A 144,179-nucleotide genomic window follows, 5' to 3' on the forward strand; every position below is an offset into this window, starting at 1 on the left:
AGAGTTGGTCCAAATCTCAGAGGGAGATGGACATTTCTCCGCTAGATGTGTGGAGAGTATTTGTCGCGGGGCACCAGTACTCGCAGAAAGCCCGTATGACAGATGCAACACGGTCATAGCTAAATAGTGAGGTGAATATCGCTCGATAGAGACCAGCCTCCCGAGTAAGCTTGCCAGTCTTGCTTAAGATATCTTCTACCCATTCCAAGTAGAATTCTGTGTAAGAGAAGACCCCGTTTGCACGAAATGCATTGCTCCACTTCACTGAACCGTTGCGTACACGATCGCTGAGAAGCTTGAATGGGGTCTGAGGAGTGTTCTGATCATGATGCGAAAACTTCAGCAACAGTACATGCGAGTTTTGTTAGTCTCTTCCAGATCTCGGTTGTCGAAACATAGCTAGCTGGCGAGGTACCACATGAGTCCACTAGAGGATGTGAGCTGAAGGGTCATAAGGAGGGACATCGATTGCTTGAGGCCCAGTCAACGATGGGTGCACTTGCAAAGTAGTTCCATCACTTTGAGCGTCCTCCGGATCCTCGAGGATGGTGACTGTCCATTTCTTGAAGCACTTGAAGAAAGCCATGGCCACAAAAGGACGGGAAGCGCGATCGCGAGTGCCTGACGATGTACGCGGAGCCTAACCACTTTCAGTGGACCCTACCACGCACAAATGTGGAGGAATCCAAGCGTTTAGGACGTCCGCGTCTAACCTCTTTTGGTGGACCCTACCACGCACAAATGTGGAGGAATCCAAGTGTTTAGGACGTCCACATTCTTCTCTCCGTGAGCCGCCAAATACGCGAAGCCTAACCGCTTTTGGTGGACCCTACCATGAGCTAAGGTGGAGGAATCCAAGCGTTTAGGACGTTCACGTTCTTCTCTTTGACGTCGATAAACACGCAAAGTCTAACTGCTTTGAGAGGATTTTCTCACAATCAAAAAGTGGAAAAGTCCAAGTATTTAGGTCAAGAATTGTTGCCAAAATTCTGCAAAAAAAAAGAAGCAATATATATATTGACATATATATGAAATTGTGTGTCATTAAAAAAAAAAAAGGGGGAGGTGACATCATAAAAAAATACATATTTAGACCAATTTCCAGAAATGCATGTACGGTATAGAAAAAAAAGGCGACATCATGATTGGAAAAAGCTAGTCACGGCGTATGTAAAGAAAAAAACAATAAATGCAATAAAAAGAAGGGGACAATAAATCAATGAGAGATATAAAAAAAACTTGCCTCTGCCACTATCCACAGTTCATGTCAACCCAAGGTCCCAAGAGTGCAGCACACCATTCGGAGTGGATTCCTGTCTATTCCTCAATTATCGCCAAAGCCCTGAAAGAAGGGAGAAGAAAAATATATGTTTTCAGAAAATGCTCTGTCTTGCCATCACGTCAGGATCACCCAAAAAAAAAAAATCAATCGTGTGCATGTGCATTGCTAGAAGAAGCTGGACAATTGGGGAATAATTGAACAAAATAAAGGACAGAAAGCCAGACCTCAGCTTGATGACTTGCGGAGCCCAAGGCAAGAAATTAGCAACAACAAGCAGCAAATAAAGAAGCAAGCTGGCATTCTTCAATTGTCACCACAATTCTGAACAAAGAAAAAAATATTTAAAGCAATTGTTAGAGTACACATATACTGTGCGATGTGAAAAAAAAATTCATTCTGTGAACATGAATGAGCAATTAATCATGCCTCTGCAAGTTTACATGTACGATGTGAAGAGAAATTCCAGGGGCTGCAGTGCTGCACATGCATATATATGAGTGTGTGATTAAGTGCAGAAATGAATCATGCTTTCACTTTGAATCTGTACGTGCATGCTTTCACTTTGCAATGGGCTGCACGTGCACAATCATGATCACATATGTCTCTACCGTTACCATGTCAGAAGGTGGAATCATGGGTCATTCATGATAGCATAAAGCCGTGACACATATAAAAGAAATGATATGAAAATAAAGGCTAATCAACAGAGGCATTAAATCAATGACGGACACTGCAAAACTTACCTTGCCGTTACCAACAGCTCGCGTCGTTTCAAAGTATCTTGACTGATAAAGAAGAATTGAGTAAAAGACAAATAACCTGTGGTTGATGATCTTCTGCAACCCCAAAGACAGAAGGCAATGAAATGAACTAGTGGCCAAGTCAATTGTGCTTCAAAATACAAAGGAGGCCATCCTTTTATGTTAAAAGGTTAGGGTTTCTCACTTCATTAATTTCCTAATTGAGACCAGAAAATATGGCAGAAATCCTAATTTATTTTTGCTGTATATGGCAATAATATTTTGAGTGCAGAAATTTTGTGAATAAATATTTTATTCAGGAAAAATCAATGATTTATTCTATAAATATCTAACAAGAAAACTCTTATATTATGGGCTTTGTCACCTGCTCATTTAGAGTCCTTGCCATATTTGCAAAATTAAATCTTGATTGCAAGAGAATCTCTAAATTAAATCAAGATTTCTGGAGACTCTCTAAATCAAGATGCCAAAGGAATCTCTACAACTTCGAAGTTTTAGAAGTTGGCTACAGCGAAGCAAAGTGCCGCGACAAGTTATGAAAAAAAAAAAAGTCAAAATTCAAATTTCAAGTCACACCTCTAACACGTGACAACATGTTTACGGCGCACCTTGAAGTGGGGCTGTGGGGGCATTTGTAGACACTAAAAATTTAATGAAAATAAATTCATTAAGTAATTTGGTCAACACTCAAAATTATGACCGAACAAATTTAGTCGGCATGTGGGTCCCACAAAATGTTCACGTGGCTTGTGAGTCAGCAAAATCACGCAGACTCAGAGAATGACACTTGGCGACACATGAAGGGCCCGACGGCAATAAATGAATTTGCTCCGGCTAAATCAATTGATATTAAAGCGGATGAATCAAATTAAATCAATTGATTCCGAGTCAAATCAAGTATTAAATCTCGTTTGCTGATTAAATACCAATTTATTTAAATTGATAATCAAGACGACAATCAGTCATCCAATTAATTGGCTAAATTTCTTAATAGTCATAATTAAATCGGTTAATCAAAACTGATTGATTTAATTGTGATATTAACGAAATACAATTAAAATCAGCCATCAAATTAATTGGTTAATTCCTTAATAGTCGTGATTAAATCAGTTAATTAAGACTGATTGATTTGATTACGTAATTAAGGAAAATACAATTAATTACGTGTCATCAAGGCATTCCAAATTGAGAGAGACGCCGACACTATAAATACCCCCTCTCAAATCAAGAGAAGGACTTCAGCCAAAAAAAGAGAAGAAAATACTCTCAAAACTTCTGAAGCCTCCTAAGCTCGTGTGAAGAACCCTCAAGCTGCCAAATAGCCGGTTCCTCACCAACCTCAAGTCAAAACATTCGTCACGTGTCGACTCTCGTGACCATCGTACCACTCAAAATCAAGCGTCAAGTCCTTGAGTGAAAATTCATCGTTGGAGATAGAATCCACTACTAAAAACAATTGCAATTGCTTCAAAAATTTGCCACGGCATCTCTTTCCGTCGCGAAAACTATGTTTTTGCAACGGCGCGTGCGACGGCTATATTTCAGTGGCATTTTTGTAATATTTTTACGACGGATCTAGTGCTGCCGTCGAATGAATTTAAATAGAATGTGATGAGTTTCATTTTTCCGTCGCTTATATTCTCACAAAACGAGGAATTCTGGACTCCAGAGAAAAAAAACAAAATCAGAGAGAGTTCTCGAATATACACATAGGCACAGACAGAGAAGAGAGCCAAATTCAAGCAACGAAACCAAGAAATGGATTGGGTATGGAGGAGGACGAACTGCTGCTGGCATTAACCCCAGATCTGATGGCGAGCGATGCTATACGAGAAAGGTCAAAGGTGGTGATGATGCGGTGCAAGACAGAGGAGGTGAAGCTTGGAAAGTTCATCAGAAAGTGCGAGAAGATCGAGAAGCTTCTCAGGTATTGCGCTGGCCGGTATCTTTATCTCTCTCCTTCTTCATTTTCCATAAATTCCATAGAAATCAGAGTTGTCACTGCTTTGGTGCTTTAGGGTTTCAATGAATTGTTGAAATTGCTCAGCGAAGAATTTGGGATTTTGTAAAATTGGGTTTTAATTAGACGACCTTACTACTTTGGTTGCCCATTTTATCACTTTGTGACAATTGATAGTTTAATTCCCCTATCACTGACGACACCTCTCTCTCTCACTCACCGTGCTCGAGATGCTCCCCCTCTCCTCCTTCTCCGATCTGCCTCCCAATCTGGTAAAACCTAAACTCACATTCCCCTCATTCTCTTTTCTCTTTGCATTTGTATGTCAAAAGTATTCAATTTGCTTCGCGTATTGCCAAGAATCTTTATTTAGTTTTTAAAAGAAGGCAACCCACTGCCAAGAATCTATTAAAATTTAATCTTAAAGACCCTGCCATGAATAAATGTACGAGATCTCTATTGTTGTTTTGATCAAGATCTTGAGCTTGCTACTGCATTTAATGAAATGTCCTACAACTGCAGATCAATTTTGTGTTTTAAAGATATATCCTTCATGACACATGCTGCTTTACCTCAATAATCACTATTGTATTGTGATTAAGAAAGGTCAGATTGAAGTATTCTATCTATTAAGTGTCACTCCTAATTTAGAATAGAAAGGCGCTTCAGAAAGTGCATATAATCTTTACATAGCATGGTAGGGGTAGGTAAAGAGAAGGGGACATACAAAGTAGCTGTCTATGAAATAGATGAAAAACTCAAAAAAAAAAGAACTCGAATGGCGGTAGTGTTTGCAAGATCCTAAGCAACTATGGCCTCTCTGGCAATTCTTTGAAGCTTATATGTCACTTTTGCATATGATGAACTCTTATTAGGAGTAACTTCTACCTCGAGCCTTATGTGAGGATCTGAAGTCCCAATTTATATTTATGTAGTCAGTGAGTTTGATAACCAGCATTTCTGTATTGTTGTTACCATTGTCACTTTGTTCTATCCTTCAAGCTTGGGGTAAAATCAATTCTCTAGAATGCCACATTTTATTCAATACTCGTTTATTTATGCAAGTTCTGATATGTACCGTAATTGCTTTGTATTGCTTGTCTTGATAAATTATTGCACCCTGTTGTTTTCCTTAATAAGTTCTGCCAACTTATTTGTTTTTGCTTCTGGTTTGTCAGACCAGTGGTCCCATGTCTTCTCTTCTGTAAGACGGGATCTCAATTTCATTGATCACATCAGTGCCCTTGGATGGAAAGAATAGGCAAACTATATCACCAAGGGTAGCTTTATTTTCTCACACGTATTTCTATTTTCTCACAATTATTTCTATTTGAACCTGAAGCTGTATATATAATTCTTATGTCCAGACTTTTTTTGGATTGTTGAAATATCATAAGTAGAAGGTTGTATAGGATCCAGCCAATTATAGTTGATCCAGGGATCTACCTAGCCAAGAGAAGCCAAATTTTTCATGCTACAGAGAAGCGGAAAACACCTGATGCTTTTAAGATATTCACAGGCATAGTCTAGCACACTTTATAGTTTTATGACACAAATATAAATATGAATTAAAATCCAACACCAAATTATTTTCATTGATTAAATACTCTATATCAAGCTTTAATCTTATCTCTCTAACCAATTTTTCTCTAATAATTGATAGTGATGAGTATTGAAATCTCGCAGTTGCCTCTATTTACATACATCAAACTATATAATAATCAATTGCAATTAATTTGAATCAAAAGACTTGCATGCATTTTCCAAACATGTGAAAATCATTACTAACTTGGAAAATTCAGGTAAAATGCATGGAGCCACTGGAGATGTAGCATGTGATGAGTATCATAAATACAAGGTGCGCACACATTGCAATCTAGATTTAATTGGGTTTTCCACTGATCTTTAATTTAATATTCATATGTATTGATTAACTACTTGTTATTGTTGCTTCCCAAGTCTTATTATTGTTGCTTGGTCAAATTCTTTATACAAATAGTGTATTGTTTGTTATATGTCATCTCTGAGTCTCACATCGATAATCTGATGGGAATACTCATGTATAGTTCTTATACAATAGTAAGGTTTAAGAATCCAAAAATAACTTTAACTAGCAAATTTAAACGAGGCCTTCGAGTTACCGTCCAGAAAGGAACTAGTTTGCGCATATATAATTGATGGCTTGTTGGTGGAAGTAAGCATAGTATAGCTACGTTTTGTTGCAATAGATGTTGTTTGAAATGGTTGAATAAATTTATTATTGTTGGGATGAATTCATGTATCATATATGCACATATATAATGATTTTAATTGTAGGAAGATGTGCAACTAATGGTGGATACTGGTTTAGAGGCGTATATTTTTTCCATCTCATGGTCAAGACTCATACCCAGTACGTATATAGTAGCACGTTACACTTATGATTAATCCATCCATACATTCTATATAAAGAGTATATATGAACCGAAATTTTGGTGTGGAACGTAAACAAGATAGTTCTTTTTTATAAGAATCAAATTAGGAGGCAGTTCATTACCAATTGATGAATCAAACTGTAAAATTAATTCTACCAATGTATATGAGAAGTATTCTTGTCTGCATGCATTATCATATGGCGTGCGTCCTGTAACTTAGCTATTTTAGGTAATGTAGAGAACATGCATGGGAGTCATACTGATGAGGCCGATTGAAAAACAGAAAATTGAAGGACATGCTCTTGACATCATTTATAAATCAAACTGAGGTTATCTTCTTTTTATTTTTGTTAGCATTCCTTGATGCAAGTAGATTTCGTGCTCTTGACTTGTGACTATATTGTTGACTAGAGTTAATTGTCAATTTCAGGAGGAGATGGGGCAGATGCAGACAACGATTCAACATAGTATAAATAGTTTGTATGCTAAAGAACAGCTTGAGTAATTCATAGTTTGTTCGATTCAACATAGTATAAATAGGTTATGTGATTTGGTGTAGTTTATGTATACCAGACTAGAATGTTTATGAGTGGCATTTTGTATGTTTATGACATTTTGTATTTGCACCATTTCATTAGTTTTATTGTAAGTTTACAATGTTAATATATCTTAATAACTTTTGCATGTTCTTAATTCACACTATTTTTTTTTTTTATAAATCAAAATTTTCTTTTGCGACGGCAAAGTATCCGACGCCAATTCACCCCACTTTTTTTTTAAATAAAATATCTTTTTGCGACGGCAAAGTATCCGTCGCAAATAGTTTAACCATTGCGACGGCATTTTACCGTCGCAAATGGATTTTGTGACACCACCTATTGCAACGCCAATATTTCCGTCGCAAAAGGCTCATTTTTCCGTCGCAAAAGCCCAAATTGCCATCGTAAAATAGGCGTCGCAAAAGCAATTGTTTTTAGTAGTGATCAGAGGATTACCAAAGATTGTAACCCGCACTTAAATTAATAAAATTATTAATTTTGTACACGTGTCTGCATTTTGTTTGCTTTCAGATTTTCGTGTTTACACTCGTACACCAAAAAATCCAAAAAATAAAATAAAATAAAATAATCAGAAGAAAAAAAATTCCCAACTGATCGAAAAAAAAAATTGAAAAACTTTCAGTTTTCTGATCATTTTGAGCAAATATTTGAGAGCTGGTGTATGAGAATCATTAAGAGGGAGTTAGGAAAAATCAAATCAAAATAAAAAGATGGGGTTGATCTCAAGGCAAGTTTTCCATGTTAGTGAAAGCATATGCTTCTTTTGTCCTGCATTGCGCGCCAGATCACGCCATCCTGTCAAGCCTCTGCTTCTTAACTTGACTGTTATGACCATGACTATGATTGGATATGAAGATTTTGCATTTTCTACTGCACATGGAAGAGCATTCGCAGCATTATGGATTCTTTTCTGTACTGCCTTTTATTCGGTTGCAATGTCGATTCTGGTAGCAGCTTTTCTAGATTTCACGTCAATCTCTTGGGAATCTAAGAATGACGGGTTTGGGGCCTCCATAGTGACTCAAGCTAAAATGCGTGGGTGTGGCCTATATAACACATCAAATAATGTAACAGCAAATTGAAATAAACACCTTTAAGTAAACTATTTTAAGAAACAGTAATCAGAAGAATCAGCAACTGAAAATCCTAAATGTAAACAAAAGAGGGTAAAAAAAAAGGCCGATATTTATATATTTTAGGGTTTAGGCTACTCGCATAAGCAAATTTGGGTGATGACAGATCTCTTTAGAATATTACATGAATTTAAACTAATTAAAAAGATGACTAAAAGCTTAATCTCAAAGTTTTCGTACAGTACTATTAAGGTGGAACTTGGAAGATATGATCATCATGCGTTATAGAGTCAGAAAACTACATTGTTTAAGGCATGTGGTCATATATTGGTGTTTTCCAGTGTTTTTGTTTGCCTAAGAGCCTGTATGATGTGCATACACACATAGAGACAACTCAAACACACTCTTGAGCTTTTTCTTAATAGGTAACACTACTTTCAAGCAAACATTAGATAAGGTGGATATGTAATGACATTTAAGAATTGATATAAACTTACAGAGATAATAAAAGATCTCATATATATATATAACTTGCAAGCATGCATGAAGATGGAAACATACAAAATAAACATCTTTGTGTATCATGCAGCTTAGCTTTTTTTGTCAGACTCATTTTGTCTACCATGACCATTAGAGTAATCTTCCTGTGTCTCATTGTAGAGTGTATAATGAATATGAGACACATCAAAATTACTTGCATTCTGTGGGTTTTTCATCTATTTTTTCCAGTAGTCTTTTGTGCAATACTTTTCTGTCTAGATGATGAGTGATTTATGGGAAGAGGTAACACAACTACTTTCTGAAGTCGTTTCAAGCTTATTTTATGCATAGCTATACAAGCTTTGATCTGTTTATGTTTGCAGGCCATTGTTTGACAAGTAGTCTACTTAGCATATCTCAAATTCTGCTTGATCAAACACGACATGATGAAATACGTATTTAAGGATGCCAAACTCTTTTCGACTTTGTGAATAATCAGGTGGGAGTTGGTGTGTTCTTTATCTTTCAGATTGTAGTTTGTCTTTCATCTTTTTTTTTTTTGTTTTGGCCCTTTGGTAGTACTCAATTGAAGAAAATTAATTTTTACGATCATGTGACCTTTTTGATTGTGCAGAAGGATGGTACATATATGTTTAACTTAGACAGCATGATTCCAAAACTTTGTCAAATAGCTCAAGAAATGAGGGAGGATGGGACAGCAATGAATTTGCGGGCAGCTGGGCTTCAAGCTCTTTCATCAATGGTAATCTATCAACATTCTCTTTTTGTAATTACTTCATGCTGTGACCCTTGTTTTGCATATGTTATCAAAATTTTGATAATTCTGACTTTGTTACCAACCTATGAAAGTTTTGTTGGAAATGTCATACATAAGTGACAACTGTTAGAACCCGACCAAAAAAATGAGAATTGTAAGGCTTAAAATTTGGTAATAAAAATTAAAGCAGAGTGTTTTTTCTTCCACCCATATTTTTCTGGATGTATGTAACTGTTTAGTCCTTGCCCCTTGTCCACTCCCACGTTCATACGCACAAAACAAAAAGAGAAGACTCTAATGGGGTACTGCAATGTCATAGTTTGGTTCCCCTGCTGAATGTATCATACATATATTCCTCCCTTTAACTTTTATGTGAGTTAAAAGTAGAACTTGGCATCTATAATATGTTCTACAACAATGATTCTGCTGCCTGTTCTGGGTTTACAGAATGGTCCTGGAATAACAAAGTCATACTTTCAGGAAGTGAAGTAAATGTTGACGTGACATATAAAAATGGTCCTTAAATGGCATACAAATATTGGACTTTGCATTAATCAAATCAACACAAATTGGTTTAACTTTACCTGCACTGAGAATGTTTTGAGAAATGTGACTTTTGGGTTTGTACAATGGTCCTGGAATAGCAAAGACATATTTTCAGAAGTGAAGGATTAAGTGTTAGACTTGGCACGTTGAAATGAGTCCCTTATCTGGCATACAAATCCAGAAATAATCTCATGCTGCTTTCTGGCTGTTAAAATTGGCATTAGGCATTTCCTTTTCTAATTGTTATCCCAAATCCCAATAATCTCATGTTGAAGAAGTTTCTCCTTCAGTAGAACCCATGAGAAGGATTCCATCCTGGAGGCTGATAGTGAGTGAAAAAAGAGGTGTCAATGTCTTGGGGTATTTATTTTCTTTTCTTTTTTTCTTTTACAGTGTTCAGTAATTGCAGCCATGTATCCCTTTCATACCTAACATTTACCTTTCTTCTTGTTGTTGTTGTTACAGGGAGGATATGCACAACCCTGGATTTTGGTCAAGGGTTTGCCTTCATAACATTGCCAAGTTAGCCAAGGAAGCTACAACTGTTCGGCGGGTTTTGGAATCTTTGTTCAGATATTTTGATAATGGCAATCTCTGGTCTCCTAAACATGAGCTTGCTCTGTCTGTCTTGATGAATAATGCAGTTAATAATTGAAAATTCTGGTATTTGAATATCTTAGATTTCTTATATTTTTTTGCCCCTTGGGGAGCATTTCTAGTCCTGCAATCTTTAATTGATATTTTGATGACTTTGTAATTTCTTGCAGGACAGAACAGGCATTTCATTTTGTTCATCTTAATTAAGCATCTTGATCACAAGAATGTTCTTAAAATGTAAATGATTGCTAAGAACCACTAACCACTATGGTAACTGAAATTTTTTCATGGTGCCCTCTTTTCTTGAGGGGGGATTTCTGTCCACATTTTCTGGGTTGCAGCCGTCAAGACATACCTTGGCAACATCGATGATTATCTTCTCAGCTAATGCGTACAACATTGTTGCCCTTGCTCCTTCTGCTAAAGCAGCACTTACAAATGAAACAGTAGGTGTGACAGAACCGTTTGATCTTTATTTTGCTTATTTATGCTCCAACTCTTAATTGTTTTGGGAACAACCCCCATCCACAGAGAGAGAGAGATACAGAGTTTCTTAGTCTTGGAAACACGTCCATTTGGTTTCCAAATTTAACATCACTTGATACTGATCTGCATGCTATATGTCTTCTTATCAGGTTGATCCATTTCTACGGTTAGTTGATGACTCCATGTTACAGGCTGTCGAATCTAGCCCTGACCAACCAAGGAAAGTTTGTGGATGAAAAGAAGATGATCAGGATGCTTGAAGGTCACTTTCGGCTTTAGAAAAAGCTGATACTCAAACTAAGGAATCATTCGCTACCATGATAGTGAAGACAGTGGCGAAGTCTGTTTGCTTTAGCATAAGAAATAGAGACGTAGAGAGAATTGAAGAAGCACCGAACTGGTATCAAGTATTTTGCAACTTTCTGTAACAGTTGTTGCAGCTATTTATACCTGTAGCTAGAGATGCAGTACAGCTGTAAGAAAAAGTCTCCTAACTAACAAATAAAACTATACTAAATTTTTACTATTTTACTAACAATTATCCTTAACACCCTCCCTCAAACTGACGGGAGAGAAGGTACCATCAGATTGCATCAACAAAGAGCCAGAGACGTCAGCAATACAGTAACCCACGATATTGGTTTCAACCAGGATTAATGAGTGGCAGTGATTGGCATAGCTTCATAGGATAAGCTGCCTGCCTACAATGTAGTGTAGTTTGATCCAAAGGAGTAGATAAGAGCCGCCAAGTGCCTTGTATCAGAAAAGCTTCAATTTCCTTGAGCAGTTCTTGTTGCCATTTGGAGAGATCAGAGGGAGCTGGAGTTGCATTGTTAATATGCAAGGGAAGACTTTGACTAGCATCTGAGACATAATTTGGTGGCTGAAAAGTATAGTTATGCATGTACAAGCATTCAGCGGCACTGTGACCTGACTTCATGCAAATCTGACACTGCATATAAGATCCGGAGGCAATAATTTGCCGAGGAGCAGATCTTTGAGGACAAGTTCCAGCAATGCGTCCAAATCATTTACATATTTGACAAATTTTGCCAGAACACACACTTTGAGAGTCACTGGATCTTGCTTGAGAAACTTTATTATTGTGCACAAATGGATCAATCCTCCCACCATCAGAACTGGACTTATTTCTCTGTCCTTAGACACCATTATTCTTATCTTGACCACAAGAATCATTGCTTTTCCGAGAATTATCAGGAGCTTGCTGCATAAAGCCATCATTGGTCTGAAAGTCACCATTTTGACATGAAAAAAGTACCATGTCGTTCAATAAATCCTCCATTATGTTGAATACTACCATTGGGTTGAGTGAATCCTGTGTTGACTTGTGACTGAATCAAACCATTATTATAAGGAGAATAACCAACATCTTGAGGTTGGACATTGAACATGTATGGTGAAGGAGAAGGATAAATGATGCAGCCATTTAATGCAGCAGGAGCAGCACTCATCATATACTCATAATTAGGCATGTATTGCATAGTGCATCCAGTAGGAGAAGCAACACTACTCGTAAACATCATAGTATTAGAGGCATGTACAGTACTAGTAGCATGAGTTGATGCAGAAACATACCCAGGTGTGGTAGATATAACAGTCGGTTGAGGCACACAACCAAATTGAGTAACAGGTTTTGAAGAATTGCTTGTAAGAGTAGCAGCAGGTGTAGTAGATGAGCTAACCATTTCGAATTAGTAAATTATTATTCAAAGAATGAGAAGGTAAAGCACCTTTGGAATTATCATCAAATGCAGCCATAGCAGCCTCCAAAGACAAAGAAATGGACTTCACAGATTGATTAATCTCATCTTCAGCAATTAACAAGAGAGATCTTAATTCTTCCATTGAAACAGGGGATTTTTGTGTTTTGATCCTTATTATAGTTTTCATGGTAGCAAACTCAGAAGGCAATCCATTCAAAATCAAAATAACTATATCTTCATCAGGAATAGAAACTCCAGCTACTGAAAGTTGATCCCTCACAGTTTTAAAACGTTGCATATACTTGTCAATACTATCATTACCTTTCTGGATTTTCTGCATCGAGGTCTTGAGCTCAAAAGCTTTATATTTCGAAAGTTTACCATATCTCTGCTCAAGTGAAAACCACACTTCTTTTGATGTTTTACTCCCAACAATGAATGAAAGTGCATCAGATGACAAAGTAGCAGCTAGTAAAGTGATCAAAGCAGAGTCATTCTTCCTCCAATCCTTAAAGTCTTGTGTAAGCTCTGAGCTAATACAACCTTCTTTTGTTGTTTTGTATTGTGGAGGACAGGGAATAGACCCATCAATGTATCCCATTAGAGCACACCCTACCAACATTGACTCAAGCATAAATCTCCAAGTTACGTAATTAGTGTCATCCAAGCAAACTGTGATTACATTGCTGAAGTTGGAGAGTAAAGAAAGCTGTAGCTCACTGTTCTGATGCATGATTCAAGATGGCAAAGTCTGACAATATGAATATTGATGATTCCTTTAATGTAGAAAAGCAGAGAAAACAGGAATTCCTATCTTGAATAACCAGCAGACAACCTACTCCAAAACCTGGAGTAACAATAATATGAAAGCTACTTAAATTTTCTTACAAAACAGATAACGAAGACCAATTGTTAACAAGTAGTACTGAAGCCCTTCTTATCTTTGTATGAAATCATTGAATGCAAAACCCAACTTATTTCAAATGGTTCATATCTTGATTTTGAAGTCAGAAGAACCCGGAGCAATATAAGAACCCAATCTTATCAAGACACCAATACAGCCACGAATTGAGGGCAGAGAGAACACCTCAACAAACTTCAATAATTGGCAGAAAACTTGTAATAACTGAGTAGCATTCTTCAATAGGAGCCCAAAATGAGCATATACTCCTCTCACACAGAAATACCCATATGCAGAACCAAAGAAAATTATCCCAAAAATTCAAGGAAGTTCTGGTCTTCAATCAAAGTTCCTTAAATATAATAGATTCGAGCAATAAACTTGTAAGGAATTCAAGTAGTGAACACGAACTAGTATCAGATTGTTCAACAAGTAGTAGAATCAAAGTATGAGTTTCTTCAACAAATCTAGGGTTTTCACTTTTCTTCAATCTTTTAACAAATCTCCGGGAATAACCTTTTTCAATCAGTAATAGAGGGCATAGAACACAATTTCAAGGCTCCGATGTAAGAAATCAACAGCAAATGTCAAAAATCTTTATGAAATTTCATATCTCGATCTACGAAAATGAACGATGAACTTATCTGAATAGCTTGAATCTTACAATTGATGCTTGAAGAATCATAAGCAGATCGACAGAAATAGAGAGGATGAATTTCTTGAAGGAAATCTAGGTCGCTGGCGAAAAATTTCGATCCCGATCGAACGTGGCTCTTGATGCCATGTTAGCTTTAGCATAAGAAATAGAGACGTAGAGAGAATTGAAGAGGCACCGAACTGCTATCAAGTATTTTTGCAACTTGTTACAGAAATAGGAGTTGTGGCAGCTATTTATACCTGTAGCTATGTAGTACAGCTGTAAAAAAAAAGTCTCCTAAGAGCAAGTGCACCCGTAGTTAAGAAAAGGTAAAGTCGAGAAGTCAAGAATTCGACCAGTCAAGTTACTATTCACTGCCACTGGACATAGGTTTGCACCCGTTTTTTCCTTGCCCGTCAACACTGTTCACATTTTCACTGTTCATCGTCATTTTCACTGTTTATTATTACTGTTCATCGATTTTTTTTTTTCACTATTCATTTTTTAAAACTTTTACCTATATAATCATACATATTAATTATATACCATCAGATCTTCACATCAATTGCAACCAACGGCCAAGATTAATTGACCGTCGGTTTAAAAATTCCAAAAGCCCAATAGATGACTGCCACGTTCCTCCCAGCAGCTCAGCGCCACGCGTCGTCAAGCTGTCGTCCACTTCCCTCCCTTGGCGCGTCGTCGTTTGCTGAGCTCCTCATCACGTCAGCCACGATCAGGCCTGGGCCTAGCTGGGATCTGGGCTTGGTCGGGCAAGAAAATAGTCATGGAATTGACTATTTCTTTGGCTGTAGTCATGAAGGGGTAATGTTTGCCCGGGCAAGAAACAACCGCTGCAAGTGTGTTTCTTCCATGACCGGTCACCACATCAGCTTTTTCTTGACTATGACCAATCAAGGTGAAACCGGTGCACTTGCTCTAACTAACAAATAAAACTACACTAAATTTTTACTATTTTACTAACAATTATCCTTCAGACCAAAAAAAAAAAAAACAATTATCCTTAACAAAGTCCTCAGATGTAAATATCCATATTTGAACATATGAGCCGGATCTTCTTTGTTATTAGAATTGTGATGCTGACTGTTTATTTGTACTGCAGGAATTTTCAACTATGAGACAGCAGTTACGTACTTACCGATTTTCCTCCTGATCGATGATACATGTCCATTGGGAGCTCCGTTGAGCACGGCCACGGAGACACCCATACAAATCGACCGATCTCACTAATTACCAGATAATGCAGCTCCTGATCGATAATGTAAGTTACTTGAATCATTTTCAATTTTATTTTCTTTGTCTATATCTGCAGACAAAATAAATGCACACAAATGGGTTTTAGTTTTACTGTGCAGGTCAGGTTGAGTGTCCAATGTTCATAATTGATGATGACGCTTTACCCAATGCATCTGAAAGTCAAACAGATCCCAACACAGACTAAAGTTTGAGCCTCTTTAAGTGTCAATGAGCTTTTAGATTCGGTGAGTACGCTATCATGCTCGCTGATATAGTGTCATTGGATTGTGTCAATCTGCCTTTGATGATTACATTAGTTAATGAAAATAAATGAGTTACTGATTATCTAAATGCTAACCGTATTGAGAACTGATTCTTCTTTGGGATTTCACTAGTTCTGGCTACAATAGACTTTGGTTATATCATTTCACTATGATTATTGCAGGACCTGTATGGGCATTATTCTACACTGGTAATGCTAGTAAATGGACAAATGGTAGTGATCGATCACACCAAGTAATAGATTTGTACCAAAGAACAATAAACATTTTCTTCATCACCACTCATCAAAGAATAATATATTAGTGTTCAACTCATCAGAGTGAAACCAAAAAGAAGGATCGCAAGAGAGCTCTGTTAGAATTTCTAGATTCTTCCATACCTTACTGATTCCTTCTTCTAATATGAACAGAGAATCTAGGATAGGCAATGACATGGATATGACAAAAAAGTAACGTGTCTGGGGATAAGTCATTCTGCAATATGAACAATCCTCTTCTTAGGAAAGTGTGGACAAAAGTGATGAGTAGATAAAGGGCAATCCACTATAAAAGTTTTCTTCCATATGTGCTTTGGATACTCAGCATCTCTGTAAGAGGTTTGGCTGTGAAAGTCCCTCCCATTCGGCTCCAAGATCGCTACCTTGCTCGACGGCCACTCTCTCATGGTCACCACTCTTCAGGCTGACTGCCTCGTCTCGCTCCATAACATCACTGTCACGGCAGCCCCAATTTTCGACGACGGTTCATTGATCATCTTCAGCACCAGCAGTGGGGGCGGATCCAGGATTACAACCTTGGTGGAGCTTGAACTTCTTAACAAAGGAAAAAAAAAATTATACTGGACAATCTAAACACCCAGTTTAATCAAATGTAACAGAACCAGTTTAACAACCTGTGCAGAACCAATTTACCAATTTAATCAAATAAACAACTACAGTTTATAATTTGGTCATTTGGATGCCTAGACCTAATATGATGTAAAACCAAAGGTGTAATTTGGTGTCACTGGGACAGACGCTGGAGGATGCATTGGTAAATGCAAAGAAGAACACTTCACACTAGAAGATGCAGTTCACCAAGGTGTTTTTGATCAGAGAGAGAGAGAGAGAGTTGTTCATAGGTTTTTTTTTTTTTTTTTTTAATGTAGTCAGTAGTGAAAAACTATTCTGCCCTTCATTAAATATCACATGTCTGACACATGCTTGCCACGTTAGCAAATAGACGGAGCCGTCACAGATTTTGGACGGAGGAATTACGTCGATATCAATATAAGTCTTTGGTCTTTGGATATTATATGTTAGAAATCATGGTAGAAACGAAGAGGCAAAGAAAATGGCTATGGAGTACTCTGTAACAAACCGTAGAAATCTGGGTACATGGATGAATGAAGAAGACGATGTACAGTTACAAAGAAAATGACCAACACTCAGTTAAAGATAAAAACTCCATATTTATGCTAATGTGGTTATTATCTCTGTCGACTGTTGACTTTGACCATCAGCATATGGCTTGTACTCTTAACATCCCCCCTCAGACTAGTGCGGGGATCCCCAAGCACTAGGGTGCTACAGAGAATGTGTTTTCAACCAGGAGGAATGAGAGTAAGTGATCGCCACGAATTCGAAGACTCACAAGCTTGCCTACAATTCATTAAATTTCTGTCCAGAGTGGAAGGTAGTAGCCAAGTTCTTGGTGTTCGCAAAACTACAAGTTTCGTGAGGAGAGCTTGCTGCAATTGAGGTCGAGTAGGAACTGATAATGAAAATGGCAGAGACTTGACAACTTGTGATTGAGAAGCATTGTTAGTTGGCTGAGTAGCAATGGAGTGTGGCTTTGGTTGAATGCAAATGGAAGCAGACAAAGCTTGAGGTGCTGCAGGGGATGGTGGTTGACAATCATACTGATGCCTTGTAGCAAATATCTGAGGTTGAGGATTTCTAAGATGACATTTGGAGGCAGGGTGACCAATTTTGTCACAAATTTGGCATACTACCGAAGAACTTGATGAACCATGTTGTTGTTGACAATTCCTGTAATAACACATGTATGCACTGTGCCCTGGTTTTTCACAGATCTGACACACAATGACATTGATGAAGTTCCCATTGGTTCTTGGCTTCCCATTGTTTTTATTGGACCTATTGTTGTAGTTGTTTGTACCCTTGTTACTTGGAAAATTTGGATATGAAGTACTGTCATCTGAGTAGCCACCATCTGCAAAGGAATTGATAAAGCCATTCTGCTGATAATCATTGTTTGAAGAATCATTCTGAACAGTTTGATGAGAGAAATTCTGCTGAGATAAAATTGCATTCTGGTGTGGAGTGTTGTTGTAGTTGCAGTTATTCATAGTAGATGCATGTTGCTGTTGATGACTGAATGGCAGAGACATATTGGAACCATTTTGAGCAATAAAACCAGCTGTTTGATGAGAGACATCAAACAGAAATGGCATTGGATTGTAACTACCTTCATTTACCATATTGTTGTTCATCATGAATCCATCGTTTCCCATAGATGGAATAGACTGATAGTTACCACTGGATGGAATGAAGTTGTGTTGGAATGAAGCTGGTGAGGTAGTTGATGTGGGTGGTATAGCAAAACAAGTGCTTGCAGTCATAGTGTGCTGTGGAGTGAAAACACCATATTGCGTGGTTGCAGGGGAAGCATTATATTGATGCACATTTGTCATGCCAGAAGTCACATAAGGGCACATACGATTCTGAGTGACTCCATGATTACCAATGGAAGACAGAAGATTTGATTGCATCCCAGAAGGTTGACCAAAGCAAGTGGATGACAACATCCCAGAGTACATACCATATTGAGCTAACATTGCATCAAAAAGAATTAAAGGTGCAGACTTATTCTCCTATTCAATTTCATATTCAGCAGACAACAACAATGATCTCACTTCTTCCAAATCAACATTACTTTTGCTTCTGATAATTTGCCTAGTGTGACTATACTCGCTAGGGAGTCCAGCAAGAATCAGAAATTTAACATCTTGATCATTCATCTCAATTCCTGCCACAGCTAATCGATCTCTCATATATTTAAAACGCAACAAGTACTTGTCTATTGAGTCAAATCCTTTTTGAATGTTCTGTAATGCAGCCTTTAATTTCATAATATGCGGTTCAGAAACAATAGCATATCTTTGCTTGAGAGTAAGCCATACCTCCATAGATGTTTGACAACCGATTACCAGAGTTAAAGCTTCTGCAGAAAGCGTGGTTGTAAGCATGGAGATAAGTAAACTATCTTGTTCCATCCATCTTTCTCGAGCAACAGAATTGTTGTGAGAGAGCCATCATCACCAACAAGAAATTGGGGTGGACAAAGATGAGAACCATCAACAAACTTCAAGAGACCATGACCTCTGAGGTGATGTTTCATCTGATAGACCCAGGTTGGGTAATTTGTTTCGTCCAAACGAACAGAGATGGTGTTGTAGGTTTGAGTGGAGAACACCATTTTTCTTCAAATCTTGTACTGAAAAAATGGATCTTGATGAATTTGAGTAGTACAAACGGCTTCAGCATGAGCAACACAAATAGCTATAGAATAACCCCAAATCTTGATTCACGAACAGATTTTCACAAATCAAGAACAAAGCAGAGTAGATCTGCAAGTAGAGAGATTTCTTTTTGACTGGTAATTTGATGATTCTAAAGGGTAGTTTCTTGTTGGTTTTGATTGATTTCTTGAACAATATCGGTTTTCTACTAGTAATTGAACAAGGAAAATGAAGAACAAAGAAAGAAGAGGAGGAACTTAGGGTTTTTCATCGGAGTTGCAGCGGAGAACTTGATGAAGGATCGAAGGTCAGGCCACCATGGGCTTTGATACCATGTTAGAAATCATGGTAGAAACGAAGTGGCAAAGAAAATGGCTATGGAGTACTCTGTAACAAACCGTAGAAATCTGGATACATGGATGAATGAAGAAGACGATGTACAGTTACAAAGAAAATGACCAACACTCAGTTAAAGATAAAAACTCCATATTTATGCTAATGTGGTTATTATCTCTGTTGACTGTTGACTTTGACCATCAGCATATGACTTGTACTCTTAACAATTAGTACGTTTGAGAATTTGTATATCAAATTGGCCTTGGCATAACAGTTTGGGGACTGTTGCTGAATTTTTCTCTTTATCTTCTCTCATCAAGTTGTAGCGGAGCTTTGGTTAACTTTGCATTATTAACAGATCTAGAAACCACCCCTCTCTCCTCCTTCTCTCTTGCCCAGATTGTGATCCCTTTGGATCTAGATCGATGGGTTGAGATTGGGGAGGGTCCTCCTTGCTCTCACTTCATCTCCCTTGAATCTCTCACACACTCTATGGTGGCTTTACACCCTCTTTGTGGTGATTTACTGACTAATGTGTTCATATTTAGAGAACTTTGTTCCTCCTTTCTTTGCCAACTATCCCAAATTTTTTTTTTCAAATCCGGAAACCTCCATGATTCCCCTCACCCATTACCTCACATCAACTCCCCTCTAACTACCAAAGACCTGCTTCATGAAATTTTCATGGCTACCTCTTAAAAATGAGAAACACTTACCTAGAGGAGCACTGATGCTCATGCATGGGTGTTTCACCTCCCATTCACCATTGAATTTTTTTCTTTGTTATTGGCTTCTGTGCCAGTTCAATGGCTTCAATTCCTTCCCGGATTGAGTCTCTCTGGTGGAGAAGAGAAAGTTAGTGTGTGGGTTTGGCTCCAACTAATTGTCTCATTACCTCGTTTCGACTGGATTTGTATTTTGGGATTGTACTGGCAGCGGTTATTCAAAATTTATCTCCTTGAACGACACTTTTCACGACCTTTTGGCTCTGGGCAGCGGTGGCACGAATGGCTTGGGCGGCGGCTGTTGTATTGTAGGAGATGATGTGTTACTTAATCTTTAAGGTTATACTCTTTCTCCTATCTTTATGGATTTAGGTTGAGTGGTAGTTTTCCGTGTTAGGTATATTTATATTTGGGTCTTTTTTCTGCTCTTTCCATTGGATCGTACCTTTCGGTCATTATTAAAGAATGATTTCATTAAAAAAAAAAAAAGTTGTAGCGGTGTAGCCCCGATTGTATTCATTAGCTTTACTTGTACCGACGAGAGGAGAGACTTCCAGACTCGCTATATCCCACATCTCCTCACAGAGCCGGCCCTGAGGGCTACTACCTGAGGCAGCCGTCTCAGGCCACCGGTTTCCGGGGGCCTCGGAGAAATTTAATTATGTATATATGTTATGTATAGTATATATATTGTCTTTGCTATCATAGACACGAATTGATGCATGTGTTGCTCCAGCGGCAAGCTGTTTGTCTCTTTCTGAACCAACCAAGGTTCGAGCCTCGTAGGCGTATTCTTTTTCACTTTTTTTTTTTTTACCTTTTTCATATAAAAACAAACAATTAATAATTGTCTTTTCCTTTTTCATATCAATAATTCATTTCTTTCTCCATATAAAAATATTTTCCTTATGAAAACTGATTTTTTTTCTTATCCTTTTTCATATGAAAATAGACAATCAATTCATTTCCTTTTCCTTTTTCATATAAATAACTAAATCATTTCATTCTCCATATAAAGATTTTGACCAAAAATCCTAGCCTATATATTAATAATTTTAACTACTTTTTGTATTTCAGAAATTTATATACGAATCAACATTCATATATTTTTGTTTTGTTTAATGCTACACAAAATTTTGTACTGCGTTTTGGCGATACACACACACACATGAGGGGCCACATTTTATTTCTTCGCCTCAGGCTGTTAGAGTCTCAAGATATTTTTGTTTTGTTTAATGCTACACAAAATTTTGTACTACATTTTGGTGATACACACACACACATGAGGGGCCACATTTTATTTCTTCGCCTCAGGCTGTTAAAGTCTCAAGATATTTTTGTTTTGTTTAATGCTACACAAAATTTTGTACTGCGTTTTGGTGATACACACACATGAGGGGCCACATTTTATTTCTTTGCCTCAGGCTGTTAGAGTCTCAAGACCAGCCTTGTCTCATCACTCTCTTCCTCTTCTCGATTCTCTCTTACTTGCTTCTCTCCCGACAAACACTCGGACTCCTCACTCCCTCTGACGACCACCCATCCATCCCAAACACTCCTCACTGTGACCACCATCTCCTAACCCGACCCGGTCCCGAATCCTAGTGATCTTGTCCCGAATTCAGTTGATAGACGCCAAGAACTGGGCTTCAATTCCCATCCAGGTGTGCGACCAACAACGAGATATTCGTGTATATCCATTGAAATGGCGCCGTAGGAGCATTTCTTATTCAATTTAGGTTTTTCAGTGAAACCAAAACGAAACCTCAAACTCATCGCAATCGTACAAATCAAACTTCCCGCTCTCAATTAGGGGCAGGATGTCAAGCAGGGGCAAGGTTTCGAATCTTAAAGAAAAGGTTTGTGATTAGGATCTCAAACTTCCTTCAGTACTTAGTAACTGATGCAATGATTGCCGCAGATTATTAAATGCCAAGACGAAAGCCATTACAGGAGAAACAAATGTAGTCTGAAAAATCCAAAATTATGGAACAGACAGAAGCTGACCTGAGAAGACAAAAACTATGCAATTCGATCCAACCATCTAAATTTGAAAAGGAACTCGAGGTTCTGAAGAAGGCCTTGAAGAACACTACTAGCAAAATAACAACACACACGGATTTACTGTAGTTAAAAGCCACAGATATCCGTGTGAAATAGAAATACTGACAGATATCCGTGTGAAATGAGCATAATGGAGCCCACAATAATTTATACAATAACAATATCAACGGAAATCCGTGTGCATACACAACAGTCACAGATATCTGTGTAAAAACTAAAACATTTTCACACGGATATCTGTGTGAAAAACAATTCACACGGATTTCTGTACGTATTATAAATTAGTTTATTTAGAAATCATTAATTTTTTATGTTATGTGAATTATGGAGGGACGGATTTCCGTTACAATAAGTATTTGATACAGATTTCTGTGTGAAATGAGTAATACACACGGATTTCAGTGTGAAAATGTTGACACAGTAATCCGTGTGAATAAATAACAGTAACAAATGTCTGTGTCAAAACTAAAATCTTTTCACACTGATATCCGTGTGCAAAGAACAATTAGCTACAGAATTCTGTGTGAAAAAGTATAGGTGTATATAAGGTTGACCACTTATTTGATATCGAAATAATGGCATTGAGTTAATTTTTTTACACAATACCTATTAATACACTAGAAATAGATGGGTAATGTCAAATTTATTGATTTACAATTTTTATTTTTTGGATTGCACAAAATTCTTATATGTCTACTAATGTGGTATAACTAGTTTATTAGTTGTAATGAAAAGTATACATTCCATAAGCAACAATGCGTAGGAAATAGACTTTATTAAAATCGACCGTAGGATGTTATCATGATAAGAATAAATGGTTGTGTTCAAAATTTCAGCTATTTTCGTCGTCGTTTGGGTTTCGATCTAGTAGGTCAACCCTAAACCCTAAATAATACATAAAACTAATATGCTCATAACCGCTCACTCGTAACTTATTTTTTTGATCTGTAAACTCTCATGCTCTCATGGGTAGAAGCTATATCAACAAATGTAAAAAATTTTGAAATTTTATCTCCTCAATGGTCGGCTCCCCTTAGGGAAGTGGAAGCGTTTAAAGGGTTGACCGGTTGTGAATGTTGCTACAGAAATCCGTGTGAAAAGAACCATTAGCTACAGAAATCCGTGTGAAAAGAACCACTAGCAACAGAAATCAGTGTGAATAGAACCATTAGCTACAGAAATCCGTGTGAAAAACTCTATTAGAGACAGAATTCTGTGTAAACAATCGAATGACAATTAACATAATAGTTATTAGATATCTGTGTGAAATGTTAACACGGAAATCCGTGTGAAAAGAACCATTAGGTACAGAATTCCGTTTGAAAAGAACCATTAGCTACAGAAATCCGTGTGCAAAGAACAATTAGCTACAGAATTCCGTGTGAAAAAGTATAGGTGTATATAAGGTTGACCACTTATTTGATATCGAAATAACGGCGGATTGAGTTAATTTTTTTACACAATACCTATTAATACACTAGAAATAGATGGGTAATATCAAATTTATTGATTTACAATTTTTATTTTTTGGATTGCACAAAATTCTTATATGTCTACTAATGTGGTATAACTAGTTTATTAGTTGTAATGAAAAGTATACATTCCATAAGCAACAATGCGTAGGAAATAGACTTTATTAAAATCGACCGTAGGATGTTATCATGATAAGAATAAATGGTTGTGTTCAAAGGGAAGTGGAAGCGTTTAAAGGGTTGACCGGTTTTTTGTACAGACATCTGTGTGAAATGAGTAACACACGAATATCTGTGTGAACAAGGAAATCCGTGTGCAAAGAACCATTAGCTACAGAAGTCCGTGTGAAAAACTCTATTAGTTGCAGAATTCGGTTACAATAAGTTTTTAGTACAGAATTCTCTATGAAATGAACAACACACGAATATCTGTGTGAAATGTAGACACGGATATCTGTGTGAAAAGAAAAATTAGCTACTAAATTCCGTGTAAACAATAATTAACATAATATAATTATATATTACCGAGATAAATACACATGGATATCAGTGGTAAATATATATGTAGCTCACACGGATTTTCGTGGTAAATGTTTTCCCGCTCATTTTTTTGGAACAAATTCAATTTCCCTCCCCCTAGTAGTACTACACACGGATTTCCGTGGATTACTGAGGTACATACACACGGATGTCTGTAGCAAGGAAATGTATTTCACACAGATTTCCGTGGAAATTCCGCTTATAACCAGCAAATTGACCCAAATCTGAAGCATATCGATCCCTATTTCTCTCTCTCCTCTCCCCGAGCCGTCCCCGTCGCCCCAGACGCTGCCGCCATCACCGAGACTTGGAGCACGCCGGCACTCCCGAGTCTGATCCGAGCTCCAGCAACCCTGATCTCTCTCTCCCTCTCCAACTCTCCGAGTCTCCGTCTTGTTCTGCTCCTCAGCGAGTGGCGACGGCTCGGTTGGCTCCTCGCGGCCTCGCCTCTTCTTCTCATCAATCATCATCTGGAGTTCTGCACTTCTGCTGTTCTGGGTGACTGGGTAAGCATCAGAGCATGAGCATCATATGATTCATTTCATATATTGGGAATCCATCATATCGTATATTGATCTAATTGATCATTTGATCTTGTGACTTGTTGAGTTGTTGGTAATGGTATAGACAATAGACCGTAGCCACTAGCCAGTAGCCTTGATTCCTTGAATTGTTGAAATGGGTTGATTTCGGATTTTCATTTTCCAGTTGATGTTGAAATGAATTGAATGAATTCTTGGGTATTGCTTATTCCCTCTGGTGATCAGATTATGGATAGCCGCACTGCAATTTTCGGAGCTGTTTGTGAGCACCATGGTTCATTTGCTTTTTGGGTTTTACATATTCAGCTTCGCCGTCGCCGGTGACCTCTCGGTGGCCTTGAATGAGCTCGTGTAAGCCCAACATCGACACGAAAGAGTTGGTGCCCAGTGAGACCTAGGCGGAGGCGGCCAATGGGGCTCTGCCTTCTATTGTTTTGGTCCATGGGATTTTTGGCTTTGGCAAAGGGGTATGTTGTGTTTCGGTGTTTGTGAAAATGGGCTGTGATTGGTTATGCATTTTTGGGGGGTTTTTGATTGGTTTGTGTAACTGGGTTTTTGATTTGCAGAGGCTGGGAGGTTCGTCATATTTCGCCGGAGCTGAGAAGAAAGACGAGAGGGTTCTGGTGCCGGATTTGGGATCTCTGACCAGCGTTGACGACAGGTTTGTGCTTGGAGCATTGAAGCCTTTTCTTCACAAATGGATTCATTTGGATTAGGGCCTTGCTTTGTTTAGAAACATTTACCAATAAAGTTAATTCTAGATTTCTAGATTTGTATGGAAAAGGATCGAATCCACACAAATAATAAGGAGATAGATATGAAAGAAAATGGATACTTGATTTAGTGATATCACTGCAACACTCATGATGCAATTGAATATAAAAGGAGAAAAACAAAAAAGAAAGAAAAAATACTTTCAAATGAAACTTCTATTTGACTTCACTGCTCTCCACATACATGCAAATCAATTATGAATTTCCCAAGTAACAATGATTTGATATCAACTATACACAAGTCAGCTTTTACAACTATTGTTTTCCTCCTTTTATTATTTCTGTTACAGACAGAGACAAGTTCAAACTAGTACTCTACTCCAGTACTCTTCCTTCAATCCCACAATTCTTCTCTGCATATATAATTCTCCTTTTACTGTATTTTGATTTCACAACTAGTAAAAGCCTGAAAGCTCTTTCTCCTATTGCTTTATCTCCCAATGGAAAAGGTCCCTATACTTGTTCTTGTTCTCCTTTTGGTGCCAACAGCAACTGCTGCTAGAACCCAAGATGGATCAGAGGACTGGGGCTATGTTGAAGTCCGACTCAGTAAGCAATTCATTCTATCGCATCTTTCTGTGTCTTTTGGTATTGCATCAGAAATGTCAAGTGAATTTGGTGTTGATGACTGTTTGCTCTGTTATGATTGGTTTTCACAGAAGAACACATGTTCTGGTGGCTTTATAGAAGTCCTAACAGAGTTGAGGATCCCTCAAAGCCATGGCCAATTATTCTCTGGCTCCAAGGTGGACCTGTAAGTACTTTACCAATAATAATATTGGAATGAGTGAATGTGGAAAACCCAGAAAGGAAAGTTGTTCATACTCAATAGAACCCAGAAATTTTTTTCATTTTTTCTTCACTAATTCATTCTGTTTCCATAAACAAATAGGGAGGTTCGGGAGTTGGGATTGGGAACTTTGAAGAGGTTGGGCCATTAGACACCAATGTGAAGCCAAGGAATTCAACGTGGTTGCAAAAGGCAGATCTTTTATTTGTGGTAAGTCATCAAACAGACCAACTCTTGAGATCATTAGAATCTTTCATATATTAATTTTGGTTTTTTGGCATAATTTAGGATAACCCAGTTGGAACCGGATTCAGTTTTGTGGAGGACAACGCTCTGTTTGTGAAAAATGATGTGGAGGCAGCCACTGATTTGACAACATTACTAAAAGAGCTATTCAACAGAAATGAGAGCCTCCAGAAGAGTCTTCTGTTCATTGTCGCAGGGCCGGCAAACTCGCAAGGCCGGCCCTGATCCAAACTTTTCACATTTCACTTGGAATGTTGCAGCTTGGGCAGACAACGAAGATAGTAGTACTTGCATTGTTGATGATCATGTACTAATTTTTATTCTAATTAGCATTGGTATGAAATGTCAAAAATATCTTGCTATGAATGTAAAGTTTGAATATTTTCGATTGAGTTGTGGATTTGTTCATTTTATTGTAAATATTTGTAGTATATTTAAATTGTAGAAAAATAAAAGTATTATTATGTTTAGATTGCAAATTAATTAGCAGAATTTTTTTTTTTTTAACATGCTGTTACTTTTACACACAGAAATCAGTGAGAGTTAAGGTAAAAGGATTTGACACAGAAATCCGTGTGAGATAGGTATGTATTTGACTCAGAAATCCGTGTGAGATAGGTATGTATTTGGTACAGAAATCCGTGTGAAATAGAGTTGTTCACACGGATTGCATTCCATTATACTTACGGAAAGATAGTGGGGCCCACTTCTAATATTCACACGGACAAAATAATCCGTGTGAGATAGGTATGTATTTGACACAGAAATCCGTGTGAGATAGGTACGTATTTGGCACAGAAATCCGTGTGAAATAGAGTTATTCACACGGAATGCAGCTAATTCCGGTAATTTATATTTATGAAATTATAGTGGGGCCCGCGTAAGTATTTCACACGGACAACATAATCCGTGTGAGATGAGTATTACCCCCCCCCCTCCAAACCACACGGTAACACCAATCTGTGCGTGTACTGTGTGTAAAAGCTATTTCACACGGATTTCCGTGTGAGAAAATCTTATTACCCACAGATTAAAATCCGTGGGTAATTGTTGTTTTGCTAGTAGTGGAATGAGGAGGAGAATGAATCCGTGGTAAGACTTATCCTTGTTGCAGACTGTGGCATGTTCTCTTCATAGTTTCAATGTATGATATGTTGATTTTAGAGTTCTATTTGTGTTCTACTTTAGTCACTCTAGCAGCAATCTCTCTTGTTAAAGTTGCTTTAGGGATTCTTTAAACATGTATTATATGCAACGGTGTGTTTGAATTGAAAACCAGCATTCGTAAGGCTAATCTTTGACACTTTGTTTGCAGATAAAAGAGATTTTTGACCGTAGGCAAGTTAGCTATGCTGAATATAAGAAATCTATGGATTTACAGCTGATAAAAATTGAGCGAAACTTAGTTGAGCTAGAGGAGATCGTGTCTGATGAGTCAAGAGTCAATGAACTGTGCAAAAGACGCATAGAGATGGAGAAGAGACTAAAAAATCTTGATGTCTTCTGTGCGGCTATGTATTCTACTCTCGAATCGAAGGAGTCTAGTGGTGTCTCCCTTCTCAAAGAAGCTAAGGTGATATATTGTAGCAATATCATTTGTAAAGAATAAGTTCATGAGTGTAAAAAGCTGCTTTACTCTTCCTTTCATTGCAAATGCTCCTCTCTCTTTTTTTTGTGCTTTTTTTAATACAGAAATGGAACGTTGGTTCTGGAATGTGGCATAGCTGACTTTCTTATTGTTATTGGTGAAGCTTGATCATCCTGGTGGACAGAATGGACAGAAAACACGAAAAAGGCGAGGTTCGAAGAAGTCTCAGTAGTAACCTTTGTGAAGATCTGATGGCTGTGAGTGTGCTAGGAACCGTGCAAATATCAGAGTTTTGTGTTTTATTTTACATTTAGGTTTTTAGTTATTTCTTATGTTTCTAAGACATTGCTAGATGTTCACATTATTCTTATAACTCTGCCCTTTGGACATTGTTTAAACTACACTATGGTTTCATATGTTTGTTTTGGACTTTTGGTTATTCTCTCTCCCTATTTTGATTGATTTTTTGAAATGATTATTCTCTCTCTTCTTATGTTTTTGGTTTCCACTAATATTTAACTTTGTTTCCTATGTTATGTTTTGGCTAATTGTCATATTTATATTGGTGCTGAACAGCTGTGTTTCTGTTGGTCCCAATGGGGTGATGCCGTGCAGCCCTGATGGTCTAAAGCTGGGTTAAAGACTTAAAGCAAACAATTTTAATCCAATCAGCGAAATTGCTTTGACTGACCGACTCAATTCAGGATCTATTTTTCTATGATATTTTTGTATCCATCTATTGCCAGGCTATACTATTAATTTCAGCTGATTTTAAATTTCTTTGGCAATTATTTAAAGTCGTGCTATTTTTGATGCATTATGCGGAGAGTTGAAGACATAGATCAAAGCATGTAAAAGCCTCTCTAGGAACGAAAATTGTATAAATGCATTCAAAAATTATTATAAATATAAATCACTTTACAAAAGCATAACCCTTTTTTATAAAAACAAAGCTTCGCTGCTGATAGTTCTAGGTTAAATACGTGTCTTTGCATGTGACCGCCTCTTGTTTCTGTTTATAAGTTGGCAGGGTAAACAGTTTCGAATAAAGAAAAGCTCTTTATGGTAAAAATTAGATCTGTGATTGATCCTGAAGTAGAAAAGAATACTTTGATTTAGGGTTTTCAATAATAATTCTATTCATCCCACAAAGGGGTATATATACAAGGACAAGAGGAGTAGTCTAACCCTAATAGGAAACAATCATTCCTATAATTACATGATAACCTAAATAAATAAGAATCATAATTACATAAGATTTACAGCTATTCTACACTCCCCCTCAAGTTGGTGCATAGATATCTATCATGCCCAACTTGTCAACTGAGCTGTCGAATATCTTCCTGGACACTCCTTTAGTAAGAACATCAGCTAACTGCTCCTCTGAGTTTACAAATGGAAAACAAATAACCTTTTTGTCAAGATTTTCTTTAATAAAATGACGGTCAACCTCCACATGCTTTGTCCTATCATGCTGAACTGGATTATGTGCAATCTCAATTGTAGCTTTATTATCACAATGCAAATCCATAGGTTGTCTAAGCTTGTAACCTAGATCTTTCAGGACATTACGAATCCATAACATTTCACAGACTCCATGTGCCATACCTCGAAATTCAGCTTCTGCACTTGATCTGGCCACAACTTTCTGTTTCTTGCTACGCCAAGTGACAAGGTTCCCTCCTACAAAAGTGAAGTACCCAGATGTAGAACGCCTGTCAGTTTTATCACCAGCCCAATCTGCATCTGTGTATCCCTCAACTTCCAATTCATCATTTTTCTCAAACAGTAATCCTTTACCTGGCGCCATCTTCAAATACCTCAAAATCCGAAAAACTGCATCCATATGTTCTTCACTAGGACAATGCATAAACTGACTGACAACACTCACAGCATAAGCAATATCAGGTCTAGTATGTGAAAGATAAATCAACCTTCCTACAAGACGTTGATATCTTCCTTTATCGGTTGGAATTTGATCAGGATAAATGGTAAGTCTGTGATTCATCTCAATGGGTGTCTCAATTGGATTGCAGTCCAGCATCCCCGTTTCAGTAAGTAAGTCAAGAACATACTTCCTCTGTGACAGTGAAATTCCCTTCTTAGACCTCGCAACTTCAATACCCAAAAAATACTTCAGTTGCCCCAGATCCTTCATTTCAAACTCCTTTGACAGATACTTTTGTAACTCATTCATCTCTTTCGGACATCCCCTGTAACAATCATGTCGTCAACATACATAATAAGAGCTGTAATCTTACCATTCTTGCGCTTGATAAACAAGGTATGGTCAGAATTGCTCTGTCTGTACCCAAAGGCTCTCATGGACTTTGAAAATCTCCCAAACCAGGCTCTTGGAGATTGCTTCAGGCCATACAAAGACTTCTTCAATTTACACACCTTGCCAACTTCACTTGGGTAATTCTTAACACCTGGGGGCACATCCATGTACACTTCTTCTTCCAAATTCCCATTAAGAAACGCATTCTTCACATCAAACTGGTGTAAGGGCCAATCTTTGTTTGCTGCAAGTGAGATTAGAATCCGAACAGTATTGATCTTTGCCACAAGTGCAAAAGTCTCCTCATAATCAATCCCATAACGTTGTGTGTATCCTTTGGCAACCAACCTCGCCTTGTATCTATTAATAGTTCCATCTGCATTAAGCTTCACAGTAAATACCCAACGACACCCTACAGTCTTCTTTCCAACCGGCATAGGTACTAGCTCCCATGTTGCATTCTTTTGAAGAGCTTCCAATTCTTCATTCATCGCCTTGGTCCATTTTGGATCCGTCAATGCATCTTGCACGTTACGAGGAATAGATACAGTAGATAATTGATCAATAACAAGTGCATGTGACCCAGAAATCCTATGGTTAGACATAAAATTAGCTATAGGGTATTTAGCTTTGGCTTTGATATCTGGTTCATATTGTTTCTTAGGAATTCCCTTTGTAACCCTTTGTGATTTCCTAGGTTCGACACTTTCTAACCCAGAAGATTCATTAAAGTTTAGGGGTACCTGTGGAGGATCATTCTGACCAGGATCTTCAGTTGGTGATGCAGAAGGGGAGATATCTTGTGTGTGAGCTTCAGATACGTCTTGATTTTGATTCAAACTATCCAGAAAAGTCGTCTCTTCTGACTCGGAATTCATAACACTCTGTTCGGCAGTTACATTTTTTGTTTCGGAATTCACAACACTCTGTTCGGCAGTCGCATTTTCTGTTTCGGAATTCGCAACACTTCTGTAATACCCCGAAAATTTATATTATTTTCCGGGGACATTTTGGAAATGATTTCGTGGCCATGGGCGAAAGTACGAAGCTTAGAAGAGTTGTGAAATTAATTCGATCGATTTTATTCGAAAACGTATGTGATTTAGGGGTTCTCAAAAAGTGACTTTTTATACGTACCGAATTTGGGAAAAGTTCCTTCATGAAAGTTGTAGAACTCGTCGATACGATCGCGTGCATATATGGAACGCAATATTCGGAGTTCGTATGAATAAGTTATGATTTTTTGAAAAACTTCCAATTTAGTATAAATATTGCTATTTTCGGAAAATTCTGGAAATTCTTTCAAAATTGCAAAACGGAGCCGACCGCTGCGTTCTCCGCCGGAAATCGCCATTTTTTTTTCTCCATTCGATTTCTCCCTCATCCGGCGAGCTTTTGAGGTGAAACAAAGCCCAGACTAGATCGCCTCCTTCCCACGAACATCATGGTGCCCTCATCTCCTCCCCAGACGGCGGCTTCACGGCGGTAGAGCTCGGCTCTGACTTTTACCCGAAAACGGATCAACGCCGATATCTCATGTTTCCGGCCACCATTCTTCGAGTTCTTTGGCTTGTTGAACTCGCCTTGAGTTTCTGAACACACTATGCGAAGGATCGGGCCAAGTTGATGAAGTTTTTACGTTGAACGGAGCAGCTGCCGGTTTCTGGAAAAATTCCAGCGAACCGTGACTTTCAGGTAGCTTTTTCGACCACTTCCGGTCATTTTCAGACTTCGTGATAGTTATGAAAATTATTGGGCTTGATGAGAGGAAAAGGAGCAGCCAGGCCCCGACACCATTGGCGGTGGTCGGCGGTGGCTCTGTCCCTTTTTCCGGCGGCCTTTTCCGGCCACCTCCGGGGGTCAAAAATGTGATTTGTTTACAGTTTTAGATTCTACGTTTCGATACGATCGTTTGCATATATAATTCATAATTTTTGGATATCGTATGATTTAGTTATGAATTTTTACGGTTTCGATCGATTTCGATAATCCAATTAATGTTTTTCGAAGATCGGACTGTCCGATGGACTTGTAGTTTTGATATGTTGATCGTATGACTGTCCCGGTGACTTTGTGAGGTCACGGGCGAAGATCCGACCGTTGGATCTTCGTATAATTGTGATTTAGTGATTTGGAAGGCGATTCGTGAGAATCCGACCGTCGGATTTTCGTGAAATTTTGTAGAGATGTTTATAAGGACAATTCAGGAAGATCTGACCGTTGGATCTTCGTGATAATTTTGGGGGATGATCCTATGGACGATCCGTGAGGATCCGATCGTTGGATCATCATATAATTTCGATCCGACCGTTGGATCGTCTTTATTTTAATTATGAGTTGTTGGCTAAGTTATGATCATATTGGATTTAGGTGATTGACGGTCTTCCTTGGTGAACGGTTTTGGCGTGTTTTGTGAAATTGAAGACGCAGCGGGATTAGAGGTGAGTAAATCTCACGCGGTTCATATTACGAACCGAGTACTGTTAATTAATTTATTTTGTCGTAATTGTGTGAAAAATATTTATGGAATAAATATTTGTTTTAAATCATATGGACTTGATCAACTACGGTCCATAGGTAAGTAAAATGATTTTAAGTATACAAAATGATTTTCACGATTTTTGTGCTTGATTTATAGTTGATATTAGTGGTCATTCCTGAGTGGGTGATTACGTATATATATAATTACGTGATTATATGTGGAATGGTGTGACATTGAAGAGTGTGGAATTGTGATGATTTATTTATTATGGTTTGAGATGTGACTTACCATATTTATATGTGCTTTATACGTGACTTACCATATTTATATGTGCTTTATACGTGACTTATCATATTTATACGTGATGATTATGATCACTGAGTCATGTAGATTTTATGATGGACATTGGGGGATGTATAGAGGGTAGAATTGTAGTGCTCTGAGGACTGGGAGTCCAAAGACCGCCGGTTAGATAAGAACCGAGATGTAGTTGTAGTGCTCTGAGGACTGGGAATCCGAAGACCGCCGGTTAGATAAGAACCGAGAGGGTAGAATTGTAGTGCTCTGAGGACTAGGAGTCCGAAGACCGCCGGTTAGATAAGAACCGAGAGGGTAGAATTGTAGTGCTCTGAGGACTGGGAGTCCGAAGACCGCCGGTTAGATAAGAACCGAGATGTAGTTGTAGTTGGATCCAAACAGTTGGGATGGACCAAAGTAGTGATATTGTGGATTTGAGGATTGTGGAAATGTATTCGTTGTGGATTTTCCGCGTTTTGGTTTGATGTTTACTTACAGATGTTGAGATTGTTGATTTTTACTTGAGTTAAAATAAATGTGTTATAAAATCAACATTCCCTTCTTATTTACTCACGAGCTGTCAAAAGCTTACCGGGTTTGGTGTTGTTGCAATCCCGGTACACTATTCAAATTGTGTAGCGGGAAATCTTGCAGGTTAGGAGATTCAGGGCGGTGATCGCACGGGTTAGAGTAATAGGTATAGTTTTACAGTGATTGTAATAGCGAGGTGAGTGATGCTCAATTTGAGCTTTACATATTTACTTTGTTTAAGTGAGTTGTAATAATTAATTTGAGATTCGAAATTTGAGTGATTTGTGTTTTTAGTTGATTTTTCATGTTTCGGACTTTGAATTAGTTATTCAAAATTCGGGGCGTGACAACTTCGTTCGGCAGTCGCATTGTCTATTTCGGAATTCACAATGATCTGTTCGGCAACTGCATTTTCTGTTTCCAAATTTCTACCCTCAAATGTATCCTCCAAATTTTCCAAGTCTTCAAAGACATCAAAATCAATAATAGAACAACGAGGGTTCCCTTCACAACCTCTCTCCCCCTGAAGGGAAGACTGAGAAGCTCCCCCTGAGTAATAAGGCTCGGATTCACGAAAAGCAACATCAAGAGAGACATGTAAAGTGCCAGTAAGGGGATCATAACATCGATAACCCTTCTGGAAGTCAGCATAACCAACAAAGATACACTTACGGGCACGGGGATCAAGCTTGCTGCGTTGAGGCTTGGGAATATGAACATAGGCTGTGCACCCAAACACCCGGGGCTCCAAATTAGGCATAGAAGGGATGGTCAAAAATGTACGAAGCTTCTGATGAGGATTTTGAAACTCAATCACCCGTGAAGGAGTACGGTTGATAAGATATGCTGCAGATTTTACTGCCTCTCCCCAATAGGACCGAGGTACATTCATGCCAAATAAGGAAGCACGAACAACTTCCATCAACTGCCTGTTCTTCCGTTCTGCTAATCCATTCTGTTGAGGAGTATAAGAATTGGAGGTTTGATGACGAATTCCATGTGACCGGCAAAACTCAATCATAGGGCCATTCACAAACTCTCCACCATTGTCAGACTGAAACACTCTGATGGATTGTTGATACTGAGTTGCCACCATGTTGTGAAATTCGATAAACATTCCAAATACATCACTCTTATTCTTCAGTAATGACACCCATGTCATGCGAGTGCAATCATCAATAAACGTTACAAAATATCGAGCTCCAGAAAGAGAAGGAATCTTTGCAGGACCCCAGACATCAGAGTGAATTTTCATAAAAGGAACAGGACTTTTATTAAGACTTGGTGAATATGAAATACGGTGGCTCTTGGCCAGTTCACAAATGTCACAATGGAAATCCAAATCACTAACAACCGAAAATAAATGAGGTTGCAGCTTCTTAAGATAACTAAAAGATAGATGACCTAAACGGCGATGCCATAACCATACTGCTTCCTTTGCATTCTCTACCCCATTAATCTGATTAGCTTGCCCCAAAAGATTCTTCTGGTTTTCTCCAGTCTCTGTCAGATCCAGGTAGTATAATTTTCCCCTTCTAACACCATAACCAAGAATCCGCCGAGTCAGAATGTCCTGATACACACAGAAAGATGGATAGAAGGTCACAATACATGCAAGTGCTAAAATAATCTGACCAACAGATAGGAGATTATAAGCTAGTGAGGGAACAACTAGGACAGATTCAAGGGTTAAGGTATCAGATACAACAATAGAACCTTCTCCGATGACCGGAGTTGGAGTACCATCAGCAGTAGAGACAATATTTTGAGAGGAACGTTTAAGGTTTTTCACAAGACTAGGGTCATTGGTCATATGATCAGATGCACCTGTATCAATTATCCATGTATTATTCAAAGTAGCCTTACCCTTCATACCTGACTGCGCTACATTAGCGGAGGCATTGTTGAGATGCTCTTCCTCTGTAGTAGCAATAGCCGCCTTGCCCTGATTCTTTCGAGGTTTCCTGGTGAAGTCCCACCAATCAGGGTAGCCAATCACTTCATAGCACCGCTCCTTGGTATGACCTACTTCCCCACAGACAACACATTTTTTGTTTGCGTATGGGTTTGGTTTGTCATGAGGACGGCGTGGAGAAGGACCTGAGAAGCCTGGAGGAGGACCTGGTCGGCGTTGAACGGCCATAACAGAAGATTCGGTAGGTACCGAACGCCCCATAGCTTGTTTCTCTGATTGCACCTTGCGAATGTAAGCATAGCTCTGCTCCAAGGAGAATTTAGGCTCCTTGCGTAGGATTTCTCCACGCACCTGATCATACTCTGGGTCAAGTCCACTCAAAAATAAGTGAACACGCATCCGGGACATTGCTGAAGTTTCTTGAACAACAGCTGCAACATTATCATGTTGAGAGGCCACCCTTTGATCAATCTCCTGGAACATTGCCACTAACTCATTGTAGTAGGTCGGAATGGGCCTTCCATTCTGCTTTGCTTCAAAACACTTTTTATTCAACTCAAAGATTCGGGTTTCATCAGAATCATCATAAAAGGTTTTCTCTACAGCTTCCCAAATATCTTTCGCAGTAGGAAGACGAATATACCTGTTCATGAGAGAGGATTCCATGGAGTCAATTAGCCAACTTTTCACCTTTTCATTGTCCGTGGCCCAAGCTTCATACTCTGCAGAATTCATGGCGGGTTCAGCCTTTACTCCGGTCAGATAACCAACCTTCCCTCGTGCTCCAATGCGCATTCTCATAAAAGGAGCCCATATGGTGTAGTTGGATTCATTCAAGACAACACTTGTGGGGAAAGCAGAGTTGTCTTGTTGGGTGGTGTAGTGGTGATGGATGATCGGTGAGGATGACACCATTGTCTTCTCGGGATTTGACTGTTCGCCTTCAATTGCAGGTCCGGCCATTGAGGAATTTGGGGTTTGTTTGATTTTTTTTTTCAGGTTTGGTTTTTCTAGGGTTTCAGAAAAATTCGGGGATGGCTTGATTTTAATGGTGGTGGTACGCAGCGGTTTGTGGTGTGCTTTGGGATTCAGGATTCAGGATTCAAAGGATGCAGGCAAGTTCAAAGGATTGAACCTGCTCTGATACCAAGTAGAAAAGAATACTTTGATTTAGGGTTTTCAATAATAATTCTATTCATCCCACAAAGGGGTATATATACAAGGACAAGAGGAGTAGTCTAACCCTAATAGGAAACAATCATTCCTATAATTACATGATAACCTAAATAAATAAGAATCATAATTACATAAGATTTATAGCTATTCTACACCTGAAAGAGGAGTCGTACTCTACTAGCGTTTAGCGAGTGAAAAATCATGAGAATTAGGACATAGAAAGATGCAGAGATTCATAAACAGTTTTAGTCGTAGTACCCCTATTACTTCATCACACTACATGATCAGGTAATTGAGATAACAAAAAGAAACGGGCATAGCAATTTAGTTTAGGGGTAATATTGGAATTCGGATCAAGTTCAGTCTAGGGGAAGGATGTCAAGTGAGGCAGGCACCATGGAGGCCGAAAAGGTTTTGAAGCTCAAAGAGAAGGTTTGCACTAATATTGCTAATGTATTCTCTAATATTACTACTACATATCATCATTATTATTATTATTATTATTATTATTATTATTATTATTATTATTATTATTATTATTATTATTATTATTATGCATTGCATTCTAACAACCGGTGGTACTGCAAAATCTGTCAGCTTTCTGAATGCCGACTCCTAAGGAAGCAGCTCTTGAAAGAGAGAGAGTTATGGAGGATCAAGGAGAGGAAAATAAAAGAACTACAAGAAGAACTCAGAGTTGAAATAGAAGCGAATTCGCGTGCGACTTCTGAATTTGAAGAAAAAAAGAAGACACTCAAGGAGGCCTTGCAGGCCAAGAGGCAGAGTGTGCGTCAGGTAACCTATTTGGTAGATCTCAATATGATTTGGGAGCTCCATACTTCATATGTAGGCTGATAAAAATGTATATATTACTGTCGACATGCTAGTTTACTCATTCCCACCTGCAATTTCTGATGCTAGATATGCTTCAATATGTCTCAAGTTTTATTTTAGTTTCTGGTTTGATGCCTAGCCTTTTTTTTGTCAGGTCAAGAAGGCATTGGATGAATTTAATGCTAACCGAGATCGTGAATTCGCTTATAAGGGAGCACAAATAGCCAATGCCAGTGGCAGGTTTGATAGATTGCATGCTGAATTAGGAAAGAAAATTAATTGGTCAGAAGCAGAAGCAGAGAGAGATTATCTGGACAAGCTACAGTCAGAGATAGATGAGAAATGGGACAATTTAATTGCTTTTCTTGAGACTTGTCGGAAAAATTCAAAAATCACTGATGATGTGAAGCCTTGCCTCCGAGTCCACTATGATGCATACATTAAAACACTCAAGAGCATGGGCGGATCCAAGTAGAAGCTTGGGCGGGCTGGAGCCCGTCCGAGATTTTTAGGCTTAAAAAAAAAAATAGATGTATACTTTAATTGATGTGGGTTTAAATGTTTAATTGACGTGGGTAAGTGGGTTTAAATGATTTCAAAACTTATCAAGGTCGATCAATGGGTCTTCTTTCTGCTGTGCAATTGTTGTGGGTTTAATTGATTTCAATACTTATCATTTTATCAATTGTTGTGCTATCTCAATATCTCGGCCAGGAGGTTGGCCTCATTCGAATGTCGAGTAATCAATTCAAGTTTATAGAGTTAACTTTGCAGATTGGGCTTGGGTTTATTTGCTAACTATTTCGTCCTATCCATGGCTTTATATTCATAACAAACTTTTGGGTTGAAAAAAAAAACTATATATGTGATGTATATTTTTTGTTTATATGTATGTTTGTTTAACGAAACCACCCGAACTCTCAAATTATCGAAGTTAAACTCCTCTCTAGCTCTTCCATTCTCTCCGTCCATCACAAATTCTCATTCTTCTTCTTCGCAAAAAGGCCTAAATTACGGACTAAATTCAATCTTTGAACACTTGAACTCTCAAGTTCTCATCTCCCCATTCTTGCATTCGCACACCTGTGCATTATTGTACTCAAAAAAAAATTTTGGGCTTCGCCCAAAAGGACACATAAATATGTAGCCCTCCCTATTTTCAAATCCTAGATCCGCCACTGCTCAAGAGTGACGATGATGATTGTAAAATGTTAAAAAAGTATGTGCATTTTGTTCTACGTACAACCGAGTTCTGCTCTAAACAGATGTTTGCCGGGGTTGATTTTATGTCTCCAATTTCTGCTGCAATATCAAACATTTTTAGCTTCTTCATAGGAAAAGAGACGAAGTCCAATAGTTCTCTTAGATCCTAAGGTGATATATTTTGTGCACAATCACTGTTGTATCATTATTTATTTTTGGAGACATTCTTGAATATCTGCTGTTTCTCTCTTTCTCATTGTAAATGTTTTTGGTTTTTTCAAGAACTGAGAAGTTGGTTTTTGAAAGTGGCATAGCTGACTTCGGATGTGCCTTTTCTTTCACTGGAGAAGCGTAAACATCCTGTAGGAGGAAGAGTGGACAACGAGTCTGAACATCCTGGCGAACCCTCAATAAGAGAGAAGCTTTGGGACTTCATCATAACATAAAAGGATGAGGACCTATTTGGGATATGTTGACTCTAGATGGAAGAGAACACAAGGAGGACATTTAGAACGTTGAACTTTCTCATGAGTCATAAAATTAAAATTTAGGACTTTTAGTTTGTTTACCCTGATTGTACATAGAAGTATTGCAGGGTGGAGGGATTGGTGTTCTTGGTTGGCTTTTCTTATGTATGCTGAATAAATTGAATTATATCCAAGGATACTCTTCTTGAATTTGCCTTCGCCCTTGAGGCATTGCATAAACTAGTCTCTCTTTCTCCCTGTCTCCCTGTATGAATTTTGTATGTGAATAGCACATGTTCAGGAGATTTTTTTGTTTCTCGGTAATTGTGGTTATTCAGGGACTAGATTGAAGATGATGGACTTCTTGCTTGTGTCTGGGGTTTCAAATTACTATCTTGCTTTTTCAGGTAATAATTGTCTAGAAATTTTGAAGTCTCTCTTGTAGACATGAGTTATTTATATCTTATTCGTATTGACAAGGTTTAGTTGCATGAACACTGCATGTGAACTATTCATTTCAGCTGATTTTAAGTTTCGTTTGGGCGTTTGGCAACTATTTGAAGTGATGCTATTTTTAATACATTCTGCGAGGAGTTCATTTGAAGACATAGTGCAAAATAGGTAAGAGCCTTTCAAGGAAGATACTGTCTAAATGCATTAAAAAATTATTATAAATTTAAAATCACTGTTGAAAAGCAGAACCTTTATAAAATAAGCTTTGTTACAGAACGTTCTAGGTTAATTATGTATGTCTTTGCATGTGACTGCCCCTTATAATCTGTTTATCAAGGTGGCAGGGTAAACAGTTTTCAAATAAAGAAAAGCTCCTTGTGTTATAAATTAGATCTGCGATTGATCCTGAAAGAAAAGTCATCTTCCAGAGGGATAAAATTAGTCTGGATTGAATTTAAGAGAAGTCGTACTCTTCTAGCATTTAGTGAGTGTAGAATCATGAGAATTAGAACATTGAAAGATGCGGAGATGTGTCTATGTGGTTTGGTTTGAGTTAGTCGTAGAACCCCTTTTACTGCATCACCACACGAACAAGTAATTGAGATAACAAAAAGAAACGGGTATAGCAATTTGGTTTATTGAACAGTGGAGAACTTTATTTCTGAAGATGCCATGTTATACTTGTATACTACTCCCTGCGGATGCTCGTATTAGCTTTCAGGTTGATAGCTGAGGCTGAATGAGATACTGACTTGCTATATTATTAGATACGTAGTTGAGTAAAAATATTATTAAATGTTTTTTAATCACTGTAAACATTGGTTATCTACTGGTTTCAGCTAGTGCCATTTATCTTTCCTCTCAATTTCTTATCGTCTTTTTGCTTGAATCATTGGGCTTCTCCCTCCCAAGCGAGTAATGGCCCATTTCTGCTCAACCAAATAATAGACCCTTGGCATTTCTCCTTGAGAGGGAGTGGCCTAGTCTTCCTCTCTCTTTTCTTCATCTTCAACCTGGTGATAATCTAATCTTCTTGAATGTTGTTGTAAACGTTGTTGTTGTGTAATTCTGGATTATACCTTAGAGCTTCAACTGCTTTGCTTGGCTTGTTGGTTTCTTCCCAGTGCAAGTCTCTTGGACTGGGAATTTTCCGTGATGTGAAGTGTCAAAGTCTTGAGGAAGAGATAATAAGATGTAGGTCTGAGGTGAAAACTTTATTTACTTTGTCTTGGATAACCTTTTTGAATGGTGTTGTAAACGTTGTTGTTTGTTGTGTAATTCTGGATTATACCATAAGCGTTTCGACTGCTTTGCTTAGCTTGCTGGTTTCTTCCCAGTGCAAGTCTCTTGGACTTGGAATTTTCCGTGATGTGAAGCTTGTCCAACTCTTGAGGAGGAGATAATAGCATGTAGATCTGAGGTGAAATCTTTATTTGCTTTATCTGCAAATTTTGATTCTTGGATAACCTTTTTTGTGTTCTTTAATTAATTGTGTTTTCCAATTTGTTACTTTGGATTATTTTTCTGGGTTTGGGTTCTATACATTAGTTTCGTCAGTTCAAAAGAAAAATAAATTCATTCAGAAATATAATGGTGGTGATGATTGGTTTCGGTTCTATACTTCATCATTATTGCAGTCTTCAATTAGGTAATTACTGTATATTGATTCCTGAAGAGCAAGCTTAGGTGTTCTCAGCAGTGAAAGAAATTAGTATGAGCATAGCAACTGCTTTATTTCAGATTATTTTTGTAAAATTCTGATTAGGTTCTATCCGATATGCTAAATTTCTATTCAGAAGGGCGAAGGCACCAGACTGTTTTCTAGCAACAGTGAACTTGAGGGTCATTCATCTAAGTGATCTAACCCAAGTTGATGAGTCAAAAATGATTTTTAGATGATAAGAAAAATTATGAAACTGATAGTTTCAAATTGACCCACATATTTCCATTTCAAACTATCTAATAATCATCGGATACGAGTATTATATCAGCTTCAAAAACACAACAGCATGCATTTTTAGTTTTTAACAATTTGACTAACAACGTTATGCCATCAGCAGCAGCCTTCTTTGTTCTGTTATTCACTTCGCCAGGCCCTAGACTGCAGTCATCTGTGGCAAGAGGACCGTCATTGCCGTTACAGCTGGCGGTGAATTCTTTTGATTCTATAAAGGGGCCATATATCTTCCTCAATCGGAAGTGTTATATGGCTGACAAGCGCGTGTTGTTTTGTCAGCTAAATACACGGGAGTGTATTCGATGCACTGTCAGTGCATGGGTACTGGCAGGCAGCGTGGTAGTCACCATTGATCGATTGTAGCCGGCTAATGCAATTTCGTTCTGGTTCCTGCAGCCAAGTTCAATTCTGTTTGTAATTTAGAATTTGAATTGTATCCACGAGAGCCTTACGAAAGTGATTAAGCAAGTGGATTTGGTCGCCAATTCATCGGAGCAGCTTGAGGTAACGCAGGCGCTTAACCAAAAGAAGTTATGTTTGTGTTTGTATTCCTTAAGGGCGGGCGGAGAGATTGTGGGAGGTCTTCTGAATTTCGCGTGTCTCTATTTCAATACTTATCATCTTTTGTCTTATATATAAATAAATTGGTCGAAATGAAACAACATCCTTTGCCGCCCGCGCAAGAATTTTGTTTTTGTTGCTGGGTCATGCTGAAAGGCTGTCAAACATATTAGATTCCTATAGTTTCCTTTCATCATATAAAATTTCCTCTTTAGCGCACAACTTATACCCTTAAAGGTAGGTTCTTTGACCCATTAGAATGGTCTGCATATTCTGACACAACAGGTGCAGCCAGCCCTGCATCACTCAAGTCTGATGCTTCCAGTCAGGATCTCCACCATTTTGTCAGACTGATAGCAAAACATGAACTGGTATTCTTGAGCGTAGCATCTTCACCAATTCTCTAATTTTCTTGTATTGTTTAATCTCAGCCCAAATTACATTGAGAGTTTCCACCTTACTGAAGGCGCAAATCAACAAGTTTCACTTGTTATGATTGTCTATTGCATTACTAAGGTGTGCATAACTGCATATTTTGAGTGATTTCGACATCTCTTGTGTGAATGAAGGTTCTTACCACATAATCTGTATGTGCCTGTGCTCAGTCCTCTAGTCACATGCTTTATATTATGGGGTTCAGAGTCTAGAGTTTATGGATTGTGATTGAGTGAATTCATATATTTCAGAAAACAGAGCACTTCCATTATTAAACTATGAAACCCTTCTGTAATAGTTCTTTGACACTTGTTTCTTGCTCTGGTTATCATTTGTATTTGAAGTTGATAACTCCCTAAAAATAAAATGTATTAGGATTGCATGTCAACGGTCTGAATTATAATATGATAATTCACTCTTGGTTGGAGTGAAGCTTGGTATTCTCTCTTATATATAGGTCTAGAAATAATGATTGTGTTTCCAACATATATATATATATATATATATATATATATATGCGTGTGTGTATGATGTCCAATATAAGATTTTCACAGTTCTACAAATTTGAGCTCTAGCATGCCATGAACAGATGAATTTTGTAATCTGGTCTTTAAAACCGACCAACTATCTGTTTATCTGATTTTTTTGTTTTACCATCATCCCTTCTCTTTATTCAATGTTAATGGGGTCAATCACATGAATACTCATTTATTATTAAAATCTAATTTCCTAGTTTAGATTTGGTCATTTACAAGGTGTAATTTTGGCAGAATTTCCTCCACTAAGTGATATGTTGACGAAATATGAAGCTAATGGGGAACAAATGCTTGCTTATGCTGCAAAGAAAATAGGCAGAGGATTTATTACTTCTGAAGACCAATGTTTTCAAATGCGAAAGTGAAGGAGAAGGCGACTTGTTAGAGCCTCGCGAGGCGAGTGCCTCAAGCCTTTCCCGAAAATATTATAATAATACATTATTATAGACAATATAAGAAAATATTTAGTTTAAAACAAAGAAAGAAATCCACAAAAATAATATATTTTCAAATATTCAAGTGGTATCTGCAACTATCATGGTACTACTAGCAATATAAGTTCTATCAGTTCTATTGCTGATGTATAAAAAACGTCTATATTGGTTACAAGAAACTTTAGTAAATTAATTCCGAATGACCTTGCTGGCTGAATAATAGAGAATGATTATTAAATAGAAAGAAGACGTCGTTTTGTTAGATTTTTACCTGGTTGCGTGTTGATGCAACTTATTCAAAAATCCATGAACCGGTCTTCTGTTTATCTCTAAATGCTGCCCTAATTTGTGCGAATAAAACTGGGCAAGAATTTTCTTTTTGTGATGATTGCTAGTGCTGGGTCATTATCTCACAACAGAAAAAACCAACAAAACTCTTTTTGTTTTTCCCTGTTCAGTTTTTCATGGCCATCCTCTCATGTGGATTAATCGTACTTTGCATGATTTGGTCCCAAGGTAATGAAATTATACATGGCTTGGTTTCTGGAGTAAGCTTGGTGTGCCTAAACTATAATTATTAATACTTTGTAATTTTGTGTTTGCTAGTTTGGTAAGAGTCTCTGTTAATGCTGGAGTTGCCTTGGCAAGACAGCTTTTAAGTGCCCGAGTCATAACAAAACACATTTGGCAAAAACATAAATTCTGAGCAAGTTTTACTGGCTGAGGTACATTGGCAGTTCTTTGATGCTTGCATGGGTTGATTAGAGTAGTCCCTTGATGCTTGCGCAATTTTTCTCTTTTGTGATTTTTGTATACTTGATGTGTTGATTAGAGTAGTTGCTGCTGAAATTGGTTGTTATATATACCATTTTGTACTTTGAAGTTTGCCTTTAGTGGAATGACTTGTTGGCTGCCAATTGTATTTATTAAGCAAGAGTCTAGGTAGATGAGTAGAGTCTAGTTCGGCAACACCCATAATATAGTCAAACAATACGAATGTTTAGTGCATCATTCAATTGTTGAAACAATTTATTTCATTTTTTTTCTGTTATGATAATAAAAAAGGTAGATGAAATTTGTTTATAGAGCATCAATTTTTTTTTTTTGTGGATTTACTTGCCGACATTGGTGTTTTCGGCCCGGTATTGTGCTTTATTAACATAGATATTATACATGCATAGGTATTCAGAGGAACTGATTTACGGACATTTGGGCAGTTTGCTGATGGGGTGGAGCAAGGGTTTTATGGACTATGATGGCAACTGTAATAAGAGAAGAAAATTCACACAAAGCCCGAATAGATCAACTAATCTGACAGAAAGGTATTATACCAATAACGTAGAGACTGCTGAATGGGTTGATGGTAGGATCGGATTGCAGTGTACCCTGTTTGAAGGTATTTCGCTGTACACTGTTTGAAGGTATTTCGCTGGTGAAGTCCGAAGTAGCTTGTGTGAAATATGATAATAGGAACCTTTGTTCAATGTTGCGGTGTTTGGAGCCCAACATAGAGAGTCTGAGAAAGAAAATCTGTGAAATTGAACAGTCCTTATCTGACATGAAGGTTGGTGCTGTGGAATCTATTGTTGTCAATGTTATTAAAGTTCTGAAGACAACAAGTTTAAACACTATGCCTCAGGTAGCGGAAAAGGTACTAGAATTCAAGGAGGAAATAGATGGCCATAATTTGTGGACAAACATCACTAAGGAGAAGGAATCGAGAAAGTTATGTCCATGCACCCCAATAGCTACTGATGGCCTTCTGCACATGAAAATTTCTAACAAAGTTCCACACGAGAAGGTAACTAATAGGAGGCAAATTTTAATTGTTTGGCAGAACAATTTTGTAGTAACCATGTGTTATCATTTGATTGTATTTGCACAGGTTGATCATATGACACATGAGAAGGTGACAGAATCGGCCGACAAAAAAACTTTGACGGGCTTCAACGACTCAAAGGTTAAAAACAAAAACGATGACAGATTTCCGTCAATGAGAAATCTTTCATAGGACTCAAAGATGTTGAAATTCCTATTTGACAAGGGAGACAACGGAGTTGATGATCCCAGGTAATGTAAATGTTAACTATAACAAGTAAAATTAAACAAAACGACAACAAAAATGTTCGCTTTACAAACATGTATTTACCCAAAAATCTCGAATTTCCAACTGTATTTTTTATTTTCTTTTGAAATACTATTTTTTTATTTTTTTTTTTAGGAGAAATGGAAATTGGCTATTGCCTCTACTTAAAAGTACATGTATTTTTGGCCTGACATTGGCTTAGATTAGATCTGCATATTATTGTTTCATCTTACATGTATATTTAATCTTGAGAAAGTAACGTGTCCAAATAAGTGACCGCTGCCTTAAGCGGAACCATGTGCTAGAATAAAGTGTGATCAGCCTACAAATAATATGTGCACCGAAAAATATGTGAGCTACTTATTGGAGTTGCTAGCTTTGTCACAAACATGTGCTTGAAGTCCTGAAATTATATTGGTCGATTTTTTGGAATAGGAGTCAAAATGACAATGGATGGGAAGACTATACCGAATTTTGAAATTCAAACTTGTTAGAGATTTCTCTTTGAACTTTTCACTTTGATTGAAAAGATGCATGTAAGACGTGGATGGCAAATGTTATATAAAGTTGCGTGTGTGGTATAGTGATTTGGTCTATATATATGTATGCAGGGAAGTAGCCCGATAAGGAGATATTGGTGTGTCTTATGGTGAATTGCAATGTCTTAGACCAACATTTCCACTTTTGCACAAGGTATTTCATTGATGTTGTTGTAACAATTAGGCTGTGCTCTCGATAGCATTCATATGGTAAACTCATGTGATTATAAAATTTTCAGGTCATAGACATATCGGCTGCGTACCTGTATGAGGAAGACTCAAAGTCATGGTTCTTCCCCATTTGTTTTGGGGTATATTGAAACACTTAAGGGGGGTGTATTCAATCTAGATTTTAAATGATTCTATCTGATTTTTAATAATCCAAGGATTCTCATGGATTTTGCAGAATCCACGGATTATTTTAATTCTATATGGATTTAGACATATTCTAATGTATTGTATTAACAAGATTTGTTTGGATTTTAGGATGTCAACAAGATGATCTGTACGTGTGAGCCTTAATATTATCTGGGAGCGGATAATCATTTCATGTACATGAACCAGCATCCATGATCCAAATGAGTGGAAAATATTTTGAAGTTTGAAGGCTTCAGAGTTAAGAGTAGGTACTTTTTCTGCTACCTCAACATTGCATTGTCAAAAAAAAAAAAAAAAAAAAACGATGTAACTTTAACGATTATGTACTGCATGCTTATGAGATTGAAGAGGAACGGCATGCCATAAGACATCCACAATGGCTTATATATGGATAAACAAGCAACCACAAAACTTAAATAGCCATGTGGACACCCACAATCAATTTAAAAGCATATTCCCGGACATTTATTTCCCTTTCTTTTCATTTTCAAGCATTAGATTGTGAAGAAAATTTCACCAAAGAGGCTTCATTGAGTACAAATAAAATAACAAATAGATAGGTTCTCTGATCTGTTTAATCGTTTATCCACATTCTAAGGAGTATGGTCTAGGAAGGGGAAAAACGACGACGTATATTCATAGGATCTATGTAAATCAGTATGTAATACAAGGTCTGTTGCTAAATGCTGGCATTTGTCTAAGCATCACCTCTAGGCCCCTCATCAAGTGGTATTTCATGTCGCGGCCTGTAGCACTTCTCACGTTGTTGCTTGGTTAACAGTAAACAAACTACTCATAGGGGGAATGTCTGATGTCTGATTCTCCTCAGCAACTGGAGTACAAGAAAACCAACAAAGTTTACAAAATGAACACAGGCACTTATGCAATAACACTTCAACGTACAACTGCTACGCAACGTAGCCAGAGTGCTCACTAGCAAACCTTGCACCATTTTCAACAATACCCTTATTTTTCCAGACTCTTTCAAAGCAACATTACATTAGCATCTACAAGGGTACAGCAAGTCCAGTAACATTTAAGCTCAAGCAGATAACGCTAATGTTTACACATGAAATCAAAATCGGAACAACGAAATTCAACTAAACTTTGCCAATTCCATCTTGCATCAAATTTATAGCATACAACACCAAATTGAAGATTCTGGTCAAAATCTAATCTTTTTGTACCATGTGTGAAAATTGAAATATCCTTTGTAAATCCCAAGCATCTCTGTTCCAACAACCAGAACAATCCTAATAGCAATCAGCACCGATTAGATAGCTGACCTCTGTAAAATGGTGTATAAGTGAAGAGAATGAAAGTATGTAACAGGAGCTCACTGGAGAGTGGCCGGATAAAGCAATGAGACCAAGGCAACAAAACAAGGTGCTCCAAACATCTAGGTCCTAAGTTTGGAAACAATACCAAGTAACAAAGAAAAACAGGGGAAACAAGATAAATCAACAATGCAGTCAACAGTCAAAAAACAGATCTTCATTTAAGCATAGCAGACACACTAGGCAATAGAGAATAACAACTACATTGGCCTTGGCAGACCATACCTCTCCTCATTTAGGGAAGTCTTCGGTTCAACTTATGGAAACGAGAGAGTAGAGAAAGGCAAACCATAATTAGTAGCCTACCATAGAGCATAGGGCATATTTTTACAAGATTAAACGACAATTTCTTGCCTTCACTAGCCATTTCAAAATGGTTGCTTATTTATTATTTATTATTATTATTTTTTTGAGTTCTCTTTTATGTACCAAATGTGAAGAGCATTTCAAATCCTTGCATTTTGTTTGGCCCAATTCATATTTTGACCAACAGGCAACATGACCATATCATATTTCAAATGTCCCAAACTGATGTGAAAGAACACCTTAAGATAAGCTCTTGGGGCACCCTTCCTTATCAGAGATTTTCAAAGAGTAATTAAACACAAATTACTCATGACATACTAATTTTACTTCAACTGGAGACAGAATGGACTTGTGTTATGTAATTGCATCTTCTATGAACGAGCAAAATGAGTGCATACTTTTCTTTTTCCCCTATCACCCACCAATCACAAACATTGCAGAAATGACATAGCTAGACCTGCGGGCATCCACTCCTAATCAAACCAACTGAGTTCCTAGGCATTTAACAGTAAAATTGAGCAACAAGCTTCAATCTTGTGCATACTAATATTGATAGGTTCCAATATCTGCAGAATCCAAATACCAATCCACAGCCACCATATACACTCATTTACTTCGCTAAAACGAGCATATTTCATCATTCCCAGATATTATCCAATGTTAAACATGGACAATTCAAAACACATTGCACAGTCTGGTATGGAAGAAGAATAAATCTATATAGAAAATTTTCTAGCTGAGCTAAATAGTGCCCAATATCATTCTAGTTAAAGTGTAGTTTGATTAAAAAGTCAAGTGCTTGATTAACAACACCAACTCTAGAACATCATATTCAACTAGAAAGAAATCATTTGGGTTACAGCTTCACCCATTCTGTGATCCATAAGGAAAACGAGCCCTTATTGGAGGTAAGTAGCGGAGATTGAATAGGAAACTTCAATCAATAATCCTTCTATGGCAAGGAGCAGTCGAAAACCTAGGTATAAATACCAGGTTTCAAGGATTAATTACAGACAACTCTTCAATCAATCAAACAAATTATTAAAGCCTTTCCGGAGCAAACCTACCTGCAACCTCGTTGCAAACCAGCAAAGCAAGGGTAACGCCCTCGCAACCCAGCGAAGCTAAAGATAAGCTTTAGCAAACCCGTGCTTTCTCTCAACTTCCTAGTGATTGCTCTACTCAACGTACAATGTTGAGTATCTATTCGGTGACGCAAGAGACCACAACCAAAGCCCTTATCCATAAGGCAAGAAGTCCTTTTCCGGAAGGCAGAGAAAAGAACCTTCTGACGAGGTTGGTGCTCTCCTCGTCCACAACGTTTGATCAAGAAGTCAGGTCAAGGGATCCCCCGACGACTGCACCCCATGGTGTTGGCACGCTCACCCACTCAAAAGTGACAGTTTGTACCAGACTGGTTTTGGAGCCAAACACCATTCATCATCACCATCAAGCAGTTCATTATCCATCCATTCCACCATCAAGGAGGATTCAAGGAGCATTGAAGGAGAAAAATGAAGGAGAATATAGATTTGATGCCAATTTGTATGACTATGAGTGAGTAGTTACTTTGTTGGGGCTAGGGTTGAAAGCCCTAGCCAAACTTGTATGAATTGATGTTTTAATTTACATTTGATGTTATTTGTGATTTTCATCTTCATATGCTAATTCAAGAAGTGAATGCATTAATTCATTCAAATTTAACTACTTTGAATGTGTTGTGTTTGTCATCTCATGAAAAAATGTTTAGGAAGTAGTTAACCTTGAGCATTGATAGCATGATAGCATCCTCTATGTGCATATGGAGGTTCTGAGTTAAAATCACCTAGATCTAGGATTGATTTGCTTACATGATTATCTAAACTCAAAGCTTTATGCATCTAGGAACAATGAATTGAGACTTAACCGGTAATATGAATTGTTCTTAGGTACGTAGGTAATTCTAGACTTATCCGGTTGGAATTGATAACATTAAAGGAGTTTAAGCCTTTGTAGTCTTATCCGGATGCAAATAGGGTAATTGGGAAATTAGAATAGCATCACTTGTATTTGAACTTCAATACTCACAAGGGAGGTTACTGGTAGACAATCCAACCCCTAACTTCATCCATTATATTACTAGTTTAGTTTAGAGTAGTTTACATTTGAGCATTTAATTTAATTTGGGTCACCACTCTATCCAACAAAGAATCTCACTACCACCACAATGCACACACTCACCATGAGCCTAGATTTCTTGTGAATTTAGGTTTGTGATTGTACATATGCATATTCTAGCTCTCCTTACGTTAACACCCTAGCTAGTGAAAGGAATCCAATCCTCGTGGGTTCGACAACCTTTCTTAAATCGCTATACTATTACTTGTACCCCTTATACTTGAGGGTGGCTATTTGGCTAACATATTTCAACCACCAATATCAAACCAAATATGCAGAATCCAACATAATACGTAATCTAGGTGCATGAAATCCTTGAGCAAATCAAATAAAAACGTTCTTTCAGTGTCAAAAAGAAGAATAATATGTCTGCATAAACGTTCTAACCTGCTCAAATTAATAGGCAAAACCATTGCAATCAACATTGAATATGCGTATCAAAAATACCTTTTTAACAAGTGATGATTTCCACAAAGATTCACAGGTTGAGGTCAGTTCGTCGTCTTCTTCTCTCTTTGACGTCTTTTCATCCTCAGAGTGAGAGGAAAAAAAAATAGAAGACGGCAAAATCTCATGTCTAGGGGGTGGATTTCTGGTAGGGTTTGGTATTTGTGCCAAGCACCCTAAAATCCAACAAAATCAAGCACCTAATAAAATCTTTCAAAATCGTTAGGCTTTTGAATACCATCAGATTTAAAAGGACTTTTTAAAATCTTGATTGAATACCGCAAGATTTTAAAGGACTCCTAAAATACAAAACAATCCTATAAACTCTTAATTGAATACACCCAAGAAGCAAAAGTTTTCTGCCTCTAAAATTGTTTAAATTGCACCGGACAAATAAAACTGAAAAAGGATTTGATTCTTAATCAAAGCGATATAACTCTATATCACTGATTAATCGGAATATTCCAACTCATTTCTAAGTACATAGACATTCACTTTGGATTTCACTCAACGAGTTCGAACCATGGAACTTTTTTTACATGTTTGACTTCAGTAGTGTCCAAAACTGGCTTAGGATGGTAAGAACGATGTTTGATCAGCTGAAGTACTCCATTCAAAAAATGGTGAATCTAACTAAACTTGTTGTCGTGGTTGTTCTCCAACCATTGCTTCTTCCTCCTCAACGTGTAATTTGGCCACTCGCTCATGGCTTGCTCCATGAATAGCCTGCTTTGAAACAGAGACAGTGGACTGAAGCAAACTGATTGATGGAGCGAACGAGCAGCAACAACCTAATACAAAGAACCAGCTTGACTCACCCCCAAACGCCAGCGCCACGCCCCCCGCTCTTCTCAAAAGTCAAATGACACGGCATAGTATATATGAAGGTGGAAAGATTTTAAACAAACGAAGAAATGATAAAATAACCAGCTATTTGTTTCTTTCTTCCCCGGTTCTCCAATTACTGAGTCCAAATTCTTAGGTATGAACAAACCAAATTCCAAAACCTACCAAAAAAGGAAAGGATAAAGCTTTAGATAACAATATCCATTAAACTTCATCCAGATCTCCAAGCAGAATAAAACAACTGATAATAAAATGGAAATACAAACTTTATAAGCTAAAATATGTGTACTCTTTTATAACCAGTAGAGCTACTACACTTGTCACATACTTGCAATGCCGACAAAGACGTATGAAAACACCACAAAATTGGAAGCCATCAGGTGTTCATAGGATCATTTCAATTGATACACATAGCTTGCAACAAAAAAAAAAAAAAACGGGCAGAATTTAGAGCATGTCATCAACTTGCAAAGGGCGAGGCATAATTGTACACTACGAACATAAAAATAACAAATGTACTTTTGAGCTTGGACGAATAAGAGTAATATTAGAATTGGAATACCAATGGAACATAAAAATTTAAACAGCTTTACCTCAAACATCAGTGGGTGTATTGCAAAATTCCTTATAGAGAACTGTAATCATGAAGGACTTTTCTAAGTTCACACCTATATTTGGTATGCCAAAATACTAATTTTGTTGTCTTGGATCAAAAACACCAAAGTCCAGGTCCTATCAGTCAAATTCTATACCTTATGTGACTTGGACATGCAAACAAAGAAGCCGAAGTCACTGCAGTCCCAACCAAATCCTCCAACTAGAAATCAAATTTAAAAGAACACCAGCCTAAACCACGAAAGCTGCTCTAAACCCAAGTAAACAAAACCACTAAAAAGGATGACTCTTTAAGACCAAAACCTGAATTATATGTGGCACTATATATCCATAAACACTACTAACACTGTATCTGTCCGGAAAGAAATACTAATACTATCATCAACATGACAAATGTATCCAAGAATGACGAAACTGGATCCTCCATGCTCATCAGTGACGATGGATCCCCTGGGGCAAGCTGTAACCTATAGCAACATCAAATAGTGTATAAGAAAGTTGAAGAAAACACCTCAAGTAAGCTATAAGAAATGCATGATTTAGAAAACTGAAATAAGTAAATACCTCCAATGATAGGTGCAAGATAGAACAAAAAAGTCTGAGCCAAGAACGTACTCGCAACCATAAACACTATAGTAGAGAAAGGAACCCATACTATGGCAAACGCTCTCCCAGATGCAGTAGTGAAGACGAAATCTCCAAATCCAGTGGTAATCATCATCATAACTGAGAGGTGGAATATGTCAACAAAGAGGACCCATGCGTATGCATCAGTAGGTAACATAGTGGAAGGAGATGGAGATGGAGATGGAGATCCACTAGCTAGGTGCAGCCACTCTAAGATATAAATGCTAGCCATCCCAAAAAATAGAGTCAGCAAGATCATACCAAGAGCTGAATACACTCAATATCTCATAAGAAAGCGAGATGAAATCCGCCGCTCCAACTCGCATGCTAGCCGACCCAAAAAATGAGTGTGTACCATCACTACAATAGGTCTAACCACCAATCCCAGCACATCACAAAGAATCCGAGTAAGAGACTTCAGAGGAGAAATATCGCCGAAACCAACTGAGAAGACCGTACAGTAAGCCACATAAAAGGCGTCAATAAATGTACCAACTCTCTCGCCGGTACCAAAGCCTGAGATAGTCATGAAAATAACTAAACCAGCGAATACCAGTAAGAGCCCAGTATGTACTAAAAACATGCGAGGTAACCTGGAAAGTGAAAAAAAGGAAAAATGTTAACAATTTAACGTCAAACACGAACTTTCTTACATGCAAATAAAAAACAAACAAAAAACAAGAAAAAGCATTTAAAATGAACTCTTATAGTCACTGTTAGAAACTTTGGATATCCTAAAGACATCTAATAAAATGCAATATAGGAAAGAAATTTTGCCATTGAGTATTATTAGTGTTATAGTCACTCAAGCTTAAGGTCCTTAGTCTTTGCAGCAATCTAAACCCTTTTGATGTTATGCTCCCTTGTACTCATATCAGGTCGTGGGATCCAATTTTCCCTATTGCATGATCCCCTTTGAAGTTGTCTATGGTCACAAGCCCAGAGCTCCTATAGATCCCATTCCCATGACAGTTTGGATATCCTTACCTTAGCCTTAGGAACGGCTAAGGATATCCTTACCTTAGCCTTAGGAACGGCTTTTCAGTTTTTAACCATTTTTCGATCACATATTTACATCTTAACTGTTCAATTTTTAGGTCCTAATGTATAGATCATTTCTGCAAATTTTCAGCCAAATTAATGATCGTTAAGGTATCAAACTTGATTAAACTAATGAACGACTGAATCTGTCGAATCAGAACCATTCGTGTTCATTATTGTAAATTGCAGCTTTGAATGCCGTAACGATCATCAATTTGGCTGAAATTATGCAGAGATGATCTATACAGTATGACCTAAAAACTAAACTGTTAAGATGTGAATATGTGATCGAAAAGTAGTCAAAAACTTGAAATCCGTTCCTAAGCTAAGGTAAGGACATCCTTAGCCAAGAAAGACTCTATATATATATATATATATATATATATATATATATATATATATATAGAGTCCGGATCAAGGGACATCTTATTTTACACAAATTTTGACACATCTTGTGATCCATTAGATTTTTAAAATGTTCAATGGTCTGGATTCGTTGCTTGAATGATGTCAACACAACAGCAAGTGATGTGGATAATGACGTGGCATTATATATTTCTAATCTAAAATTATAATTGGATTACACTTTTCTTTATGAAATAAAAAAGGAAAATGAAAATTTGGAGAATAGATGACATCCACGAAAAAAAAAAACAGGAGAAAAAACGTTGGAAAAGAGCCGGAGAAAAAACATTGGACTCTAAGGCACTAACAACTTCCTTAAAGCTAGTACGGTTCAGGTTAGACAAATTCAATTCGTCCATTGGTTTAAGCGAGTTAGATACCTTAAAAATCATCAATTTGACTTAAATTTTGTAGAGATGATCTATACATTAATACCTAAAAACTGAACGGTCGAGATGTTGATATGAGACCGAAAAGTGACCCTAAATTCTAACCTTGCACTTTAATTTCAGAGCAAGGCCTCACTTTGGATAAATATTATATATCATATCCTATACAGAGTAAGGCCTCATTCTAAAATTAATATGCACTTTTAGAATTTATGGTCACTTTTCGGTCGCATAACCATATCTTGACCGTTCAATTTTTAGGGTCTAATGTATAGATCATCTCTACAAAATTTCAGTCAAATTGATGATCGTTAAGGCATTGACAACTGCCTTAAAGCTAATATAGTTCAGATTAGACAGATTCAGTTCGTCCATTGATTTAAGAGAGTTAGATACCTTAAAGATCATCAATTTGGCTCTAAAATTAAAGTGCGAGCCATTGAGATTATTCAGTAGCAACTATGTGTATTATTTAAAGACTAAATAATAGCAATGTATTATGAGTTAAGTGCAGTAAATTGTGCATCTGAAATGATTAATGTTTGAGAATACTGTGTAAGTTAATGAATACATGATACATACAAGAAACCTAAGGAATTAAATATACAGAGGTATAGTTGGATTCTTCTAAGATTAGAGAACTTTAAGCAACACTATATAATGTCCCCACTTCCACCAACACCTGAGTTTATTGAAAAACTGCCTCAGGGAGAAGAACTCAACTTTGATGAAAAGTAGATCTTAGCCTTGCGCTCGTCCCATGACAACTCGAGTTTAGCATACTACTAGGTAAGTTTTCCTGAACGATGCCGCAGATTTGTTTGCTTGCTAAGCTTTAAACATTTATTAAATTTACACATTTCAAAAACTAGGGTTTCACCATGTTTGTATAATTACATATTACAAAAGTGGAAATCCCAGGTAAAAGTTGATATCTTAACCAGACTTATCTATTTACATTTTCCAAAAAATGAAGGAAGAAAAAAAAAGACCACTAGAAACTGTGTGAAGTTACGATACAAAAGCTTTTGACCTCAAACTTGAACTTCGAAAGGTCGTCCAACCCATCCAAAGGCAATTAGTATTTCGCTCACCATGTATTATTGCCTGTCTCAAAGCATTAGTAAAGGCAAGCTTAATAATCAAGAAAAATTGTTTCACAAATAGTGTTCCAATATTGATAAAATGTATACAAATGCTTTTTTATACAATCATTCATTATATGCCATATATCACAGCAAAAATACAAATGCTATGATATAATTTATAAAGTGCAATAAAAAAACTACAAACAGATTATTATGTTTATTTATATAGTGACAATGAACACTAACCAATACCATTAAAGACTACATACTGATTTCCTCTATATATAAAATCATTCAAACGGCAGGCCTCAACATGATTCTATATTTAGAGGTTGAGTGATTTAATTGAATGAATTCACAAAGGGTAAAGAAAAACGAAAAATTGAGATCCACATTCATATTTTCATATAGCCAATAAAAGACCATAATAGGGTGTTAAGCCTATAACAAACGAAGTGTATCTAATTTTGGTACCATCTGCTTTGGAAAACCAATGCTGCACTCTGAAAATCTGTCCGCTAAGTTGTTTTTGAAGTACCAATATTTTTTTTCTTTTAGGAATTCATATTTAACTTTATTTTTCCCTTTCTGCTTTTGGAAATTTATTGAACACATCAATCAATCAGGGCTTGACACTGTTATTTTTATGTCTATGCATTCATGTGTATGTTTGGCAGTATAGAGAAGTTGAGAGTGTTTTGAAAATGCTACTTTGCTTGGACTGTAGGTTTAAATGAAGGTTTGTAAGGCTCGGGGAGAAACCTATATTCCATTTGGATCAGTGATCAATTTCTGCTACTCATTACACTACTGTTATTACATTCCCATGACTAAGCGAACCAGTTCATAAAATAAATGTTAAAACAACAAACCCAGAACTTTTAGAAGGACAAAGAATGAATTCACCGAAAAAAAAAAAAAGACAGAGAGAGAGAGAGAAAGACTGCATTACTGGGCAATATATACTACCAATCTGGAAAACCTCTTTCAAATCATAACCAAACAAAGAGAAATCTAATCACTGATTGATCAGAAGCTCAAATATACAAACAGGCATATACAGATACAGAAGAAACACATAAGATAAGAAGGACTTGCCTGAGAGAGACAAAACTCTTGTGCTTGCTGGGATTCCGCAAACAAATCAATGAAATGCCAAGTCTGAAACCAAGACTTCATCTCCTCAAATAAGATCTAATAAGAAGAGCAAAAATAAATGAACGATGCTCTAACAGATGCAAGGTGAAATGACTAAAGCTGCAGATGCAATACACAAAATACAATAAAGTAAAGCATGTCGAGTAGCAACAATTCACATCTGATTATAAAACCAAATCTGAAATAGTAAGCTGCATTGATAATGAACACTAACATCACCTCTCCCTTTAAAGGATAGTGAGAACCAAGTGAGAGGTGGTGTAGAAAGTTGAGATCATACAGTGATGGTATAGTAGGAACCAGGAAGACAATAAGAAAAAGCACACAAACAAGCAGATCATAATTCGGTGTTATTAACATCTTCAATCATAATATTCACACCAAAGGGGCCTACTAGTCAAAAGGGTCTAGCCTTTGCTATACAACTTAGCAACTATAGATAATGCGAGCATTACTTGGTGACTTCAATTTTTTGTTGGACATCCAAGTGTCTTATGTTTTCTGAAGGGTATTATTGTTTGTAAAAGGTATTTACTGATAAAAAGCCTTAAATTGTAATCAATATCTGGAAATGTGATCAATTTCTTTAAGTGATCAAAAGGGGACTTCAAAGCCTGTAAGTGATCAATTACTTTACTAATGTCATTTGTATAAAGAAAAGTCTTTTAGATGTTAAGCTAAATAGAAAATCAAAATTAAATTCTATGCACGGCAAGACTTATGTTGACAGAACGAAGTCCTATCTGGATCACTTAATCAATTGTTTACAAAATAATGCACAGCTCTCTCCAGCTTGACCTAAAGCACTCAAGAATTCTTGAGTAGAATGTATGTCAATCATATTGGGAATACTTCTTTACCACCATTTTGGCTGGTCTATTTCAGCAACAGCGGCCTATTCCTGAAGTAAAGCATATAAAGAAATACAAAGTAGCCATAAGACCATTCAGTAACTATAAGCATACTTTTAACAGTTGAGCAGAACTAACAAAATTATCATTTCCAAAGGGTGTCTTCATCTCCTGAAACTGCCATCCTATGCTTTACTAATGTAAATCATATAAGGAGAACTGAAACCTAAAGAAATCGATGCAACAAAGCAGGATTGTTTTTCTTTGACTTCTACGAAAACTGTACCATCGGAACCATGGAAATGAAAGTATTCCCATAAAACCCCTCAAATACAGTAATTGTGTCCATAAGATATATATAAAACCAATATTTAAGATTAAATTAATTCTACCATTATGGTACTCAAGCAAAAGAGCCAGCATTTAACAATCACTTAGCAACCCACAATTAAGCAAAAATCATGAAAAACAAAATCCGACCTGCAATTTTGGCAGCCAAATCCTTGAACTTCAAATCATCAACATGTTCTTTCTCTTCAGCCTCACCCAAATCAGCTAAAGCAGCTGAGCCTTTTCCCAATCTGAAAAGGTACAATTGAAATGAAATTAGCATCTCCTTTTGGATGTTAAATTAGAGATATCAGTTGGCAATTGACATGTCCAAGAAACCAAATATCTCCACATTAAGAGAACTTGATACCAACAGGAAATGAAAAACAAAATCCTAAAGAACAGCTTTTATAATAGAATCTGACCTGTTCGTATGTCCCCATCAAGACGTTCTGCATTAAGGTTCCCTGGAAGCTCTCTAAAATCTTCATTGAAAATTGAATATGAACTGCAGAATAAAACCCTTTGAAAATTGAACATGCACAGCTTTATTGCATATCAAATTCAGGAACTAATGTGGGGCTGCTGACCTTCACGTTCATACGCTTTGCACATTGGCTTATTCTCATCAAAGTTCACTTTCAGTTATAGAATCTCAGGGTGCTCCTCAGCTGTTCTGCAGAGCAAACCAGTCGTCAGTGTGTTGTGAATTTGTGCCAACAACATGATCAGGTAAATCCATTTGCGAATATAGAAGATTCTAAGCTCAGGGCACTTCCTGACGGATACAGTTGCGGAATTCACTGCAGAAATTTCTTTTGCAATAGGGAGTTCTTCATAGAATCCTTCTAGAGACCATAGTGTGTGTGTGTGTGTGTCTTCCTGACGGATACAGTTGCGGAATTCACTGCAGCAATTTCTTTTGCGATAGGGAGTTCTTCATAGAACCCTTCTAGAGACCATAGTGTGTGTGTGTGTGTGTGTGTGTGAGATTGAACAGAGAGTATAATGATTGAACAACCTGACAATATCCCAATCCCTTTTTTGCTCCAACATTGCCATCTTCTTGCAGGTAGCCCAGAAGAGGCATTTTGAAATCTATTCCTCTACGCTGATGCCAATCACCAATTTCTTCATCCTTCATCACCAAAACCCACCACAGAAAGGCAGAAACTCTAAATAATGATGGAATTGCCAACATATGTAACATAAAGGATTGAAATTCTCAACTGATACGAATAAGTCTATATTGATATCACTCCATTAACCCTTGCTTTTAGTGAGTGACAACAACAGTATTATTCCATTCCCAAAGCTGGTTTCTAGCTTCTGTTGAGTGAATGGTAGGGTGGAACTTGAGGAATTAAATATTCACAGAATTCCTGATTTGTTACATCCCTTGTTGTTTAATCTATGTTAATTATCTCTATTTTTAACATGTCATAGATATCTTTCCGAGAACTTAAATTCTGTCTGATAACCGAGTCAACCATTTCTTCTAACTTTCCTAGTCAAAGTTGTCAGCTGCTGAGGTCACCATGTTGATGTGGATTCATTGTATGGTTATGAATTGCTTACAGCCTGTAATAGGAGAGATAATTAGGAAAGTTAGGTAGGTCTGAGTCGGTTGCTTACTATAAATAGAGGCTTGTAATAATCGTGAGATTTACTTTTCATTATTGCAAAAAGGTCATCCAGATATTTTCTAAGCTTCTCTCTCTCTCTCTCTTCTCTCTCTCTCGCTTCTGGTAAGCTTCATCTTCTTTGTTCTGTGCTTTCATGGCTGCTATGTTAACACTGTCGTGATATTTCATAAACTACTCAGAACTGCGAAAGGAAAAGAAAAAAAAAAACCTCTCTGTTGCAACTGACCTTGATATTCGCAAAGGTCTTCCATGTAGATATCTGGCATCTACAGAAAAATTACAAAAAAAATCAATAAACTTCACACGCAAGGCTTACAAAAAACGAACTTCTATAAATTTGATTCATGGTTAACAAAGGCGGATAGCTGCAGTAGCGGTTAAACTCATTATACAGCCAACATGCATTTTAAAGGGATATATTATGAAGAGCTGATGTACTCTAGCTGAGATGCCAATTTTTCCTTAAATTTTCTAAAAGTGCCTGGAACACAGCATGAAGATGGACTTACAAAAAAATAGACTCATAGTCGCAGTGTTGACGCAGTCTCAAAACAAAAATTCATCATCTGGACTGAGCTAAAAATACACTTGTACACCATTTTGTTTTCCTCCTAAATAACACACATTATCTGAACTGAGGGGCAGGCAAAATTTACTCACAGGAAGAAGTAACAAAAATAAATGTAGTTTCTAATTTGAGAAGGTTACCATCATCGGCTTCTAAAAGAAAGTGATCTGACTGAAAGTTTCCTATGTTCTGGGAGCTAAGGATCCTTAAATATTATTCTTCTTGTTTTAAAGTATCAGAGTTGATTTTGACATGATAAGGATTGCACAAACCAAGAGCATTCAAAGGAATACTAATGTTAAAGTTGAATCAGATATCCATTCTCAAAAAAAAAAAAAAAAAAAAAAAAATCATAGCTATAACTTAACAAAGATTGCATATTTGCATAGAAGGGAATATATCAGTTTATCAGTCAAAGTATTGCAAAGGTTAGGCAGCAATATATAGCCAATGTGAATTTACAACATTAATCAGGAAATACAACAAAACCAAAAAAAAAAGGACCTCTCTAAATACTCTCTCTCCTCGAGAACCCTAAGGCCGGTTTTACCGATCCAAGATTTCGTGCTCGTCCGGCGGCGCCCGGACGCCGGGCTGGCCTCTGGCCTCGCCGTTGTCATGGGTCTGCTGCCGGACGGGTATTGATGGCTATGGCTCATGGGGGTTCCCTCAGATGGGGTTTGCTCGGGTTTTGTCGGAGGTTTTGGCTGGGATGGTGTGTGGCGGTGGTCGTTCGAACAGAGGCAGTGATCAAGCTCTGATGACAGGTTTTGCTTAGTCGATGGTGCCACGGGGCTGACTTGATGGCGGTGTGAGGCGGGCAACCTGGATCGGGTTTGGCTTTCTCTGTGGTGGCGTGGGTTGCTACGAAGTGGACAGGGGCGGTGTGGGTTGCAGGCGGCTAGATCGTTGCGGCGTGGATCGAGGAGGTGCAGATCGTGGCGGCGTGCGGCGGATGGAGATTCGTTTGGACTGTTGCGAACGATGGGAAGCAGTTGGTTTGTGGTGGACTGGACCGGACCTGCTGTATGGGCCTTGAGTGGACTTTATTTGCTGGCTGCCTAATTGGTCTTTGAGTTTGGGCTAGGGTTTTGGCCCTAGTGCATTATCTAGGATAGTAATTTTATTACTTTCAATAAGTCCCTATTTTTCAGGGACAGTCTAGGTACTTTTGTGCATTTAGTTTTGGCATTTGGTCTGGTCTTGTGGACTTAATTCTCAGTGGATCTAGGTGTACACCAATTGTGGTCTCTAGGCAGATGGGTTTATTGGTTAAAGAGTTAGGTTGGAAGGGCCGGATCTTTCTAGCGCCTCCGGTGTAGTACCAAAGGGGGATTCCTGCTATGTCTACGTATTGATTGTACAATGAGTGGGTGTATGTTTCTATGTACCGTTGTGGGTACTATCACTATCTTCTTGTCTGTAAATGGCAGCGGAAGGGTATGTAATGGCCTATTCTGGCTTTTGATTAATATAATTCACCTACTGGCTCCATTATAAAAATAAAAAATAAAAAATAATAAAAACATTAATCAGGAAATACAAATAAAAAATGCCAGGAGTTTAAAGTTTGAATGTTTGATTAAACTTGGGCATTAAAGTTGCAAGTACCTGAGCAGGCAGAGCATCCGCAATGACGTGTCCTCTAGCCGGAACCTTTCAAACGAATCAGAAATTCAATCATATCAAAATTAAATCAGAAATACAATTGGACTCGTCGGGACTGGATCTTCTTTCCCTCCAAATTCTGGGCTTTGATGACGAACTCGACCCCAATCAGATCAGAATCTTTCTAGAAGCGATTGCATTACGTGTAAGGAAACCAGCTAGCGGTGCGAATAGTAGGGACAAAAACCGACTCTCACATTTAGAAGAGAGAACATAACTACAAAGAGCGCTCTAGTGCTGTTGCGGGTTTGTTTGTTTTTTTTTTTTTTCCATGAACTTTATACGTAATAACTTTATATTCAGAACACTTGGTACATACACAAAAGAATAGAAATGCAAAGTAGCAACAATTTAACACTTGGACAGAAACTTGCAACCATGTTACATAAATGAACAGATAATAGATGAAGTAGCTTAAAAACTTTTTGATCCAACAAGGCATTCATTACCTAATTATATTACCAATATGGATTCGTTCACTTTCAAATCAACTTGAATCAAAAGAGATCAGTGCCTAATCAATCATATACCTTGCAGCGAAAATGTTCACCTAGTCAGTTATTGACCAAAAAAATAATGTTCGACCACTCTTGGATGTAAATCCAAGGGCAGAGAGAATTATTATTAAGTTGAGGTGTTTTGTTTTCCACATTTGGATGTAAATGTAAGGGTTGTTGAGCATAAATTCTTTGGTCAGCAACTGACCAGGTGAACACCACTGATTGCAGATAAACTGAGGAAGCTACCTCCTTTCTAGCTCAACTATATATGTTTGTTTAATCTAGCAACAAATCCTCGCACTCTCACCTACACAACTTCTCTGGTTTTTCTACAGGCAGATAACTTCGCAAGGGTGCATAATTGTACAACTATATTAAGTAAATAATCATAAGCAAGTCCCAAATGTTTCTTAGTGCTTTCTGTCGGTGTTAATGACTTTCTCCCTCATTGCCATTCCAAATTGAAGCTCAGCATTAGCCATTCCCTATAAGTAATGAAGCAAAATCGTTAGGCCAAAAGAAAATCCAGAGCATATACTTGAATCTTAGACATTATGCTTTTAAAAGTCTAGGTTTAGTTAATCAATGCCACTCATAAAAAATCATTATTTTTCCTTGCATTTGTAACCAAATATATGGATAACATGTTCACTTATGATCTTGCTTGAGACTTATAACCTTTTATATTCAATTGAAAACAATCGCTTCCAATTTACTGTGCCAGGTCAAATGTATGTCTATTCAGCATTGCTTTACTATGAACTCACCAATAGCGTGGGTAGGCTAAGAATGAGCAAGTTTTATTGCTACTAATGGCCTCCTCAATCATATGTTGGAGTTGATATCTATGCTTCTCATTTGCTTCAATTTCTTGCAAAAGATGATGTTGGTAATGAGATCAAAAGCCAACAAATGTTGTAACATTTATGAGTCTTAGCACAAACAGACATAAAGCTCAGTGGGTGAATAAATGTAGTACTTATCCTTAAATATAGCACAAACAGAGCACCTTGCTGTGTCAGGTGTGCTTGTATTCATAGCAGCAGCCCTTGTCAGTCTTCTACATTGCTCCCAGTTTGGTTCTCCAACTAGATACACATAAGACGATCACAATGTTTAATTGCAAAGAACCACTCAAGTTCGTAGATATAAACAATGTTGAAATCAAAATAAGATGTGGGTTAGGTCCTTGCTTAGAAGGGTCTAATGTGACCGCTGAAACTACAAAGATTCAAGAATTTAACAACACAACTGGTGCAAGGTTAGTTTTGATACATAAGGACAAATGGACCATAATAGTAGCACACTATTCAACTTCATTCAACTACTCAAAGTTATAAAACAGAAGAACTACATGCATACTTAACTTGAACACCTATAGTACCAAACTGACGAAGTACACAAAACCAGCTTCATAGCTAACCAAAAATTAACTCTTAATATTCACAGTGAGAGTTACACAATTACCCATTGCACTTGCAGGAAGCAAAAACAAACCCAGACACAAAGTCGTCCTATTCTCCTTCGCTCAATTACGGGTCTCCTGTAAATTCAACCAAAATCAATTCTGATGCTAAATTCAAAGGGGGAAACTAATTCCTACCCAACAGAAGTATAGATAGCAAAAACACTTACTGAAGGAGGTGTTCTTTGCCGAGACTCCGACGAACCTATTCCTGCACGCGATGAAAGCTGAGAAGTGATTTGATTCCGGGGATTAATAAGAAGGAGCTTTGTGTCATCAAAAAAATAAGAAGGAGCTTTGAGACGATTGATGAAGTAATGAGCAAGGAGAGAGTGAAGAAAAAAAAAGTTGCAGGTGATTGATAAGGCCTTTATTACCCAAAACCCCAAACCAATCACACGTGAAATTTTAGAGTAAATACTTCAAATGATACCTAAATTATTGTGAAAGATACTTTTTAGTACCTACGACTTTTTCTTACTCCAAATGGTACCTAAAGTATTGTGCTATTATCAAATTTAGTACCTTGGTTAGCTTTTCAGCCTATTCTGTTAAAATCGCTTACGTGGCATGTAATTTTTTAGGAAAAAAAAAAAAAACTCCAAATGGTACCATTTGGGGGTAAAAAAAAAAACATTATAGGTACCAAAAAATATATATATATTGCAATAGTTTGGGTATCATTTGGAGTTTTTTCTAAAAAAAGTACAGGTCACGTAGGCAACTTTAATAGAAAAATTAATGGAGGTACCATTTGGGTAAAAAAAAATCGAAGGTGCCAAAAAATACCTTTGGCTGTCATTTGGGTACCATTTGGAGTTTTTACCCTAAATTTTATTACCACAAACCCTCAGCCTCGATTCTACTGTCTCTCTCCCTCTATCACCCTCGCTGTCTCTCTGTGGAGCAAACGCAGGCAGCACAGAACGCAAACAGCATGAGGGACAATCCCGCAAAGTGCACGCAAAGCCAAGGGCAGAATACATCATGTTTGGATTTTAGTATAGTTATAATTTCTTAGTTGATATATTTTTTTTATTAAATGTCAATCCATTAATAGGTAGAATGAGGCAAATATTACACAATAACCTGTCCTATGAAGGGCCCGACAGAAACAAGCTATTGCTAAGAGCACCAAAACTAGAACGCTACCTAACTCAATATCAACTAAGAGATCATGTAGTTTTGGGGCTTTTAGCAATAGCTTATTTCTCAAACTAGAACCCTGCTATTTTTATCAACTACATGGTCTGAATTGTAGTGTACCGTACAAAATAGTCCTCAAACTTATAAAGTGATCAATAAGATACTCAAGCTTTCGATAACACATTATCTAGGTATCTTCATCATTTTTCGTCACTACTCTATAATCTATTACAAGAGATCACATATTCACATATTCGTGCACGCGCGTATCTTTTCTTTAGCAGAAATAACTGTAATACCCCTAATTGGTTGTTCTATAGTTGCTCCCTCTATTTCCCTTCAAATTTCTCTCCGAAAATCAATAGTTGTGCCAATTTTTCTCCCAAATTTCCCTCCAAAACTTCATCACCATCATCATACCCCCTTGATTTTCACTTCATCAGTTTTCATACAGAACATCACCATCATCATCTTATAACAATTTAATTGATTAAAAGACAAAGACTTGATACCTCTGGGTTTAATCAGAAAAGTAAAAAAATGAAAATGGCCCTCAAAATTTTATCACGTGGTCTTTTACAACAGAGTCGTGACGAAAAATGACGGAGGTATCTCAATAGTGGGCTTTCGAAAGTCTAATACGTTATTGATCACTTTATAAGTTTGGATACCATTTTATCCGGTTCACTAAAATTCAAACCTTATAGCAGATAAAAACCCTTGAGTTTATATTTGTATATAAAACATTTGTGATTCTGATCCTTGAGTTTTGCAAAAAAAAAAAAAAAAAAAAAGAGTTCTATTTTTTTGAATTTCTCATCAACATAGACAGAGAAAATCTAAGTAAACTCTATGGCCTTTTCTTCTTCTCACCACCGGTCCCACTTCGCCTTTCTATCCTTGACCAGTCTGGTTGCAAACTGTCTCTTTTGAGTGCACAGGTGTGCCAGCACAGTGGGGTGCAGTCGTCGGGGCGTCCTTGACTTGACTTCTTGATCAAACGATGTGGATGAGGAGAGCACAAATCCCGTCACAAGGTTCTTTTCTCTGCCTTTTGGAAAAAGACTTCTTGTCTTACTGATAAGGTCTTGTGGTGTGATCTCTTCGCGTCACCGAATCGATACTCAACGTTGTAGGTTGAGCAGAGCAATCACCGGAAAGTAGGAGAAAGCACGGGTTTGCTAAACTGTATCTTTAGCTTCGCTGGGTTGCAAGGGCGTTACCCTTCCATATATTCCACGTCCACCACACACCTTAATTGCATGGGATTGCTTACATATTATTGACAGTGAATAGGCTAGTGGCCCACCTTGACTCATTCCTTAATTGAACCATGCATGAACCACCATATATATATATATATATATATATATATATATATTCCTTGTTGACCACAATCAAGCACGATTGCATGCTTACTATCTCTCTCACATCCAACCACCATCAATTGCATGGAAAAGCATTGATTGCTTACATATGATTGGCTAGTCGCCCACCTTGATACTTCCTTAATTGAGGTATTGAACCAACCAAAGACCTTAATTGCAGGGGTGGTCTTGAATATGGGTAGAGAAGTATTCGTCATGTTTAATTGCATGGACCATATATATGGCCAACTTGATATTCGCAAGCAAACCAATTTGTCCGTGTTGGCGTCCTTGATTGCAATATATGAGGAATCTCGATAATTACCTTACATGGCTCGCGTAACCTCGGCTATATATGCAGCCTGCATATTTTATCTTCCCATTTTGCACAGTCTTGACAACTAAGCAAATCACCATTAATTATCAAATATCTTGATAATTACTAGTAAATGAAGGAATATTTAGATTTGCTTCAGGATTGCTTAGCCTCAAAGTAGTCTTTATTTAGCCTCTAAATAATATATTTCCAACTCATCGAAAATATATAACTTGGGCCACGGATATTGGCCCGATTCTCTTCGAGTCCCCCTTGTCGGAAAAAAATGTTAATTTTGAGTTCAAACAATAATAGTTGATGATGTCTCCACTCATATGCTGATGATGTCGCTAGTTATCTCCGACAGGGGGAAAGTGACTTTTGGGGTAGCTGACAGTCACGCCATCTCAACTAATTCATCTACTTCAAAAACCAATCAATTCTTCTTCCTTCTTCAAAATTCAATTCCTCTTCAAATATTCTATCAATATACTTCAACATAATAACGTGCAAAGTAGACTGATGAAACAAAAACGACTAGGGAAGATCCCATAATAGACTAGCACATCAGCAGTATAGTGAAGTAGAGCAACAAGAATTGCAGAGGAGCCGATGAACAACGAGTAGAGATGAGTGAATCGGAAAGAGATTACCAAACTATCTGTAATTGTATCAAACCATGGACGTGAATCGGAACTCCAATTCCGGTGGAGACCGACGGAGGGAATCGCTTGTCTGCACTCGAATCGGAAAACGACGTCGCACCGAACAAGGCCATGGAATCTTGATATCGATGAGTTTCGGATTCCGGAACAGAACAACGACAGTGAAAATCTCAAGCTTCGAGCAAGGATCCATGGCAGAGGGAGAAACTGAATTTGGGGGTTAGGGTTTGGAATTGGGGAAAATCAAAGTTGAATGAAACTGATAACGCGGAAGCAAAAGATTGAGGAAGCAAGAACATCTAGGTCACCGATCGACCTGAGCTCCTGATACCATGAAAGCTGAGCTATGAATCAAAGACAAAGGAAGAAGAAGATGAGAGAATGGAAGAGGGAGAAAACATGAGAAAATTGAGGACTACATTGTGACTGGAATATTTTGATTACAACCATCCAATCTCTTTATATACTAAAGCAACCTATGTAAAAATAACAACCAACACAGTAAAAATAACCAACACTCCTATATTACCCTTAACAGAAGACTCCCTCGGGCCACACACAGTAAACACATTAATTTACTGTTGTGAAGCAATTAAACTGGAAAACCAAAAAAAAAAAAAAGACTTTGAACTTGTTCCAAACAATCGCGGGAAATTTGGAATCCTATTTTAGCGCCTCTTACCCGAGCTCTCTCTCACCCTTATTCATTCTCACCCACCAGAATCAAGAAGAAACACTCTCAGATGTGAAGAAACACCCACAGATCAATCATCTCCCTTCCACTCTCATCAGCCCATCAAAGATACACTCTCAGCACCACCATATATTGCAATGCATATCCCTCTCGGTCTCTCTATCTCAGTTTACAACTTCCGCCATTGATCGAAGGTAAGGTCTCACTTTTATTTTGAGTTAGGCTGTACATATTGAACTCCAATTTGGTATTAGAGTTGTATAGCGAAGTCAATTTGGGAATTAGAGTTTTCTAAGGAAGCCGATTTGGGTGTTGGGTTTTAGGGTATATTGAAATCCACTTCACATTTTTCTTCATTTCGATCTGATGTATCCATGTCTTATCCTGCTTATTGTTACCACTCACCAGATACCATATGACTTGCTGTCTCCTCCGAACATTTGAGTAAGGAATTGATTTTCTTGAACTGTGTTGAAATTTCTCCATATGCCACAATGGGTATTGATTTTTCTTTGATTTCTAGGTTTCTCATTGTTTGGAAAAGCATTGCTGTTCAGAAATCATTCCTATTTAGCATACCTCCATCTGGAAAAAGTCAGCCATTAAAAGGTTGATTATTTTTGTCCCTTTTGTCCTGCAATTTAGCTATCACAAAGAATTCACAATAGTTGTTTGTTTTTTGGTCTCATAGGTTTTTGAACATATATATGCATTACTTGGCTAGCACATATGATTGGGTTGCCGGGGATGAGACTTTTGCTTTAAAGGCAGAGTCTTTGAGGTTTTTAAAAAGCGATTTGGAATGTGAAATTGAATGGCTTTTGTCTCTTTTTGTTTCTGGCTCTCTTTTAGCAATGATTAAAATTGCTATTTTTTTTTTCCTCCTGCGTTTGGATGAACTGTTGATAATGGTGTTGTCATTAACGTGAGGATTATAGTTGTTAGTGTGGTATGAATTTATTGATATGTATGGTTTGCAAGTTGTGGCCGGAGAAATTGAAAACTTGATTGTAGTTTTATACCTTTGTTGGAGTGTTAGAGTACATTTAGTGATAAGCATTTTTTAGGATGGTAGGTTTGCAAATTCAGCATGAGAAGCAAATGATGCAAATTCATGCTGAGGTATGCCAGAACCAAATGCAGATTCTTGGGGTCGTGGCCAGGTTTGTTTGTCAATTTTTTGGGTCAATGCATGATGGCCTTGGAGGTGGTTTAGGGACTCTGCCACCTCATATTTTGCAGAATTTGCAGCATCCAGGAGGACTGCGTGACAATGGGAAGCCAGATTCCTATTTTCTGAGTTCCTCTAGACTGTAATTTAAACCCCTTGCTACATGGTACATGTACTTTAATTTTGGATGTAGTCTGACAAGGTTTTTTCATTTGTTACTTATAGTCTGTGCATGTCGGTTATTTGAAATGTTACGGCATCCAATGTTATTATGCCACTAAAGTGCTGTTTTGCCATAATTTTGGATGCTTATTCTGGATGGGGTTTGATATTAAGAAATGATTCCAGTCAGGGATATAGAAGTATTTTACATGATAGAAATCATTCAGATTTTGAAGTATTACCAATGGCAGTAAAGTTTCTGACTATCATTATCCTTGTACATCCAAGTCTCATTCTATAATTTGTGCTATAATATACACTTTTTTCTTTTCAATGGATTTTCAGCCTTTTCTACTAGCATCTTCATCAGTTCCGCATCATTCAGTACTGAGGATCACACAACCCTTTTTTTGTCATTGACTTTCACAACTGTTTACTTAAGAAAGTGAGTTTTCTGTATTTACATCTTTGGTCATGTGCTACTATGTAATTTTTTGGTAAGTCAATTATCTCTCTCTATTTCTTTTATCTTTTGATTATCTGTTCCAGCTCCCGTAGTTTCCTGCCTGGAATTACCTGGTATAAAATTTGTTTTAGTGTTTGTCACATGATATATAGAATTTGAGTATTGCACGATTTAAAGCTTGCTTTTATCTTTGAATATTCTTTTAACTTTGTTAAGCAATTTTATCTTTCTAGTAATTTATTTTTGTTTTAATAATATTGATGTCATCGTTATATTTATCCCTTATTTTTCAAGGTATGGTTACTTTCTGTATTAGTAACCTGGGCTTATAAACTTAGTTAAGATGGTCGCAATAGCTTTAAGGGTTTGTCATTACTTTCACAACTGTTTAAGTAAACAAAGTAGGTTTTCTGTATTTACATAATTGGTCATGTGCTACTATGTAATTTTCTATTTTAAGAAAGGCAAATGTGGGATTGTAGCTTTTGAAATTACAAAGTCAAGCCTAAACAACAAATATAAACTTATATGTAATTCCATCTTTAAATGATGTATTTGTTAAGTCATTTTTTGTCAAAAACTTGTATGTAATTTGCTATTCTTAAAAAAACCTAAAGGCCGGTAGCTGTTGAATTTCAGCTTTCACTCTATCCACTTTTATAGTTGTCTCCCCTGATTTGAACTGACCAGGAACTAAAACATTAAGAGGAGCATTGGCAATGCCATTGATGATCCAAGGAATCAAGAAGGATGTAATTTAGTATTCCATCATTACATGCCGAAAACCTGAATAGACCACAGTATGATGGGGGGTTTCTACAGAATGCAAGTGCTCTTATACACTCATATCCGTGCCTTTATTTCTTTGGCTACAAATCTCAGCTTTCACTTCATCTATACAATTGTGTGCCTTGATTTGCACTTAGGAGGATCATAATCAATAAGTGAAGCACGACAGTGCCGTTGATGATTTAAGGACACATGAAAGGTCCTAGTATTCGGTAACTACTTCACGAAAGCCCTAGTATGATGGGGTTTCTACTCTATCGGTGCAGTTTTTTAATTTGTCTGTCCGCAAGTCTTGCAGATGGAAACAAAATCAGTAGATGCATCTTATTTATCCCAAATGTGTGCCTTACTTTTTGTAATCATCAGCTATACCTCATTTTTTATATATGGTCAGTATGCAAAAAAAAAAACTCAACCCCGCATCATCGCGCGGGCTACTTGACTAGTTCATATAATTTTATGTTTTTCATTTGCTTAATGATTTCGGCCTTATAAAATTACAATTGGACCGCATGAGAATTCTTTAAAGTGCATCCTTATCCAAAATTCTTTTAATGGCTTCCTCTTATTTTTGCAAAATTGTAGGTCTCGTTTAGTTCGAACACAGTTTATCTCTATATTGCAACAATAGCTGAACTGATTGAACAAAATACGTCGTTCCATACACTATCTGTTTGGCCATGGTGAGAAGGAAGCAAACCGCTAATCGTATTCGAAATTCCACTTCGGGGGGTAATGCTAAGCGTACCGGCAAAAGAACCAATAACCCGCCTGGGGTTGTACTTCTAATGGAAATACGTTGACCCCCTTGGGCGGGGCTTTTAGGGATGCCAATTTAGTTTATGGTGTTTTACCATAATTCTCTCTAGCAATAATGCTTCCCAATTTAGTCTACGTTATGTTTCACTGGATAAGTAGGCACTGCATTATGGTTATTTCTTGATACATGTCCTGCCCATGCTAAGCTCAGCTCAAAGAACACTAGTGTAAACCATGTTGTAGTCTCCAATGTGATGTTTTCAAAACCAAAGATGTAGGCGATAAAAAAAGTCAACTAATTATATTGAAATGGAAATTGCAATCACCATTTGGAATCTAAAATGAACTGTTTGGCAGTTTCTGAATATTAGGTATCTGAAATGGAAGTTGCGATCACCATTCGGAAATTAAAATGACCTATTCAGCAGTTTCTGAATTTGTAAAATTGTCTATATTTGCATTTCACCGACTTTATATGGCCATTGCATTGCAATATTCCACACAATACAATAAAAATGTCTTATTGACCTAATGTCATCAACTTGAACTTAAGAAACATATTATTGACCAATGAACTCTTGGCTTTATTTAACAATTGTAAATTAAGTGGAATCTCCCTACATTGAAGTTTTTTTAATGCCAATTTCAGATGCAACGCAACCTTCTGAAATGCTTATCTGTTTCTCCAAAACATTGTTCCGAACTCATCCATATAAATTCTTCCAATCTTGCACACTGGCATTAAAAGCTTCTTCTTTTTTTTTTTTTTGGTTGCATTGGAGGAATTTGGATGTTGAAACAGGTTGTAAAGAGATGGCATGGCGATCAAACCTAGAGCTCTTGTCTTCACTGGAGTAGAAATGAAAGGTGGTAGTTTTGATGAGAATGTTAAACAGGCCGAGGTGTGAATTCAGCATCAAGTTGTGATTGAAGCCTAGTCCCGTTTGTCAAATATTCAGCATACAGACTCTAGTTTGGTCATATCAAGTACTTAAACCAACTTTCTAGAAGTTGGAATAAGCAAAATAATGAAAACGTGGCCAATTTCATCTTTAGACAATGTTTATCTGTAACATGTACTAGAATTGAAGTTTTTTTTACCGCCAAATGCATTACAGATTATCTACATGTGTGCAAGTTCAACAATGGTCAAACTATTAGGTTGAGTTTATACACATCTATATTCAGAAAGTAATTTATACACTAGTTCTATACAATGAAAGTAATTTAAACTTGATTTCTCCAAGGAGCTCACACACAATTTCTATTTCCATGTAAGGAATAGATTGACAACAAGATTAAGAAATTCTATATATGGATATACTAGGATTGAGCTTGTAATCAAGGTGGTCTTGAACAACAATTAAACAGGAATATGTCCCATCCACCGGCCCTCTTTGGCTCCCCTATTAAGATGTATCCAGCAAGCCACCAAAAATTAAAATAAAGCGATGCTAGGAAAAACTTCGGAATTTCTGACATCTCCAAAAATTTTCCATTCAACATGGCAGCAAGATTCCAATAGAAAATATATATATATATATATATATATATATATATATATATATATGGCAGCAAGACATGTCAGACACAAGAACATTAGTAACAACAAGAAAAGTAACAAATTATCAACAAAAAGCGAGTGCTCGAACATCATAAGCTAGTAGCATACTAAATACCTAGAACTCGAAAAAACAATAATCGAGATCATATCTGGTTTGGAAACCTTCTCCCCTGAATTACTAAGCTCACCGGAGGTCTCCGCCAGAAATTTTGGGTAGCAACAATAAGAAGAAAACTATACAAAAGAAGAGATCTTTTGTCATTTAATTGAATCAAGGCCTAGGAAGAAAGCAATTTACTGACATAATCATTTGATGCCAATGAGCTGGTATCATCGATTTTGGTTCCAAATGCAAAGAGCTCAATCCTCTTCAAGCCAGCATATGTATAGAGATACCAACATCAAATAATAAAATGACAAGAAGGAAGAGGATGCAGAGGAATTGAAAGGAGTATTAGCATATTACTAAATCACACACATACAAATATTCACATTTTGGTTCAGCATTCATTATCAGTCAAGACCCTTGAGCTGCAATTTTGGGATTTTAATTTCTAGAATAAGAAATGGTCTCTCAGAAATTACCATTAAATTAATGCATTATAAATTGTCACTCTCTTGACAATTGAGTTCCTTCACTTCATGGGATTACTGAATTTTTTCTATTGATTTAATGAGCTAATTGGTTAAGCTTGCATTTTAAATCGAGGAACGTTTTTAAAACCCTTTCCACCTATCAATTGACATAAACCAGAGAATATGCTACCCGGCAATAATGAAAAATCTGTCTCTGAAAATATAATTTCAAGTTTCCAAAAGATCACTTCTGAAAACCTGTTATGCCCCTTCTAGATCTGAAGTATTAAAACTCCAAGTTCACCACCTTCTGTCCTCTATAGCAAACTCTAATTGAATTTTTTTTAATAGTTTCTCTAAAATTATTAATAAGCTCAGTTCCTCAATTTAGAATGTGGAACAAATTCTTTTCTCTTCAAGAATCATAATATTCGAACAAGTTCAGAAGCTGAATCGAATCATTGCCGGAAATGAGCCTAATCTCTATAGTTTCCTCTATTTCTTTCCAATAACACAGAAACCGAAAGGCAACCAACTTTATCCACTTGTATGTATGAGTATTCATTATCATTAAAGTACAACTTAGTTTCTGCAAGATGCACATAATACACATATTGAACTAGCTAAAAAGAATAACAGAGAGGACTATTGTACCTGGCTATAAATAATGCAGAAAACGATGCTAGCGATGGGCAGCCAACTCTCCTCAGAAGACTAGGATAAATTGCCTTCCCCATACTCTGCAGTCCTTTCAAGGTGCTTAGCAGCACATCGCAGGCATACAACATTTGAAGCAGTCAGTTCAAGTTCACCCCATAGCAGAACTTGGCCACCAGTTCGAAAGTTTTAGCCCACCACGAATATCAGGGAGGTTTATATTGCATGCTTCTTATCCATCTTCGGATGCTTCTGAAATCAACTTTCCATGAACCCACTTCTTGAGAGCAAAAGAAACTGCATCAAAGACAATTTATGTGTGAACTTGGCAACCAAATAAAATTATAACTACCATTATAACATCGTGTACATAAAATTAGAGATCATTTTCTTAGTGAACTGTGTTTGAAGTTGAAAAGTTATTCCAATCTATATAACCAATAACTACAAGTGACTATACATGTCAAAATGATGTAAATGTAAACATGAAAAGAACAAAACTTACATTATGAAGATGGAAAGACATTTCTCCAACTTCAACAACATCACTAGGAAGCCCAGCGGTGCCAAACCTACATTAGCAACAAGAGAAGTTATAGTGTCAGACAACAAATAAGGGAGAATGAGGGCAACTACACCAGCAATTAATGCATCTATGAACCCAACAGCTCAAATCCATTTCCTTCTTAAGAAATCTGTAAAATAGAAGCAAGCTCATTCTCCAAAATAGAATTAAGCTTCTGAAAACGCCCACACACACACACACACGTCATTCTATAAATCTGATAATCAAAATATTGACAGAGAAATGAAAAGGCAGCTAATTAAAGTGTTAGACTTGGGTTTCATTAGTATTTAGTAAATTTTATATAATAAAATAAAATAAAAATGTATGTACATATATGTGAAGAATCGGGCTAGTCTCCAGACGGGGGTATACCTCCCCATCCTTGAAACGGATTCAAAGGAAATTGCACCCACTGCACCCATATTCGAAAGAGTCGGGGAAGAATTCACCCAATTAGGGACGGTACCCAGAGAGATGATATTAAGTTATAGACCTACTAATAAAGGTTTTAGCACTTGCATGTGCAAACAGTAGCCAAAATCCTCCAGAATCCTCACATTATTTTGATAACATTCAACATATGATACCCAGTTCAACATGTGGACTCGTGTGAAATATACTGATTGATGGTAAAGACTACAGACAACTGCAATTGTTTATTTAAGCAGTTTTCTCTCAACAAATATCAGGTTTTCGCACAAACTAATTGGGAATTGATCAGCAAATATCATGTAATCATGACAACCCAACCAAAAAATAACACAGTTTACCATGATACATTGATGTATCCAAAAGCAATTGCGTCCCACATTATTAGTCGGAAAAAGGGGATCATGAATGTGTATGGGTCGATGCTACATGGAGTAAACGAACAAGATATAAGTAGTGGACGTCAAGAAATCCATATGTCATGCACAGATAAGAAAGCAAAGGATGCCATCATTACCTGCAACCTCTTTCCCTCTTTATATAAACTCCCTTTCCCTGTACGGAAATACGCATTTGCCGAGGATCAAAAACATTCCTAGGGAAGAAAAGATCAAATGTTAAACAATAGCCATTTAATGCCTGTATTATAAAAAACAAAGTAGGCTTATCATCAGTGTAAAGCTAAATCAAAGCACTATGAATGATAGAAAAATAAATAAATAACTAACTAAATAAATAAACAAATAAGAAATCGTTATCAGCAATTGGCTTACCCAAAAAAATAAAGAAATTCATCAGAAGGTCTCTGAAGTCCTGCAATTTCATTAGTATAGCGGTTAAGCAAAAGCAATCTAGTAATAATCATTGGCACAAATGTGGAACAGAAAAGGACAGAAAGTACTGAAGTTGAAATGGAACTTCAAACTAAACCCAGCCACATGAAATTCACCAGAACAAGACAGGAGAAAAATTATCAGGACATGGAATACTATTTCCAGCATTGCACAATATATCTGGAATCTTTACTCAGTGCTTCGCAAGAGCACGGAAATTTCTTTTGGGTGGATAGGGTCCATAAAAGCAGTCTGGTCCCGGTGTCTACAGCCCATCAAAACTCTATCACTACAAGAATTGTGGATTTCTATATTTTGGTGTATTTACTTACATTGGTGTGGCAAAAGCTGGTTCAAAACAGCGTAAAATTCTGAAATATCCCTTTTGTTTAGTGAAATATCCCTTTTGTTTATTGAATCAAACAAGCATTCACCTAGGCAACTACAGTTATGCTATGGCAGCAAAGCCCATGGCCCAATGCAAGACGGGAAACAAATTAAAATATGCAGCAGAGAGAAATTGGTTGACACCACGCATATAAATTCCATTACTCTCTAATTTTTAATTAAGGTTTTAAATATGCAATACCTATTCTTGTTTCTTTAGTTAAATACATGTTTTAACACATAGCTTCACACCCTTTACAACAAAAACAGCGTTAGAAACCACAGTACAATCGTATTATGATCCATGGAAAAACTATAAATGTACAAAATATCCTCCTATGTCTACGAAAGAGAAGATTATAAATGCTAGTATGATGTATTGTCATCCAACAGAAACCATGCATACTAACGAGACAAATATATAACGTGGCAAATGAAATTACTTGGTTCATAGGTAGGCCAAGAAGACACTCATGCTGGGGAAAACGCACAATTAGTGGTACCTACAATAAGAGTGAAACAGCAAGTTAAAGAAACATAGAGTACCTGTTGAATTTTTGCATTTTTCTTACCAGAAAATATGTCTGAAAATAATATCAAAGACCTGACTAAAAGAATAAGCAACAAACTTTCAAATGCAAAACTATATCATCCAATGCTCCACTAAGAGAGAACAACAGGTTAGTAGAGCCATTATTACTGTAGGCTCCAAGTTACTTAAATTGCTCCAGAAAATATAACATGTTCATGCTTCCTAAAAATGAGTAGGGAATCAAGTGACAGTCCATGCATAGCCAAGGGCTGGTTCTAATTTATCTTCAACTTTCTAAACCAAAGAAAAACTCTCCAATTCACACATAGCACTTGGCTCCCCAACTTCATTTTTATTTTTTCAGCTACCAATTACATTTGCTTTTCAACTAGAATATGTGAACTTAAACATCCTTTCCAACTAGAATATGCCCTATCCCCAACTGAATAAGTACGTATCACAAAGACAATGCTTAGGTTGTGGCCCAAAACTCGTGATATAATATTTACAGCCTAGTCAAACAGGTTATCAGTTCCATAAAGAATGGAATTTCAGCAATCTTAGTTCCCTTTGTTCCTGGTCTTTGAAATCAACTCAAGATGGACAGAACTTTGCGAACCTATCCTCAGTCAGAATTGTAAAGCAACACAAGAGACTTCAATAGAAATCAGGCTGCAGTATCATTTCCCTCTTTGCAACCACAAAAGTTGTTAATAGACTAGCTTGCTCAACTTTGTCAAAAATTGGTGATTGATGAAGCATCACGGTATCTAAAATCTGAGACAAAGCCTCAATGATTTGGTACCTTTTTGTGGCAACACTACATATCTAATTGTATGAGTTGATATATCACGTCCACTACTGACCAGCAAAAGAATAAGTATTAAAGCAAAGTATGTATATATATATATATATATACATATATATATATATATATATATATATATATATATTTGGAAGGAAGAATAGTATACTTTGATCAGGCATAATGTTCAGTCAATGTTTAAAACTCTATATCACCTTTGACACCATTTTTGTCCCTACTGAAAAATGGTTAAATTTAAAAACCAAGCATTGATATAATTTAATTACATTAAGCCCGACGAGAGGTTTTCCAGCATTACTCACCAAACAGTAGGAATTCAAGCCACCAGAATAAGACTGATCCAGACTACGATCTGCCAAGAACTGTTTCAGTACCAAAGCAAGGGGTGTAGCGGCTGGAAACTGCTCAGTTAAATCTTTAACCTGCAAATGACTATCTACAGTTAAAAAATATATAAACAAACATTAAGAATGTAGTCTTTAAAGTATAAATGTCAATGAAAATGTCTCAAGAAAAATACACTAAAGGCAGTAAATCGAAAAAGCTCAGGAATTATCATCTCTCTATGGATGAATCATTAGAGTATAGGCATTTTGCACAGTAGTAGGTATGACACTAAATGCAAAAGAAAAGAGTGGGGTTAACTCTGACCCCTCATGCAAGGCAAAAGCAGTTTCCATTGTGAGGTAACAGGACCGCAATGCATCCACGTAACCCATCAGAAAAAGTATTCTCAAATTCATAAGAAAAGATGTAGTGGTTTAGTGGTTGTTTTGCCCCATTCTTTTCCTACTTCCTCTGAAATTAAAAACTTGATAGATAGATAGGTCTCAAACAGACCCTGGCCGCCTTTCTGACACATCACACATAATTTGACTAGGAAACGCCACTGGTGTTTTATATCTCAGTGCTTGCAAGAGTACGGTAAAAAAAGGTTGACTTAACAGACCCTGACCAAAATAAAACCCCAAAACACAGAAGTCCCAGTTTTTACTGAGCCTGAACATTTCAAAAATACCTAACATGCACCACATCATGACCCTCGGCCACGTACAGTAGAACAAATTCCATCATAGTAAACTGAAATTCAACATTCCACTTAGTTCCTGAGGAATTTGGCCAAGTGAAAATTTCACACCTACAATTGTTTCCACAAAGCCAGTAACCTCGGCAGTGGATAGCAGTAAATATTGAATAAGCTCGCACCAAACAAACAAATAGAGCAACAAATTGAATAAGCAATCTCCAGAATCAAACCCCGAGAACATAAACAATCAAAATCCGATCCTGCAGAAGTCGGGGGGTTTCAGAGAGAATCATAAAACCCAGTCAGCATTTACAAAACCACTGCTCAAGCTCATCTATTCTGGTTGATGAACCACAAAACCTATTCAGCAATTACAAGGAGAACGATGAGAGAGAGACAAGGAGAGCGATGAGAGAGAGAGAGAGCTATCGATCCCTCTATCACTACATGAACAAGTTATTGAGAAAACAAAAAGAAACGGGTAAAAATGAGATTCTGGCTTGCTTTAGTATCGGATACATGGTTGACTAAAAATTTACAATATACGAAAGCTAAACTACACTGTTTCTGTAGATTTCACAAAAGACAAAATGAATGAATAGTGGACTGGCGATTTTGCCCTCCATCCTATAGCCTAAAGCCCTAAACCGTCCTTGCCTGTTCGTACTTATCCCCTTTCTTCTACAGTCCTGTAGTCAGTCCTATCAATTATCAAGAACGATCGAGAGATAAAGAAATCGGGAGGTCCGTGCGAAACCTAAGCTACACTGTTGCGAATAGAGAGTCGTCGAACGCAGGTATCGATCTTGATTGTGTGACTATTTCAACTGCATCCGTGAAGCTGCCAGATACTAACGCAGTTATCGATCTTCGTTTAGACTCTATCGTTACTTTTTGAGCTAAACGACAGTCCAGCCAATACATTTAATCATTACTAGGATAACGATGTCAGTCTCCACCGTCACAAGCATTCAGTTCAGTCGCTCATTACCAGAGAGAACCAGAGGACGAGGATGAGCTGCGGAGAAAGCAAGGTTGTGTGTGTGACAGGAGCATCTGGGTTCATAGCATCATGGCTAGTCAAGCTCTTATTGCAACGAGGTTATACTGTCAAAGCCACTGTTCGGGACCCAAGTCAGTTCCATCACTTCTCTTTTCTTTCTTTCTTACCGTTTTGTTTTCTACTTTTAATTCATTGAAACTTGCTCAATTCACTAGTCTTCAGATTCAATATCAGGGTTTTAATTTTCACTCTTAATTAAGCAAGTTCTGTTTTTGCATGCTCCAGATGATCAAAAGAAAACAGAGCACCTACTTTCATTTGATGGAGCAAAGGAAAGGCTTCATTTGTTCAAAGCAGACTTGTTAGAAGAAGGTTCTTTTGACCCTGTCGTTGATGGGTGTGAAGGTGTTTTTACTTTTTCATACAGCATCCCCTGTCCTACTCTCATCTACTAATCCGCAGGTTCAACCGTTCAACTCTTTATTTACATACAAAACGTTTACCAATTTTTCTTTGTAGCATCGTAAGCCAACAGTTTATGAAGTTCAGTTCTATCTGATACTCTGCCAACAGTTATTGATGCATTTGATGTTACCTGCAAAATCTATATCAATATGCACTATAATGTTGCTAGCTCTTAATCTTTGTCAGGCAGAATTAATTGAGCCTGCTTTGAAGGGAACCCTTAATGTCCTTGGATCGTGTGTGAAGGTCCAGTCTATCAAAAGGGTGGTTATAACATCCTCTATGGCAGCAGTTAGATTTAATGGAAAACCTCTTACTGCTGATGTAATAATCAATGAATCTTGGTTTTCAGATCCTGCTTTTTGTGAAAAAGAAAAGGTTCGTGTGTAAATGTTTTTTGTGGTTGCCTAGCATACCTTGCTATAACCTAATACGAGTTCGATCTCAAAGCTTTCAAGCCATAAAAACCATGTGCATTGTATTTACTAAGAGATTTGTTTTCATCAGCTTTGGTATATGCTTTCAAAGACGTTAGCTGAGGAAGCTGCTTGGAAGTTTGCAAAAGAGAAAGGAATTGATATTATTACAATAAATCCGGGATGGGTGATCGGCCCTCCCTTACAGCCAACTCTGAACTTAACTGTGGAACTAGTTCTGAAACTCGTAAATGGTACTTTTATTGAAAATATTGCATTATTTAGATCTGAACACATGTTCTTTTTTTATCATTTTATCTATCATGGTGAGAATTAAAGTCACTGTTGATCTGCTAGAACTTCTGCATTTTGTATAACAGACGTTGCATTTGAACCCTCCCTCCACGGCCCTATAAACATATATAATTGATCTGAATACTACTAGTCATTTTATATTGACCGAGCACATCTTGAATAATGATTATTCTTGAGCACATCCATTAGAGTGTTTTCATTAGTGTCATTTGAATAATTGTTGTATCATCAATTTGCGATTCTTATGCGCTTATAACTATTATATTGAAATGCTGCTTCTACGTTCACAATATAATCATTTGCATGATTATATAGGGATATTTCTGCTGAAAAGGGGGTCGGGAGTTAGGTTGAGGGTTGTAATGTTTGAAAATTACTTTTGCGCAATATGTCATATTGCCAAATTGTCATTCCTATGTAGCCTGGTAGCTTTGTGTTATAAACTTAAGGGGAAAGTTAGTTTGCACTTCAGCTTGATATCGGTCTTAAACAATCTGCCAAAAAAATTATTGTTCCTGATAATAGTTTAATTCATGCAGGGACCGAAAAGTTTCCCAACGACACCTACAGATTTGTTGATGTTAGAGATGTTGCTAATGCACATATTCTAGCCTTTGAAAACCCATCTGCTAGTGGACGTTATTGTTTAGTTGGAAGCGTAAAACACCGTTCAGAGGTTGTGAAAATGTTGCACGAGATCTTACCTGCTCTCAATCTTGCTTCCAGATAAGTAAGTTGCTAATATAATCAAATTGTCACATGCCATTGGCATGAGTGAGTACCTATTAAACGTAAATTTGGACAATATCTGTTTTAAGCCTCCCTTATTTATTTATTTTTGATAGAGAGGGATAGAGTTATTTAGTCAAGTTAATATCTGTAAATAGATCTGTTCTATGTCCTCGCCTTTTCACCTTGTTGTGTTTTGAGTACTTTGTAAAAGTAAATGGTATGCTTAGTACAGTCGGATAATGTGAACATTTTCATAATTGCCCGATAGAGAATATTGGAACTTCACAATCTAGTCTCTATTTTTGACAGATGTGAAGATGACAAGCCTTTCACACCAACTCACCAGACATACTCCGCTTGAAGTGTCTCTGAAGGATACTGTTGAAAGTTTGAAGGACAAGAACTTCTTCTAATTGAGGAACTCATTCACCAGTCAGGAAACAGTTAAAGATTGATAGCACGTGTATGTCTACCTCTGTTGTTTTATTGTTTATGAGATCATTGCCTTGTGTGATTTGTAGCTGGTAGTGATGGTATGCACATAAGCGTACCATAATGATGCTTTGTATCATTTGCAAAAACTTCAACTTATCAGAAAGTATATGGGAATAATGTGTTGATTATATTCATCTCTCAAGTTGCATTGTGACCTGTTGGTAAGAAAATGGTGAAGTGGGCTAAGTTTTTTGTATTCATTTATTTTATTTTCTATATTTTAAATATTCATCTCTCAAGTAGGTTTATAATTTTATATGGTATTAATGAAAAGTAATCAATTCTACTCTAAATCAACTATAGCACTTAATGTTAATTGGTATACAAAATTAATCATAATAAAGCTCATTGATACAGTTCTTGTTTGTTAGAGCACAATTTCTCCGAGGTCGGGCGGAAATCAACTGCATAATAAAAGGGATTAGGACACCGATGTAGTACTGGCTAAAGGGACTCTGACGATAAAGTCAATAATATTCTCAACTAAGCAGTAAGCTAGCCGGTCAAGAAGTATAGCTTACCTCGGGGTGGTGGAAAATGATGCTTCTATATGAGATGAAAGGGCATCTGGACGCTTGCAACTCTAATGGTCTATCCTTCGGAGCCAAGCTTGGCTTGAGCCATATCTCACATATTCTACTGTATAGTTAGGTGTGAATGCCTGCAGATATGGCCAAGCAGAGTTGCCGGGAGTGAGCCACCACACGCTCAGACACATAAGAGGGACATATATCAGTTCCAGATGGATCCTTAATGGAGCATATGGGCTCCCCATGGTCCTTGGGCCGGTGCATAGAGCAACCTGAGATATCTGGAAGATGGAGGGTTATGTGGTCCATGGTCATTGATTACACTCATTTAATATGTATAATTATTCCTAATACATTGGAATTAAGTTACCCAGCTAATTGTTATGTATTTAATCTATTTTACTTATTTTGGAGGAAAAAAGGAGAGACATGGTAATTGAAAGAAATATGATGCAGAAATGGAGCAATTAAGAGTTTATGGCAAAAAGATGAAATAGTTGACGCGGTAAACTATGGTCAACATTAACGAGTATGTAGAATTTGACTAGCTAAACGATGAACAACAAGTTCTCAACGAAAACACTCCGAGACAGGATTTTCACCCAACTCTGCAATTCTCTGATTCTAGGAGCATCGAATGAAGTTTGATACCTTACTTGATCGTCGCCGATAATGACCGGAGTCGCCGAATAACAGAGAAACTAACAAAGTCCTGAAAAGCTTCGAATCTTTGATTCTCTTTCATGCTTTGTCATTTGGACAAACTAATAACAATTATAGCTTTGCCTTGCCAAATGAAGCGAACCACATCAGTCTGAGATCCAGTAATGTCCAAAAAGGCCTAAAAAGTCACGATACCTGCCAAACAAACCCATAAAGCTTTTGAGCTTTGAAACACCTTTTGGGATGATTGTCTAGACAAGATAAGACCACAAGAACACCAGCGACGTCGAACTGATCCGATCCAAATATATTAATACACACACATAGAGACTAAATTTAGATGGCTCAAATTAGATGGTGTTTAAAATCAACCGTGCCCTAATTTCCTACTCTTAAATAATTATTTGGATAGTGTTGTAGAATGAGAAAATTTGAGAGAATGCGTACTTCTTCATTGATAATAGGGCTCTTTATATAGGGGCAAGAGAATACAGAAGACATAGAATCTAAATCTAATATTAGAAGGAATCTTATTTAGGATATATGGATAGGAAATCTATGACTAAAAATACTCTTTCTATTACATAAAGATTCACATTCTAGTTTGGACCAGTCACTCCAAAACTAGGTTAATTGCAACACTCCCCTTACGTAACGTCATGAATGTCGATGGCGCTTTTCATGTTGCCTTGTTAAAAACCTTACTGAGTAACTAAAATCCTTTAACTTAAAAATAACCTCGATCGAAGAAGAAAAATAGTACAACATGCCTCACATTTCAAGAAAACCATGTAGGCATCAAACTTCCCCCTTATGTAAATGTCTCCCCTTGAGTTTTACAATCGTGGAGATCAGATAATTTTCGTAGACCAATGCTATGCACATGGTTCTCAAATGTGGTATTGGGTTATGACTTAGTAAATAAATCTGCCACATTATCCTCAGATCGAACTTGATTCACTTTGATATTGAGGAGGACTTCTTGTTGTTGATTATAAAACAACTTTGGCGTTATATGCTTGGTGTTGTCATTTTATGAAACCTTGATTCATTTGTTCAATACAAGCGACATTATCCTTATATATGCACGTAGGTTTATCTGTGGTTGACTTTAAACCACATTTAATTCGAATATACGTAATTTTGAATCTAAGCCATATACATTGACGAATTGTTTTTTGAAGAGCAATAATATCTACGTGATTCGAAGATGTAGCGACGAGGGTCTATTTAGTAGACCTCGAAGATAACACACTGTTTCCTATGATAAATACATAACCGGTTTTGGAATGACCTTTGTGCGGGTCATAGAGGTACCCTTGCATCAGCAAAATCCATCATAACATCACTAGGACTTTGATGGAGGGAGGTGGCGGCAATGGTACACTTGTTGACAGTGAGGGACTTTTGTCCAGCAGCTGCAGTGCTTTTATATGTGGATTCTGATTCCATCACATAATGATAAAGAATTTATTTTCTCTGTGTAGGGATAAAATAGGCCCATATCTATCGTACCCCCCTTAGGTATCGAATGATGTTCTTTACGGCTTACTTGATACATATTTTACGCAAGCACATGTATTATTGCCAAGTAAGGCAAATATTTGAACCTTGATTATCGTTCCTGGGGATTAGGCATTGGACCTAACTGAGCTAATTGGTAGTAGGATACTAAAAGCACACAAGAAAACAATAAAAATAAAATAAAAACTATAAACAATCAAGGCACAAAGCCTTGGCAATGCTCGGCTTAGCTCATACAAAGCCTATTCAAAGCCACCAACTTGTAGCTGCAAGGTGGATATGCACAAATGAGCATAGAATTTTTGTTGGATAATTTGAATTGTGAAATTCTAAATTAAATACAAACTAAAGTAAAACCAAACAGCTAATTATCAAACAAGGAATTAAATTTGGATTTCCAAATTTAATGGAAACATAGGACTTTCAGGTATGTGATTCACACTAACTCACTTGCAAATATTGATGCTAATTTCACAAATGCATACATTTCCTATATGTGTTAAGTCCCGTATCTAGTAGCGGTTAAGGATACTAAACCAATTATCCTTTCAGTGTATTGAATATGCCGGTTAGAGCCACAATCAACTCTCTAACTTAGACATTATGTCGCTTAAGGCCGCAATATCTAAAACTAGGGGCCTAGAGAGCAAGATAATAGAGACCCAAGAAAGCTTAGCTACAATTAAGATAGCTAAAGGTTACCACACTTAATTCCTAGATGCCATAGACTAATAAGTTACATTTATCAGTCTAATCATCACAGTCGCCTTTAACACATTTTTAAAGGGTGACAAAGCCTAGCAACATGCTTCTAAGGACCAACAAATTTTGATTTAAGGCATATATAGGGAAAATTGCATTTATTAAAATTAAAGCACCCCTTCACTGTTTAGGTAGACAAAGTATCCAAGGTGTTTAGATAGACATTGTTTTGAAGCACTAGACAAATCTTTGCGTGATATTTTATCAAACCCAGATGATATGCAAGTTCATAAACCATTTGGCGGTAAACGTATTTTATTAGGCGGAGATTTCAGACAGATTTTACCTGTAATTACAGGAGGAACTAAAGAGCAAATAATTAATGCTTCACTAAATAGTTCATACATTTGGTCATCATTTAAAATATTTCATCTCACAGAAAATATGAGATTATCAAAAAAAAAATTTAACAAATGAGGAAAGAATAAATATTACTGCTTTTGCAAATTGGTTATTAGAAATTGGAGAAGGCCGTATACATTCAATTAATTATGAAAATGATGAAGACACATCTTGGGTTGAAATTCCAAATGACTTACTTATTGATATTTATACAAATCCCATAGAAGCAATTTTTCATGCAACTTATTCGAATTTTAACGTTCATTACAATAACTTTAATTATTTAAAAGAACGAGCAATTGTTACACCATGAAATACTACAGTACGAGATATAAATGATTACGCTATAAATTTATTACCAGGTCATACGATTACTTACTTAAGTTCTGACAGTATTTTATTAAATTCTGGAAATAATGAAAATATGAATATTTTATATCCTATAGAATTTTTAAATAAACTTGAATTCAACGGATTACCATCACATGAATTAATTTTAAAGATTGGAATGCCTATCATGTTGTTAAGAAATCTAAACCAAGTAACTGGCTTATGCAATGGTACAAGATTGATAATAACAAACTTATTTGATCGATTAATTGAAGCAAAAATATTAATAGGAAATAATACAGGTGAAAAATGTTTCATACCTAGAATTATTCTTACTGCAACTGAAAATAAATGGTCATTCATATTTAAAAGACGACAATTTCCAGTAAGACCATGTTATGCTATGACTATTAATAAAAGTCAAGGTCAGTCGTTGAATCAAGTTGGCATATATTTACCAGAACCTGTTTTCACTTATGAACAATTATATGTTGCGGTTTCAAGAGTTACATCAAGAAGTGGATTGAAAATTTTAATAAATAATAACAATGATATACCAAATAAATATACTAAAAATATAGTTTACAAAGATGCATTACAAAATTTATAAATAAAAATTTGTATTACATTGTACGTTAATCCAATCAAACATATTGTTTATTATACACTAAGATGTGATACACTTTATGTGACACACAAATTCACAATTAATTGATTATGTGACAAAATCAAGGGGTACTTTGTTTAGGTACTCAAATTCACATGTTGTCTCGTATGTGACAAAATAACACCTAAACCACCCACACCTTGGATACTTTGTTTAGGTAGACAGCCCGCGCTTTGCCGCGGGTATGGGCCTTTTTGTTATATACATGTGTTATTGATGAAACAATAGTGATTGCATAATAAATAAATGATAATTGCTGTTTATTACACTAATTCTTTGTAAAATTCAACAATTGCAAGTGGAAATTCCTATTAACAATACGATAAAGCTCAACTTCAAAGTTGTGCTTTACGTACAATCCAAACGAAAACTGATGACTGGCTCCAGAAGTATTCGTTGAGTACCTAAACCTTTCTGCTGCAATACAAACATTGTATAAGGTATAATCCAAGAAGTTCTAGTGACTGAGAAGGCTTAAAATTTGTTAACCATCGTCTGAGATGACATTATAGATTGTAAAAAACGGGAAAAAGTATAGGTCATAGCAGCTCAGAGAAGCTTAATTTGTAGGAACACTTGATATGTAAAGAAAGTCAGCCTACAACTAATTGATTTGCATAGTTAAATGAATCATGATGTTAAAGAAATGGATGCATTTAGCTTTTAAGTCAAGAGATTGAACCAATTGACAATTACTAAACTGGTATGCAATTATTTTTCTCTCTCTCTCCCAATCTTCTAGATTCTTATTTGTAGTCTAGAAAAACAAAAACAACGAATTGTTGAGAGATAGAGAGAGTACCTTGTGCCTTCCCAAAGCCAACGTTGTGATGCAGTAGAGCACATGAAAAACTGGTAGTACAAAGACAAATACATAGAAGTGGTGAATCCCATATGCAGATAAAAGGTAACTTTACATATAAATTCAGAGTTGGAGCTTTGAAAATGTTGCATAAGAAGATCCATAGAAAATTACCTTTTGATCTACACAATGAGTCAGACAGTTCGCATCTCTTGCTTGAAATAGTTGCCTAATGTTAGACAATGTACTCTGGTAAACCAGAAAATCTAGCTGCAGCATGCATTAGTGGTGCAATAGCTTCCTTACATTCCTCAGGGCATTCCCTGCAGTGACAATAATGGAGCAAACCAACCATTATAATGAGTTAATAACTCCTCTGATAATGAGTTTATAACTCCTCTGATAAGACGCTTCGGAATCTCTCAACCATGTCATAATTGAAAGGTATAAATCATATTTCGTTTACTGTCATCTTAGCAGCAGTTACTTTTGTTGATAAGAAGATTGGATCCTTCAAAGCTAAAATAGTGCTACAGCATCTTAAATTCTCAAGGTTGTTGAAAGACCAATTGCAAATAAATTTGTGCCTCACACATCACATCACATAAACATATTGTGGAAACAACATTAGGAATTCAAAAAATCCAACCTGTTTTGGCTGAGATTCTGCTGCAAAACTCATCTCTTCGATTGACTGCCAAAAAAAAAAAAGGTAATATATAACATCTCTATCAACACTGAAGAAAAGATCCAATCCAAAAAAAGTGCAAAAATCCACCTTTAAACTACCTGACTGAAGGTCAGCAGCGATCAGAAAAGCCCTGAGGCTTTTGCAAGTCCCAATCCTATTTGAAATTCTCATTGAAACCTGGGAAATTGATAAATGGCAAAGGCTTCAGAAAAAAGAATATTAAAAACTAATGTGCATCAAACTAAGCAAGTAACTGAACAAATTGGTCTAGTTACCTCTTATAAACTATCAGTCGTATCGAGAATCCTGAAAATATGTCAGAGTCCTACATTTGAACTTCAATGAATAAAAAGAAACCTTAATAAACGAATAATAACAATACTGTCACTTGGGAAAAAAACAAAACGTTATAATTTCATGGAATATAGAACACCTTTAAGACTCAAAGCTTAGAAAGCTGGTGTCATTACCATTTCTCAGAACCTTGAACACTTCTTTAAGAATCTTGATTTCTTAAAGACCTTCATTCCAGGCCTTCCTGCAGAAGCCAGAGGATGCTTGGGCCAGAATCGCATGCGCATACATGAATACTACCTCAGCAGTAAGATAAATTTATCTCTGCAAAATGCAAACTTCAGTACATCTTTGGCAGCTTGTATCACGAAATGGTGTCTTTAGTCCTATTTCTGGAACATGGTTTAAAAAGTATTCAGAGTTATATGTGAAAAGTTATTAAGTTAATCCATTCCAAGTATTTGCAGGATGACAGATTTTTTTTTTAACATGTGTTTATCACCTATCTCACACTTTTTTAACATGTGAAAATGGGCCTTATAATTACATTCTTTTCTGACTGCTATTGCTGGTCAAAGTTGAACAGAATGAAAAGTCAATGGTGAACAAAATATTTAGACAGTAACAATAATCAGTACCGTAGGAACATCCCCCTGATCTTTGATGCTCAAGACTTTTGTTTGTGTTAGTTGGTTACACATATCGGGAAACCGTGCATCAAAAGATAGAAGTGAAAAGCTAATCTGCAAAAATTCCAAACACATTCTATAGATACAGGCATCCCAATTCAACACAACCCATTCCGGTGGAAAACCCTAATTAATACCTTTATTAGAAAAGCATTCTGTAATGATACACCAATGAGAAATCCAAAGAGAACTCCCACAGTTGTATGGAAAATAACCAGCAGAGTCATTTGATTTTTTAGGTCCACTGTAAAACCAAAATTAACAATTAATAAGAACACCAGGAACATAGATTGGCAACGCTATGAGACCCTAATCGATCAGCCAGTGAACTTTAATTTTAATGTATGAACTAATTTATATCTCATATCCACTTTCTATCATAAGAAAATATAGTTATATATCAGGCAATAATGACTATCAGTGCATCCTAAGTCACTCTTTATATGAGTGTCTAACATGAAACCATATATGTCTAAATGTACTATGCAGATCAAATTATGTGTGAGTGATTGCATTTCTATACAAACAATAGCTAATTTCTTGACAAAAACTCCAAAACAACCATACCTTGAGAATAATAATATTTAGTTCCTCATCCCTGGATTTAAAGTAAGCTAAAGCTAGCAAAGCGCGGGCTGTCTACCTAAACTTAGTCTAAACTATCAACAATATGAAGGGGTGCTTTTCTACAGGCGTTTGTTACATAGAGTATCTGGCTTGTTGACCTTGTCTTCAAGAGCAGAGTTAGTGGACACCTCATGTACCATCCGTTGAGAGGAAAGCACCCCTTCATATTGTTGATAGTTTAGTGCACAATTAGTAAGTAGCACCTTGGCATCAGTAGGTGTGTAGAAACTAACCTTGTGCTGAATTGGAAGAAGTGTCACTTCATGGTGACACAAGGAATAGTGTATAGTTTCATGACCATTTTACCCCTCTCCTGCCTGCTGTTTTACTCAATCGTCCTTCCACCTGTTCGCTTCATGTGGCACCGAGCGCCTGTAATCCACTATATATACTACTGAGAGAGAGACATAGAGGAAAGAGTTCTGGCTACCCGATTTCATCGAGCTTCAGTGAATCAGGATTTGGTGTAGTGGGGCTTGCATCTTCAGGTTCGATTTGCTTAGTCTAAGAATTTGCAATTTTTATTTTTTTGGCGGTTTTATAATTTTTTGATTTTTTTTGCCATCAGATACAATCTGTGGGTTCTGCTGATACACAGCAAAAGAGAGGAGACGAGAGGAGGAACAAGGGGACGGGAAGAGCATGTAATTTTTTTTTTCCCAGAATCGCAAACATCTGTGGGTATTTGTATATTTTTTTTCCGCGAGTATTTGGATTTGCTGTGTTTGCATGGTTGTTGGGATCATTGTTTGTGTGATATTAATGTTTGTGTTCAAGGTGTGGGTGGCTTTGCTCTTAATTTCAGAGCTAATTTGGACTCTGGAGCCTGGAATATCATCTAGGGTTTATCTGCTTTGGGTGCTTGGGGGTTTAATTTTGAGATGGGGTTTTGTGTTCTTCATAATCTCTGCAAGCCAGATCACTGAGACAGTTAGCAATGCATTTATTTTCTTTGTTGTGTGCAATGTAGGGAGCATATTTTCATTATTTGTTGACTGATTTTGTTCCTCCCATGTTTTTTTCTTTTATTCTGTTCAAAACCCATTGCAATTCTGATCTTCTGAGAATCTTGGTGGCTTTTCCCATTGCAGTTCTTGTTGTTTTTTCTTAGTCTGTTCAAAACCCATTGCAATTCTGCTCCTTTGAGAATCTTGGTGGCTTTTCTCATTACAATTCTTGGGTTGTTTTGTTCTTGCAATGCAAGGAAGAGAGAAAGAGACGGAGAGAGATAGAGATGACTGGTACAGGGATGTTTAGCCAATTGGGTATTAAATTTGAAGTGGGTTTCTTAATGATTTGGGTCTTTTTGTTTCTCTAATGGTTGGTTAGATAGAGGAGATTAGGGAGGTGGGGTGTATTGGATCCTTGGGACTGGCCAACAACTAAAAACTAACCAATTTTATAGAGATGGAGATTGTGGAGTTGTTTTGAACTTATTGGGTGAGATTTGTTTTCATCAAAGGAACTCTTTAGAGTCTGTTGTGTTCATCTCTCTATTCTCCGAATCTCCTACAATGTGGTGTAGTTTTTTTTTGGGTAAATGGCAACATTAGTGCTTTTGCAGATCCAAAATCTGTGTGCCTGCTTTTCGATTTTGCTTCTACATCACCTAATGGGATATTTCCTTCTTCTTTTTTTAATCTTTTTTGTTGCATGATGATGGCATTAATAGTTTTATATGTATTCTTCTTCTTCTTCTTCTTCTTTTCTTTGTTTTCAAGTCTGTGCTTTTCATGTGAAATATTTTGGGCTCCTACATCTCTAAAATCCGAAGTGTAAGAAGACGTTAAGTTCAAGAGCAAGGCGCATCATCTCATAGCTCGGGTATTAGTTTAATCCCAGATACTTAAAGACGCAAGAAAGTATTGCTGATACATCTAATGTGTTCTAATGTATAATTTTCAAATCTGGCTAAAGCACCAGGTTTCTGTGACAAGTAGAACAATGTATAATGCAGTTTTAATGTATAATGTACATGTGCCTATGATGTAGTTTTAATGTATAATATATCTATAATGTTGTTTTAAATTCAACCATATCGGTAAACCTGCAGCATCGCGCGGGCCTCTCGCATAGTATTACTCATGTTTTCTAATCACTGTAAACGTTGGTTTCCCTTAGTTTTATCTTTCCTTGTGAAATATGCCCGCAACGCTTGAATCATTGGGCTTCTTTCTCTCTCCCAAAAGAGTAAAGGCCCGTTTCTGCTGACCCGAATAATAGACCCTTGGCCTAGTCTTCTCCGTTTTTTTTTTCCCTCTTAATCTTCAACCTGATGACTATCAAAGCTTCTTGAATGGTGTTACAAAGGCACCCACGTTGTTGTTCGTTGTGCAATTCTGGATTATTCCACAAGAGTTTCAACTGCTTTGCTTAGCTTACTGAAATAAACTGAAAGGTTTAAAATGCAGCTATTCAGGACCAATTTTAATCATTTGAAGAATTAACCAAACTAAGGTAGAGAGAATAACCAAAATAGACATATGAAACCAGAGTGTAGTTTAAACAATGTCAAGAGGGCAGAGATAAAAGTCTTATGAATAGTTTGAACATCGAGCTATGTCTTAGGAACGTAAGAAACAACTGAACTCCTAAATGTAAAACAAGTTCCACTCACAGCCAACAGCCCAAACAGGTCTTCATTATTTTATGTTAAGCAAAGGTTCCAATTGAGACTTCTTCGACCCTCTCCTTTTTCGCATTTTGCGTCCATTCTGTCCACCAGGATGATCAAGCTTCACCAATAAAAAAAATAAGAAAGTCAGCCGTAGCACATTTAGGAACCTCCCATTCTTAAAAAGAAATAAATAAATAAAAAATAAAAATCAAGAAGAATGTGCAATGAGAGGGAGAGTAAAGACAGATTTTACAGACTCATGAACTTGAACTTAATCTTAACAAATGATATTGCCAGAATATATCACCTGAGCTTCTTTGACAAGAGAGACACCGTTAGACTTCTTCGATTTGAGAGTAGAATACACAGCCTCACAGAAAACATTAAGATTTTCTAGTCTCTTCTCCATCTCTACGCGATTTTCTAGCGTCACTGACAATCTCTTATCTACAGTATCCAACGTACACTCTACTTCTGTCAGCTTTTTTTCCATAGCTTTCCTATATTCCTCATGCGAAGCTTGCATCGCGTCAAAAATATCTTTTAGCTGCAAACAAAGCTTTCCTTTTTGTTTCAAACACACCAAAACATATATGTGTGTGTGTGTTTAAAGAATCCCTAAAGCAAATTTAGCGTGAGAGATTGCTGATAGTGACTAAAGTAGAAGACAAAAATAATTTTTATATTATCAACATATATCATACATTGATCTAGGAATCTTCAACAACGAAGTCTTACATTGGTTTCAGACTTCTCCTCACGCTTCAAGGCCTTGTACAGATCGATGAGTTCCTTGTCAAATTCAGATGTTTCGGTCGATTGTCTTGTCAAGTCAGCTACAGCTCTTTCTTTTGTCTCTTCCATAAGATTAGATTTGGCAGGCCACCCCTGTTTCTCCTGCAACAGCCGCAGCGTTTCCTCTTGGCATTCAATAATCTGCCGCAAACATTGCATTGCATCAGTTACTAAGTACTCAAGAGTAACACTAATTACATATAATCATATATAATGATAAACCTTGTTTTTAAGCTTCAAAACTTCTTCGTTCCTGCTTGACATCCTGCTCCTACCTATTTGACCACAAAAAAACAATTAAAGGCATAAAAACAAAAAAGGAAACCATAGCCAAACTCGATCAAAATTCCGATCGAAACCGCAAATTTAAAGCGAAAAAGACTAGAAGCTGATAAGAGAAATTGAAATAGGAAGTTTGCTTTGTGCGACTCGATGAGCTTGGGGTTCGTTTTGGTTTCACTGAAAATGAAATGCTCCTACGGCGGCGTTTCAATAGATATACACGAATACCTCGTTGTCGGTCACACACCCGGATGGGACTTGAAGCCCAGTTCTTGGCGTCTATCAGCTGAATCCGGAACAAGATTACTGGGATTCGGGACCGGGTCGGGTTAGAGGTGGTGGCCGCGGTGAGGAGTGTTTTGGATCCATGGGTGGTTGTCAGAGGGAGGGAGGGAGGAGTCCCAAGTGTCCGTCGTGAGCAAGTACAGCTAACAGATAAAATTGGGCTACTACAAACATATAAGAGAAGATAAATAATACATGGGCGGTCACGGGCGGATTTAACGGGCTCAAACCCATTATAGCCTGTTAAGTTTACGAGTCATAACGGGTCGAGTTCAATGGATTTGCGGATTGCATGTTAGAACTTGTTAAGACCACTACGGCCCATTTTATTTTTAAATTCTTTTCTAATTAATTACTCATTGAAACCTATTAATACCGGTTAACAAAAAATTGGTCTGTGAAAACCGTTAAGACCCATTAACATAAAAAGAAAAAAAAAATGATGCGAGAAGATGTATCGGGCTACAACTAACAGAGAGAAGAGACATATATTGATGTTAATCTCTGCGCTTTAAAGATGTCATTGGATCTATGAAGGTGGTTAAATCTAACATATTCTTAGATTCTGAGTATGTTCACTTTGGACTGGGATGGTTCGGGTTTTCAAAAAAATTTCCAGAATCGAAACCGAAGTGCATTAATGCCTTTTGGTTCGGGTTTTTCATTATGTGAAGTTGGAACTAGGGGTCGTCAACGGGCCGGGCCATCAGTAGCAGGCTTGGGCTGGGCCTTACAATATTTTTACATAATGACGGGCCGGGTCGGGCCGAGTTTTATTATAAATTTCAAGATTTAAGCCCATGCATATAAACCTAGTCTTGCGGGTTTTTGGGGGTCTATCTGGGTAGCCCTCATTTACCCGGGTCGGTCCTGGCCTATATTCGCTAGTTTCAAATAATAAATAACTTAATCTACATTTTGTTCAAGTAAACCCTAATTTGTGTTTGGCCCAAACTCTAAGTTACTTGACCTAGTAGTAATAGGGTTAAATTAGAAAGATCTAGATTCCTATTCAATTTACGATTACTTTCCTTGTATGATTGAGATTCTATACATTGTAATCCTCTATATAAAGAAGCTCATATTATCAATGAGAATACATAGTGATTTCCTCTCAATTTCAGTTTCTCTATAACATGTTATCAGCACAAAGCCCTAACCTTGAAAACCCTAATTTCGTAACTTTCGAAATCCGGCAACCACCACCCCACATATCGAAGCCATAATCCCAAGGAGCCCAGAATCGGCGGCATAACCACCTGAACTGGTCTGAATTGACCCGAACCGGCCGTCATAAAATCTGAACCGGCCCTTGCCTTGTGCCTGCCCCCTGCGAGCCTTACCGATAGCTGCCGAGCCTTGTGCGTGCACCTGCCGAGATTTGCCGATAGCCCCTGCAAGCATCATGCTGAGTCCTGCCGACAGCTGCCGAGAGCCCTGCGCACCCCTGTGCTTGCCACTATCGACATCTACCGAGAGCTCCGCATAACCCCTGCCGACACCTGCGCACCCCTGTGCCTGCATCTGCCCACAGCTGCCTAGCCCCTGCGCAGCACCTGCCGAGCATCTGCCTGCACGCCCTGCACAGCCCCTGCAGCAGCTCCACACAACCCCTGCAGCAGCCCTGCCTAACTTCGGCCACCACAGCCGGCCACCAGTTTCTGGCCACTTTTCCAGCGACCTTTGGTGACCCTTTTTCAGGCCATCTACAGTGAGTTTTCCGGTCAAATTTTCCGGCCAATTTTCAAGGTAAACTTTTCTAAAAGTTTCCGTTTTTGAAGTTTTTTTCATTCTTTTCTTCTTTTCTTGTGGACTTGCAACCTCCCTTCTTCTACCCCCCCTTTCTTCTTCATAGGGGAGACAAAGTTAAGCCTAACTGTGGGGGTTCGTGCTCACTCCAAGCTTGGAGCTTGTAGAGTCCTCCAAACTTAGAGTTTGTTGAGATAAAACTATCGACCGCAAACATCATTGTTTCGATCTAATCCAACCCCTCTTGGAATCGAATTTCTTGGAAGCGACTACGCTCAGAAATTTTATTTGTTTTCGTGGTAGCCTTTTTCGCTCCGAAACTAACCCTTTTTCTTGTTCTCTTTCAGGATGAGTAACATGAACAAATTGGACTTTGCTCCATTGGGAACAACTGGCTCTGAATATCATAGGTGGGTTCGTGATATCTGCCAGCATCTCAAGGTTGATGGAATCTTGGATACGATTCTCGAGCCTAGTCAGGACGTGCTAACTGTTGAGCAAGCTCAAGCTTTGGAAGCAAATAGAGCAGCCTTAGAGGCAAATAAGGTGAAAGCCATCATCCTAATGACTCGTCATATGGATGATTCGCTCCAGTACGAGTATATGAATGAAGAAGACCCCAGAAGGCTGTGGGTCTCACTCGAAGATAGATTTGGCAACATCCGTGACTCCTTGCTTCCTGACTTAGAAGTGAGATGGCATAGCCTCCGCTTCTGCGATTTCAAGTCAGTTCTTGACTACAACTCGAAAGCCCTTCGCATTAAATCCCTAATCACCTCCTCTGATTCGGGGTGGAGAGAACGATGAGAGAGAGCGATCAATCCCTCTATCACTACATGAACAAGACATTGAAAAAACAAAAAAGAAACGGGTACAGCAATCCGGTTTGTAGAACTGGGGGAAACTTTATTTCTGAAGATGCCATGACATGCATATTTGTATACCACTCCCTGCTGACAGATGCTCATATTAGTATTCAGGTTGATAGCGGAGGCTGAATGAGATTCTGACTTGCTTTAGTATTGGATACATGGTTGACTAAAAATATTAGGGTTAATGCTTATACACCCTGATTCTATCAAAATACTTCCTCAAAACCCCAACAAATTACTTTTGTTTCTCTCTACCCAGACTCCTGTCCCTTTCTTTCTTCCTCACCCAACTTATCATTTTTCTCTACCATCAGTACCCTTCTGTTGACTCTTTGCATAGTTTATAATATTTTTAATATTTTTGCTTACATTTGATGAAACGTGGTGGGCCCATTCTTAAAGTTATTTGTTTAAATGGAGGCGTGATAAAATCCATCCTCTATTCAAAGGTAAACAGTATATTTTACTATTCATAATTTAGATTATTGATAGGCTTGAGTTGATTGCTATCTGCAAAAATACGAGCAAAGAATTACAAAAAGAGAGAGAAAAACTGAGAAAGTTGAAAGCTTTTAGAGAAAGTCTTGATAGAAGATCTCCCAACTATTGGGATATCATTTATAGGCTTCAAACAAGAATCTATAAAGTAGAGCAAGATATTGATAATCTGTTATATGTTCTGGAAGAGGAACAAAAACCTCTTGATTATTTGAGCATTGGTTAGATCCGCACATCACTGGTATCAGAGCTTGTAAAATAGCTCAAAGGAGAACCCCTCCTTAATGGGGACAATGTCAGAATTGTTATTAGAGAAAATAAATTCTCTACTGAAATCTTCTTATGAGAAATATCAGAAGCTGTTACTAGAATTATCTAGATGTCAAACTCATCTAGAAAAATTACCTGCTATAATCCACCAATTGGAAAGATTGGAAAACAAACTGGATTATATCAAGGAACTTCCAAAAACGGAAGAAGAAAAGCTGACAGTCGTCAGTAGAAAAATCAATGAACAGCAAAAAACGCTGGATTCTATGAAAAATATACTGAAGGACAAGAAAGTGCCTACAGTAAAAAAGAAAGCTAATGGGTTCAAACCATTAGAGAAACTAGATTCAAATCTTGTTCCAAACATGATTTTTCTGGAACCATCAACTAGTTCTACTAGTATTCGGTATGAAAATCCGAAAGATACTCGAGATGTCAAGATGATGAGCATCTTCGGGAAAAAGAAAGGAGTTCTGAAGAATTTGAATACAATGAAATAGAGCATGATGTAAAAAACGCCTCAATTCCAAAGCTAGATTTCAAACAGATCTACAAAAGGGGAACATTTGACCTGATGGACAGCCGTCATTTCAAATTACTTGAATTCACAACGCCCTCAACAGCAGGAGAGACAGATCTCTTGATGATCACTCCAGCTGAAGTTGCCAGAGCACAAGCAAAGAAGTATCAATTTATGCACATTGGAGCAGTCCAAATCGGCATAAAGCTTTTGGCAAGAGAAGGCATCAACTGTTCAGTCCTATGTGTTCTGCAAGACAACAGATTGACAGACTTTCAAGCAAGTTTGCTGGGAACTCTAGAAGCATCACTGAGCAATCAAGTGGCATATTTCAACTGCTTCCCCAACTTCTCAACCAGCTTGAAGGATGCAGCCCACTGTCTCCGACTGAGAGTCAAGACAGATGGCATATCAATGAAAAATGATATGCAAGAATTGGCGATAGTATACCGAATATACTATAAACTGATGAGCACCACAGTAGAGCCGAAGACACTGATCTCCAACATCCCTAGTCTCACTACTGGGTTCCTCACCTGCCAGAAAAACCATTCACAGCAGATTCACAAGGTTGCTTGGAATGAAGTAACTTTTCCTATTGAATGGAAATTATCAGGTCCGAAGCTACAAGCAGAAAGTGCAAAAGCAAAAATCAACGAGAGTAGAAAGACTGGAGAAATCAGCCTCAACTTCGACAATCACAGAAAAAGTGATGTCCGTCCTGAAAATTTCAGGATAAACAACAACCGTCTGAGAAGAAGCTACAGCACTAGAGAAGCTAGTGTCATTGGTACAAAACCCACCATTGAAGAGCCAATATCAGAAAAAGATCTGGAAGCTGATCTGAATAGACCAGTCAATATGTTCAGAGCTGAGAGGCTCTATGAACTCTATGAAGAAGCTGAGAATTGCGAAAATCCTGAACGATTAGAAAAACTAATCGAAGAAATGAAAAAGTTCAAACCAGGAAAGGAAAGAAAACTCCTTCCCTATCAGGATATTGAAATGGAAGAAAGAGATAGCTCCAAAACTTTCATCACAAGAGAAAAAGGAAAAGTAAAACTTCATTTACAGAAGGCCCGTACGGGCAAAAATGGAGAAAGAAATTCTCAAAGATTTGTCCCAGAGGACAATCTGCCTAGAGTTCCTATCACAAACTATGGCATCTGGTTAAATCTAGATAAGAGTCTAGATAAAAGAAAAACCATTGACCAATGGGTAGATAGCCTGATGATGGCTTCTGCACTTACCCTTGGCAAATTTGAAGCACCAGATTTGCAGGTGTACTATGAAACTACTCTTACTGGAGTGGCGAAAAAGTATTACCTATCCTTCAAAGAAACTGCTAGAGGAAGAGACTGGCTAGAAGAGATAAAAAATTCAAAGTCTCCGTATGATTTTGCAGTACCCCTGTACGATCAGTTCTGTGGAGATCTTTCAAATCTGAGTGAAAAAGCCAAAGAAACGGCAAAATCGAATATCTATGCTCTCAAGATCTGTGACATGAGATATTTCGAAGAATACTTGAATGAATTTCAAGAATATTACTGTACAATTGGTGAACTAGAGAATATTGATCTAGTTAATCTGTTGCACAGAAAACTCCCTGAACCATGGAGAACAGCTGTGAGAGAAAGCATAGCTGAAAAACCAATTGAAAGATTTTCAGTTGGAGGAATTGCCGACAGAATCAGGCAATTACCGAAAGAGCAATGCAAAGCCAATCTTAGAGCTAAGATGGCCAAGAAACAACTCAAAGGAGTTGAAAATTTCTGTTATGGAATACTGGATATGCCCACAAACTGGGGATGTCATGAATCCAAATTCCACAGAAAGAAGAAAAAAATTAGTACTCTAAAAAATTCAAAAAGAGTAATCAGAAGAAGGATTGGAAATTCAAGAGGAGTTCCAATTACAAGAAATAGCAGGATGAAGATCCAAAAAAGAAATTCTTCAAGAAAAAGAAGAATACTCATAAGCATAAACAACCAAGCAAGAAAGCTTGTAGATGTTGGTTATGTAAAGCTGAAGGGCACTATGCCAATGAATGCCTGGAAAAGGGTAAAAGATCTACTAAGGCTCTCTTTGAAGAATATGAGCAAATAGTAGAAGTGGCAAACATGAAAGGCTACGAAATAGCCTATTCTGATGATGAAGAAGACGACATGTCAGTTTACTTTGCCTGGTCTAAAGAAGAAGATTCATCATCTGAGTCTGAGATAGATTCTGAAGTAGAGTACTTCGAATCCAGACAAATGAATGTTTTAAGAATAAAAAATTGGGAAGAAAGCAAGACAGAATCTTTCATGTCTTCTTATCAGGTGAACCTTGGTACATTCGTTTGTGACTACTGCCTATGTCACGAAAAGAATGGTCTCCCTATGTTTTGTGAAGAGTCTAAGAAGACTTATCACAAAGAATGCTTCATAGCTGAAGCAAGAAGGAAAACCAAGAATGGCCTTGGAAGCCAATTGGTTGAACAAGAATATGAAGAGTACTTCGCTGAGCAAAAGGCGAAAGAAGTAGAAACTCTGTTCCAGGAAACCATGGAACCATCTTCCTCAGAAATAAAGGAAGAAATCATCGGTGAAGAAAAAATCGATGAAGATATTGAACTGGTTGAAACACCAGAAATTGTTCCAGAAGAATGTAAACCATTCATTCCACAAGAACAAGCTCAAGAAAATGAGCTTCAACAGTCGAAAGTCGTCTCTACTAGTAGATACAGCAACTACATAGAGATTGGACTAAAATGCCCTGATCACAAGAAATATCATCTACATGCCTTTGTAGATAATGGATCGGGATTTACTGTTGCAAAGAGATTTGCAATTCCAGATGAACTCTGGAAAGAAGATAAGAAAAAATCTGCTATTGGTGTTACATTTGATGGGAGCCATCTCACCATGAAAAAAGTAGCAAAAAATGTTCAAATCACCATTGGTGGAGGAACATTTATCATCCAGAATGTTTGGCAATCTGAAGGCCAAGGATCAGATTTCTTGTTGGGAAATGATTTTATTCTCCAAGAACGATTTATTCAGGATGAAGAAGCAATAGGCTTCAGAAAAGGAGAACGGGTGTTCTGGGCAGACCGACTCACACAAGCAAAAAGTGTAGTAGGTCCTAGTTTTACTACTCAGTATCAGAGATTGCAACAGAATAGTGGTGATCTTACCCCCTACAAACCAAAATTCGAGCCCATACTCCAAATCAGTCAACAAGAAGAATTACTTGTTGAAGAATCTTCTGAAGAAGAAGAAGAAGAAGAAGAAACTAGTGAAGATGAAGAAACTAGTTTCATCCATGAGCATAACCTCAAGCACTTTCAGAACAAGCTTGAGTCTCAGAAAATTCCCACTCTTGAGAAAATCAAGAAACTACTCGAGCAGAATATCGATGTAAATCCTCAGAAGTTTTGGGAAAAAGACCCAGTGGTCTATGAATTGAGATTACATGACATGAATGTCATCTGTCATGTCAAAGCCATTCCTCAGTAGAAAGAGGAAGATCAGAAAGAATTCAGAAATGATATTGAAGATCTCCTGAACAAGAGATTAATTCAACCTTCCACTAGCCCTCATCATGCTCCAGCATTCTACGTGAGAAATCATGCAGAAAACCTACGAGGAAAAACTAGAATGGTGATTGACTACAGAGATGTCAACAAAAAGACTGTCAAAGACGGGTATCAAATTGCTCAAGTAAGAGTATTGATCAACTAGCTCAGAGGAGCTAAAGTCTTTTCGAAATTCGATGCAAAGTCGGGTTTCTGGCAGGTCAAGATGCATCCTGAGAGTATTCCTCTCACTGCATTTGGAACACCACAAGGTCATTACGAATGGCTGGTAATGCCTTTTGGTCTAAAGCAAGCTCCCTCAATCTTCCAGAGAAAGATGGACAACATCTTCAAACATGTTGTGGAGTTCTGCGTCGTCTACATAGATGACATTCTTGTCTTCTCCAAAAACAGAAAAGAACATATGAAACACCTCCACGAGGTAGTAAAGCTGATAGTTCAGCATGGAATTATCCTAGGAGAAAAGAAAATCTTCTTTATCCTCGATGAAGTTGATTTCCTAGGAATAAACATCAAGAATGGAGTGATAAAACTCCAACCACATATTCTTGAGAAAATCTGGAAATTCCCAGATAGAATTCCTGATGCTAAGAGTCTAGAGAGATTCCTTAGTGTCATAAATTATGGGAGAGATTTCATCCCTAAAATCTCAGGGTTAACAGCAATGTTATCTCCTAAGACAAGTTCCAAAAGAAAATAGAACTTCACAGAAGATGATGAAAAAATTATGAAGCAGATAAAAAATCTCTGCAAAAACCTCCCTCCTCTACAACAACCAGAGGAAAATGATGAAATTATCCTCCAAACAGATGCGAGTGATAATTACTGGTCCGGTGTGGTTCTGGCAAAAACGCCTAGAACTAACATTGAAAAGATATGTAAATTTTGTAGTGGCAAGTTCAGCCCTGCAGAACTGAATTATCCCACGGGGGAAAAAGAAATCTTGGCTGTCAAGAAAATAATTTTAAATTCTCCAGCTTATCTTGGAAAACCCTTTACTGTCCGCACCGATTGTGCCAGAGTAAAGAATTTCAAAAATTTCAAACTTGATAAAGCTGCTGATAGAGGAAGATTAGCAAACTGACAATTATTTCTTAACCAATATGATTATACTGTTGAATTAATTGCAGGAAACAAGAACTATCTTCCAGACGCATTGACCAGAGAAATGGCAATGTTTAGCCAAAGAGAAGACGACGAAGGTCGTAATCCCAGAAGCAGAAGTACTGGGAAAGAACAGGAGCCTGAAGAGGATCCCAAAGAAACCAAAGAAAAAATCCTTAAAAGGTTTCTGCTAAACTCAAAAGGCTTGGCCACAACTAATCAATCCCAGGGTAAAAGATTGGCTAGCCTGTCTCAAACGGCAGACGGTAAAGGCTCATCAAGACCATTGATGGCTGCTGCTTTGCCAAAAAGCAGACCAACTCCAAGTGGAGTTATAAATGTTTTTAATTATGAATTAAGAACTTTTGATACTCCTGTGTTCAGAACTGGCAGGAGATTAGCTTATCACCAGAAGGCAATCCTGGATAATCTCTTATTTGCCTTTCAAGAAAGAAGCAGTGGTCTAATGTTCCCAGCTCTCTTTGCATTAGCTGAAGAACTCTACGAAAATGGTAGGCCACAAGGTAAAGAGCTTCATACACAGCAGAGTGCTGTAAGGAAAGAAAAAATTCACTTCCTTGAAAATCCTGAAAGTGCTAGGGTCCCTATCGTGGCACTCAATGAATCAGACTGGCAAGAATTCCACAATCTGATAGGAAGTCATAATTCAGAAGACCGAGTTCCTCCAACCCTCTTCATCATCGCAGGACCATATGTTGGAAGATACCTGGTAAATGTTCAGAGTGAACATCCCCAAGAACACAAGCTTTGGCTTGTTGAAAATGGTTTTGTCCATAATCTATGGACTAAAACAAATGATGATCTGAAAGGTTTGTCGCCTATCATTGTCAACACAGTCAAAAACATCAGAAAGAATGACTGTATGCTTCGTCTGAAGTTCAGATCCACCCCTCCAGAATGGATCCAGAAGGCAAATGGTGAGGTTGAGTATATTTCTCCATATCACTATGTGAGAATTATTCAAAGGAAATATCTGCAACCTGCCTGTGTTGGGTACAATGGTCAACCAAATTCAAGCATCCCAAGGATGAAGGCCATGACCCTGGAATACATCAAGAAGATCATCTCTGAAGATATCAACAATACCTTCCTGGCAGCAGGAGAAAAAACTATTATCACTGCATACGATCATCCTAACGTAGTCAGCAGTGACCTATTCCTATCTCTCACCAGAAAAGAGATAGATTCAACAATGGCATGCATGCACTGGGTGGAAAAGCTTGAAAATGACAACCACTACAAAATGTATGTTGATACAGACGTCGAAGATAATGCAACAACAGTCAGAATGGCCCAGACAGACAACAACTCCTTTGTCTTTGGCCATCATTCAGAAACATATGAGAATATGTGAAGTAGTCACGGGTGAAGAAGAATAGCACCAAAATAGCAACTGTTGCCTTTAAGACTTCTGCTTAAAGCAAACTTTTGCTTTTTCCAAAAGAGAAGTAAGAAACATTTCACCTCTCACCTACCCTAACTTTTGGCTTTTCCTGTACGACCTCCATCAGCAGGAGCACTCAGAAAAGCAGAAGTTCACGGAGTTGTTCTGTACATTTTTATGTTTTGAATTCTAGTTTGAGTTCCGCTCCCTATATAAAGAGCTTTAAGTTCCATTTGTAAGGCATCGGAAAATTGAGTAGAAGAGTCTTCTCTCAAGAAGTAAGAAAGCCATAGTAGCAGTGTGCTTTTCCTTTCGGTTCAGTTTGCAGTAGTGTGTTTTCATTACAAGTAAGTACCTGTTCTCATTCTTATGGGTAGCTCAACAGCCTTTCGCTGTTTACCTGAGAATGAGGCTCTGGATTTCTAGCATGTATTTCTATTTGAATAAATAAAATAAGAATTACCCATCCATTTTGTCAAAAGTAGCAAAATAAAATATATGTAGCTATCACTATCTGTTTCATAGTTTTGCATTCCATCTATCACTATCCGTTTCCTATCCGCAGTCTAAAGTTTTTAAATGTTTTGCCTACTAGAAAAACCCAGTTTTAAAACTAAGATTAAGACAAACAGCAGTGATTTCGCCTGTTAAGGTATCCGCTAGGCAGGGAGCCGTTAGGAGAAAAACTTGGGCATGTTGAAGGCCAGTCTTGTTTTCAATTTTATTTTTAAGCAAAAGTTTCTAAGGTAGACAAAAAGAGCTAGAAGCTTAAGACAGCATAGGAACTACTCCTTTTTAGTCTTTTCCTAAGCAAATAGTAAGATACGAAAAGGTTGGTGCATTTGGGCACAATACATAGAATTTTTGGGGATACGGAAAATATCCCAAAATATTATTCATGTTTTCTACTCACTGTAAACGTTGGTTTCCCTCACTTTTATCTTTCCTTGTGAAATATGCCCACAACGCTTGAATCATTGGGTTTCTTTCTCTCTCCCAAGAAAGTGAAGGCCCGTTTCTGCTGACCCGAATAATAGACCCTTGGCCTAGTCTTCTCCATTTTTTTCCCCCTCTTTATCTTCAACCTGATGACTATCTAAGCTTCTTGAATGGTGTCATAAAGGCACCCACGTTGTTGTTCGTTGTGCAATTCTGGATTATTCCATAAGAGTTTCAACTGCTTTGCTTAGCTTACTGAAATAAACTGAGAGGTTTAAAATGCAGCTATTCAGGACCAATTTTAATCATTTGAAGAATTAACCACTAAGGTAGAGAGAATAACCAAAATAGACTTATGAAACCAGAGTGTAGTTTAAACAATGTCAAGAGGGCAGAGATAAAAGTCTTATGAATAGTTTGAACATCGAGCTATGTCTTAGAAACATACGAAACAACTGAACTCCTAAATGTAAAACAAGTTCCACTCACAGCCAACAGCCCAAACAGGTCTTCATTATTTTATGTTAAGCAAAGGTTCCTATTGAGACTTCTTCGACCCTCTCCTTTTTCGCATTTTGGGTCCATTCTGTCCATCAGGATGATCAAGCTTCACCAATAAATAAAAAAGAGAAAGTCAGCCGTACCACATTTAGGAACCTCCCATTCTTTAAAAAAAAAAAAAAAAAAATCAAGAAGAATGTGCAATGAGAGGGAGAGTAAAGACAGATTTTACAGACTCATGAACTTGACCTTAATCCTAACAAATGATATTGCCACAATATATCACCTGAGCTTCTTTGACAAGAGAGACACCGTTAGACTTCTTCGATTTGAGAGTAGAATACACAGCCTCATAGAAAACATTAAGATTTTCTAGTCTCTTCTCCATCTCTACGCGATTTTCTAGCATCACTGACAATCTCTTATCTACAGTATCCAACGTACACTCTCCTTCTATCAGCTCCTTTTCCATAGCTTTCCTATATTTCTCATGCGAAGCTTGCATCGCGTCAAAAATATCTTTTAGCTGCAAACAAAGCTTTCCTTTTTGTTTCAAACACACCAAAACATATATATATATATATATATATATATAGTAGAACACAAAAATAATTTTTATATTATCAACATATATCATACATTGATCTAGGAATCTTCAACAAGGAAGTCTTACATTGGTTTCAGACTTCTCCTTACGCTTCAAGGCCTTGTACAGATCGATGAGTTCCTTGTCAAATTCAGATGTTTCGGTCGATTGTCTTGTCAAGTCAGCTACAGCTCTTTCTTTTGTCTGTTCCATAAGATTAGATTTGGCAGGCCACCCCTGTTTCTCCTGCAATAGCCGCAACGTTTCCTCTTGGCATTCAATAATCTGCCGCAAACACAATAATCCTCTTGGCATCAGTTACTAAGTACTTAACAGTGATACTAATTACATATAATCATATATAATGATAAACCTTGTTTTTAAGCTTCAAAACTTCTTCGTTCCTGCTTGACATCCTGCCCCTACCTATTTGACCACAAAAAAACAATTAAAGGCATAAAAATTAAAAAAAAGGAAACCATAGCCGAACTCGATCAAAATTCCAATCGAAACCGCAAATTTAAAGGGAAAAATACTAGAAGCTGATAAGAGAGATTGAAATTGTAAGTTTGCTTTGTGCGACTCGATGAGTTTGGGGGTTTTTCACTGAAAAACCTAAATTGAATAAGAAATGCTCCTACGGTGGCGTTTCAATAGATATACACGAATACCTCGTTGTCGGTCGCACACCCGGATGGGAATTGAAGCCCAGTTCTTGGCGTCTATCAGCTGAATCCGGACCAAGATCACTGGGATTTGGGACCGGGTTGGGTTAGGAGGTGGTGGCCGCGGTGAGGAGTGTTTCGGATGGATGGGTGGTCGTCAGGGGGAGAGAGGAGTCCCAAGTGTCCGTCGGGAGTAAGTTTACGAGTCATATCGAGCTCAATGGGTTTGCAAATTGCTCGTTAGAACTTGTTAAGACCACTGCGGCCCATTTTATTTTTAAATTCTTTTCTTATTAATTACTCATTGAAACCTATTAATACCGGTTAACAAAAAATTGGTCAGTGAAAGTCGTTAAGACCCACTAACATAAACAGAAAAAGAAAAGAAAAAATGATGAGAGAAGATGTATTGGGCTAGAGCTAACAGAGAGAAGAGATATATTGTTGCTAATATCTGGGCTTTAAAGATGTCATTGGATCTACGAAGGTGGTTAACTCTAACATATTCTTAGATTCCAAATATGTTCACCTTGGACTAGGATGGTTCGGGTTTTCAAAAATAATTTCCAGAATTGAAACCGAAGTGCATAAATGCTTTTTGGTTCGGGTTTTTCATTATGTGAAGTTGGAACTAGGGGTCGTCAACAGGCTGGGCCATCAATAGCAGGCTTGGGCCAGGCCTTACAATATTTTTACATAATGACGGGCCGGGTTGGGCCGAGTTTTATTATAAATTTCAAGATTTAAGCCCATGCATATAAACCTAGTCTTGGGGGTTTTTGGGGGTCGATCTAGGTAGCCCTCATTTACCCGGGCCGGGCCTGGCCTATATTCTCTAGTTTCAGATAATAAATAACTTAATCTACATTTTGTTCAAGTAAACCCTAATTTGTGTTTAGCCCAAACTCTAGGTTACTTAACCTAGTGGTAATAGGGTTAAATTAGAAGGATCTAGATTCCTATTCAATGTACGATTACTTTCCTTGTATGATTGAGATTCTATACATTGTAATCCTCTATATAAAAAGGTCCCTCTTATCAATGAGAATACATAGCGATTTTCTCTCAATTTCAGTTTCTCTATAACATGTTATCAGCACAAAGCCCTAACCTTGAAAACCCTAAATTCGTAACTTTCGAAATCCGGCAACCACCACCCCACATATCGAAGCCATAATCCCAAGGAGCCCAGAACCGGCGGCATAACCACCTGAACAGGCTAGAATTGACCCTAACCAGCCGTCGGAAAATCCGAACCGGCCCCTGCCTTGTGCCTGCCCCCTGCGAGCCTTGCCGATAGCTGTCGAGCCCTGTGCGTGCACCTGCCGAGATCTGCCGATAGCCCCTGCAAGCATCCTGCCGAGTCTTGCCTACAGCTGCCGAGAGCCCTGCGCACCCCTGTGCTTGCCACTGTTGACATCTGCCGAGAGCTCCGCATAACCCCTGCCGACACCTGCGCACCCCTGTGCCTGCATCTGCCTGCCAGCCCTGCACAGCCTCCGCATAGCCTCTGCAGTAGCTTCGCACAGCCCCTGCAGCAGCTCCGCACAACCCCTGCAGTAGCCCTGCCTAACTCCGGCCACCACAGCCGGCCACCAGTTTCTGGCCAGCTCCGGTGACCCTTTTTCAAGCCATCTACAGTGACTTTTCTGGTCAAATTTTCCGGCCAATTTTCAAGGTAAACTTTTCTAAAAGTTCCCCTTTTTGAAGTTTTTTTTTTCAGTCTTTTCTTCTTTTCTCGGGGACTTGCAACCCTCCCTTCTTCTACCCCCCTTTCTTCTTCATAGGGGAGACCAAATTAAGCCTAACTGTGAGGGTTCGTGTTCACTCCAAGCTTGGAGCTTGTAGAGTCCTCAAAACTTAGAGTTTGTTGAGATAAAACTATCGACTGCAAACATCATTGTTTCGATCTAATCCAAACCCTTTTGGAATCGAATTTCTTGGAAGCGACTACGCTCAGAAATTTTATTTGTTTTCGTGGTAGCATTTTTCGCTCCTAAACTAACCCTTTTTCTTGTTCTCTTTTAGGATGAGTAACCTGAACGAATTGAACTTTGCTCCATTGGGAACAACTGGCTCTGAATATCTTAGGTGAGTTCGTGATATCTGCCAACATCTCAAGGCCGATGGAATCTTGGATACGATTCTCGAGCCTAGTCAGGACGTGCTAACTGTTGAGCAAGCTCAAGTTTTGGAAGCAAATAGAGCAGCCTTAGAGGCAATAAGGCGAAAGCCATCATCCTAATGACTCGTCATATGGATGATTCGCTCCAGTACAAGTGTATGAATGAAGAAGACCCCAGAAGGTTGTGGGTCTCACTCGAAGATAGATTTGGCAATGTCCGTGACTCCCTACTTCCTGACTTAGAAGTGAGATGGCCTAGCCTCCGCTCCTGTGATTTCAAGTCAGTTCTTGACTACAACTCAGAAGCACTTCGCATTAAATCCTTAATCACCTCATCTGATTGGGGGGTGGAGAGACAAGGAGAACGATGAGAGAGAGCGATCGATCCCTCTATCACTACATGACCAAGTTATTGAAAAAACAAAAAGAAACGGGTACAGCAATCCGGTTTGTAGAACTGGGGGAAACTTTATTTCTGAAGATGCCATGACATACATACTTGTATACCACTCCCTGTAGACAGATGCTCGTATTAGTATTCAGGTTGATAGCTGAGGCTGAATGAGATTCTGACTTGCTTTAGTATTGGATACTGGGTTGACTAAAAATATTATTCATGTTTTCTAATCACTGTAAACGTTGGTTTCCCTCACTTTTATCTTTCCTAGTGAAATATGCCCGCAACGCTTGAATCATTGGGCTTCTTTCTCTCTCCCAAGAGAGTAAAGGCCCGTTTCTGCTGACCCGAATAATAGATCCTTGGCCTAGTCTTCTCTGTTTTTTTTTCCCCTCTTTATCTTCAACCTGATGACTATCTAAGCTTCTTGAATGGTGTTACAAAAGAACCCACGTTGTTGTTCGTCGTGCAATTCTGGATTATTCCATAAGAGTTTCAACTACTTTGCTTAGCTTACTGAAATAAACTGAGAGGTTTAAAATGCAGCTATTCAAGACCAATTTTAATCATTTGAAGAATTAACCAAACTAAGGTAGAGAGAATAACCAAAATAGACATATGAAACCAGAGTGTAGTTTAAACAATGTCAAGAGGGCAGATATAAAAGTCTTACGAATAGTTTGAACATCGAGCCATGTCTTAGAAACATAAGAAACAACTGAACTCCTAAATGTAAAACAAGTTCCACTCACAGCCAACAGCCCAAACAGGTCTTCAAGGTTCCTATTGAGACTTCTTCGACCCTCTCCTTTTTCGCATTTTGGGTCCATTCTGTCCATCAGGATGATCACGCTTCACCAATAAATAAAAAAGAGAAAGTCAGCCGTACCACATTTAGGAACCTCCCATTCTTAAAAAAAAAAAAATAAATAAAATCAAGAAGAATGTGCAATGAGAGGGAGAGTAAAGACAGATTTTACAGACTCATGAACTTGAACTTAATCCTAACAAATGATATTGCCACAATATATCACCTGAGCTTCTTTGACAAGAGAGACACTGTTAGACTTCTTCGATTTGAGAGTAGAATACACAGCCTCATAGAAAACATTAAGATTTTCTAGTCTCTTCCCCATCTCTACGCGATTTTCAAGCATCGCTGACAATCTCTTATCTACAGTATCCAACGTACACTCTACTTCTATCACCTTTTTTTCCATAGCTTTCCTATGTTCCTCATGCGAAGCTTGCGTCTCGTCAAAAATATCTTTTAGCTGCAAACAAAGCTTTCCTTTTTGTTTCAAACACACCAAAACAAACATATATGTGTGTGTGTGTTTAAAGAATCCCAAAGCAAATTTAGCATGAGAGATTGCTGATAGAGTGACTAAAGTAGAACACAAAAATAATTTTTATATATCAACATATTTCATACATTGATCTAGGAATCTTCAACAAAGAAGTCTTACATTGGTTTCAGACTTCTCCTCACGCTTCAAGGCTTTGTACAGATCGATGAGTTCCTTGTCAAATTCAGATGTTTCGGTCGATTGTCTTGTCAAGTCAGCTACAGCTCTTTCTTTTGTCTGTTGCATAAGATTAGATTTGGCAGGCCACCCCTGTTTCTCCTGCAATAGCCGCAGCGCTTCCTGTTGGCATTCAATAATCTGCCGCAAACATTGCATCAGTTACTAAGTAGTGATACTAATTACATATAATCATATATAATGATAAACCTTGTTTTTAACCTTGTTTTTAAGCTTCAAAACTTCTTCGTTCCTGCTTGACATCCTGCCCCTACCTATTTGACCACAAAAAAACAATTAAAGGCATAAAAACAAAAAAGGAAACCATAGCCGAACTCGATCAAAATTCCAATCGAAACCGCAAATTTAAAGCGAAAAAGACTAGAAGCTGATAAGAGAAATTGAAATTGGAAGTTTGCTTTGTGCGACTCGATGAGCTTGGGGGTTCGTTTTGGTTTCACTGAAAAACCTAAATTGAATAAGAACGCTCCTACGGCGGCGTTTATACACGAATACCTCGTTGTCGGTCGCACACCCGGCTGGGACTTGAAGCCCAGTTCTTGGCGTCTATCAGCTGAATCCGGAACAAGATTACTGGGATTCGGGACCGTGTCGGGTTAGAGGTGGTGGCCGCGGTGAGTGTTTGGGATCGATGGGTGGTTGTCAGAGGGAGGGAGGGAGCAGTCCCAAGCGTCCGTCGTGAGAAGAAAATCTATCCCAAGTGTCCGTCGTGAGCAGTCCCAAGTAAAGCTAACAGATATAATTGGGCTACTACAAACAGATTAGAGAAGATAAATAATACATGGGCGGTCATGGGCGGATTTAACGGGCTCAAACCCATTATAGCCTGTTAAGTTTACAAGTCATAGCGGGTCAAGCTCAATGGATTTGCGGATTGTATGTTGGAACTTGTTAAGACTGCTACGACCCATTTTATTTTTAAATTCTTTTCTAATCAATTATTCATTGAAACCTATTAATACCGGTTAACAAAAAATTGGTCAGTGAAAGCCGTTAAGACCCACAAACATAAAAAGAAAAGAAAAAAAAAGATGAGATACAACTAACAGAGGAGAGAAGAGACATATATTGATGTTAATCTCTAGGCCTTAAGGATGTCATTGGATCTAGGAAAGTGGTTAACTCTTAATATATTCTTAGATTCCGAGTATGTTCACCTAGAGCTGGGATGGTTAGGGTTTTCAAAAAAAAATTCCAGAATCGAAACCGAAGTGCATTAATCCTTTTTGGTTCGGGTTTTTCATTATGTGAAGTTGGAACTAGGGGTCATCAACGGGCCGGGCCATCAGTAGCGGGCTTGGGCCGGGGCTTAGAATATTTTTACAAAATGACGGGTCGGGTCGGGTCGGGCTGAGTTTTATTATAAATTTCAAGATTTAAGCCCATGCATACAAACTTAGTCTTGCGGGTTTTTTGGGGTCGATCTGGGTTGCCCTCATTTACTCGGGCCGGGCCTATATTCTCTAATTTCAAATAATAAATAACTTAATCTACATTTAAGTTTTTACTTAAGTAATTTAATTAGAATTCTTACAGTAATTAATTTCAGAGAAAAACATACGTATGTATGTACATATGTGTTCCTATATATATATAAATATATATTCTTTTAATTTTGATTAATTGTTGACATGTTCAGTGTCATGAATTAGATTTTCTAGCAGATTCCTTCCTCTTGTGTATCAGTGATATCAGTATTGGATTGTCATTGTCTAGTCTTCATATTGCACCCAAATGTGAAGCCAAATTGTCTAGTCGAGCAGATTCCTTCCTCCTTGTATCAATGATATCGGATTATCAGTATTGGTTGTCTAGTCTACATATTGGACCCAAATACATATAGAGATATATACACATATATTTATATGTATGTGTATATGTGCGTATATAATAGATTATATATATATATATATTGTATAATATATAATTTATACATTTATACACACACACAATATATATTGACTACACATGGTACAGTGGGCTTATGGGCCAGGTATTTACTGGCTGAGCGGGCATTTACTGGCCTTATGCGGGTCGGGCCTATGGGACATGCCAGGTTTAAACCCTTAAACCAAGCCCGACCCTATACCCACCAAAGCGGGTTTTTATGCGGGCCAGGCGGGGCTTTTACCAGTCAGGCTTACTGACATCCATCGACCCACTTGATCCGGAGAATAAATGATGAGGCCTAGTTGGAAGTTGGAACTGACAAGGTCCAGAACTGTTTTCTATCAGTTTGGTTATGCCAATTCCTTGGTTCCTACACTTAGGTAGTGTTTGGGTAGGGGATTTGGATGTTCCAAGGGATTTCAGGGTGATGTGATTATAAGGTGAAGGGATCATAAGGTGATGAGATCTTAAAATGAAGGGATATAAGTGGTGGATTTAAATGACTTGTTTAATTAATTTTTTTGAGTGAATGGATTTAATTATGGGATTTTGTAAACATATTTATTTATTTTTGACAAGATTAATCTTTTTTTTATATTTTGCTATTTCTAGTTAATTGCAATTTTTTTTTAATGAAATAGATGTAAAACAAGAAAAATTTGTGCTTCACCAATTAATTCCAAAACTTCCATTAAAATGAAAAAATCATGAAAAATGCTATAAATTTTTATAAATGGTCATATACCCAAAGCACTAAAATTGGACAAAATTTGAATTGAAATAACAATTTTACCCTTAATCTAACTAAAGAATTACAACCTCTGCCATGCCACTCTCTCTCTCTCTCTCTCTCTCTCTTAGCCAGCGCACAGGCTTCAGCTCCGATCTCTGGCCTAGATGGCCAGCATCAAGACGAGGCCGACGATGATGTCGACGGAGGTGATACTCTGTAAATGTGCAGACCCAATCGAGGTGGCGCCATCGATTGTTAGAACTTACTCTCAATTCTATTGCTGTAAAACTATCTTAGCATGAATACATGTAAATAAACATTTCTATGAAAATTTATGTAGGAGTGCAGCAGTGACCGTAATTAGCATATATGATTGAAATATTGTGTTTATCCTATGTATGCATATTGTATAAACTGTATGATGTGTAAAGCAATTTAAATGAAATCACCTTACATCATCAGATTCTGCATTTAAGCTTGGGATTGAAGTTGCTATATCAATCATGTATCTGCAAAATACATAAATACCAGTGTTGGTATATATACCGCCTAGGCACAAATATCGGAAGCACAAGGCTCGTTAGCTACTTGAAATGATGCCGATAACGCCCAAAGACGATGCCGATACCATACACTTGTGGTATCGGGTAGGTCGGTAGTCCCACATTGGAAACAAAGGGGAGACAAGCCCATCCCCACACTATAAATACAAGTCTCTCCACTCATTCAAGGTAAGCCACCACTCTCCATTTACTCCTACCTAGTCTACAAAGAACATGTATCTGACTTAGGCATCGGAGGGTTGAAGGCCGGCTAACCCGGTCTTCTCTCTAACCTCTGTGCATGGTTGACATGTATCGGATCTCGGAGATGGAAACTCTCACCACCACCCCGTTTCTACCACTGAAACATTTGGCGCTAAAGGAGCTCTCTGGTGGTGCCACGAGCTCACCACGGAGCAATTCAATAATCTTGCCGGAAAATTTTTCCAGAAAATTTTTCCTTTCTCGACATCCAATGTTCTCTCTCCTCATACATCTTTATCTGCACACATTGAGAGCCCATATCTTCACATCTCTTTCTAGATCTACATCTCCCTCACATCAAAATCAAGCTTATGGGTTCATATTTACAGAATTTGAGGAGAGAGAAAGTAGATCTGAGTTTCCCTCTCTCTTCCACCGCCTACTTCCAGTCACCACCACAACTCACCTCCACCATCATAGTAGTCAACAACCTCAGACGAGTTGAACCCAACACTCACATCGGCGATGCTGGAACTTACTTCACGCGCCAATGCCATGGATACCCAGATCTTCTCTGGGCACCTAAAGCCTCCTCTCTCATTTTGCGCATCTTCTCCAGCACAAGTGAACCGCATACCAGCAGCATAACTCTGCCATTGCTGCAGCAGCGACTCCCATCTCCACAGCTCGACATTCGCCTTCCCTCACATCTACCCCATACACATTTATAGCATACCATTGCTTCTGGGTTCTATCTCGAGAGAATGAGAAAATTCAACAGAGGAAGAGAACTGCCTTCTCTATTCTCGGTCAACTCGGGCTTCACCAGCAACATCTACGCAGTCGTACTCACCCAAATGGACACTTACGCCGTTGTTGTCCCTAAACTCTGGTTCGCAGTTTGGATCTGGACCATTTGGTTCACGATTTGCCTCATGAATCGTCAAGTACCATTCCACTAAATCACTACTATGATCGAAATTAGGAGACTTCAATATACTCACTCAAAATCCGACATCTCAGCTCCACTGGAGTGAGTTCACAAGCCCACGTGCCACCACCGCCATCAAATTAAAATCCCCGACTCAGGCTCTCCAACAAACTCTGCAATCTTCAAGGCAAGTCAGCAGTGTGAAGTCGAACTCGGCTTCTCCACTATAGCTCTCGACCTTCTTCGCTATCGCTTTTGGTCCTCTGCTATCGCTCTCAGTCTCCTACAAGTTGATTTCGCTCTCAATATCTGTCCAAGGATTTGCTCGGTACCTTATGAATGATCTCACTCTCGATCTCCAACAAACAAGCTCTCCGCCTTGGTCACTGAGTCTCCAACTCTCGGTCTCGGTATTGAACAAGCTCACCATCTCGGTCTCACTGATCCAAACTCTTCGCCCCCTAGTATCGATTCCTTTCAAGTCCAACTCCTCTCATACCAAGAGTCCACTCACGGAGCCCATAAAGGCTCGTTTGCAGTAGCCATGTCAATATGCGCATGGGTTCTAGAGGCAACCAATAATTCAAGGAATGAAGTCACTCTTAGATGATTATGCTCCATAATATATCCCTCATCTGGTGTTCACGAACCATACACCCAGTCTATCTCAAAGGAAAAGAAGCTTCATCAGCTCGATCTCACAACTCCAACTCGGTAATGTAATCTTCGACTCTAGGTATCGACATCTCCTCCAAAGTAGTCCTCCTCTCAGTATCGACAGCTTGTACTCTCCCCAACACAAGTATGGCAGACTTGGCTCAATCTACACTACTAGAATTTTGGCCTTAGACATCACGACAATTACATCGGTGAGGAATTCACGCGATGTAAAAAAATGTCATTAACATCGATTCCTCAAATTCCGATTTATATTCATATAATTGACATCGTTTATTACTGTTGACCGATGTCTAGAATTTGATTCTGAAATTGAAAAACAACGCGGAAAAGATTAAGTTAAAAATTTGGACATGCGGGGAACAAAATTTCCACTCCACCCACACTTCGTCAATTTTCCCATTTCTATCTCACTCACTTCGCCCAATTGTCACACACTCCCTCTTCCTTGAAACCGTAGCTCTCTCCTCCTTCCTCTCCCGCCCTCTTTCCATAGCCACCATCGCCTTCCTCTGCGCTCACTCCGGCTACTATCTCGTTCTCATTAACCACCTCCACCCCCTCGCCGGCGCTATCGCCTCCACCCGCAAGCTCTCTCTCTCTCTCTCTCTCTCTCTCTCTCTAAGATCTCAGAAGATTTCAATCTGGCAAAGCACCCTCTACAACATGTTTTGATATGAATTAATCGCGTTAATGGTGAGTCACTGCGACTGAATTCTTTGTTTTCTATTTGGGTCCTGAGAATTTTGGGGGTTTTCAATTTTAGGGTTTTAATTATTGATAGGTGGAGATTTGGGGATACCTGCGTTCCCTGAAGAAGACTGGGAGCCCAATACAATCACATGATAAAATGGGTAAGCTCAGAAGATAGAAGCCTTCGCTCTCTTCGTCTTCCCCCTCAACCCTTACTTCAGATCCAGTCCCCGGAAGAATTGTCTCCCACAGCTCCAGCATCTGGTTTTGGGGTTAAGGTTCTTCTGGTTTTGAGGTTTTTTTTGGTTTGGACGACTTGGGTTTTTTCATAGTCAGATAAATCTTTGTACTAGCTCTTTTGATTTACAAAGCCTTTTATGAATTTTATTTTTTTTAATTTTATTTTTTTTATGATTTTCGATTCAATTACCAGGTATTGCATTGGAGGAATAAGGTGCTGGAGGGCATCTGTAGCAGAGCTGTCTGATTTTGGGTGTTTTACGATAATGGCTTGTGGTGTCATTCTTTTGGAGCAAACAGGTTAGGAAAGCCTTCTATGTGCTTTTTTCAAAAATAGTAGTGTTAAATATTCATGGAGCATCTAACTAAAGCCAGTTTGCCGGGATTATTAGAATGTGATCCCAATTCCCATCAATTAGAACAAGAGTCAGATCACTGTACTCACTGGTCTTTTTATCTATTCATTGAGTTGTTTCAGATATCAGCTTAATATATCACATGATTCATGGTTAAGGAACACTCAAATTGTATGTAGTGTACAATGTGTTGGAGGTAATTGAGATTTTGAACCTATAATCTAATTTATGTTATACCCTTGTTGAATTCTTTTTCCTCTTCAGAAATATATAAATATGTATACTTGACCCTTTTAGAAGGCAGAAGTAAAATAGAATTCAAATATTCATTTTGAAGCATTGCTGTTGGCAGCAGTGTCTATAAACAGTTACTTTTTGTTTCTGTACTTTGCGATTCAGACTTACAAAAAGGAAAATAGATGAAGAAACAAAAATTTATCAAAAACAATTTTTACACCAACTAGTGAAAGGTTATTACCATAATCAAGGGTCAAAAGTCTGGCCCTATCTCACTCATTCATGTTAGAATGGTTCACTTATATATGATGAACAGACAATGGGTGGATGGTCTAATATCAGTCCATCAGTTTGATATTTATTGATTGCACTACTCTGTTACAGTGTTTTAGCTAACACTCATGTTACTAATTCTTGCCCCTCTATACAGATATTTGACAAACTATGTCAGAGTTTTAATGGAAATGTATTGCAAACTCTATTTAACTCAGCAGATGGACTTGGTAGTTGTCCAACAGAAAACATGAGATTCTGGATTTGGAGATTTACTTGCGACCAAGCTTTAGCCGTGACTGCCTCAAATATCCTTACTTTGGAAATTTATGATTTTTGTTCTGTTATTTTCCCTTCAATGTCATTGGATCCTTGACTCTACATACTTATTCATTCATTTATCCTCTTAGTTCAGGCAATTACTTTGTCAAACTGCATTGTTGCTCACAATAATGCCTTGTTCGCTTTGCTGGTGTCCTATAACTTTGCCAAGATAAAAAGCAATGTGTTCAAGTGATATAGTAAGGAAAACATTCATAGCCTGGTATACTTTGGTGAGTTTGCTTCCTTTTATTGGCTTATAGCCCCTATGTTAATTAAACTAGATGTGGTTCTGTGTCCGAAGAATTAAATTAGATTAGTCTTATATTCTTTTCAGATGGTCCTAAATCCTCTTTGATTTTATTTTATTTTTTGTTTGTGACCAGATCAGATTCTGTGGAGAGGTTCCACATTTATGCATTTATCATATTCATCCTAGCTCAAAACATTCTGGTGGAAACATTTGATGGGAAACTGTTTTAACATTTGGGTACTGCAGAACGCTGGTGTGGTATTCGTCTGTAAATGATTATCGATATCATAAAGCACTTGTTCATTGCTAAGTTCAATGACATAAAGCCCTTTTCATACTCTGAGTTTCTTGAAAGACCTATGCAAGCAGGTACTGTTTTGTTCAAAGTGTGGATAACTTTCTTATATTATTTGTTGAGTTTAGATCAGTTCAGCAAATGTTGACTTATGATTCTAAATTACACTACTCACCGCAAATTGTTCTGTGTTTTTTTTTTTTTTGGCTTAAAGAGTGGGATTGGAGGTTCGAAAGGTGGAAGTGCGAGACGAGAACCTGAATATCATGGCAGACGTTCAAACAGGATCAAGAGCTTTGCCTACTTTCATCGACTATACTCATGATGGTATAGAGGTACATGTATAGTCATGAGTTTTTATTTGATCAGCTCACTGGAAGTGCTTCCATTAATTTGGAAATGAAATTAATTTCTATTGAAATGCTGGTCTTCCATAATAGTTACTTGACCTGCATATATGAAAGGAAATGGAGACACTAGAAATTAAAAAAGCAGAGGCCTATTGTATTTATTGAGATCATGCATTGATAGATATAGTTACCAAATATGGACTGTATTTGGTGCAAAAGTAATTAGCCGTATTACTTTTACTCTTCAACTGCATAGGTATAACTTATTGATAGCTGACATGTAATGTATATTCCTAGATGAGATGGTGTTGTGTTAAAGAAATTCATCGCTTTCACATATAATGTAACCATAATATCAACATAGAGGTGTACTTTTATATTAATGTTTCTTCTTTTCCTTTCGTAGGATGACTTGCTTTTAGGACACCCAAGTTCTGGCAAATCTACGTACTTTGCTCACGACTCTTGCAGGAAAACTGGACTCCAGCTTAAAGGTTAGTAGTTGCGCATGTGTTCCTAATGAAAAGCAAATTAGTCATTTTCTGCTCAACTAGGCACCCATCTCAATCTGTCATCAATGATTTCAGGATTGAATGTCTCGTTTGGTTAACAAAAATCAATCCCAATATGACAAACGGGAACAATTAAGAATGACAATGCAAATCCTTGTAGTCGCAGGGTAGACTAGTTTATACATTAACTAACAGTTAGAATTATGGTCAACAAAATAGGTCAATCTTACTTGCACTCCTCGTACTTCTTAGGAATTTGCAATTGAAAGTAACAAAAATTGTGATGGACTACGTGCAATTTATTTTGTACTATGAGGCCAGCTTAGAGACGATTGCTTGTCTATAATCACGAACCCTTTTACCCGATGATTATGACTTATGTTATTCTATATGTTTTTAGCGGGCAGCAAAGACTCGGAAAAGATACACCCAAGAACAACTTGACGAGGTGAACATTGAAGTGGCTGACTATTTGCAGACTTTGCTATAGATGGAGACTAGCAAAGTGATTTTGAGTAAGGCTAGTTAGATTTTTTTGAACCATTTTGGAGTAGCTGTATTGTTGCAGTAGCTGCGAACAAATTAAACTCCATGTAGTTATTGCAATTGTATGTTTTAGGCTAGCCTTGAAGTAGGTTGGGGTCTTTTTGCCTATTTTTGAACTATTAATATCTTTGATGTTGATAAAAATTAATGCAATGCCCCATATTCAAATTAATTTAGAATTTCATGTTGTCAAATGTGGATTTGGTTGATTTTGTAGCAGCAATTAAAAAGTTAGTGGACATCATGCTCTTATAAAGGATATGATGTATACACACTTATTTCAAATCAGTATTGAACTAGAAAAACGATGTCATTAAAGAGATGATACATCAGATTCGAAACAAAAATCGATGTCTCGTTTTTCATGGATAACGACGTATTGAGTAAGAAGTGATGTTAAAAAAACTCATGTACGTCGATGTAAACTACAGGGAACGATGTCTAGTATCAATATGGACATCGATTTACAAGTTGGAAAAGGATGTATAGTATCAATATGGACATCGATTTACAATTTGGGAAACGATGTCTAGAATCAAAATGGACATCAATTTACAATTTGGGAAATGATGTCTACTATTAATATGGACATCGTCGTTAACCTAAAACCTGATGTAATATAGTAAAATGGACATCACTTCATAAAAGGAAATGATGTTTATTATAATATTGCACATCGTTCATACAATACTAATGAATGTATATTGATTATTAAATAGTGGGATATATGGAAAATATGTGTGAACCTCACAAACCGTAGGCAAAATGAAAAGAATCCGATGTCTGATGCCATATAAACATCGTTTCTAATATGAGTAACGATGTTAAAATGAATACTTCTGCTATTGGACCTATACTTCATTAAGCATTAAATGTCAAAATATGAAGGTTTAACAATATCTAAACTCACTAATATGTCATCATAATAACGGTTTTACATCGGTTTCATAAGCTTATTCGATGTCTATTTTTGAACTGGACATCGGTTTTTGACCGATGTCTGGTTGTTCGTGATCTTTAACATCACCCACTAAGACATCGGATGGTTTTTTTTTAACATCGGTTTTTGGTTGATGTCTAAGGCAAAAATTCTAGTAGTGCTATCTCTCGATGTCTCGCTAATACCTCATACTCAATGTTATAAATATTAAAAAAAAAAATTAAAAATAAAAGGAGGAAGCTTGGGCACCCGAGTATTTACTTTGGACACTCAGCCCAAGCACCAAAACATCTCTGCTCCAGCTACTTTAGAGATCAGTCTCGCTCGATCTCCAGTTATTACCCTCATCCTTGCCGACTTGAATTGGACACCTGAGGAGCTTCCAGCATCCATTAAACCGCAATTTCCCATCATGGTTAATTGGTGAGGGCGAGTCACAATGCTGTCAGCACCTCATACTAGCTCTGCGATATCTCAGCTGCACGTTCACACTACTAGCCAAGACCTTGTTTAACTGACCATCACGAGAAAAGAGATAAGTTTTGTTTCTTGATTCGTTTTCATTAGTTGGCATAATTGTTGCCTCTTTATTCTACTCATGGAGTCATGACATGCTTACACGCACATGCCTCCGAAACAAATACATGCTGCTACATGCATATAACAAATCATTCAAGTGGAAGTTATTACATGCACATACTTCTAGGCATTCATACCTGAGAAGATCACACATATATGCCCCTGGGCATTCATACATATGTCCCCACATTACACTTATAACAAAATGCGAAAGGCCTAAACAAAATGCAAGCAAGGCGAAAAGCCTAAATGAAATGCAAGCAAGGCGAAGTGCCTAAAAGAAATGCGAGCAAGGTGAAGTGCCTAAATGAAATGCGAGCAAGGTGAAATGCCTAAATGAAATGCGATCAAGGCAAAATGCCTAAATGAAATACGTTCAAGGCGAAATACCTAAATAAAAGGCGAACAAGGCGAAATGCCTAAACGAAATGTGATCAAGGCGAAATGCCTAAATGAAATGCGAGCAAGGCAAAATGCCTAAGTGAAATTATATCAAGACAAAATGCCTAAATGAAATACGATCAAAGCAAAATGCTTAAATGAAAGGCGATCAATGAACTGTAAGCAAGGCAAAATGCCTAGATGAAATACGATCAAGGTGAAATGCCTCAATGCGATCAAGCTAAACACATGATCGAGATGAAATAGCTACAACCATGGTTATGGTGACATAGCCTAGTACTATCATCGACAACACCCAATATCGCCACAACCATGATCACGACACGCTCTCCTCTATACGTGATATCACCATGTTTATCTTTCCATTATATGATATCGGCATGAGTTATCTTTCTCACGTAGTATCGCCGTGTTTATTCTCTATTACATGATATCGCCATGCTTTACTCTACAATATAATATCACTATGTTCTACCTCTCCATTACACGATATGGCCATGAGTTGTCTCTCCAACACGCGATATTGCCATATGTCATCTCTCTATTATATGATATCGGCATGAGTTATCTTCCTCCAACACGAGGTATCGCCATGCTTTCTCTCTATTATATGACATTTCCGTGCTTTATATCCATTATATGATATCACCATGTTTTATTTCTCCATTACATGATACTATATCGCCATGGCTTCTCTCCATTATACAATATCGCCATGTCTCATCTTTCTCCATTAAATGATTGCTTGCCACTACATGCAAAATGAAAGGCTATGCCAAGCCTAACAATAACAATATCACCACATACATTTCAGCCACTATCGGCTACATCCATTACAGCCAATATCGGCTTCATGCCAAAGTTGTTACTATTGCCATATGCCAAAATGGGTTGAAACATCCAAGGCTATCCTTGCAGATACCGAGTGTATCAAGTACACCTTATATCGAGCATACCTGATGCCATATACTAGCAGACCCTAGTCTAAACCCTCTAACCTCGGTCTCGGGGGACTGGTCACCTTAAGGAAGAAACTCTCGCCACATGTCCAACGAAAGCTTGCGTAGTTTCTACTTGGAAAACAAAATCAGCACCCCAATCAAGACTCCTCTTAGCTGGGGACTTGGGGGACTAGGGGTAATGATTGTACGGAAGTCACTTGCCGAGAATGCTCGCCTTGCACTTTCGATATTTCTACCATGACAAACTCCCCACCCAAGAGAACTCTTGACTGGGGACTTGGTGGACTTGTTGATATATATACCGCCTAGGCACAAATATCGGAAGCACAAGGCTTGTTAGCTACTTGAAATGATGCTGATAACGCCCAAAGACGATGTTGATACCATACACTTGTGGTATCGGGTAGGCCACAAGTAGTCCCATATTGGAAACAAAGGGGAGACAAGCTCATCCCCACACTATAAATACATGTCTCCCCACTCATTCAAGGTAAGCCACCACTCTCCATTTACTCCTACCTAGTCTACATTCTTACATGTATCTGACTTAGGCATTGGAGGGTTGAAGGCCTGCCAGCCCGGTCTTCCCTCTGACCTCTGTTCATGGTTGACAGGTATCGGATCTCGGAGATGGAAGCTCTCTCCACCACCCCGTTTCTACCACTGAAACAACCAGAAAACAGACAGAACATACTTACTTGAAGAACTTGAGTTCCATCTTAGTCTTATCTTGATTTCACCTTTAGCATTCTCTTGGTGATGGGACTAATTGATGAAAATGATTCGTGCATCAGAAGGGACCAAAATGTTTGATATATAAAGTATTGTATTGTCAGTTTCTTCCATCAAGAAACTGGCAATTCCTCCTAACTGCTTTTTCAAAAAACTAGATAAACTCATAACTGTATTTACAAATTTCAAATTCTAACAGATGTGATAAGTTAGACCAAAATGATTTTCTTAAATCCTTAACTTATACTTGACATTTGAATTCAAAACTAAACCATACATGAATATATACTTAGGTTCTATACAATGTCAGGTTCATCAAATTTGCTTACAATCTCCCACTAAACTTGACATTGTTTAGAAACTAAAGTATATATGATTTAGATATTGAAGTGTGCGCACTTTGAATTCAACTCACATCAATAAATCTGTTTCAAAATTCTATCAATTATGGTCAACTACAAGGAATCAAAGAATGTCATGATGAATTAGAAAAGCATCAGCATTCCAAGATCACAATGCAGCATACGTAATCATATGATTTACCTCAAAATACAGTAACATAACATATGCCTAATCCGTAATCCATAACGATTGTTCATAATATAAGCATATGTTGTCCTACCAAAATTTCTAATAACAGAGAATTGGCAACCATATATTTCACACTACTTAATATTGTCAATCTGTAAGATTTGCTATTCATTGATAGCTTGCTGAATTTGTACAACTTGAGTATGCAGAAGGATAATAAGGTGAAATTCCATAAATGAACTTTACTGACCAATTTAGTCTAAAATAATGAAAACAACTCTATACAATGATAAGTAAGAATGATAAACATCCAACGGACCTTGTATAAGTTATATTTTCCATGCTTTTCTTCATAAATACATTCTTAGGGCACTAGTCTTCATGAAACTCATCTGCTTTAGACATTGTTAACTCTCCTATTGTTTCCTTCAACAATCAAATGTTTCTGCTAGAAAGCAACATATCATCAACATTCAGGATCAGTAAAATGAGGTTTCTCCCACTGGTCTTGAGATATACACTTATCCAACTTGTTTTTCAGAGAACCAAACTTAGTGATCATCTTCCACAAAAACTTCAAGTTGCAGCACTTAAATTTATGCATTTTTCATTATTCATAGACTGCATTGCTTCTATAACTGAAATAGGATTATTCTCTTCTTCTAAATCAATCACTATAGTGATTGGATACATATAATAATCATCTGATATGGCTAGTTATAAGTAATATTCCCCATTTCTTGTCTTCACATAGCACACTGATAAGTATTTCTAAGTGACTGGTTGTGATGAGGATACGGAATAAGCCCAGCAATAACACCCAATACGCCTAAAGGCTCTATTTTTATATGGGTTGTTTATGTTGTTGTCTGATTCTCATGTAGAGCAATCAAAATATTGTTCTGCTTGTTGACATCAAGATACTCAACCAAAACATCATTCAAAAATCATCGAAAATTCGGTAGCTAGCCTTCAACTCCTCCATGTGATATCCTTTCACCCTTGAGATCTCCTTGTCAGCAATAATTGTGGACACTGCCTTATGAGGAACCTTGTTGTAATCCTTGAGCCGCTGCAAAGTAGATTTAATTGCACATAAAACATACTGTCGATTCATCCTGCTTTTGATACTTGAAGTAGTTCCATACTCATTATCCAATATCTTCGTAACACGAGCAATTTGATCACGGGGAGAAATAATGAGAGAAATCATGCTAGTACCATTACCTCTCGCAACTTCAGTATCTATTGATGCTTCAGAGCTTTCTTCCTCCCTCTTTTCATTAATGAATTTAACCACCAAAATGACTTTTAACTTAACAATCCAGCTTCGCTAAATGGGACTGTATGACCATTACCTTTACTAACTCCAATGGAATCACCATTGAGAGGAGCATAAAGGCCAATGCCACTGATAATCTCATCACCATCTTCTTACTTATTAAAAACACATAAGTACATAACAACAACAATGATGCTCTTGCAAAAGTCAAAATATCTAGTACTATCTTAATTGACATTTCATTTATGAAAACAACACCAAAGAGTGATAAAGCAAAGACAACTCTAGAGAACAGAAACAAGGATACACAGCAGTCTTGAAGGTTGTCTTGAAAATTGCTTCATTCTAATGCTTAGAGTTAAGTTCAAAATAACTGTGTAACCTTGAAAAGACCAAGTAGCCACCAATTCAAAGCTAAAGTAGTATGTGTATTCCTCAACTTCTATTCTAAAATCCAAGTTCCCAAGAACAAGTATAGAAAACCAATACCACCATTAAAATTGTCGAGACTATTTGCTAACTTGAAAAGCCTAGATAACTTGCTGGAACATGAACTCATTTTGATGATTTCATAAACATACTGAACAAGAGCACCACAAGAAGATTTATATCTAGGAAATTATCAACGCATGATTAATGCATGAAGAAGGAAGAGTCAGAAACTGAAAACTGGAACTCTCAATCTCTAGATTCCCATAAAATCCGGTCCACAAATCCTCCATCATCCTTTCAGTTACTCTAGACTTTTAGTGCTCGTCTTACTCAAACTTTGGACCAATCCAATAATATACCTTTCCCTTTTCATGATGAACTCCACTAATATTCCCTTGTCCATTAAAGTTATAAATGAACATTAACATTTTTGTACAAATATAACTAGGATAGATACAGCACTTGCAATCCCAGAATTCCAGAAAACAAATCTTGAAGAACAACAAACTTATTTGAAGAGCTGTATCCGTTCATTTAATGCTTCTCCTTGCTTTTGTTTGCTGCTAATTCTCAGATGGATTTCCTTCAACACATAATCATAATCCTGAACTCCCAAGTTCATCAATGTCACTTTACCATTTTCGGAAATTTGAGTCATCTTGTAGTTCAACCTGATTGATGCTCAAAAGAAAATGCCTAGATGTATATGAGATTAATCAGTAAAATCATTCTAGTTTATCATAATACTAGAATTATCTGTATGTCCCAAATAAAATGAAAATTCATAATTTGAACCTTCATTTCACACCAAATGCATATGTTCAAAAAAAAACTCAACCATTTTCAAGATTTTGACATCCTTTGGGGTGTACTAATCTCTAATGATATCTGAATGTTCAATTTTCATCATATACAAAATCAAGAACCAAATGTTTGATACAAGCCTTCTTTGGAAATAAGGATCAAATTAGATTTTAAGTTGCTTGATTTTATTGTTGAAAACAAAACAAGACAATTAATCTCCTTTACACTAAGCCATTTTAACAGCATTTAGCATCCAAGAAGATTTAATTGACTTTATATGTGGCGACCCGGAGACCGGATTACCACAGCACCGCCTCCCTAAGGAACCCTATACCCGCAACACTTGGAGTAAGTGTTTTGGGCCTAGAATTCCTCAAAGAGACAAGGCCTTTAGGTTGGAAAACAAGATATCTATAAGCCCTAAATTTTTAGGCTCGTATAGTGGGCTTGGCTCGTAACCACAAGATTACGAACTACGCGAGGAAGAGGAAATGAAGGTGGTGTTGTGTTGAGTTTTAGGACCTATGTCAATTTTTAGTTCTTAGCCCAAGTTTGCATTAAGTTCATTGAATGTAATTTACGTGAGTCTTCTAGGTCTACCCCACTAGGACCTAAACTCAAATGGAGGTTCGAACTCTAGGGTTCCACTTTGGTGGTAAACAATCACACGCATCATCAACCATACATAACGTTACAAAAATTTTACGAGATCGAACAAGCCAAATAAAATAAACTTGAAACAAAATAAATTTTGGCCTCCAAGGATTATCCTCTGTACCCAAACTTCGACAACAACAGCCTACAAAACAAACTAAAGTAGGGGTTAGGCTCCTACATCCAGTCATTGCCCATGCCCGCCCCCATATCTAAGTTTAAAAATTTATCGTTTTGAGAATAAGTAATAGATAAAAACTGGTTTGTTTTTCCACGTGATCGCCACCACGTAATTACAATCCCACGGCAATTGATCATCTTTCACACTTCCATCATAACCGTCCAACTAGCCAATCACTTTCTGGAATTCAATAATCACAAGGCTAGAGACAAAGGGAAGTATTCAGCAATCAAGGGCATGGTGCACACTGCCCACCACCGGTGGCTCAAGGAGGAACTGACCTCTTCTTACATCCCCATCAATTGCCACCATATCAATCCAATCCACACAAACCATTTCAATTGTAAAACAGATAATTTCCAAAAACCATGCAAGAGGCCTCATATAAAATATAGTATATGCAAGAAAAGCATAGATAGACTTAAAGGCGTCCCCTACCTGGAACTCGAGCTTTCTCTTGCAGCATTTGGCCTCAATGTAACCTTGTAGCAACCACCAACTTCACAAGATTCCACCACAGTATCGAGCCTAGATCAATAAGCGACGTTAATAACAATAAACTAGGCTAGCTATTCACTCTCAATACTCTCCGAAGAAAACATTTCCCTTAACCTCATTACTAACTAATAACCAGACCATTTGGGTTCCAATAAGGAGTTTGTTGTTAGGAAGAGGGTAAGAACACTTTTTAAAAGACAAGTTGCTGAAAACTGAAAACATAGTTTTAAAGGAGTTGTCAAGGGTCACGGAATTGTTCAAAATACTTGAGGTAAATTCTTGAGAAATTTTGAAAGAAGGATGGCTTGACAACCAACTCTGTAAGATTGAAATGTTTATTGAATTTCAAGTGAAACCAAACAAAGAGTAAAGGTTTTAAAGGCTAAAGTCAAACAATGTGCAGATTCTTTCCAGAAATACCAGATTCTGTACACCTTTTTCAAAAATTCATAACTAATTCTAAATTTTTTTTTTTGAGGTGATACAAAAATCTGAAATGTTCATCTATGTGTCTACTATATTTCTCTAGAAGAAACTGATCCCAAATTCCAAGCGGTTTAGCACCAATTTTGGAATAAATGTAACTGGGTCAGAATGTACCGAAAAGTGAAAAACTGCAGAAAGTTGCTCTTTTGCTCAAAGTTCTTTTGGTACCCAATATGGCCAGTCAAAGCTAACCCAACACACTTAAGAGGCATGTCTAATGCTCCTAATGATCTATAGCTCAGGTTACTTTCTAATACCATATTGGCAGGTGCTGTAGCTCGATGACATAATGCATTGAAACATGATATTTGGACAGCTACAAACAACAAATAACCTTTGAACCAAATACGATTCTAATACTCAAGGTGTAGCCATGACCTAGCAGAGTCCCTAGACATTAGAATGCATGAGAAATCAAAATTAAGGCAGCAAGATACCAACAACAGCAGTGACAAGTTCATAATCTTCAGGGATTCGTAATAACAACAAAAAATATATAGAGTTTTATGGAAAAGATGATACTCACCAAAGACAAATCAAAATGTGAGTTTCTCTTGAGGATTTCAACAGGAAAGAGAGCTGAGGGAGCTGATTGGATTGAGCCCAGTTGCAGGTCAAGAAAGAACTTTTGAATATGTGGAAGAGTTGTTTTGAATGTATTGAGCCTAAAATCGAGGAAAGAAAGGGAAACTTGATGGTTCCAGAATCTTACCAAGTGTTTGTATCAGTCTCAAGTAAGATGTGAGGGATTCGGGGAGAGCAAGAGAGGGAATTCAAGCAGAAATCAGGAACAGGCTCGCTTCCAAACAGCTTCCGCTTCGAGGGATATACAGGTCTCAAAACGTCTCCGATGGAGCTGAAATTTGGAGAGTGGATAAAGGAGACATAGACGAACAACTTTGATGAATAGTGTTTTTTGATCGGAGATCCCTAACTAGGAGTTTCGAGGCGTGCAAACACACTGATGTGCCTAGTAAAGAGAGAAAAGGCGAGAAGAGGAGGGTGGACGACAGTCTCTGGTTTGGGACTCTCCCTTTTGAATATCTGGAGTGATGTTCTTGGAGGTGTTGCCATATGCATGGTGATAACGTGGAAGGAAAGAGCTGAATGACGTTACTTTTCTCTCTGCCCAACTCTGACGCGAACAAGGAAAGAAGGAAAGACTTGGGCTTTGTATAGGTAGAAGCAAGCTCAATGTGTGGGCAGAAAAGGGTTTGGATCAGCTAAGGCATGTGATAGGAAAAATAGGGTGTAAAAACTAGGATTAATTTCAGTTTACCCCCTTGAGGTTTGGGGGTGTCATCATTTCACCCCCTCTACTTTCAATTTTGAATTTTTACCCCCTAAACTTTTCAATTTCAATCAGTCTTGTCCAATTTTTACTGTTTCGTCCAAATTGGACGTTAAGTTTGACTTTTGAAGGCTAAAATGGTCATTTCAACATAAAAAATTAAAAAATAATTTTTTTTTTCCTGTTTTTTTTTTTTTTTTGTCTTTTGTCTTCAACCTATACACCACAAATTATAATAGGTTTATAAAAACAAAAAAATATTCTAGGTGGTTGAAAGCCGCTAACTGGCCTACGATATTTGTAATATATCTCCGATAAAGTGAAGAATTTTAGAATATATCCCCAATAAAGTGAAGAAATATCTGTAAAAAATAATTTTACACTTTATCTGTAAATAAATATCCGTATATCCCCAATAAAGTGAAGAAATATCTGTGTAAAATCATTTTTGGTCTGCGATATTTGTGATATATATCCAATATTTATCTGTAAATAAATATCTATAAAAATGATTTTACACAGATATTTCTTCACTTTATTGGGGATATACAGATATTTACTGGATAAAGTGTAAAATCATTTTTTACAGATATTTCTTCACTTTATTGGGGATATATCCTAAAATTCTTCAATTTATTGGATATATATCACAAATATCGTAGACCAAAAATGATTTTACACAGATATTTCTTCACTTTATTGGGGATATACAGATATTTATTTACAGATAAAGTGTAAAATTATTTTTTACAAATATTTCTTCACTTTATTTGGGATATATCCTAAATTCTTCACTTTATCGGAGATATGTCACAAATATCGTAGACCAGCGAGCGGCTTTCAACTACCTAGAGTATTTTTTTTGTTTTTATAAACCTATTATAACTTGTGGTGTATAGGTTGGAGACAAAATTTTAAAAAAAAACGAAGAAACAGAAAGAAAAAAACAGAGAACGAAAAAAAAGAAGAAACAGAAAAAAAAAAAAAAAAAAAAAAAAAACTAAAAAGCAGAAAAAAAAATTTATTTTTTTATTTGTTATATTTTTTTATGTTGAAATGACCATTTTAACCCTCAAAAGTCAAACTTAACGTCCAATTTGGACGGAACAGTAAAAATTGGACACGGCTGATTGAAATTGAAAAGTTTAGGGGGTAAAAATTCAAAATTGAAAGTAGAGGGGGTGAAATGATGACACCCCCAAACCTTAGGGGGGTAAACTGAAATTAATCCTAAAAACTAATATGATGGGGAAATAAAAGTTGAACAAATAAATAAAAGAAAACTCAAAAATTAAAAATGTTGGCAAGACTAAATAAGAATTGGGCCTTACCAAACTTGTATGTAGATAGAGAAATGGCAAGGTAAATTTGGTCAGAATTTTGTTTGAGTTTGAAAAATATAAGGAGTAAATAAATTATGCTTTTGAAAGTCGGTGAGATGGTTGACGAGTAAGCGTTGGCTAAGGCAAGTAGGAATTCAACCAATGGGTAAAGAATAAGGTAAATCGAGAAATCGTAAACGCACGCACAAGTATATTTCAAAATTATGCAAAGATGTCATTATGAGCTACAAGGACCATATTGGATCAAGGGAGATGTTCGTGTCAAAGGTCGACTAACTTATTGGGCTAGGTTCACTAGCATACCCGTCTGTTGGGTGTCTAGAGTAAATTTTAGACTCTAACCTTATGCTATTCTTGGGCCCAAGGCCCAAGCCCAAACTATTTCCAAAAGTCTTTGGCCAAACAAAGGTCACGAAAAATTATCCTGTCCAAAAGTGACGTTCGGAAATTCATGGGGTCTACATTTTATCAACAGTGTGATCATGACCAATATGAAAGCCATTTACTGAAATATGTATGTATATATATATGCTGAAAATGAACTCTTCTCTTTTTGAGATTTGACGTCCTTTGTGGAGTACTATTCTCTAATAGTTCGAATGTTCATTCACCTAATATATACAAGATTATGAAACCAAAAGTTTGATGCAGAATTTCTTTGGAAATTAGGATCAAATTTAATTTTAAGTTTCATAATCTCTTTTCTGATGAAATTGATCGAAGACATTTTCATTACTATCTATGTGAGACTATTTTGATAGCATTTTTCATATGCACAATGCAACTGAATTCGTTCTACACATTTCATCAGTGTATTTGATTATTTAGAATCTTCATATATGAGAACACTTTGGCAGCACACCACATATGAAGTTTTCAAAATCAATATCAGAAACTTTAAACATGAATATCCATCATTTAGCATTTCAAAATAATATGGAAAACATAAATATGCACTGAGATGACTACAATGTAATCTTCATATGAATATTATATCAAAAGTGCTATAAGAGTCTACCTTTGGCTAAACTTAATAAGCTGATATCAGAAAAAAAAAAAAAAAAAAATTGTAACTGACTCCTGACTTTGGAAATTCATAAATAATCCCAGAAAATTCCGTTTTAGGTGATTCTAGTTCCAAATGACTTTTTAAGATGTCTACTAAAAATCTATAGAATAAACTGACCTCAAATTCCCAGTAGATCAGTACAATTTCGAAAAAGCAAGTGACTGGGTTGAAATTCCAGAAAATCTGAAAATGGCTAAAATCTCTTTCTTTGGCCAAAAAAACGTTTTTATCACCCAATTTACCAACCAAGAAAATTATTGTGATTTCTAGGGGTGGGCGCGGTGCAGTTCGGTTTGAGGTCCAAACCGCTTTTTTTCGGTTAACTTATATATCAAACCGCAACGGCATTACAAAAGGGCTGAACCGATTATTTTGGTTACACCATTTTTCGGTGCGGTGAGGATCGGTTTCAGTTTGGAGCGATTTATTAATTTCAACTAGAAAAAAATGGCTAAAATCAGGCTTATTTTTACCTAACAATTTCAATAAGGCATAAATAAATTTTGAATGCATTTAGAGTCCACATAAATCGGCAAATGTCACCCAAATATCAAGCAACTTGCAGAAAGACCACAGCAACTTATTACACACACACACACACACACACACACACACACATATATATATATATATATCAATGATCAAGCAAACACAACAACTTATTACAACTTGAAAACCTAATCAAAAATGGATTTCTTATATATTGAAAACCAACATTTCCATCAATAGAGAAATAATAAATAAATAAAATGTAATTAACATAAATTCGGTGTGGGTCAGTTTAAATCGGGCGGTTTATGACCCAAAATCGCAACCGAACCGCTTTTATACGATTCGGTGCGGTGTGATAAAAAAACGACAAGGTTTTGATTCCGCGCGGTTGTCAAACTGTTTTTTTTTATGCGGTTTGGGTCGGTAACTGGATTTTCGATACAAAATGCCCACCCCTAGTGATTTCTAAGCAATGTTCTAAAGCTATTGCTCAGATTGAAAGCACATCAATTAAACATGATACAATGCTCAATATATAATGTATGAATGACAAAGCCAAATTTGGTCTTGTTGCTGATCATTAAATCAACAATTATCTCTAACCATGTAAACACTTGGACATATATAGCAACTAAGACAATTAAAATAGCAACAGCATTTGTCAAGATCTGTCATGCAAATCATGCAGATATAATTGACTATGAATTTTGGTTAATTCTGAGTATGCCATTATGCAGATCAACACATGCTAGATAATTAAGATGACTATGCCAAATAGAAGACTGCAAATCAACAGCAACATGAATCAAGGCTAAAATATAATCTGTAGCAAATTAAATATCAAAGCCAAAACTAATAAGAGTATGTGATACCAACACGATGAAATTCCATAATCCATTGATGCTTCTCCAAGATCCACTCATCAATTAAACAAATTGAGGACTGATATTTGGATATATAACTCATCTACTCATAAAGTAAAGCCTGGATCGACACCAACTTGGTAGAAGGTACTATTTGGTGATCAACAAGAGTGATAGAGGTTGGTGATTGCCTTAATTGCTCTCTGGTTGTTTTCTCCTCCTCTTAACGAATGAGGGTAATGGATAATAAATTTGGGAGAACCCAATTTCACTTACATCAATCCAAATCAAATTGAATTTACAAAGGTGAGAGCGTGCATGTGTGGATGAATGCATCGAATATGCAATATACATGCAGATAACTGTATGCGGATTACATGAACAAAAATTCCCAGAAATCATTTCAAAAGAAATTTGTTTGAACATCAATAACATGTACTCATCTAAGTATAGATTGCTCTGATACCAATTTTTAGAACTTACTCTCAATTCTTTTACTGTAAAACTATCTTAGCTTGAATACATGTAAATAAACATTTCTATGAAAATTTATGTAGGAGTGCAGCAGTGACCGTAATTAGCATATAGGGTTGAAATATCGTGTTTATCCTATGTATGCATATTGTATGAACTGTATGATGTGTAAAGCAATTTAAATGAAATCACCTTGCATCATCAGATTATGCATTTAGGCTTGGGATTGAAGTTGCTATATCAATCTTGTATCTGCAGAATACATAAATACCAGAAAACAGACAGAACATACTTACTTGAAGAACTTGAGTTTTCCATCTTAGTCTTATCTTGATTTCACCTTTAGCATTCTCTTAGTGATGGGACTAATTAATGAGAATCATTCATGCATCAGAAGAGACCACCACGATGAACTTATCCTTTAAAATGAAGCCGTGCCGTTGTAAGTAGAATCAGAGAGGCTAACTTGCTTTAAAAATTAGGAGACCCAGCGAATGCATTAATCTCCTTGACATAGACTGTGAGTATGATAATGTTGCTACCAAGTTTGATATCCAAAAAACTTTTGATACTCTTGATTAGGGTTTCTTGGTCAGGGTTCTTTAGGCTTTCGGTTTCTGTGATGCTTTCATTATTATTTTTTTTTTTCAAATGTTCTAAGATCTGCTCATCTTTCTATTAGTGTAAATGGCAAAATATGTGGCTATTTTACATGCTTTCGCGGGGTGCATCAAGGTGACCCATTTTCTGTTGACGTGTAAGTCATTATATTGACACATCAGTCATTATTAGTTGACGCGTGAGTCATTTAGAGAATATGTGTATTCAGTAGTTTCCTTATAAGAATTAGTTTCCTATACTAGATCATACTAATGTGTAGTACAAGTGTAGTACTATAGGGTTGTATATATATCCCTTACATAATTGTGAATAATATAGAAGAATTCTCACTCACAAATATTTTCTCTTTTTCCATCTCAATATTTGACTTGGTATCAGAGCAAAGATCCGAGAGGACTTTGTCTCTTTGTTTTGTTTTGTTTTTTTTTTCCTTCATTCTTCTTTCCTCACCCTCTGGGGTAAGATTGTTCCTTCCTCTAATTCGAGGATTAGGATTGTTTTCTGTTTTTTAGAAGGTATATTGCTGCTTCTTGACTAGTCCATTAATCCCTCTCAACTTGTCAACTTACCTTGTATCTCAATTCCGCTGCACGATTGTTTCTGTTGGTATTTTAATGGCTGGCCCTGATACTCCACTTCTAGAAGGAGGGAATACCAGCAATTCCAGTATTCAAAAAGTTGAAGTTTCCATTCAAAATCCAGATTCCTCCTCAGGTTCATTCGGATGAGCAAAATTGAATGGACCTAGGAATTATAGAACATGGAAGAAGATGATTTCAGCCCACCTTCATGGAATCCACAAGATGGGTCATGTCACTAGTACCATTAAGGAGCCAACGAATGAGAAGAGTGAAGAATATGTCAAGTGGGAAGATGTTGATGGACTTGTACTGTCAATTCTGAACAAAGCCATGACTGATGAGGTGGTCCAATTGATGATTGGGTGTGATACGGCCGTAGAAGTTTGGAAGACGCTTAATGATCTCTATCTAAATGAATCTGACTTCTCTTAGATCTATGAGTTGTTGTGCAAGGCAACAAGGATGAAGCAGGATGGACAAGCGGTTTCAATGTTCTACACCCATCTGAAGAATGTTTGGGCTGAGATGGATCAGCAGTGACCAAACAAATTGAAGGATGCTGAGGATATCACCAGGTATGTAACGCCCCGTACCTCAATTTACTAGTTTACTAGTCATTTGGACGGTAAATGACGATTACTTCCACTTTTTACTTTGTTGAATAATTTTAGTGGCCCTAAAAGTTGACTTTTTGTTCGGGTCAAAATTTGAGAAAATTTTCTTCACAAAAGTTGTAGAGGACGTTAAACCAAGAGTGTGCATATGTGGTACACTTAAATCGGAGTTCGTATGCGAAAGTTATGGCCAAAATACTAAAATTACTGTTCATAGTAACTTGCTATATATAGAGAAAGTACTGTGGTAAGTTTCCATATTTTTCTAGAAACTTACCGACTCCTCTCCACTCCCCATCGCGTTTTTTTTTTTTTTTTCTGGGGTCTTCTTTGTCCGGCCATATCTTCCTCCACAGGCCTCCAATAGACTTGATTCCAAAAGCAATTTTTCTCACCTTGACGTCGTCTATAACTTCTCAGAAGACATCGAACTGTGGAGGGCGCTGTAAGGCCGAGAAGCTGCACAGCTCGAGCTGGAAATCACCTCCCTTCACCGGCTGATATCTTCCGATTCCGGCCACCTCCAGTGATAAACCGTAGTCCATTGGAAGCGCCTTGGGACGTAGATGATGCTCCCCGAAGCTTTTGCCGAGATTTGAAGCGTGGAGGAAGAATCAACGGTTTGAAGTTGGAGGTTACTATTCATGATTCGGGTTCAACCTTCCCCTTAATTGTTGAGGACGAGGTACTGACTCATCGCTCGACGAGGATCCTTAAGATACCACGTTAGCTATATACTGTGAGTGGACTTTTGTTTTTAAGTAAATGATGCATGCATTTATTTATTAATGTATTCTCTATTTAATTATCATATTACATTTCGAGCATATGATTTAATTTCAGAAATTGATTTCGCTTTATGTCATATAATTGCTTTCGATAGTGATTTGTTTCCGAAGTTGGTTGTGATTTATAATCCTATTTGACGAATTATTTATTTCCGATGTGATTTCCGGAATTATACTATTTATATTATATTTATATTCGTCGATTTGAGATTTTTAAGAGATTTTCGAAATGAGATTTCGATGGAGTTAGTCTTCATATTTATTTATCGACTTTCGGTTTTGGCATTGGGAATGCCTTGATGATGATCTTGGAATTGGTTTTGTTTCGATTTATGGAGATTATGTTATATTATTATCTCTCTGCTATTTATTTTTGAACTTGAGATTATCTTGGCGTGTGGGACACGTCGTTGGAAATTCATTTGCGAGAGTTGGGAAGCTTTATGGATTTATGTGGTTTTCAGATTTTCTTTTGCCATACTTTGGGTGACTATTATCATTGCTAGCATTGATCTTCCGCCTTTGTGGCGAGGTGATGGGATCACCGAAGCCCGTCCGCCTTTGTGGCGCTGGTTACTATCTTTGTGACAGTAATGCTGAAGCCCAGTATCCTAATCGCTACACTTAGTGGCGTGTGGGTATATAACGGGAGTATATGGGAGTACTTTAGCCTGGGAGGCTATCACCCGAGCCTGGGAGGCTCATTCGTATGGCTATCTTCTTCCCCTACTTTTATATTATTTTTGGGCTAGCGCGGTCTAGTCCGATGATACGATACACAGCAGGTTTGATTTACAGTTTCCAGTTTCCAGTCGCTTGATTTTAAGAAATAAAGTTTTATAAACGTTGCATGCATCGAAGTTTTATAAATTTAGATAAGTGGGAAAAGTATTTAAGTTTGCTTCATTTAAATCATCTTATTTATTTATTTTTGTCCACTCACACTGACGTGTTTTCAATACTTTTCCCCTGGGCCCTTCGGTTTCAAATGCCCAGTTTGCAGGCGAAATTAGTTGAGGTCGGGCGTACATGGAGTTGAGGCATAGTCAACAGCATGGCTTCCGCGGTTTCCTTTGAATTAGGTTTTCCTGGTTTACCATTTTTATTAGAATTGCTCTGATTACCTATGGGATTAATGTTATTAAGTTGAGATTTGTGTAATGTGAATTGGAAGATGTTGTGATTGGGGAGCAGGGTGGCTCCAGGAGAATAAGGATTGGTATTTTAGAGGTGTAAATTTCATTTCTCCAGGTTTTGGGTAGTCCATTTTAGGGGAAGTTCTGCCAAATTTTTGGTAGAATTTCTTCTAAAGTGGGCCCCGCAGGGCCACTTTGGATTTCAGGGTGAAATCCGGGGTGGGTCCTGTCAATTGGTATCAGAGCATTAGGTTGTCAGATTCTGTAGACTTGTTTCTATCCTGTCACCTTATACGCTTGATGTTACACAGTGCCTCCCGAGTGATGGCCCGACTGCAGCGGTTCCCCATCGTTTGCTCCTCGGTAATGATGTACTCATTAAGTGTGTAAGGTACATGTCTAGATGGTGTTCCTTTAGGTGCTATGCCTCTTGTACGCTGACCTCCTAGAGTTTTCGTTGCATGGCGGATTGTTCGAATGTTTTGCACATTTTCCCTACTGATGGTAGAGTAAGACTAATCTACAATTTCGTGTTGTGCTACGAAGTCTGATTCGAGGAAATGCTGTGGTTATTTCTTCCTCGGTGCCAGTAAGTTTGTTGGGCAGGGTTTAAGGTGCAAGAATGGATTTCTATTTCGTGTTTGAGTGACTGAGATGAGAGACTATAGATTTGGGTTGTCTCCAAATACCTAGAATCATAATGGTTATTTGAAGTGGGACTAATAGTAATAGTGGTTCTGACTTTGAATCGAGTTTCTGGGAATGTGTCACGTAGACGTGGTGGATGTTGCAAACATCATTTTGGAACGATACTTTGTAAATTCACAAAGGAAACCAGATTGAAATTCCTCCATTTGGACACCATGGGCTGTTGACCTGACCATTACTTGTGGACGTAGTTTTGTTCAAGTGAAGGAAATTGATTTTTGTGGCTTTTTGTGTTATGAATTGGTTTTCTTAAGTTTTGGATCGTAGTGAGTATGGAGATGGACAGAAGTGAGTTTTGAGGTCGTTTTGTGTTTTATGTTTAAGAAGGCGGGACGCTTAAAGTTTTTCAATGGAGTTTGGTTTTGATCTGTAAAATTGGGAGGATTAGAGTCGACTCTTTGTAAATGATATTGTACGTGAGTGTATGTCTTTGGTTTGATTTTAGGTGAAATGGTTTAACGCAATTTCGGGGATTAATTGTAGTGACATTGTTGGGTATCCATAGTGGTTCAAGTGAATTACTATGTGATATGGAGTTTGATTTGAATTTTGATTCATGGAGTCATAGGAATTGAAATGTAGTAAGTTCTTGATGGAACAATTGATAGATTGAATGATTGAGATTTTGTAAGAGTAGTAAGGACGTGGATTTTCCCAACTGATTCAGGAAGTATTTCAGGTCATAGTTTGACCAGAGTTCTAAGTTATATTTTGAGTCAAACCCCTTATGGGTTGAACTTGGAATTTGATTGTTAGGTGGTGGGACCACTTTCATATCTTGGTATCGCAGGAGGTGATACGAGATGTTGGACGGGTGTCCTTCATCCTAAAACTGGTCTTGTTTTTCAGGGGAGGATGAACCGTGTAGCAAAATTTGGAAGTTGGAACCGATTAAAAGCACGAAAAGGGAGTATTGAGGTATTGAAAGGTTTCAGAAATCAAGGACATTCGGATCGTCTTCTGACGATTTCGATCACTTTTATCGCGCATGAAGGTACTATTGGTATCATTTGATATCCATTTGGGTGAAACTGTTGAACTTGGGATCAAAAAATAGTCGTAGTGATGCCATAGGGTGTCCATGGTAATTCAAGTGGTAGTGCTAGGTGATGTGGTTTTGATCTTAGTTTAAAATCTTTGAGTTATGGCGAAGGTTTGGTAGTAGTTTCCTTGCGCGGCGACGTTAGTCAACAAGTTTCGGGATTCTGGTAGCTTTCAATGATGGATTTCTCGATAAGTCCTTCAGGGACTATGAAAGAATATTTTCTTTCCTTTTGGTGGATTACGTCCTTGCTTCAATATCTTTTTTTCTTAATGCACAAGTTGATTTTCTTCCCTGCAGTTTTTGGGGTGCTTTACACTCACGTAACACGATGCGCTTTTGCTTACTTATCAAACCATTTACAAGTTGCTTCGAGCATAGGGTTTTTCAGTCACGAACGGAGGTAAACCTTTCTTTTGGAATGTTTGAGTTCGGCGGGGTTGCTATGGAATCAATCAAATTATTATGACTGGCAAGATTTCAGTTTGAGAATTGTTCATTTCAAGTATTGAGTTTCTAACCTAGTTGGTCAACTCTTGGATCAGATTTGGAGCATCTACTAGTGTTGTTGGAGACATCGTAGTCCATTAAAAGATTTGGTACATACAGGGTTTGGGAAATTTCCGCAATGTCGTATCTGTAATGAAATTGTCATAAGGTTTTGTCAGACAATTGGTTAGAGATGTTTCTATTTGGGGCTGGTGGAGTAGTTATAAGAGAGAGTTTTACTAACTGACTAAGGAAGCTATTTTATTTAGGTTTGATCAAAATTTGAGTCTAACCTCTAGTAAGACAGTATGTGGTGCTCTCAGTAGTGAGAATTACCTGCGTGTATGGGTTAAGAATATCATTTGGGGCAATAGAGATCAACGAGAACGACAGGGATTCAACCAGATTTCAGATCTATGACTATTAAAGAAGTGTAGCCTCGGCTGAGAACAACTTGAGTGTGATGCATCTTCTTCCAGATTTGAGTCGATGAGCTGGAGTAGAGTTTGAAGTTATAATTTTTGCTTGCACCGGATTTCTGAAGTCGTGGTACATGACATGGCAGTTAAGTGAGTACTAACTTGTGAGAAATATAAACAGTTTTGATTGAAGGCATTGGTAATCAGTAGATCTCTTGAGACACATTTGATTTAGAAAAGTTTTCCACTTTATCATACTTATAAAAAGTTTTTGAGGGAGGTGTTATATGTGTGGCTAGCAAGATAGTTATCAAATTAGTTTTTCCTAGTCGACTTGGAACGTCATTTCAAGGTTGGACCAATGATTTTAGTCAGGTATCAGAGTAGCGCAGCGGAAGTGTAATGCCCCCATAACCTACTTGATTAAGAACATATAGGTTCGTTAGAGGTTGACCTTTGTATGTTTGACAACTCTGGGACCTTTACGTAAACGACCTTCGATTAGGAATTTAAGCACAAACAAACAAGGAAGGAAGTGTTGTCTTGTGGTAGCTAAGGATTTTATTCGTTTTGGAATTGTCGATTAGCAATGACCATCTTGTGGTTATCACAATATTGATGGTGAATGGGTTGGATCTTCACTAAGCGACTTTTATGAGAAAGTTATGAATGCTATAATTTTAACAGGGTGGTTTGTGACGTCAATACCATGTGTTAATTGAGCTAACCATTGAAATGAATTTTCTTTTACACTAGAATTCATGTACTTGCGAGTTATGGTGCTACATGGTTCAACAAGACAAGTGATTCGACTTTGGACGTTGATAATTTTGGATTATAAGCATGTTTTCATTGCTTTTGTAGTGGGGATCATAAGAGTTTCTGTTTGTTGTTGATTTGAGGTTGCGAAAAGGAAAGCTTAATCTAAGGAAGAGTTAATAAGTTTTGAGATTGTGGTATTTTGAATCAATTGGTGTGCCTTTTCTTTTCTAACCGGCATGAAATTTCGAGGGCGAAATTTTTATAAGGAGTGGAGAATGTAACGCCCCGTACCTCAATTTACTAGTTTACTAGTCATTTGGACGGTAAATGACGATTACTTCCACTTTTTACTTTGTTGAATACTTTTAGTGGCCCTAAAAGTTGACTTTTTGTTCCGGTCAAAATTTGAGAAAATTTTCTTCACAAAAGTTGTAGAGGACATTAAACCGAGAGCGTGCATATGTGGTACACTTAAATCGGAGTTCGTATGCGAAAGTTATGGCCAAAATACTAAAATTACTGTTCATACTAACTTGCTATATATAGAGAAAGTACTGTGGTAAGTTTCCATATTTTTCTAGAAACTTACCGACTCCTCTCCACTCCCCATCGCGTTTTTTTTTCTGGGGTCTCCTTTGTCCGGCCATATCTTCCTCCACAGGCCTCCAATCGACTTGATTCCAAAAGCAATTTTTCAAGACATCGGGGTGAAAATCGAACTGTGGAGGGCGCTGTAAGGCCGAGAAGCTGCACAGCTCGAGCTGGAAATGACCTCCCTTCACCGGCTGATATCTTCCGATTCCGGCCACCTCCAGTGATAAACCTTAGTCCATTGGAAGCGCCTTGGGATGTAGATGATGCTCCCCGAAGCTTTTTCCGAGATTTGAAGCGTGGAGGAAGAATCGACGGTTTGAAGTTGGAGGTTACCATTCACGATTCGGGTTCAACCTTCCCCTTAATTGTTGAGGATGAGGTACCGATTCATCGCTCGACGAGGATCCTTAAGATACCACGTTAGCTGTATACTGTGAGTGGACTTTTGATTTTAAGTAAATGATGCATGCATTTATTTATTAATGTATGCTCTATTTAATTATCATATTACATTTTGAGCATATGATTTAATTTCAGAGATTGATTTCGCTTTATGTCATATAATTGCTTTCAATAGTGATTTGTTTCCGAAGTTGGTTGTGATTTATAATCCTATTTGACGAATTATTTATTTCCGATGTGATTTCCGGAATTATACTATTTATATTATATTTATATTCGTCGATTTGAGATTTTTAAGAGATTTTCGAAATGAGATTTCGATGGAGTTAGTCTTCATATTTATTTATCGACTTTCGGTTTTGGCATTGGGAATGCCTTGATGATGATCTTGGAATTGGTTTTGTTTCGATTTATGGAGATTATGTTTTATTATTATCTCTCTCCTATTTATTTTTGAACTTGGGATTATCTTGGCGTGTGGGACACATCGTTGGAAATTCATTTGCGAGAGTTGGGGAAGCTTTATGGATTTATGTGGTTTTCAGATTTTCTTTTGCCATACTTTGGGTGACTATTATCATTGCTAGCATTGATCTTCCGCCTTTGTGGCGAGGTGATGGGATCACCGAAGCCCGTCCGCCTTTGTGGCGCTGGTTACTGTCTTTGTGACAGTAATGCTGAAGCCCAGTATCCTAATCGCTACACTTAGTGGCGTGTGGGTATATAACGGGAGTATATGGGAGTACTTTAGCCTGGGAGGCTATCACCCGAGCCTGGGAGGCTCATTCGTATGGCTATCTTCTTCCCCTACTTTTATATTATTTTTGGGCTAGCGGGGTCTAGTCCGATGATACGATACACAGCAGGTTTGATTTACAGTTTCCAGTTTCCAGTCGCCTGGTTTTGAGGAATAAAGTTTTATAAACGTTGCATGCATCGAAGTTTTATAAATTTAAATAAGTGGGAAAAGTATTTAAGTTTGCTTCATTTAAATCATCTTATTTATTTATTTTGTCCACTCACACTGACGTGTTTTCAATACTTTTCCCCTGGGCCCTTCGGTTTTAAATGCCCAGTTTGCAGGCGAAATTAGTTGAGGTCGGGCGTACATGGAGTTGAGGCATAGTCAACAGCATGGCTTCCGCGGTTTCCTTTGAATTAGGTTTTCCTGGTTTACCATTTTTATTAGAATTGCTCTGCTTACCTATGGGATTAATGTTATTAAGTTGAGATTTGTGTAATGTGAATTGGAAGATGTTGTGATTGGGGAGCAGGGTGGCTCCAGGAGAATAAGGATGGGTATTTTAGAAGTGTAAATTTCATTTCTCTAGGTTTTGGGTAGTCCATTTTAGGGGAAGTTCTGCCAAATTTTTGGTAGAATTTCTTCTAAAGTGGGCCCCGCAGGGCCACTTTGGATTTCGGGGTGAAATCCGGGGTGGGTTGTATCATGGTATGTCAAGGAGAAGGAGTTGGAGTGTGTGCACCAGTTTCTCAGTAGATTATATGCTAGACATGACAATGGCAAGGGAGAGCTGCTGCGTCAGCAAGAGTCTCCTTCCCTTATTGAGGCGTTTAACTATATCCGTAAGGA

At 37.5% G+C, this 144,179-nt stretch overlaps 8 protein-coding genes and 4 long non-coding RNA genes across 35 annotated transcripts; 6 read left to right on the forward strand and 6 right to left on the reverse strand.

Annotated features, from left to right (window-relative positions):
• The first annotated feature begins 22,280 nt into the window (after positions 1–22,280).
• LOC112192867 lies at positions 22,281–28,775 on the forward strand. 2 transcript variants are annotated; one of them, XM_024332775.2, is made up of 4 exons: positions 22,281–22,408; positions 27,816–27,840; positions 28,064–28,321; positions 28,500–28,775. In XM_024332775.2, exons 1-4 carry the CDS (start codon positions 22,308–22,310, stop codon positions 28,566–28,568), a joined length of 453 nt encoding a protein of 150 aa, XP_024188543.1. In that variant the 5' UTR covers positions 22,281–22,307; the 3' UTR covers positions 28,569–28,775. The 2 variants fall into 2 exon arrangements, with proteins under 2 accessions (XP_024188543.1, XP_040368522.1); XM_040512588.1 differs by having other exon boundaries at positions 27,816–27,837.
• LOC112192858 (serine carboxypeptidase-like 51) lies at positions 24,580–27,179 on the forward strand. Of its 5 annotated transcripts, none has more exons than XR_005804547.1 (7): positions 24,580–24,903; positions 25,165–25,406; positions 25,506–25,600; positions 26,202–26,261; positions 26,372–26,466; positions 26,605–26,712; positions 26,791–27,179. XR_005804547.1 is itself a non-coding variant. In XM_040512586.1 (7 exons), the coding sequence occupies exons 4-7, from the start codon at positions 26,153–26,155 to the stop codon at positions 26,971–26,973; spliced, it is 495 nt and encodes a 164-aa protein (XP_040368520.1). In that variant the 5' UTR covers positions 24,585–24,903; positions 25,106–25,406; positions 25,506–25,600; positions 26,003–26,152; the 3' UTR covers positions 26,974–27,179. The 5 variants fall into 5 exon arrangements, 3 of the variants coding, with proteins under 3 accessions (XP_040368520.1, XP_024188531.1, XP_040368521.1); XR_005804546.1 differs by having other exon boundaries at positions 24,585–24,903; positions 26,162–26,261; XM_040512586.1 differs by having other exon boundaries at positions 24,585–24,903; positions 25,106–25,406; positions 26,003–26,261.
• Positions 28,776–31,912: 3,137 nt separating the features above from the next.
• Positions 31,913–38,579, forward strand: LOC112198762. Of its 2 annotated transcripts, XR_005804543.1 has the most exons (4): positions 31,913–32,312; positions 32,988–33,058; positions 37,616–37,813; positions 38,007–38,579. XR_005804543.1 is itself a non-coding variant. In XM_024339876.2 (3 exons), exons 1-3 carry the CDS (start codon positions 37,394–37,396, stop codon positions 38,325–38,327), a joined length of 576 nt encoding a protein of 191 aa, XP_024195644.2. In that variant the 5' UTR covers positions 37,187–37,393; the 3' UTR covers positions 38,328–38,571. The 2 variants fall into 2 exon arrangements, 1 of the variants encoding a protein (XP_024195644.2); XM_024339876.2 differs by lacking the exons at positions 31,913–32,312; positions 32,988–33,058 and adding an exon at positions 37,187–37,450 and having other exon boundaries at positions 38,007–38,571.
• Positions 38,580–39,847: 1,268 nt separating this feature from the next.
• Positions 39,848–45,966, forward strand: LOC112198771. Of its 2 annotated transcripts, XR_005804564.1 has the most exons (4): positions 39,848–39,929; positions 45,080–45,462; positions 45,538–45,699; positions 45,784–45,966. It is a non-coding gene; the product is annotated as an uncharacterized LOC112198771 (long non-coding RNA). The 2 variants fall into 2 exon arrangements; XR_005804563.1 differs by having other exon boundaries at positions 45,080–45,699.
• Positions 45,967–51,590: 5,624 nt separating this feature from the next.
• LOC121050959 lies at positions 51,591–53,794 on the reverse strand. The gene is made up of 3 exons (XR_005804562.1): positions 53,174–53,794; positions 51,967–53,076; positions 51,591–51,874 (listed from the first exon to the last, which is right to left on the reverse strand). It is a non-coding gene; the product is annotated as an uncharacterized LOC121050959 (long non-coding RNA).
• A 1,787-nt stretch (positions 53,795–55,581) lies between these two features.
• On the reverse strand, positions 55,582–64,284 carry LOC112192887. Of its 9 annotated transcripts, none has more exons than XR_005804560.1 (8): positions 63,890–64,284; positions 63,648–63,750; positions 62,324–63,365; positions 60,371–60,410; positions 59,520–59,636; positions 59,089–59,174; positions 58,649–58,749; positions 57,254–57,353 (listed from the first exon to the last, which is right to left on the reverse strand). It is a non-coding gene; the product is annotated as an uncharacterized LOC112192887 (long non-coding RNA). The 9 variants fall into 9 exon arrangements; XR_005804558.1 differs by having other exon boundaries at positions 63,860–64,284; XR_005804557.1 differs by adding an exon at positions 58,924–59,006 and having other exon boundaries at positions 57,254–57,320; positions 63,648–64,284.
• A 1,806-nt stretch (positions 64,285–66,090) lies between these two features.
• LOC121052760 lies at positions 66,091–70,315 on the forward strand. Its single transcript, XM_040518612.1, has 5 exons — positions 66,091–66,099; positions 68,462–68,727; positions 68,942–68,977; positions 69,057–69,142; positions 70,212–70,315. The coding sequence occupies exons 1-5, from the start codon at positions 66,091–66,093 to the stop codon at positions 70,313–70,315; spliced, it is 501 nt and encodes a 166-aa protein (XP_040374546.1).
• Positions 70,316–80,892: 10,577 nt separating this feature from the next.
• LOC112192301 (phenylacetaldehyde reductase) lies at positions 80,893–82,847 on the forward strand. The gene is made up of 4 exons (XM_024331961.2): positions 80,893–81,125; positions 81,255–81,417; positions 82,018–82,208; positions 82,520–82,847. The coding sequence occupies exons 1-3, from the start codon at positions 80,907–80,909 to the stop codon at positions 82,206–82,208; spliced, it is 573 nt and encodes a 190-aa protein (XP_024187729.2). The 5' UTR covers positions 80,893–80,906; the 3' UTR covers positions 82,520–82,847.
• A 4,886-nt stretch (positions 82,848–87,733) lies between these two features.
• Positions 87,734–90,620, reverse strand: LOC112192310. Of its 6 annotated transcripts, XR_005806488.1 has the most exons (9): positions 90,137–90,620; positions 89,949–90,053; positions 89,487–89,634; positions 89,292–89,352; positions 89,104–89,193; positions 88,975–89,019; positions 88,500–88,648; positions 88,326–88,375; positions 87,734–87,940 (listed from the first exon to the last, which is right to left on the reverse strand). It is a non-coding gene; the product is annotated as an uncharacterized LOC112192310 (long non-coding RNA). The 6 variants fall into 6 exon arrangements; XR_005806490.1 differs by having other exon boundaries at positions 89,292–89,341; positions 89,949–90,620; XR_002933481.2 differs by having other exon boundaries at positions 89,115–89,193; positions 89,949–90,620.
• Positions 90,621–93,040: 2,420 nt separating this feature from the next.
• On the reverse strand, positions 93,041–96,129 carry LOC112198779. Its single transcript, XM_040518615.1, has 6 exons — positions 95,817–96,129; positions 94,549–94,845; positions 94,261–94,313; positions 93,982–94,179; positions 93,551–93,790; positions 93,041–93,361 (listed from the first exon to the last, which is right to left on the reverse strand). The coding sequence occupies exons 1-6, from the start codon at positions 96,127–96,129 to the stop codon at positions 93,269–93,271; spliced, it is 1,194 nt and encodes a 397-aa protein (XP_040374549.1). The 3' UTR covers positions 93,041–93,268.
• Positions 96,130–105,872: 9,743 nt separating this feature from the next.
• LOC112194734 lies at positions 105,873–107,369 on the reverse strand. The gene is made up of 5 exons (XM_024334956.2): positions 107,301–107,369; positions 107,003–107,055; positions 106,717–106,914; positions 106,330–106,581; positions 105,873–106,149 (listed from the first exon to the last, which is right to left on the reverse strand). The coding sequence occupies exons 2-5, from the start codon at positions 107,042–107,044 to the stop codon at positions 106,081–106,083; spliced, it is 561 nt and encodes a 186-aa protein (XP_024190724.1). The 5' UTR covers positions 107,045–107,055; positions 107,301–107,369; the 3' UTR covers positions 105,873–106,080.
• A 3,040-nt stretch (positions 107,370–110,409) lies between these two features.
• Positions 110,410–112,111, reverse strand: LOC112194744. 4 transcript variants are annotated; one of them, XM_040514636.1, is made up of 5 exons: positions 111,859–112,111; positions 111,565–111,617; positions 111,286–111,483; positions 110,851–111,165; positions 110,410–110,668 (listed from the first exon to the last, which is right to left on the reverse strand). In XM_040514636.1, exons 2-5 carry the CDS (start codon positions 111,604–111,606, stop codon positions 110,600–110,602), a joined length of 624 nt encoding a protein of 207 aa, XP_040370570.1. In that variant the 5' UTR covers positions 111,607–111,617; positions 111,859–112,111; the 3' UTR covers positions 110,410–110,599. The 4 variants fall into 4 exon arrangements, with proteins under 4 accessions (XP_040370570.1, XP_040370577.1, XP_024190736.1 ...); XM_040514643.1 differs by having other exon boundaries at positions 110,851–111,102; positions 111,859–112,109; XM_024334968.2 differs by having other exon boundaries at positions 110,851–111,090; positions 111,859–112,091.
• Positions 112,112–144,179: the final 32,068 nt, after the last annotated feature.

This window comes from Rosa chinensis, chromosome 1 (genome assembly GCF_002994745.2).
Source record: "Rosa chinensis cultivar Old Blush chromosome 1, RchiOBHm-V2, whole genome shotgun sequence".
NCBI classification, from domain to species: Eukaryota; Viridiplantae; Streptophyta; class Magnoliopsida; order Rosales; family Rosaceae; genus Rosa; species Rosa chinensis.

Coding starts and splice junctions, on each gene's coding strand:
- LOC112192867 (XM_024332775.2), top strand. CDS start 22,308: ATGGAACAGACAGAAGCTGACCTGAGAAGACAAAAACTATGCAATTCG. Junction 27,841..28,063: donor AGGAGGAGAATGAATCCGTG/GTAAGACTTATC, acceptor CTTTGTTTGCAG/ATAAAAGAGATTTTTGACCG. Junction 28,322..28,499: donor CCCTTCTCAAAGAAGCTAAG/GTGATATATTGT, acceptor TTATTGGTGAAG/CTTGATCATCCTGGTGGACA.
- LOC112192858 (XM_040512586.1), top strand. CDS start 26,153: ATGGAAAAGGTCCCTATACTTGTTCTTGTTCTCCTTTTGGTGCCAACA. Junction 26,262..26,371: donor CTATGTTGAAGTCCGACTCA/GTAAGCAATTCA, acceptor TGGTTTTCACAG/AAGAACACATGTTCTGGTGG. Junction 26,467..26,604: donor TCTGGCTCCAAGGTGGACCT/GTAAGTACTTTA, acceptor ATAAACAAATAG/GGAGGTTCGGGAGTTGGGAT.
- LOC112198762 (XM_024339876.2), top strand. CDS start 37,394: ATGTCAAGTGAGGCAGGCACCATGGAGGCCGAAAAGGTTTTGAAGCTC. Junction 37,451..37,615: donor TTTTGAAGCTCAAAGAGAAG/GTTTGCACTAAT, acceptor AAAATCTGTCAG/CTTTCTGAATGCCGACTCCT. Junction 37,814..38,006: donor AGAGGCAGAGTGTGCGTCAG/GTAACCTATTTG, acceptor TTTTTTTGTCAG/GTCAAGAAGGCATTGGATGA.
- LOC121052760 (XM_040518612.1), top strand. Junction 68,728..68,941: donor ACTTCCGCCATTGATCGAAG/GTAAGGTCTCAC, acceptor ACCACTCACCAG/ATACCATATGACTTGCTGTC. Junction 68,978..69,056: donor TGTCTCCTCCGAACATTTGA/GTAAGGAATTGA, acceptor TTTGATTTCTAG/GTTTCTCATTGTTTGGAAAA.
- LOC112192301 (XM_024331961.2), top strand. CDS start 80,907: ATGTTGCTAGCTCTTAATCTTTGTCAGGCAGAATTAATTGAGCCTGCT. Junction 81,126..81,254: donor CTTTTTGTGAAAAAGAAAAG/GTTCGTGTGTAA, acceptor TGTTTTCATCAG/CTTTGGTATATGCTTTCAAA. Junction 81,418..82,017: donor AGTTCTGAAACTCGTAAATG/GTACTTTTATTG, acceptor TAATTCATGCAG/GGACCGAAAAGTTTCCCAAC.
- LOC112198779 (XM_040518615.1), bottom strand. CDS start 96,129: ATGCAGGCACAGGGGTGCGCAGGTGTCGGCAGGGGTTATGCGGAGCTC. Junction 94,180..94,260: donor TTTTGAAGCTTAAAAACAAG/GTTTATCATTAT, acceptor TGTTTGCGGCAG/ATTATTGAATGCCAAGAGGA. Junction 93,362..93,550: donor CTCTTGTCAAAGAAGCTCAG/GTGATATATTCT, acceptor TTATTGGTGAAG/CTTGATCATCCTGGTGGACA.
- LOC112194734 (XM_024334956.2), bottom strand. CDS start 107,044: ATGTCAAGCAGGAACGAAGAAGTTTTGAAGCTTAAAAACAAG. Junction 106,915..107,002: donor TTTTGAAGCTTAAAAACAAG/GTTTATCATTAT, acceptor TGTTTGCGGCAG/ATTATTGAATGCCAAGAGGA. Junction 106,582..106,716: donor AGGAGAAGTCTGAAACCAAT/GTAAGACTTCCT, acceptor CAAAAAGGAAAG/CTTTGTTTGCAGCTAAAAGA.
- LOC112194744 (XM_040514636.1), bottom strand. CDS start 111,606: ATGTCAAGCAGGAACGAAGAAGTTTTGAAGCTTAAAAACAAG. Junction 111,166..111,285: donor AGGAGAAGTCTGAAACCAAT/GTAAGACTTCTT, acceptor AAATTTGCTTTG/GGATTCTTTAAACACACACA. Junction 110,669..110,850: donor CTCTTGTCAAAGAAGCTCAG/GTGATATATTGT, acceptor TTATTGGTGAAG/CGTGATCATCCTGATGGACA.